A 144179-nucleotide genomic window follows, 5' to 3' on the forward strand; every position below is an offset into this window, starting at 1 on the left:
AGCTTCTCGGCCATATCACCAAAATCACTTGCTCACTTCTACCTCATCCCCCTTCTAATTATACTCGCACTTTCTGCATTAACTGTTCTGGCCCTATCCTTCTTCTAGTAGAGTTTGCTCTAAATTTATGCAAATAAAGGAAGTCACAGTTATCAAAACTGATAATAAATGCTCACTCCGTGAAGCCATACAGATGCATATATGTATACAAAAAATTCCAATGAAATGAAAAACTCAGTTTCATTTGCTGAAAAAACAAAGGAACTAACAAAACAAAAACCAAAACACCAACAAAATAACGCTGCTTCCCTACACATTGTGAATAAAAGTAAAAATAAAGTACACAAAAACCACCAAATCATTGAAAATGGCATAGCTATGTGCGAGAGTAATACTAATAGCAACAACAATAATGCAATCTCAGTCGATAACTTATCTCACTCACCTCATTTAATCCACCCAAACGACTTAATTTTTAATCCACCACACTCTTCCAACTCATCTTCTTTAACAACTCTAACTGATAATTCACCCAATTTAACGAACCCAGCTGATAACTCATCCACCTTAACTAACTCATTTAACTCAACTAACACACCACAACTCTCAGTAGAACAATTGATCTCCCACCTTCAATTCTTCCCACCAGATTACGTTCCACAGATCACTTGCATTAGCTTAACAGACACTCTAACAAATCAACCATGAAAATATTACAATGGAACATTAAAGGCCTTTTTAATAATTATATCGACTTAAACATATAATATTAATCAAAGAACACAACCCTGACATAATAGCTCTTCAAGAAATATACGTCCCTGCAAACCAGTCTTTATATTCGCCAAACAAATACTTAGGTTACTTCCATATACATACATACAAATAATATAATGTAAATCAGTTCAGAAGGCAATAACTCAGTGATGCAAATTTTGAAATGCTTGTTTTAAAAAAGCTAATAGCAAATAATAAGTATAAAGTACATGTTTCTAAAAAGGAACCTAGTCGCATTAGCTTAAATAATTCATTGAATCTAGTATTTTTTTTTTCTTGGCGATGAGGTTGGGTTAAAAATGCCTTCGATATAGGAACCGTTGTTACTACGGACGACCCATGTCCAGACAAAAACTGTGTGAGGTATTAGTTAACCTCACCGTGCTCTCTTTCTACCCACTTTTTTAAATCGAGTACTCGTCTCGCTGTCCATCTACCGTACTGCTCAGAGTTCCATCTTGTTTGCCAGAGTGTGGGCGGTCGAATTCTAATGTCGGAGAAGCTTGGTCCTAGAAATCCTGAAATTTTTGCATGCCATATCCGCCCAGTATGTTAACCTTACGCCTAATTGTACTTCTAGGTATTTGACCACTCTTTTTGTCGATAAATGGGCACCGAGTACTTCCATATCTACTTCCAATGGGATACGTCTGTTGGATTGCTCCAAAGGTAGATCTGTAAGTTCTAAAACCATGCTGCCTCTCAAACAGACCACCAATTAGTCTACTGCTTCGCTAAATCTACGCTTTTTCAAAAGTTTTTGAAAGAGTTTTCCTTCGATATCTAGCATACATATTGGTCTATAAGCGGACGCCAATGTTGGGTCTTCCTTTCCCTTACTAATTAGTACTAATTTTTGTTTTTTCCATATTTCTCCATATTGCTTCTTTTAGACAGGCGTTGTAGATGTTGAGGAGCAAAATGGGACGTTCGATTGCCAACACTCTCAGTATTTCCGGAACTATGCCATCAGGTACTGCCGCTTTATTACATTTCATTGCTTTTGCAGCATCTATTACTTCGTCTTCTGTGAATGGGCCAGAATAAGTTGCTGCATATTCGAGTTCTTCTCTCTCAACACAGAGTGTTGCTAAGAGTGTGTCGACAATTTTGTGGTATTGGGTAACCACCAGTAAATATTTTCAATAAAGAATAAAAACTACAAATCAAATTATATTTTTAGTATTTTTACTGAGATTTTTTTCTAGTAATAAGTAAAAAAATATTTTTACTGCAATTATTTTTTTAGTTTACTAGTAACGCAAATTAAATGTAAAATTTTAGTGGTTACTGCAATCTATGCCCACCAATATGCTCTAGCAAAAAGACTAAGCACTAGCCTATTACACACCTAGGTGCCTGTCAAAAAAATAGGAATACGAAGAGTGTTTTCACTTGTGTTTCTGTACAATGGTCGCATATGAGCATATGTATCGAGCGATTATGTAAACACACGCTCGCATGATTATGGTAGTGAAGTTGAAATAAAACTTTGGTATTTTCATATGAATAAAAAATCAGTTATATTAGCATAAATTCAACAAATATCTTTTTTTAATTCGTTTAAAAGCGCAGTGATAAAATTTTTTAGTTCTATCTAAAGCCAGATTGGTATTCATTAAGCAAAAAATAAATAATTTGACGGTGCATGATTTGCTCTAGATCATTAGATAGATGAGATAGAATTGCAATCAGCTTGAAGTCTCCATTGAGTTTTTAAAAATCCAAAATCTTAGCTCTTTTCTAGCTGGTAGGAGAAATATCCGTTCTAAGGATGGTATTCAAAGCAAATAGTAAAAGGTAGGATTTAGAAATTATATATAAATATATATCTATCCTAATATTACTAGCAAACCCGGCCCCCTTCGCTGGGCACACTAAAATATAATAGATATGGTTTAGAACGGAAAATATATGATTTTCATATTATTTATTTCTTTATTCTTTATTCAAGCGCTTTGGCATAAACAATATTTTTTGTTTTTCTATTTGTTTTTGAGTAAATATAAAATATAAATTGAAAAACAGGAAAAAAGAAGATTGTTTTTAAATTTCAAATCAACGCATATGAATAAACAATCGTCTTTTTTCCTGATCATCCATGAATTTTTCGTTTCAATTTATATGTTTTATTAAGCATTGGAGCTTTTTTAACCATTATCCATTTATATTTTTCAAAAAAAAAAAAACGAAAAAAATTTTTTTTTCCACGAACACATAGTTTTATTCGGATTTCACATTAAATTCTCAAATTTCGTAAGAAATTATTCACTGTTGCAAAATCCACTCCAAAAAAATTCACAAACAATTTTTACATGTTGCACTTACGCTTTTTCCTTATGGCATCCAAATCAGAAAGAAATATTGACACATTGTAACTCACACTGTCAATTTGACAGTTCAGTTCCGCCCCAAGCGTTAAAAAAGTAAGCGACATTATGGCTGGTTCAAAAGAACGCTGTACCCGTTGCCAGTGCTCCGAATTACAACCAAACTTTACGAAACGCATTTTCAATACTTACTTAACAATGTGTGTAAGTTTGGTTTAATTCGGTGCAAAGACACGGCGGGTCCACGTTTTGGCATATATTTCGAGACCCTAGTCATCAATAGGTATGAAAATTGCCCCGTATTAAAGCACTTATCAACAGCTTTCATTTGATATCCATATTGCACAAACACATTCTAGGGTCCACGTTTTGACCTATATCTCGAGACCCCAGTCACGGAGCGGCATGAAAAATACTCTGTACTAAAGCATTCACCAACAGCGTTCATTTGATATCCATATTGTACATACACATCCGAAGGTTACCCGGGTCCACGTTTTGACCTATATCTCGAGACCCTATCTACCAATAGGTATTCAAACTATACGGAAATCATCTTCAATACCTACTTAACAATGTGTGTAAGTTTGGTTTAATTCGGTTCAAAGACACGGCGGGTCCACGTTTTGGCATATATTTCGAGACCCTAGTCATCAATAGGTATGAAAATTACCCCGTATTAAAGCACTTATCAACAGCTTTCATTCGATATCCATATTGTACAAACACATTCTAGGGTCCACGTTTTGGTCTCTATCTCGAGACCCTAGTCACGGAGCGGATGGAAATACTCTGAACTAAAGCATTCACCAACAGCTTCCATTTGATACCCATATTGTACATACACATCCGAAGGTTACCCGGGTCCACGTTTTGACCTATATCTCGAGACCCTAGTCATCAATAGGTATTCAAACTATACGGAAATCATCTTCAATACCTCCTTAACAATGTGTGTAAGTTTGGTTTAATTCGGTGCAAAGACACGGCGGGTCCACGTTTTGGCATATATTTCCAGACCCTAGTCGTCAATAGGTATGAAAATTACCCCGTATTAAAGCACTTATCAACAACTTTCATTTGATACCCATATTGTACATACAAAACCAAAGGTTACCCGGGTCCACGTTTTGACCTATATCTCGAGACCCCAGTCACGGAGCGGCATGAAAAATACTCTGTACTAAAGCATTCACCAACAGCTTCCATTTGATACCCATATTGTACATACACATCCGAAGGTTACCCGGGTCCACGTTTTGACCTATATCTCGAGACCATATCTACCAATAGGTATTCAAACTATACGGAAATCACCTTCAATACCTACTTAACAATGTGTGTAAGTTTGGTTTAATTCGGTGCAAAGACACGGCGGGTCCACGTTTTGGCATATATTTCGAGACCCTAGTCATCAATAGGTATGCAAATTACCCCGTATTAAAGCACTTATCAACAGCTTTCATTTGATATCCATATTGTACAAACACATTCTAGGGTCCACGTTTTGGTCTCTATCTCGAGACCCTAGTCACGGAGCGGATGGAAATACTCTGAACTAAAGCATTCACCATCAGCTTCCATTTGATACCCATATTGTACATACACATCCGAAGGTTACCCGGGTCCACGTTTTGACCTGTATCTCGAGACCCTATATACCAATAGGTATCCAAACTATACAGAAACCATCTTCAATACCTCCTTAACAATGTGTGTAAGTTTGGTTTAATTCGGTGCAAAGACACGGCGGGTCCACGTTTTGGCATATATTTCGAGACCCTAGTCATCAATAGGTATGAAAATTACCCCGTATTAAAGCACTTATCAACAACTTTCATTTGATACCCATATTGTACATACACAACCAAAGGTTACCCGGGTCCACGTTTTGACCTATATCTCGTGACCCCAGTCACGGAGCGGCATGAAAAATACTCTGTACTAAAGCATTCACCAACAGCTTCAATTTGATACCCATATTGTAAATACACATCCGAAGGTTACCCGGGTCCACGTTTTGACCTATATCTCGAGCCCTATTTCCAAAATAAAATATAATCCATCTTACTCGTGGATGATGTAGCTTTCGAATGGTGAAAAAATTTTTAAAATCGGTCCAGTAGTTTTTGAGCCTATTCATTACAACCAAACAAACAAACAAACAAACAAACAAAGTTTTCCTCTTTATAATATTAGTATAGATGTATAAGCGGAGGTGCATGCGCACAAAGTATGCGAACGGTTAAGGTAAAGTAAAGTGATTAAGTATTGAAATTCAATAAGACAGCAAATTTTGTTGTCATTAAAAAAAGATGTTATATTCGGCACCGACTCAGAATTATTTTCACAATTCAACAAATAAATACATATGACTATTTTTAACACACTTTTATTAGGTCGGGTTGTATGTATGTATGTATGCATGTATGTATGTATGTATGTATGTAACGGAATCTTTGAGCTTAATTTTCACTGGCTTCTAAAAATCTGATCGACTTGAAATTTTGCACACCTATCAAGGACCGATGACAATGGAATAATTTGATAAAAGTTTTCCATTATCCTTATTAGGATCGCCAGGATTAATATTTTCTTTTTTTACCTGTGGGCAAAAAGTAAGGTGAATTTGGTTGTAAAATGAAAAATCTTTATTTATTCTTGTAAATCAATTTCATCCCCTTCAAAACAATCCCCTCTCAATGAAATACACTTATGCCAACAATTTTTCCAATCCCCGAAACATGCCAAATAGTCCATTTCCGGTATAGCCATCAGCACCTTCTTCGATTCAGCTTTTATCTCCTCAATCGACTCGAAGCGCGTTCCCCGGAGTGGTCTCTTGAGTTTTGGGAATAGCCAGAAGACACACGGAGCCAAATCAGGCGAATACGGTGGTTGCGGAACGATATGCGTGGAATTTTTGGCGAAATGGTCACGAAGAACGAGTGCAGTGTGAGACGGTGCATTATCATGATGCAAAAACCAAGAGTTGTTGGCCCATAATTCTGATCTTTTTAGATGAATTGCTTCACGTAAACGACGTATAACGCTCAAATAATATTCCTTATTAACAGTTTGGCCAGGTGGAAGGAATTCATAGTGCACCACAGCACGAAAATCGAAAAAAAACTGGCCAATGGAGTGGAGTAGCCGTTTCTCAGGCTCCCTCCACGAAATAAGTTCTTCATCCCGATTACATACTTCTTTATCACGGCCGATAACTGCATAGCTTTAGACTCACAGTCGATAAGAAAGGAATTAAATATAACACGAATATATCGAATCATTAATTCACTGACTGCAATGATAACAATAATTTTCATTCATAATAAAAAACAGTTTAAAAAAAAAAAACTAAAAAACACGCTTTTTTGCTAATCGAATAACTTTTTACTCTAATTTGAATTATTCTATTTGTATCTTAATTTTTGTTATAATTCTGTTCTGAGGTAGTTGACTATGACTGATCGTTTAAGTGCTATTACTTCGTTATAGGTCTCTTTGTCATTAAAATTTATTTTATACTTTTTAGTTCGATTGGCAATAAAAGCGTGTTTTTTAGTTTCTTTAAACTATTTTTTATTATGCTAATGTTTGGTGCGACTGCCTGCAGCATCTGGAATATTTTCCCATTCCTCTTTAATGCACCATATCAAGTTGATTTTACTTGTAGGACACTTTTTGCCACTTTCTATTTCAAATGATACCATAAATTCAATTTGATTGATATGTGGGCTTTGGGCAGGGTCTCTAGCACTTTTGAGCAACTATATAGTAGCTTGTATATGTAAGGCTTGTGCTTCGAATCATTATTTTGGATAATTTGAATAAGAATTTATTTGAATTTTCTATATCAGTGAGTCCAAACTTTGGCACACTTCATGTCAAATTGTTATTTAAAATATCTAAATAGGTAGATTTCTTCTGTCATGTTGTCTTCAATAATTTTAGTTTCACCAACACCTTAGCTATAAATACAATACCATACCATTACACTTAAAAATAAATAAAAAATTAATAATTAGCGCGTTGGGTGATTGGCCGAGCTCCTCCTCCTATTTTGTGGCGTGCGGCTTTTTGTTGTTCCACAAAATTGTAAGCCGACTCGAAACGGCAGATATATTTTTATGAGGAGCTTTTCATGGCAAAAATACATTCGGAGGTTTGCCACTGCCTGTCAAGGGACTACCACCATTAGAAAACACTTTTTCTATAATTTTGCTGATGCAGAGCATTGATAGTCATGGACCAATCCATTCGGCTACGACGGCCGCCATTATACTTAGCTTCCCAAATTTTGCAGTACGAGTAATGTTCTTGTTTTGTGGGGCTTTTAATGGTTGATTTACATTTATGGTAATTATAATAAACCAATTGTATAATATTTTCAATCGCACGATAACCCGGTATTATGGCAAAGACGTTTTCATTTGCGCTACCTGGCTTTTCAACTTTACGTGCAGCAGCAACCACAAATATACAAAAAACACATAGTTTACCGTTACATTTCTGGTGTTTGTGTATTTATTTTCCAGTTGTGAAAATTATTTTGAAACAACGCATAAGTCGAAATAGAATATAGAAGGTACCAGCAAAATATTCTGCCACAAAAAAGGTGTTCAAAGTGATATGCCGTAATCGATTCTACTATGAAATTAACGATGTTATACTAAATTAAGTTTTGAAAAGAATTATGAGACAAACTGTATGTTGCATATACGTATACACATTGGGTCCAAATTTGTTAAATTTCAATAATACATAAGACATACATATTTTTTTTTTTTTTTTTTTTTACGAGGAGGAAGCATCGAAAGCCTGTACCCCGTCAGTGTAGGACTTTAACCCAAACTAAACCTCCTACCGTCCATGTACCGATCCCCTCCCGGTACTACCGTTAAGTAAATCGTCGGGAAGGCGGTTGAACTCTAGGCTCTACGTCAGTTACACTTCACATGCAGTCCGTCAAAAGTTGCATGTACTTTAATCCTCCCCCAGTTTTGTTTGTTACCGAAGCAAACCACCCCAGTTGGGCCTGTCCACCCCCTCCCACCATACTTGTCACACGTCGACTTAAGATTTCGTTTCTTTGTCAAGTATCGTCTGTTTATCTGCCGCTGACCTCGGATATGTCTGCGAGCTTTAATGCATAAATTATTTGGCTAATTGCGGCCGAGATCTTATCCCACGCATACTTTGAAGACATCATGATGTCCACTATGTTTTCTGGTACTATCGGATCATCTGATAGTGAAGCTAAATCCTCTCTGATAGTCACAAATCGCGGGCATACAAAAAATACATGTCTTGCATCTTCCTCTTCATGGCATATTCGACATAAAGGCGAATCACGTATCCTAAGGCGATGTAGATACTTCTGGTAGCAACCATGGCCTGTCAAAAATTGCGTTAGCTGGAAATTAGGCTCACCATAGCTTCTATTTAGCCATTTTTCGATTTTTGGGATTAGTGTATAAGTCCACCTTCCCTTTGTCGCGTTTTCCCAACGCTCCTGCCATTTCAGCATGGATGTAGCCTTCTCTCTTTTTATGATCGCGGATATGTTACTGTGGTCCTGTTCTTTCTGCACGAACACTCTCGCTCTTTCTTCCGCCAATATATCTATCGGAATCATGCCTGCGATCACCATTGCCGCTTCGTCAGAGGTGGTTTTATATGCGTTTATCACCCTCAGTGCGCAAAGTCTGTACATGGCTTCGTACGGTCTTCTATATGCTTTTACCTTCATGGATTTTGCCCATACTGGTGCTGCATATAGCAGGGTGCATGCGATGACGCTAGATAATAGCCTGCGTTTGCTGCTTCTCGGCCCACCCACATTCGGGAGCATTCTAGAGAGCGCACTGAACATTCTTGATGCTTTGCGGGTTATATATTCCGCATGTGGGCCAAAACTGAGCCGGTCGTCAATTATAACACCCAGATATTTGAGCTGACGAGACGATTTAAATTTATGTGTGCCTATGCTGAAAGAGGCTATCTCTGGTTTCTTGCGGGTACTGATGAGGACCGCTTCCGTTTTCTCCGCTGCAATGGATAAACCTACGCTATCCAGCCAGTTTGTTACGGTAGCAATTGCAGTGTTTGCTTTGACTTCGATATCGCTCACCAGTTTAGCTACAATTACGAGAGCTATGTCATCCGCAAAGCCAACGATGTGTACATCTGTTGGAAATGGGAGTCGGAACACTTCATCATACATAATATTCCAAAGCGTGGGGCCTAGCACTGAGCCCTGTGGCACACCTGCTGTAATCTTATACTTTTTTATTCCACCTTCTGTGTCGTATTCTAAAACTCGATCGCTCAGATAGTTTCTGACAATATTATATATGTATGCCGGAACAGATAGCTTTTTAAGTGCCTTCAGAAGGTGCCCCCAGTCTGCTGAGTTGAAGGCGTTTTTCACATCTAAAGTCACTACTGCGCAGTATTGCTTATCACCGCCCCTCCATCGTTTGCCTGCGATCGCGTCTGTAGCAATCGTGACCACCTTTTGTATTGCCGCTGTAGTAGACCTTCGCTTTCGGAAACCATACATATGCACATACATATATGAACTTAACTGAGCCATATGAACTCTGAGGAGTCCATAAACAGCAAGCAAACAAATATCACGTTTACATATACAAGGTGGCGCAAAACTAATCATCCAATTTTGTTTTTAGATAACTTTGCTGAATAAAAAAAATCATTTTGAGTGATGAAAATATTTATTTAAACCTTTACGCGCTTCATTCGGTGTCTGTTTGTATACCAGTTCCAGTTCTTAGTTCACTTGCATATAAAAATTGGATGGGGATGGTGCTAATGTGGGTTTTTCATTTGGCGCGGGTCGATTTTGGCGCCCTGTGGCAGCCATTTTGTTTTGGTGACATCTGCCAAATCTTTTGTTTATTATTCAGTTGTTTATGCCAAATCATCATGGCAAGTTACACGATTGAACAGCACGTTCAAATGATAAAACTTTATTATCAAAATGAGTGTTCATTAACGCAAACGTTGCGCGCATTGCGCCCATTTTTCGGTAGACGTGGTGGCCCTTCCAATTTCTTATGGCCCATATTGAACCATATGGACCTAGACGACATGTGGTTCCAGCAGGACGGCGCTACGTGCCACACAGCAAACACCATTTTATTCCATTTCAACATCTACCCGCCCTTATTGAAAAACCCTTTATAATTCTTAGTTCCGGCAGCGGTTCGATGAAAATTACGGTATATGCCTGCAATGTGACTAATGCTCCTTTATCGGTACAAGAACAAGTCAAATATCTTGAAAACATTCGCTCCACGCAAAGTAACCCCCAGTTTCACTTCCAATTTCTAATGTCATTGAGTGCACTTATTTTACGAGTGTGTGAATGACGCTATTGCTTATGAATAAGTGTTAATAATAATTTCCATGTGTTTTATTGCTCGAATTGCTTTAACAATTAAATTTTTCTAATATTCATATACAAACAACTAATTTTTTAACAAATACTTAGAAATAAATGAATATAAGGGCACATTTAAAATGTTCCACCCGATTTCATTACATTTGAGAAATTTTACTACTGCACTGCAGTCTAACAATGGTGATTTCGTATTATTCCTGTATCATTTGATATTATTTAAGTTATACATAAATAAAACTAAAGGATTAAAATATGTTTACTATTGACTAGGTAAAGTTTGTTTCATTCATTATTTATTCTGGCTGACTTTCTATAAACTTGACAATATTTGAAATATTAAAACTCATTAATTCGCTCTCATCAACCATTTATGTTAAGCTTCTATGAATCTGCATAAATATTTAAGTAGAAGTAAGTACATACTTTTTAAATTTTAGTATTGCACACTGGTTGTTCTTATAACTAGTTTATCTATTTGTTTGGTGTTTTTCTTTTTGACATTAGTAGTTGAGCATGTACGGCAGTAACAATAATGAAGTATTCAGATTTGGTTCTTAAAAACTATGAGATTCTCAAAATAAAATATGTAGTAGACATTCAAGTTATTTCTGAACATGATTGGTTGCCAAACCTTTTCATCTTATAAGTTTTCTGGTGCAAAGAAAGAACTTTACTTAACCATGTAATAGCTCACTGACTTATTGAGCACATGGGGCTCTCAAGGACTCAAACGTTGCCGGAGCGTTCACCATCCAAAGAAGGCACACAGAACTCTTTCTTGTTTTGGTATTAGGTAGATGATTGTTGAAAATGTTGCAAATTTGTTGACAGTAAGAATGTAAGCCCATTGTAATGACGTTACAAAGAATGGCCGGAGCTGCACCAAATAGCGGCACATTAAGTAAATAAACTTTAAATAAAAAAAATACATAAACATTTTAAGAATACCATTAAATTTTAAAGTACTTGAACTAAACACTTTTTTATTGAAACTACCGTGTGTTATATCGGGTATTCTACAGCACATTCGTGTCAGATGTAGATGTATAGAAAAGTCAAGTCCATAATTGTGTTTGTTTTGAACCAAGGTTAAAGCCTGGTTATATTTTAAAAAAATGTTATCTAAGATAATTAAAGTTCAGTATTTTGGCAATTCTCATAATTCTCTCCGTTAAGTTTGTAACTATTTTGACGGGAGATTTATTACAATTAATAGATCTATTCTGCTAAAATTCGAGATTATTTTGAATGCGATTGCTTTGTTCTGCATCTTCATGATTGGCATGTATATACATATTTGCCTATGTATTATATTTTAATGAAAATTTGTTCATACTACAACAAAAACCAAACCAAGTTTTGTACAAAAGTTTTCAAAATTTCAACAAAACTTTGAGCTTTTAAACCAGTATTTTTAGCATTTTTAAAAAATGTCTGGTTACTTGAAACTAGCATTAAAATTCATTGGCTATAAGACTGCTTACCACAAAAAATTCTAAAAATTATAAAAATGCTTGTTAAAAAGCTACAAGTTTTGATATTAGGAATTAATAGTGGTGATTAGGACAAGTACAGGCAAATATACTCGTACAGACGTTGTGATTGTCTAGAAACGGTAAATTATGAAATTATATTAAATTGTGTTTGTATTTCTCTTCTCATGGATATTTGTACATGTTTCCTTTCGGTTGAAAAAATAAACTAAATATGTCTTATAAATTTAGATAAAATTGGCAAGAAGTAATAAATTCCTAATTGATATAATAATAAATATAGTACATTATTTCTCTTCTGTAGAAAATGCATCGATTATAATTGCAGACGCATTTTAATTAATAAAATCTCTTTTATATATAATATATAGTATAGCTCACACAGCTCTCTTTGAATTTTATATCTCCATACATGGATGCATAAAAATGGTTTACAGCAAAGTCTAACAACTGTTAGGCGATATAAAGCTCCATACAAGCGTTTGGCACCACACTGACATTGTTAACGGTTACTGCTGTGGCGGTCACATCGCGGCTGAAAGCAATTTTGTTTGCTGACTTAGAAGCGGGAGGTGTCACTGTAAGAGTAGGTGGTCGTTCATTTTGGGATGTATCAATAGTAAGCAAAGTAGTATTCGGTATGGATAAATCTGTCGATACTGCTGATAGAGGCCCTAATACGGCCGATCGAGTTGGAGGCATAGGTGGCGCAGAGGCCGGTGTAGTGGCCAAAGCCGGCTGTGGAGATACTGTCACCGATGGCGGAGAACTGTAGTGGTAGATATTGCTTGTTTGTTGTTGTGATATTGGAAGTGGTAACGGCAATTTATTATAGTAAGGTGACAAACCCCCAACAATTGTTCTACTTCCATTGCCGCCACCTACTCCGCCTGTAGCTCCAGTAGAAAGCGGAACGACTGGTGCTGGCAGAGCTGAAAATTGTTTTGCTGGTAAATAAGTACTTGGCGAAGGAATGGATACACTCGGAGGGTTAAGCGCTGTAGTTTGCACCGCTGGCAAAAAATCCAAAGAATACTGTAAGAAACAATATAGAGAAAATTTTGATATATCAGATGGATATGTATGTATTAATATGCACATGTGTGTACAAACCATGGCTTGATGTTGTGTAGCGGTAATGTTTCCAGCCAACTGCGTAGCCGAATGCGTCGGCGGCTGACCATAATATGCTGTTGGCGACACTGGAGGACTAGGATAAGACCAATATAGAAGAGGTGGTGGGAAAAACGCTGCTTGAGGAGCTGGGTGCTGGTGATGATGTGGAAGTGAGCTATGCGGATGATGTGGAGAACGGTGTGAATGAGCTGAAGCCAGTAAAGGTGCTGGTGCTCCGAAAGGCGACAAATTTCCATATGGACTGCCCAGTACTGGTGCCCCTAAACAGATAAGATCTTATATTTAAAATTAAAAATCCTTTTTAATTGTATAAATAAATAAATATTTCTTAACAAACTATTTAATTTACACCTAAAGAGCCCTAATCAGCTACTTGAAATAAATTTACATTTGTGTTTTTTATTATCAACCAATTTAAGAATTAGAAGTAAGAAAAGATTCAGAGATTGAGTATGAATTAGTTAAGAGTCGGAACTTTTTAGTTATTATTTATTTAGAGTATAGATTAAAAGTCAACTTATTTCTATTTGAAAGTTAATATTAGTTTTTGTTCAAAATAGTATTATAATATTTAAAACAAAGAAGTTAATAAAATGAGTCCGGAAGAAAAATATGCTTATCATGTATGTATATGAATCGAAAATGAAGTGCTGCTTTCCAAAAAGTAAAATTTATTCGAAAGAAAAATATTTCTGATGAATATTTGAACAGCGAAACGGGAAAAATAAGCTACAATAGATACAATTTTAATATCGCTGAGTTGGAATTATTTTCGCTCTGCCTAACTGAAATGATATCTAATTTATACAGGTTGGAATTGTATAAAAAAGTTTTTAACACACTTTATAAGGTAAAACTACTTTACCAAAAAAATTAGTCACATTTTAAATGATGATAACTAATACAAAAAATTATCCACTGATTTGTGCAGAACTTTGATAAATATTGGTATTAATTACTTCAAATCTTTCTATGGCTTAGCAACTAAACGGAACCAACTGTATACTTTATGTTTAATGTATATGAAAAGCTGGCATACTATTGTATTTTTACATTAACATTATGGAATAAATAAAAAAAATTGGGTTATTTGCATACTTGAGTATAATAAGAAGTACATTCAAAAAATTTAAGAAGAAAAAATAATATTTTTGATGAAAATAATATCTAAATGCAGAAGATTTAGGTTTTATAGTTTTTTAAAGTGAAATATAGAGTTGTTCAATAGGTGCGCTTCACCTTTTTTCCGATAGGGAGGGGGAACGACGCAATATTTTTTATTTTTCGCTTGTCATTTGTAAACTTCATTAGTATACATTTCATCATGGAACGCTGCACACTTGAGCAACGATTGCAAATCGTGCAAATTTTTTATGAAAATAATCGTTCTATTGCTGCTACTTTAAAAGCATTACGGCCATTTTACGGTCCATTTAACAAGCCGTCCCGTTTTGGGGTTATGTGAAGTCATTGGTCTACAGTAACAAGCCGACGACGATTTGTGAGCTCAGAGCCAATATTGATTGCGAAATTACTGGAATTTCGGCCGATTTATGCAAAAGAGTGGTCGAAAATTGGGTTCAACGATTGGACTTCGTAAAACGTGCACGCGGTGGTCATGCAAAAGAAATCGAATTTCATACTTAATAGTATATGTTCAAACTCGATAATAAAAAAAAAAATTAGTTAAAAAAGTCAAACCGTTTGTGTTTTATTCAAAAAAGTTCAAAAGTTGAAGCGCTCTTACTGAAAAACCCTATATATTCGGTTCATTTTAACATTTAATATTTTTTTTCTTGTTAAAAATTATTTTTTGACATTATTGTGTTTCATCCATACGTAGCATCGCTTTGATCGCTTTGCAAACTGAAGTAATATGCGAGTACGTATGCTAGCGTTGGCCGCTGTATATATGTATTTGAATATAACTCGAAAAGTCATGGCAATCCCACTTTCATGGATGTCTCAGCACAGACTAAGCCATTAATGACAAAAATGTGAAAACAATATGTGTGTTTTTCAAATATGAAAAAAGTAAAAAATGTGTATATATTTTATATATATATATATATTATAATATACATATTATATATTTTAAACAAACAAAAAAAATATATAACAAAATTTTCAAATGTCAAAAAGAAGATATTCCAATTTAAAAACTATACTCCAAATTTTTTCAGTTTACTCTTAATTATACTCAAGTTTGCAAATAAGATCAACAAATGAACCAATTTTCAGAGGAATGTTCGACAATTCCCAAAATTCTTAGATCACTTGACATGAAATCGCTCAATTGTGTATTAAGTATAGTAAAGTTCGAAAGAAGAGAAAGTGTGCTTTATTTTTTTTTTTTTTTGTTACCTTAAAAAGTAGTTTATTATTTATATTTATTATTTGGCGGCTTTTTAATTTTCGAATTTTAATTATCGATTTCATTTGCAATAGTAGTTTCATGCACATCTATATGGATATACCTAGGTGATATTCTTCAAGTATTTCAGATATTGTTCAAGTATTTCTATCGGATAAGTGAAGTTATCCTCTCTGATCGAATTTGAATTTTTAATCCAAAGCACTTTAGCTAAGTAAATATGTCGTATTGTAGGTTTGTATATTAAAAATAAGTTTTTTCCTTTAGTAATTTCGAGTTAATGTCTTCAGTTGAGATTGGTTAATTGTACTCCTACCACATGGTTAAACAATATAGTACATATATACATACATACTATGCATATACATAGTATAAAAAATGTAGGGAAGGGGATGTGGAGGGAGTAAATATGAGTGTATGCGTAAAAAATTGCAACTTAATTTACGAGTGATCCCATATACAAATATAAAGTAATGTACTTACAGCTCAGATGTGTTATATATAACATTACCGTTACATCACCGTTACATCACCATCAGCAAATTACACACACACAGAGAGAGACATACAAGATTTGTTTGTTTGATTTTTTCAAGTATTTTTTTTTTTTTTTTTTGTTTAGATGTAGGAAATATATGCACAAGGCGCGTTGTTTGCTGCAATAAAAAGCCAAACCCAGCTAAAATATGTAAATACGAGTAAAACTTCCATAACTGGTATTAGATTCAGTGTGTTGGACGTTACATTACACTGAGAGAAAAAGTTAAAGCATTTCTAAACTTAGCAACAACCCGTTATTTAATATAAGAAAAGAATTTTAGTAGAATCAAAAGTAAAATAAAAATATGTATGTGTAAGAAAACATTGAACTAAAAATTACCCAAAAATACATGATTATCGGTTTATAGGCCACGATCACTTTACGCATCGTTTCTTTTTTTCATGTATAATTTTTCATACTTCTCTTTGCTTCCCTTAAACGCTTACAAATAATTATTACGCAAAAATGTGATTTTTGGAATATGCAAATTTAGACAACAAAAATGTGCACTAAAGCCCAGAATTGAAAAAAACATCGCAATTCTATCAAGTATTTTTTATTAAATTGTTAAAAAAATAAGTAGATATATTTATATAAAAGTGAGGAAAGTAATATCAAAATTACGAATATTTAATATTTATTATTATGTAACTCTTCATAGCGATTCCACCAACAAAGCTTTTCATACAACTTTAGTAGTTGAATGGTATTTCTTTTCTGTCGCTAGCAACTTAGGTCTTGATTATATGTACGTATTTACCGAAGGCAGGAAATAACTTTGATCCTATTTTAACAGTTTTATTTGAATCTCATTTCGAGCTTTTGTTACTTGATTTGAGTTGTTGAACTGCAGTTTTGTAGGCAAATAGGGGCATAGTGATGAAACTCAATTTCACCATTAGAAATTATATAAAAATTGTAAATTTTAATCATTAAGTTAATCGAATAAAGACTTCAATGCGGTAAATGTAAACCGATAACGTTGCACCGATTAAAGGACAATTTTTTATGGTAAATACCAATGCATATGTAAGTAGGAATGCATATAGATATCTATGCCAACATGAGTAACTGAATATACAAGATAATCACCATACATTAAACCAAAACCCAATTTCCTAGCATTACTAGTTGACTGATACAAACTTAGGACACACATAAATATATATGTATATATAAATGTTGGTATATGTATATGTATGATAAATTAACAAGATTTTACCATTTAGTTATAATATAAGAAACTGGTGCAATTTTAGAGCTAAATATGCATGTATAGTATGTTGAAAGCATTTCCTTGCAGTATGAAATCTATGAATTACTTGTATATAAGAAGACTTAAGAAGCTACTTGGAAAACAACTATTTCACCTGGGAATGTCAGAAAGTAAGGACCATATCTAATAGCTGCTTGTTTTAGTCCTTGATTTCTGCCAGATATTACAAATATTTGAACAGGTACGCACATAAACAGTTGTGAGCCGCAAATCGGTTAAACGTCCATATAATTTCTATAGTTGAATAATTCAAAATAACTCTTATATTCATGCTCATAGCATGCAAACTAAATTAGTTAATATGCCACTTACATACAATTAAATACATACTATATATGTTGGTATTTGGTATTAATGCCCGTTTATAGAAAAACTAAACTAAATGCTACTAACAGAACTTTTGAGCAAGTATAATTTTTAAATATGAAAAACCATTCTCACAATACATTCAGCCAAGTTGAATAAGTTCTTACAAATGCACGTCGTTAGAGACACCGTTCAACACATGCATACTCCTACTCCTACATATGTATGTATGTGTAGATATATATATATATAATTGGCGCGTACACCCTTTTGGCCGAGCTCCTCCTCCTATTTGTGGCGTGCGTCTTGATTTCAAGCCGACTCCGAATGGCAGATATTTTTTTTTTATAAGGAGCTTTTTCATGGCAGAAATACACTCGAAGATTTCCCATTGCCTGCCGAGGGTCGACCGCTATTAGAAAAATGTTTTTCTTAATTTTGGTGTTTCACTGAGATTCGAACCAACGTTTTCTCTGTGAATTCCGAAGGGTAATCACGGAGCAACCCATTCGGCTACGGCGGCCGCCTTGTATGTGTAGATATGCATATCAGAAATATCAGAAAAGGGCTTCGCTAAAAATTATTTGATCACACTAGGAAGATCACAAGAGAAAGAATAGCCAAACGCAATGAAAACAATGAAACACAAGAAATTATATGCACACACACACTTTCTTGCCACGGCGAGATCTGCATAAAACCGCAAGAAAAATTCATTTGGAAACATTATATTAATTGGTGATTTTTTATTGTAAACTTCTATTTCTTTTAAATGAAATACGGATTTTCTATATATTTCACTAATATTACGTTAACATCATGGAGATGCGAACGCAAGAAACTTTAACACGTTTGGCCCTTCAATCAACTCGTTAAAACTCTATACAAGGTGACGATTTTGGAATTCTCTAACAAAACAAAATAAATTACGAAAATTACAAAATTATAGAAGCATAATTTTTTTATAATTTTTCTTCTGAGAAGTTGTAAAGGTATTAGATACTACCGTTAGAATAAAAATTGCACAAAATAAAAATTATTGTTAGAATAAGAAAAATTGCAGGAACTTTGAGTAATATTATGAACAAATTAGTGATGATAGAAGACATAAATCGATTTGCGACTAACACCAGTTACAGATATACGCTGATCAACCAATAATTTTCTATACTTGTGTACATTACGTTAACCTCACATCTGAGTAATTCAAGCAAACTTAACGCATAAGAAAAATGTTAAACAAAACATACGAATTATAAACTATAGATTATAGAGGTACAAAAATAATGCCAAAAATATTTAATTTTGTTAAAAAAAAATTAACGACAACAGACAAATGAAAGACCTTTAATTGGAAATTGCAAATACGTTTCAAATAGAGGTACAAAATATTAAGCTTTATCCTCAAGAGTATATACTTAGATTAAATAATATCGCTTCTTGGAGACGAACTGACTAAATATATGTAAGTACGTTAGCATGCACATTCATCGGGATACTCATATACGTACACATAAGTGCTTGAAGCTTGGTAATTTCTCAATGTACTGCTTTTCAGCTACTTTCTCTAAGAAGCGATAACTTTATTGCCATATAAAATTAGTAAAATGTATATGTGGAATCATAATTTGTTTTACTCTAGGTATTCTAGAAAATTACCTCTTTATAAGTTTATACTTAGCCGAAGTTGTTTGTTTTTTTTTTTTTTTTGTTTTGTGGTTAAAATTTATCAGAATGTAAAATTCTTAAAAGCTAGAAGCTGCTATTTCGTATTTTAATTATTCTGAATAATGCATTTATAAATAGTGTAAAAATATAAAAAGCCCAGTTTAATTGAGAATTATTTTGATAGCAAAACAGTTTGTGTTCAAGGCAAGTGGAAATCCAACACCTTGCAATATTCATTTACGAAGTGTTCACAACTTATTTGTCCTTTAACCACAAAAGACCGTCAAGGAATATAACAAACTTTTATAGAAATAAATTGCACAAAAATATATATGTATGTATTACATTATCAAGCGTATGTATTGTATATGAATAGGATGATTAAATAGGGCAATATATTAAACACTTTGTTAATGAATATTGCTAGCCTCTTTCAACTTTTCAAGTCGATTCGCCTTGTTTAAATTTTTAAATAGTTAGAATGATGAAAACAATTATTTGATAGGTATAGAGATGCCGAGAATTTAACTTGAACGTCACTCAATCCGTTATTGGTTTAATATACATATTATATATTGCTCAGAATAATCCTTACACATTGAGTGTAATTTGAATTCAAAATTCTCCAATTATCTACTATTTTCATAGAAATATTCAGTTTGAAATCATCATAATCGTGTAACACAATTGTAAGCTTAATTCTATGAACAAAAAGGTTCTTATTAAATAGATATCTATGAATTGAAGTGGGTCTGGGTAAGTATTTATAATCATATGTATGTAATCATATGGTATGTATAGAGTGTGGATATTTTTTAAGAATGTATACAAATAGTATGTGTTATATTGCAATCATACCATTTTATGGGGGTTTCTATATGCAACGCTATCGATACAAACATGTCACCCTCTACAGGAAAGCATAGCTTGAACTAAATTTGTTTAACGACTGAAGACAGTTGAAATTATGTAGCATATTATGGAAGGAGCAAGAACTGCCAATCAGCTTTAAGATTGGTATTTTTTGGAATAAAATATAAGTAATAAACAACTGGTGAGCACTTTGAAGACTAACTTTTATTCTCTTTTGTAACATTAAATTCCTGTTGCTTTTTTCCTAAAAAATACAATTAAACACCTGGATTATAGATCTGGTATACACCACCGGCAGTTGGGGGGCGTGTGAGGGCACGTTTTGCGGCAGTCGCGACATTGGTCTCGTGCTGAAAGGCGTTTTCATATGATCGTTTTATTGAATGGGATATAGTTGTGGCTGACGTCATTGCCGAGTTTGGTAAGACGCCAGAACCAGTGGCTGGTGTTGGTGCGCCACTCACACCTGCGGCGGTTGCAGCATATTGATAGCCCTGTGGGATATAACTCATTGGAAATGGTTGAAAAGGGAATGGGCGTGGCATAAGCACAAATTGAGGCTGATTGGCAGCTGGGCTTGCGGCTGCAACATTTGGTGTCGACACATTAGCTGTACCAGCAGCAGATGGATGTTGAAACAACAGCGGACTCATAAGATTTGCATACAATTGTTGCTGCTGTTGTTGCTCAGCAGCCACAGCTGCAGCCTGTTGACGTGCCAACAAATTTTGTTGCGCAATAAATTGTGCCTGTTGCTGAGCAATGAGTGCTGGATTTGTGGCCATAGTCATCTGCGGTGGTGGAAGGGAAAAATTGAATGGGTATGCAGTCATAGTTGGTGTTTGCGCGCTAACGCCAGTTGAAGCGTTCGTTGCCATTTGTAGAGTTGAAGTTTGTGGCGTTCCCAGACCACCAATGGCAACTGCATTTTGCGCGGCTGCAGCAGCAACAGCAGCAGCGGCAGCAGCCGCATTTGATTGCGCTGCTATGCTTTGATGCTGAGCAGAGTGCGATGGTGTGCCGACTGTGGCATTCATAAAAGGTGATAAACCACCTGCAGAAGCTGCTATAGCTGCCACTGATTGTGGATTTGTTGGAGATAGTGCAACATGTTGTTGCTGTGTTAACGCAGCAACTGCTGCCGCCATTGATGGTGATGATTGCAATGCATGCGCGTGCGCATGTTGTATGTGGGCACTATGACCCTGATTGTGACCGTGAGTGTGTGCGTGAGCATGAGTATGACCATGATTGTGGGCGTGAGCATGCGTATGGAAACTAATTGCTTGTGCGTTGGACGGCGACGATTGAGGTAACATACCCGGTGAGAGTAACGATGTCTGTTTAGCTGCAGCTGGATGATGGGAATGAGGTGTTGCGGCGATCGGCGACTGTAGGCCACCATTCAGGACCATATTCATGTCATCCCCGGAACACTGGAACACTTCGATGTATCGATACTTTTTACCAAACATCATAAACTGATTATGCTTGCGTGAAGCACACAGGCGAGCTGACTCCTCTGAGTCCATTTGAATGAAAGCCTCGCCACTCGGCTGGCCCTAAGGAGTAAAAAGTTTTAATATTTTATTGAATTCAATGTTTTCAGATAAGTAATAATAGTAAAATAATTGACATCAAAAATTACTTGAGCATTAATAACCATGTGGACACCCTGATATATAATATGTTTTGCAAAATCATCCAAGAAATGAAGAATATGCTCGACAAGTGCCTCGTACGGTAGACCACGCAATCGTATACAGTTCTTTGTGGTGCCTGAAGTTATCAAATGCTGAAAAAGATTCCAAAATGCCGCATTAATATAAATTGAAGTAACTACAGACACATTTCAAAAGTGAGTCTGACAAATGCAATGCCTTCGATAAATACCAAAAATGCTGTAATGAAATACCTGATAATATTAAGTACCGAAAAACATAAAGAAATAAATAACTACAAAAAAAATTTCTTCTTCATATACATTTTTCCAAGCTATATACATTTTTACCCTTCCTCGCTTACTTTTGTTCAGAAATATTATACATATATAAAGGGCGGCGCAAAATTAATCGGGTGGCGCAAAATTAACCATTCAACTTTTTACTAAAAAATAAAAAATTATTTTGAATAACGGAAATCTTTATTTTGACCCTTACGTGCTCCATTGCTTGTCTGTTTGTATGCTGCAGCTGTCTAGCTCACAAGTGTCAAATATGATTGCCGTAGGACGATATTTGCAAATATTATAAATCTTTCCATAATTGATTAATTTTGCGCCACCTGTTACATATGTACATATATTTCGTTTTTGTTAAATTGAAGTAATTGTTGTACATATTTTACCGTATAATAAATTAAGCTCACGACTTTTTTTGTACAAATCTGGCTCAAAGAGCCATAATAATTATAATATGTCATATTACAAAGTCATATATTAAGTAATATGTTAAACCGTCTAAAAAATCAATAAAATGTAAGAAAATCTGACACTGATAAGCGAAAGTCGGAACTGAAATTTAAGTCCATAAGTGGTACATGAAGGTATATTTTAAATTAGGGTGGGCCGATTTTCTCTGATATCGTTCCAGAGGATTCGGATTCTACATGAAATTATAAAATAAGGTCTTTAGAACATAGCTCTAAAGTCCCGCTAAATTTTAAAAATAATACCAAGTTAATATGAAAATTAATCTTAAGTCACACTGTCATACTACATTAAATGCCATATGCCAGTACAAGGTTTTTTGTTCTATATACAAAAACTAGAGCATGTATGTACTTTGTATGAAAGAAAATGGGTAATAGGTACTTCCACTACTAAAATTCATTTATGTGAAAAAGAAAGCCTATTACAATTCAATGGGCTATCAAATAGCACACCCAGTAAAATTCTAAAAATTCCTGTTAAAAAGTTCAAAGTTTTATGAAATTTGGAAAAAATTGTAAGAAAGTTGAGACTTTGTTTTGTAGTAGTATCAACTACATTTCCATAATAGTGGTGCGTTTATAAATTTGCAACGGGGTGTATATGAGAAGAAATCGTAGGGCCACAAATTAATAAGTGCAAGTTAGGCCAAATGCCCATAAGCAGACAAGTCATATCAAGGCGTCTTGTGGTTATGTAATGTCGTATCTACCTATAACGGTTCACATGGGCGTAAGATATACGCAACCGAAATTTCTACGGAAAACACTTGAAATTGAAGTACGGCGAATTATCATAAAAAATCTAAAAATACTCGTAAGTATTCAATTAGTAAACTTTCTTCAATTGTATTTTAAGTCCGATGTCGGAGGGACTTAGATTAGAGATTAGATGTACTTATAGGAAAATTCAAATTAGATCATATGTTTCTTCCTTCTCTAAAAGCGCTTTTTCATGGGATGAGGTAACGAACTATATTATTCAGATCTATCTATAATAATCTTATTTATTATGAGTATATTACCTGAGGCAAGAGCGATAATGGCATTGCCGGCAATTGGGCTATCAGAGGTGGCTGATGGCTAGCTTCATAGTTTCTTGGATCCATTGAACGATTTAGCACTTGTTGAACTTCTGCTGTTGTGGAACGGAATAATTCTATATAACGCTGACCAATTGATTCGCGATGTCGTGAAAGTGCTTTGGGTGCATCAGACTCGTTAGCAAATAACACGAAGGCGTCGCCAGTAGCGCGGCCATCTGGTTTTTTTACAAATAACACACCTTCAATGCCGTCAAGAACATTGCAGGGATCCTTACCCGTGGTAAAAAAGTCCAACTAGCAAAGAAAGTATTGTAAAACATAGTAAGTCTTAAAGTTAAGAACGAAACGTAACGTTTGCAATCAGTATGTATTTTATTGATAATAATTATATATTTATATTATATTTTATATATATTAAAATAACAGACGGCAACTTCGTAGACAAGTTGATTGGAGAGATATAGGCGCATGTATTTATTCATTTTAATCGGCAGATATAGGCGCATTCTTTGTTCGATGCTAATTTTTGTGTCCATACGGTAAACATACGGCACAGCACTCGCCGTAGCCAAACGCTGTGTGCGTAACTACCATTCGGTAATTACCGGGTTCAAAACCCATTGTTCGCCACCAAATACTAGAATAGCTTTATTCCAATAGAAGTGTTGGCAGAAAATATTGATATTGTAGCCAATTCAGATCAATTTTATATGACCCCGATTGTGGAAACTCCTGCGAAGGCGCACAGGTTTTTGCAAACGAATATACACAATTCACAGCGGTGAGTGCAGGTTTATTCTTGCAGAACAAAAATAAAAAGGTTTCAATTCAATTATATTAAAGACTTATTTTCAAAAGACTACAACATGACCGGTTATCGAACGCTGTTACTAATTAAATTTAAAAGAAATATTATCCCAACTTCTCTCATTTAAAGCCATGCACGATATTTCGTTTGAAATCATCTTCTAATGGATTAACATTTGATTACATCCAAACAAATTCCAAACCACACCGTCCAATCCATCACTATCTACAAAAATTCACTAATTTTCCCCCTGCTTTTCAGATATCGCCAAAACAAAGTTTTGGATTAAAGCCTTGAACGATCGAAACAAATGATACATCAAATTAAAGGTAATTGAACGTTTTATCTTTTCGTTTCATTTTTCCTTAAGGCCTTGCATAAAGGTAAAAAGCAACTGCTGTTTTGCAAAAATGTGGAAATTTCGATTATTATTGTACGAAATTATCAAGTTTTGTTTTACTTATTTTCTAAACTCACATATCTATATACATATAAAAATTTAAGGCATAAAAAAATCCTCAAAAAAATATAACAGTTATTGTCATGAGAATAAAAATATTAATCTTTACAAATGTTTAACACAGATTTGATTTTTATTACTTGTATATTATTAGTTTGGTTTCCTAGCAAATTAATAAGCAGTAAATTAATAATAAATTATAGGGCTCAACAACCCATTTAGCATGACAATTGGATGGTTTCATTCTTAGGAAAAAATTGTTAATCATTAAAGTCAAGACGAACCCAAGAAATTGGTTGAAAAATTTGACGCAAAGATTATTATTATCACTTTATAATTTTATAGTAATTTAACTCACTTTATTACTTTTTATTCCAAAATTGCCATAAATTAGGTTTACTGGGAATATTAATATAATATATTGTTTATGTGTATTGTACTCGTATTACATAGGATTAGTTTCAAATTTAGCTGACCTTTCATATTTAATAAATAGTTTACATTTTAATTTAATGCAGGTAGCTTTTGTTTCGCACAACACCGTTGGCACCATACAACTACATTTCTGAGTGGTTTAACTTGCAAAAAAAAATTTCACCAGGAGATTTCAGTGACTATCATCCTACCTATCATCTCTTTAATAACTCTTCAAAACTATGCAGTGCTTCAAAATTTAGTTAGCATAGTCTGCATTCGGGTTTCTTAATTTAATTTCGGTACAAAGGAGGGAAAGGCGTACATCTTTAAATTAGAAGTGCGCCTAATTCATGAAAAATGTGTTTACATTGAAATGTAGTTAACACATATTGATCAAGCTAGAGTAGTTTTTATTTCCTCTTACTATCCAGATACATAGAGTTTGTATAATATTATTGCATTTACTTAACCGGGGAACAGTTTATCACACTCCCAAAAAGTTTGTAAGCATTCCATTTTTAAGGATATTCTCGCTTTTTCACTGCGAGGAATCTCCAACTTTCCCCCACTAAGTCCACGGCGACCCTCTTTGCCAACTGGACAAAGGAGGTCAAGCTGTCCCTTAAGGTAAAAGTAGACGACACACCAATTCCGACGGTAAACAACCCCAAAATTTTTGGTGTAACCTTCGACAGTTTGCTCTCCTTCTCAGCGCACACAACCGCAATTGCCACTAAAGTCCAAAATCGCAACAAAGTCCTCAAATCCCTTGCCGGCAGCACTTGGAGCAAAAACAAGGAACTGTTGCTATCGACATTTAAGACAATTGGTCGGCCGGTTCTGAACTATGCTGCGCCTGTCTGGCCGCCTGGAACTAGTACCATGCAGTGATAAAGCTACAGACATGCCAAAATACTGTCATTCGGACAGCGACCAGTTGCCTCCTGAAGTCCCCTGTTCAACCACCTTCACAACGAGGCACAAGTTCCTGCTGGGATGTTACCGCAGATTTAACCCCTGCAGACACCTGCTTGAGCCTGAGCCGCCTCCCAGGCACGTCAGGAGACATCACTTAAATTACGCCGACGAAATCCAGGACAAAATTGACCGCAATCTACTGGACCTGACAGTGTTTAGACAGTCAATAAACGACACCGGGAGACCGTCACCACCTTCTTAAGCTCCCGTCCTGTGAATGCCGTAATCGGAGTCCAACCACCACCAATCGCAGATGAAGAGCTCCAGCTTCCTCGTGAGACACGTGCAACACTGGTACAATTACGTTCTAGATATTGTAGCAGGTTAAGCTCCTACTTATCCAGAATTGACCCCGACATACCAAACATAGTCCGGCACGTGGAGGCACCCCGCACGACACTAACACCTTTTAACTTGCCCCCTAAAACCGACTCATCTAACACCCCTCTCCATCTGGACCCAACCCGTCGAAACAGCATGTTTCCTGGGCCTACCTTTAGATGAGCTAGACGAAGACGACCGGTGATATGCCCTACACTGGCGGGGCTTCTATTACTGATAACAAACAAACAAACAATGGCGGCCACTGTGGCCGAATGGATTGGTGCGTGATTACCATTCGGAATTCAGAGAGAGAACGTCGGTTCGAGTCTCGGTGAAAGATCAAAATTAAGAAAAAGTTTTTTCTAATAGCGGTCGCCCCTCGGCAGGCAATGGCAAACCTCCGAGTGTATTTCTGCTATGAAAAAGCTCCTCATGTTCGGAGTCGGCTTGAAACTGTAGGTCCCTCCATTTGTGGAACAACATCAAGACGCACACCACAAATAGGAGAAGGAGCTCGGCCAAACCCCCAAAAAGGGTGTACGCGCCAAATATATATATATAAACAATAAGGATATCCTTAAATTCTTCTTAATTTAAATCAATGCAAGGTATGTATTTAAATCTATTATGAGCGGTAGGATCGGAAACAATTGTTTGCAAAATCCGAGAAGAGCCCTCAAATTGCGCCACACTTTGAGAGTGAATGGAAATCCCGAATGGCATTAAGAAAATTCTTATATTGATCCAAAACATAAACGCGAGAAAATTTATAAAGACGAAACTATTCTCTTTGCAAGTGACTTTACCAGAGTTCTAAAACGAGTACAACTCAAATGTTATAATATTTTTTTTATATAAACTTTTCGTTAGAAGTAACATTAGTTATTAGTAAATCGACCGAAAATTGACTCAATTAATCAATTTTACTAAATGTATTGTAAAACCAACTCCAATAAGAGTCTGAGAGATTTCACTTCATTATTTGTGTCGAACTTTTTTCTCTAATTCGAAATATGTGCTATTTCATTCACGATTTTGTTTTTTAATAAAAGCAATCAAAAAACTTTTGCGTTCTGCAACGTTCGTATGATTTAGCAGCACAGCAATACTTTTGTTTAGGAAACCCCGTGTAATTCCATTGCTGTAGTAGGCATCCCGCCTGAAAGTATACAAAATATTATATACTAACCAAAAAAACCTTCTGAGCTAAGCGGTTATAAACAAAGTCCATTGATCCTCGCTAAATTGTTGTTGCTTTTATATATTAGGTATATAATTTTTTCGGTTAGCGAGCTGCGGAATTCTTTAACGATCAGAGAATGGTGAATCCAAAGCGCCATATATTAATTAAATTCTTAAAATGCAATTTAGAAAACCCAATGCCCAAAAACAATACATTAGCACGTAATAGCAAAGTTGTTTTCTTCTTTTTTTTTAATTAATAACACTGGCTTAGACATATTCATTTGTTTTTTTATTAAAGAATCGATGCATCTAATTCTTATGTAAAATCAAATCTGATTCTTGGGGTAGTTTTTCGCTGTAAACTAGTGCATTAAGATTTGTATAACATTTTACTTCTCCCACTGTCAAAATGAAATTTTATGCCCAGTCCTGGGATTAGACAATAGAAGTGGGCGCATCAGGATATAAACTATTATAATATAATACTTACTTTCATGTATTACTTTATTTATTTGTTTGTTTGTACTTACAACTTGTTTGGCTGTACAATCATATGGTAGGCCTCGCATGCGTATTATGACCTGCGCGCCTTTAGAAAGGAAAGCCTGTGCTTCATTGGAGGCTCCGCCAGCAATGGCCAAGAAATCTTCGCCCGTAGCCCGGTAAACTTCAATGTATCGACTGCCAATGTGATGTTTGTGACGTTTTAATGCCATGTCGCGATGCTCTTGCGATACAAAACGAATAAGAGCTTCCCCGTTGCGTCGACCGAGAGGGGAAAGGCACAGAGCTACTCCACCCCTACAAACAAGAAATATTAAACTTTTAAATCCATACATACATAAATGCACTTATGAAAACTTAATTTGCATAAAGAAAATATAATATCAGATCTTCAAAGCCCTAGTAGATTAAAATAATAAATCTAAACTTTTTGACCCCTTATCAGTATACTCGTATACTGAGCCAAAGCGTGCTTAGGGCACATCTAACATGCACACAGGCGTGCACGTACATACTCGTATCTTTGTTTTTATATGCATACAGTGGTCACACAATTTATTCGTACACCCTGCGTAGTACTTAAAAAACTTTAGCTTTGCGCAAAATGTTTGCTGTGCCAATATATTTTTTTTTTTTGGGTCAATGTAAAAATGTTACATTCCATGCCGCAAACAAAACTCCCGTTATTTCAACTCACACTGAGGGGTTCCAAGGAAAGCAGGCAGACGTAGCAAAATGCTGCAAAATATTTATTCGTACACTTTCAGTTCATGATATTGTTGCTACAAAAGTAAGAGTAAAAATCGTTTGTGTTTTTACTAATATTGCTGAAAACGAAATAGTATGGGTTTTTTTTAGTTTTCCTCGCTAATTAAGTTTCAGTTGCGCATAATATCTCGATTGAAAGTGGCAAAATGGGACGAAGTGCGGATTTACCATTAAAAATGCATAAAATTGTTTATTACATTGTAAATGGAAAACAAGTCTCTGCGCGAAGTAAAAAAAATCGTATTATACCGTGCAAAGTGTTATTGCTAATTACGTTAATACTGGTAAATTGGAAGCTAATCACCCCCAAGCCGGAAGGCGAAAAATATTGACTTCACGTGCGGAACGCAACATAGTAGCATCAGTCGCGCAAAATCCCAAAATAACTACCACGATACTATGCCGAAATATTCTAGAGTCTTTGCATAAAAAATTAAGCCCATAAACAGTCCGTAATTTTCTGCAAAAAGCTGGTTATCATAGCAGAGTGGCACGCCACATAACAGAAGGAAGAGATTGGAGTTCGCCAAACGCTGTCTAAATGAGCCAGATTATTTTTGGGAAAACGTCATATTCAGTAATGAGTTGAAATTTAACGTTTACGCATCAGATGGGCCACCAAAAGTTTGGCGAAAAGAAAATACAGAACATAATGAAAAAAATCGTATTCCTATCGTTAAATATCGAGGAGGAAACGCAATGGTTTGGGGTTGCATAATTGCATCTGGAGTAGGAAAAATGGTTTTTACTGATGATAAAATGGACAAACATCTGTATTTAAACATTTTGAAGAATAATTTGCATGATAGTGTCGTTAAACCTGGACTGAATGCTGGAGGGTTCTTGTTCCAACAAGACAATGACCCAAAACACTCATCTTATCTCGTGTAAGAATGGCTTATTTACCACTGTAAGCAGCTTAAAACTCCACCTCAATCAACGGATCTGAGCCCCATTGAGCATGTCTAGGAGCTCTTAGAAATGAGAATCAGAAAGCACAAAATAACATCAAAAGCGTCATTAAAGACAGCTTTAAGTGTTGAGTGGGAGAAAATTGCAGCCAATGAAACCAAGGTATGTATTGGTAAAAACTATGTAACGACGTTTGGAAGCAGTTATTAAAGCTAAAGGCGGCCCATCAAAGTACTGAATATGGTACTCGTTTTTTTCATTATTTTTTTAATAAAATATTCCTTATAAAGCTATGTACGAATAATATTTTTGCATAAAATTGTGCCTTATTTCGTTATTGCCTTAAGTTCTCTAATTCCAGAAATTAAATTGAAAGTTTTTGTTCCTTAAATATTCAATAAATATGTTATTCCTTACGAATATATCAAAATGTTGTTCGTTTGTCTACATCGTAGTAAGTATCAGGTGTATCTGTTTATAACTGTGAGTGTACGAATAAATTGTGTGACCACTGTATGTAAGATGATGGTCGTGAGGCCGGGGTATGAATGATCTTGTTTATGGTTCTTGTTTCAATTTCTATTATAATCTATAACTCAAAGATCAACTGTTATACTACAATAGAATTACGTATATATACATAAGTACATACATATGCACATATACATGCAAATGTGATGATCAAGAGACAGAGGTGTCAAGTTTCGTATGATATTTTGAACTTTTTTATACCGATTACTAAATTGGCAAAACCTGCACAATATGGGTGAGTGTCCTCTTCACATTCCACATATCGCGCGTTCGTTGAAAAAATTTTCCACATATTCCAAGCATGAGGAAATAAAGGCTGGCAGTCATTTTTGCTTGGTTATTTAAAAAAGTATAACAATTCTCCATCGAACGAGCGAAATGCGCCTAAGCTCAAAACTATCATTATTTAAGCTGAGAAGAATGAACTAAAATGTTGTTATACTTACTTGGCAACGTTTAAACCACGAAAAAATTTGGCGATATCCTGATCGCTGCTTTGCCAAGGCAAGCCCCGAGCACGAACAATACAATTTCCGTCGATTTCGTCGTCAATTGAGCTACAAACAGAAAAACAATAGAAACGTAAAAACCAAATGCGTATTATTGCGATGAATAACCTAATATGCTAAAGTCGTGGCAACTGGTATGTCTGATGATAACTCCGAATGAGCGTGCGGGTGCAGCACTTAACAAACGAATGGAGTTAACATGTGCACTAGAAATATGCAGCCAACTCGCAAAAGAATCGAAAATACGCTCAAGAAAGCATATGGAATTTATGCTGATTTCAGCCAAATATTTTTGTGAAAGAAAGACAAAGCTTTGCAAATATACCCGCACATGCAACGCTCTACATTTGAGGATGTTCGATGTTGTTTGATACATAATGCTAACACCTTGGCTGTTCTCATCTGCCGTCAAAAATAATAAATATATCGAATCTTGATCAATTTTTTTTTGTATGTATTTGAGCAATTCATGCAAACGTGTTTTCTTTTTCATTTTTTTTTTTGTTGTTTCTTTTTGAAATCTGGTAATCTGATTTTATATTTCACTACTTATTTTTGTTTTCCATATATTTGCATTTTCTGCTGCGATCGATCAGTTCAACCGAAGAACTATGTACGTTACAAAGCGACAACATATGTATACATATATACATGGAATATGTACGTACGAGTATATGTAGCGATCTACAAAACGCACGGAGAGTTCACTGTATAAGACCTTCGAGTGTATCGGATCAGATTAGACAATGGGATCACTTTAAGTCGCCCGTCGAGCAACGCGTCTACCTTATCACGTCTGGATTAAAACTGCGACTACTTTTAAATTTTCGGACACTTCGATTTCTAGTTACACAGTATGAAGCTTGGAGAAATGTTTGAGCATTGAGAGAGAATTGAGTTGTTTACATACACAAAAGATTGAGTTGAGCACAATTTACTTTTTATATTTGATTTGTGCAACGGTTGCAAGAATTTAGCTGTATGTATTAATATTGGCATTGCAAACGCCCAGAAGTAAATATTTGATGCCAATAGTATTTTTATGAAAATAAAATTAGAGTTTGCTGACTTGAAAATGTCATTAGTATGAACTAAAAATGCAAAATGCCTTATTTCCTCAAACTCCATGAAACTTTTTAAACTAAGTCTACAATTTTTATCTACAACGTGATACTTTGATAATATTATATAATAATAATAATATGGCTGAATATAACTGCGGAGCCCAAGGTTTCATTTCAAAGGCTCATTCAAACAATAAAATGAACAAGAAATGGGAATAATTTGTTAAATTTAAATATTGAACGTAATTACTATTTATTGATTTCGGCAAATAAAATATAAAAATGTTCAAACAGCAAACAAAACAGCATATCATGTAACAAGTATTTGAAATTGATTTAAAAATAATGAATAAAGTGCAATAGGTCGCTGGTAAAAGGAAGCTGAATAAAAGAACATGAACATCTTCCAGTTTTTTTAAACAAAATTATTTTGAAAAAATACCAAAAATATTTACTAGTAAAACTAGATTTTTTAAGGTTAGGTTAGGTTGACCTGGCTGGCTGAAAGCCATCACATAAACCTATTCGTCCTTAGTGGTACCAGATGGACCTTGACCCTTACGTTTCCTTGTAGTAGTCTCCTTGTAATAAGCCTGCGTCTTTTATGAATCTAAGTAGTCTCTGAAGCTCTAACCCCGAGAGACATTCTAACCTCTCATATGATAGAGCTCCTAACCATTTCATTCGGGTTCTAGCTGATGCAGGGCAAGAACATAGAAGGCCTTCAAGAATTTCCCTCTCTTCTAGTTGATTGCAAAATCTGCAGCTATCGTTGTTTGCAATTGTGGCCTGTCTGTATACCTACGATAGCTCTGCATTACTTTCTAGACAGGGCTAGTACGATTCTGGCGTATTTATCTGGATTCTGTGTACACATGATTTTCGCGCTTTTAAAAGTGGCTAAATTATTTCACCTCCTGTCTATCCGTGTTTTAATGTTCGCCGCGAGGTCATTGTATACCATATTTAAATGTTTCAGTATGTCGTTTTCTTGTTCGAATTGTATGTAAACATGCCTTATGTTCGGGTACCCAATAGATGTGTAACTGTCTGTCTGCGACTAGTCTCTCTATGGCTTCCCTGGTCCAAAGAACGTTTTTAGATGAAATTGCATATGAGTTTATTGCCTTTATTGCCGCTTGACTGTCAATGTAAATATTTTTGTTGGAATTGCTCGATGTCGTTGCTGGTGCTATTTTTGCAGCCTTTCCTACCGCAACGACTTCTGCTCGAAAAATACTGCAATGGTCAGGGAGCTTAATTGGCCGCCTGTTGTCCAGCTCTGCGCAATAAACCCCTGCACCTACTCCGTCCATCATTTTCGAGCCGTCAGTAAATATATTAAGCATTTTGGGGCGGATTAGGCTTTTTAAAAGAAGCATACAAATAAAGTTTCCAGTATAGCAATATCACTCAAAACTAAATGAAACGGTGAAAAAAGTGGCATGGATAAGTGTACTGTTCAACAACAAAATAACTTAAAAAAAATATATAAAATTTTTAACCAAAAAATATGTGTTTTTTAACTAAAAGTACACAATATTAAAAAACCGTTAAGCCTTAATTGGTATGTTTTAAACTTATAAAAACCCCAGATCTTCAAGACTGTAAAACTAATCGAAAATTATTTTCGACAATAAATTAAAAACCGTAAATTATTAAAAAATTACAGGTAAGCTTTCAGTTGCATATTATATCTCACATAATTCGTAGCATTTGCGGAAGAAATAAAAGTATACAACGCGATAGTTTTATGGAATAACGTGGGTAGAAACTTAAATTGGTAAAGAAATAAGGAACTGTGAAAACACCAACCTAGTTTATCGCAACAGATGGTCACTTTTTCGGCAACATCCACCATAATCTAACTTAAGACACCACGAAGAATACTTCTTTGTGAAAATAAATTAAGCGATGTCTCTCCCATAATTCATTTTACAATACTTGTATATTATAATATATTAATACAATAAAATTGAATTAAATGAAATGAATAGTACACAGTGGGTTTTGAAGGAACAACTACCTTTTACTTTAATCAATGAATAAATACATACGTACCTAACTAAAAATTCCTCGCCAAAAAAAGTTACCTTAAAAGATTTCCACATAAAGTTTTCGGAAATATATAGAGATTTACGTGCGCTAGACTGAGATAAAAAAACCTCCAAAAGTGGAGTTTTTTTTTTTTTGACGATATCGATAACAGATTTCCCAATGGTTAGAGGGTCTCTTAATATTAATATTAAACTTTAAATATACCTATGTATGTACATACATATGTACTTCTGCTCAAATATGAACGAGACTTTATCAATAAAACGGTCCGCGGATGACATATGGCAAAAATAAATTTTTGTTGGATGGTAGGACTGTTATAAGCTTACATGGCAAATTTCAGCGTGATATGTCACATAGTTTGTTTTCTGTGCTACTGTAAACAAGTCAAGCTCGAGTGTGTTCTTCGAATTTAACGATGGAAATTCAAGTTGAACAAAGAATTTGTTTGAAATTTTGTTATTCCAACAAAATTTCGGCTTCAGACGCCTTAAAAATGTTGCAGACAACCTATGGGGACTCTGCTCTACCGCGTGCATGTGTTTTCCAGTGGTACAAATCGTTCAAAGAGGGCCGTACATCGGTTGAAAACTTGCCTCATGAACGTCGTCCAGCAACATCAGTAAACGACGAAAACATCGGAAACGTAAAGGAAATTATGCTTGAAAATCGCCGTGTGACCGAAAGAGAGATAGCTAGTGAGCTGAGCATATCAAATGGATCCGTTCATACTATTATTCATGATGTCTTGGGCATGAGACGAGTGTCCGCGCATCTTGTTCCAAAATTGTTGAATTTTCTTCAAAAAGAACAACGCAAAACTGTCGCTAAGGAAATGCTCGCCATGACTGATACGGACATCCGGCACATCATAACTGGTGAGGAGACTTGGGTTTATGAGTATGACGTCGAAACAGCCCAGCAGTCATCGGAATGGCGCTCCCCGGACGAGCCGAAACCCAAAAAACCACGCCAAAGTCGCTCAAAAATTAAGGTTATGCAGACTGTTTTTTTCGATTACGAAGGTGTGGTGCACTCGGAGTTCCTTCCGCAAGGCCGATCGGTTAACGCTGAATATGATTTAGACGTTTTAAAGCGTTTGCGCGAGAACATTCGTCTTAAAAGGAAGGAATTGTGGGACAATAAGTCATGGTTCTTGCATCACGATAATGCACCAGCTCACACATCACGTCTTGTTCGCGATTATTTGAACAAAAATAATGTTAATATCGTTCCGCAAGCACCGTATTCGCCTGATATGGCTCCATGTGACTTTTTACTGTTTCCCAAGCTCAAGTTGCCGCTCCGTGAAAAACATTTTGAGACAATTGAAGTCATAAAAGAGAATTCGAAGAAGGAACTGAAATCCATACCGGCCTTCCAGAATCGGCCTTCCAGAAATGCTATGATGATTGGAAAAAACGTTGGCATATGTGTATCGCCTCCAATGGTGATTTCTTTGAAGGGGATAAAATAAAAATTGAACTATAATTAACCGTTTGTGTTTTATTAAATCAGTCTCGTTCATATTTGAGCAGAAGGTATGTTGATATGTATGTGAAATTTAATATTTGCAAAGCTTCCAAATACAACAAATATGTACTTATATGCTTCAGAAAAGCATGAACGTAGATTTTAAATATTTCGTTAACACATTAACTTCAATTCAATTCATTTCTCTCTTATAAAATTTGTACCCCTAAACTAGCAGTCAGAAATTTCTTAATTTTTATTTAATAATTTTTCTAAATCGGCGCATATCTCCGCAGCACAAGTATTTTACGGTAGAGCCATATTTCAAGCCGGCAGTACTATTTTGCAAAAAAAAAATTACGAAACGAAAATGTTTAGTACTATGCTATATGAGGCAACCGATGCCCAAATTAAGTTGATGTTTTAGTATGCACATTTGTAAGTAGGTATGTAAACTTACCAAATTCCTGGTTCAAGAACCAGAGTAACAACTTCGTTTGTTGTAAAATTATGACCTGAAAAAGAAATTATTCCTTAAAACAGGCAGTATGGAATATAAAATTTTACGTACCGTTTTTGAGCAAAATTTGTATCACTGAGACCATATCGCGAGATTCTTTAATATAAAACTCCTGCTCTTCGCTACTGGAAATATTCAATTCTGTAAACCATTCGAATTAATATAAGTACTAGAATTTATTATAGACTATACTATTATACCAATAATAAACGCACAATACGTAAATAAGTTAGTGGTTTTCCAATAAGTGTGGGTTAATGTTTAAATATAATAAAACAACTTCGACAACAACCACTTCGCACAGTGTCACTGATTCAAGAGTTTCAATTTTCAAGGACTATGCTGAGTAGATTCGCTGTGGAATTTGAGCAATGATCTGCGATATCTTGACTTTGAGCGAACAAATTGTTCGACTTTAGAAAACTATACAAGAAACCTGTTGAGGACATTCTTGAGGTCTGCATGTTCAAAAATGCTTTCGATTTGCATACACTCACAGTTTTCGCACTGATCATAGCTTAGGGTAAAAATATAACTATTATACTTTAACTTTTATTGTGCTATAGTATATGAAATTTAGTATATGCATATACATAGTTATGTAGTAACTTTGCTTTGCTTTACACTAATGAATTGTTATATTGATAATACTCTTACTACATTATTTAAACGTCTTTTAGTTATTTTTTATGTAAACCAATTAGCTGTTAAATGGTTAATAAATAAAAAAGGCATTTGAAAATTAGCAGATTTTTAAAACTTTGTATTGATTTTCGATATCATATTCCTCACTGGGACCAAGTGTTGTCAAAGTCGACATAGTTTAATTTAAGCCAAGATGAGTTTATTATGATAGATCTTAGCGCTCTTTGTATGGCAATGATTGTCTTGACAATGCCGTATTCGAAGAAGTACGTGCGAATGCCTCCGCTGTTCCAAGAACTGCATCAAATTTATTGTGAATGCATTGGATCGTCCCATGTACCACAAGTTTGTTTGTTAATGTAGACATATAGTATGTACATCCAAAAATGTGCTTTGTTCTTTCACTGCACGCAACGCCGAAAACACGATGACACAGACAGCTTGTCAATGTCGGCCCATCCTTATTGGAAACCACTGTATATTTGTTTATGTAGCACTAACCTTTCATCATTTCGCCGATACTTTGTGGCGCTGGAACAGTCGGTAATTGGAGTATTTTCTTTATGTCTTTTACGGGGACCAGAGCGCGTGATAAATCGCCGGACTTGTATCTCAGGAATTCTTTGCGGAGATCACAGAAACGGTTATAGTACTGTGGAAGCCTGATGTCTTTGGCACATGCCTCTCGATGCAGGCATTGGCGCAACGGTAGCTGCCCATCGGTAATAATTTTGATGTTATCGACGTCATCGGCATTTAGTGTTAGAGAGCGTAAATATTCATCAAACTATTAAATAATAAGAGAGTATACTTGTATAAGATTTGTGAAACATAAAATGTTCGATTTACATATGTATATTTAGTATGTATGCATGTACATAATATATATAACTAAGCATGCCCATATCGGCCAACTAATTGCTTGTAATTCAAAATTAGCCCTACCATACAAGCACAAATCGACTACAGCAAGAAATGCAGACGTAGCTACGATTAGAAACAAATATTTAAATTTAATCTAATCTAAGAATTTGATAAGAACTCTCTATGTCAACATAAAAGATACAATATAAAATCTCACGTATTTATTTCAAGTTTGGTTATAATCTTATAAAAATTCAGTTCCCAATAAAAATCAATGTGAGGATAGGTTCGAACATGAGTCTTGGTATACAAATTACCATTATTTATGGCATTAACAATTTAATGAAATATCATATCCACTTCCTTTAAAATAAATATTTTACTTCATCATGAAGCCTAACTTTACGGTGATTATTTTTTAAATGCTCATTTCGATTTGTTCATTTCATTGCAGCTGAAGCTGCCTTGCTGAAGAAGCTGCAGCCAAACTTCAAATTGCAACAGATGCTAGTGAAGAAAAGAATGGGAGAAGACTTGGAGCATAAAATTGAACAATACAAAGTCAGTTCATGTAAACTTCACCAACAAAAAAGTGAATCAATGTCCAATAATACTGTTAGGTGCCGCAGAAGTCCACTCCCTTAGGATTCAAAGGCACGTAAATGAGGAAGCTAGCAAACTCCTCAACACCTCAGGCCTAACCCGACGACTCCATCGAATCAAAACATTTGATTTGGCATGATGGCTGTTAACTTAAGGAAGGGACTATGAAAATCTCTTCACAAAATTCTTTTATGTTACCAAAATTGTACTGTTCGTTGTTTATGTGAACTAGTTGAATTGTCAACAAACAGTTTAAAAAAAAACAAACATATTAAAAAAACACATTTCACATTTCATTATTGTCATAAGTCTTACTCCTTACTTCCGTTACAAATCGTATATTGCGTTACAAAAATCGACGCTCTGTGAAAAGTGTTCATGGTGCGCTCAGGCCAACTTAATATATAGATAACTTTTCAGCGACGAGTCCCATTTTTGGCTTAATGGCTATGTCAAAAGCTAAATTGCCGTATTTGGACTGAAGAGCAACCCGAAGCCATTCAAGAACAGCTATTACAACCATTGAAAACAACCGTTTGGGGCAACCTGCTGGAGGAATCATCGGTCCATATTCAAAGACGATGTAACAGTGATTGGCGAATGCTATCGCACCAAACGCGTTTTGGATGACGGAAAATGAAGCCCGTGATCTCCACAACATTTGGTTTCAATAAGACGATCTTACTTGCCATACAGCCCGTGAAACAAGGATTTACTTCGTCGTCGTTTCGGTGAGCAATTTATCTCTGATCTCGGACCAGTGGATTGGCCATCAAAATCGTGTGATATCTCACCTTTGGACTTTTATTTGTAGTGGTAATGAGGGTATGTAAAGTCTGAATGCTTTGTGGATAAACCAGCTCCGATTAAGCCATTGGAGGCCGTAGTGTTTACGAGTGGCCAAATTACGGCACAGTTGCAACCAAAATTTGAACAAGGATTATCTTTAAAAAAATAAATGTCTTGAATAGTTATACACAAAAATCATAAGATTGCCCAATCAATTCAAATTTTCGTTGTGTTATTTCAATTTAAAATCCGTTACCTCTAAATTGATCACCCTTTATGCGGCATGCATCAAAAATATCCCAAACACCTTTTGCCGTGATGCAGTTCTTAATGTGAATACATTAAGTTGCTGGCCCAATGCAGGCTGGATTTACTTACTCTTCTTGCTCTGCTTTCCTGTGAAAACTTTTATGGCCAAATGGGCGCTTCAAACGCTGTCATAACAATCAGATGATTCGTAAAGGAAACAGAGATGCTAGCCATATTCAATAATACATAATAAACTTTTGAATCATGATATTAAGTAGAAGCTGTGAAAATAAAGGGTTTTCCAATAAGAGGTGTTATTTTAATATTCAAAGAAAACTGCTATTTTTTAATATAAATGATCGGATGTTTATTTTATTATAAAGAGGAAGGTATGCCGTTAATAGTAGAAAACAACATGAGGCAAATGACCACCACGGCCACAAGACAATATCCTTTTCATGAAATTTTCCATAACTGAATTGCAAAGTGGCTGCCCTGTGTCCGCGATAGCCTTACGACTTCAATCTTTGAGGTCTTGAATCGACCCTGGGCTGTTAGCGTAGACCTTCTCTTTCACGTGGCCCTAAAGAAAAAGGTCACAAAGTGTTAAATCACAAGATCTCGGTGGCCAATTGTGATCACCTCTTCGAGAGATAACACGGTTCGGAAACTTTTCCCGTAAAATATCAATGGTTTCGTTGCTTGTGTGGCACGTAGTGCCGTCTTGTTGAAAATAAACGTTGTCCAGATCAATATCATCCAATTCCGGCCATATAAAATAGCGCAATCCTATTCAAAACAACACCTGCTATTGGAAAACCCTTTATATTGCGATTTTTTCTTTTAATAGTGAAAATGTACAAGATAAGACGCCAATCACGCCAACAACAAAAGTTTTGGGTGCGCGAGTTATATTTAGATCGTCAAATGGAAGACATGGCTGTTCAATTCCTAAAGTCAAGAGCGCTGCATATAGAACTTTGAACTATGTGAAACTGCAAGCCAGCCTGCATTGGGCCAGCACCTTTAGACTTAACGCTCAGCTTGTAGTTGCAAGAGCCTTCCTATCATATACAAAAAAAGGATATGAAAGTATCTATGCACAGTTGTAACCAACTGATCGCATTTTTTTAGTGGAATTATTTTAAACAAACAATAATAATTATTGAGATAAAATATTATCACTTTTATGTAACAATTTCAGTTTGTTTAATACAGTTCAAAAATATATCGAAATATATACATATATGTAGGGTGTTTCAAAAGAGATATGTCATCACTTTTGTAAGGCAAATTTGGAGAAGTTTTAATGCTTCAAATCAAAAAGGTTTCATTTCTGGACTTCACCTCACTATGTAGTGATGGAAATAAAATAAAGTACTTAACGCTCGGGTACTTAACGCTTTCGTACGACCGAAAATGGTTTAAAGTTTCGACCACTAAGTCAGAATTTTTATTAACTTGGAACAAAATTTACGAAAGGAAAGCTACTAAATCTACGATCAGAACAAAATATAAAATAATGGAAGGCGAGAAGCAGTAAACCGCTCTTATCATTTCGGTAAAACAACTAAGTAACTAACAACATCAGAAAACCTTAAAGCTCTATACGACTGCCCGTGAAAGCTAGCAGACAGGAAAACACCAGAGAGGTCACCAATAGGAAATCTAAGCGGAGTTTTGTTGACTGATCCAAAAGAGGTTTGAACAACAAATGGAAAGATGGTTTGAACAACAAATTTTGGAGCTTGTGGCAAAACTAAGTGAAGACGCACCTGAGGATACCGACGGATTAGTCGGAATAAGACGCATTAATAAAATCAGATGTAGGCAGCTAGATATTGGCGAAATAGTAGCAGCAACAAAATTTCTGAAAGCAAACAAAGGTCCAGGTATCGATGGTGTAGCGGCAGAAATGCTTAGAGCAGATGAGATTGCAAGTGCAAATCTTCTAACACTTCTTCTTTTAAGGGTATCTGGGAAAGATAAAAGGGCCAATCCGATTTGTTACAAGATTGGATCTTTATTGGCTGCGCTATGTCTATGTCGTTGTAAATCTCATTCGTCATCGCCGCCGATATTCGCCGTTGCCAACGTGCAAGGTCCATAAATCTCCCGCAGAATCTTTCTCTCAAACACTCCAAGCGATACCTCATCGGATGTTGCCATTGTCCACGCTTCTGAGAGATTCTTTGTTGGATTTTAAGGCTGACATTATTATCGGTATTAATGCTGGTTCTTAACTAACTGCTTGTCTGATGACAGGAGGTACTTCGTTTTGTCCTCGTTCACCACCAGACCCATTCGCTTTGCCTCTTTATCCAGTTTGAAGAAGGCAGAACTAACAGCGCGGTTATTAAGACCGATGATGTCAGTATCATCGACATACGCCAATAATTGTACGCTCTTATAAAAACTTGTGCTTGAGTGATTAAGTTCTGCGACTCGCACAATCTTTTCCAATATCAGGTTAAAGAAGTCACACGGCAGCGAGTCATCCTGCGATTCTCCTTTCATGGGTCTTTTCCAACACTTGAATGATGTTAAATGTCTGGTCGATGGTGGACTCTCCAGGTCTAAAAACACACTGATAAGGTCCAATCAGTTGGTTGATGGTCGGCTTCAACCTTTCACACAATACGCTCGCTAGAATCTTATTAACGATATTTAGAAGACTAGTCCCGTGATAACAGGCACAAATTGCAGAATCACCCTTCTTATAGATTAGGCAGAGGACACTTAAATTCCATTCGGCAGGCATGCTTTCGGGTAGCGGAACGACAATTCCGTCGTCAACTATTGGGGTATCGGGATATTCACATTCTCTCTGACATGCGCAGCTATCACTGTTTCACAAGATTGGGAAGTGTTCCCTCCATAATTTAAGTATGCTCTGGATGCCAGTCACCAGATCGCCTTTTGTTCTTACTGGAAAGCGCCCCGGTCCTAAATCCTTCTTAAAGCCGCCGAATTTTCTGGTAGAATTTGCGGACGTTGTTCCTCAAGCTCCTCGCACTCACATATTTCGGCCTCTCCTCTTTTCTTTTTTGTAATATGTCTCTCTTCCTTTTGTAGCTCTCGGTAGCGATCCCACATGGTATCGCGTTGCGTCCGATCGCAGCGTGGCTCTTTCTTTCTGTGACAGCATGACATTCCTCGTCGTACCAACTGTTTTTTCGGGCTCGGCGAAACCCAATTTCAAACAAATCAGTGGCGGTATGTAATGAGCGATTTGCCGGACTGTTGGCTAGTACAGGAGTGAGAGTCGAGTAGCGAATCTTGTGGCTGTCTGTTGTTATTACAGATTTTTGATGTCGGACATTCCTTTGCCTTGTAGTGAAACCCTCAAGATTGCAGACGCAGAGGACGACCCAAAGAACCCAGCCGCAGCCTTTGCGAGGAATTATCCAGCAAAAATCTCAACTGGACGCAAGCTAAACAAACAGCCAACAATGAAGAAAGTATAAATCATTGCGCGTTATAATCGGCACTTAAATGAGCATTAATTAAACAAAAAAAAACATATTTTTATCAAAACTTTAAATATTTCAATTTTAAACCTGGATTTATTTGGTTTACAAATAACGCAAAATATCTGCAGCTGCCGGGTGTATAAAAATATATATGAACATTGGGTAGTTCATATTTAAAACCCCTTTACAAGTAGGTACATAGTTTTCATAATTACTTTATTTACCTCGTCGATGGCTTCTTGAAGCGGTTTTCCCGTCGCCTGGGCTACGGCTATAGGTAATTCAATTGCTTCAAGAGTTGGTGTAGCAGTCGCAGTAGAAGATGCAGTAATGGATACTGCCGCCAAATTGGTGCCAGCCGTAGTTGATCCATTTGTGATCGCGGTACTATTGTTAGTAATTAGTAGAGTTGTGTTTGGGCTGTTGTAAACATTTTTCCCAATTGTGTTGGTATTACTAATGCTGGTATTGTTGTTAATTACATCGGCATGCTGTGAAGCAAGCGGAGGAGATGAAGCTCCCGCAACTAAAGATGCTTCCGACGAACCAGAAACAGTGCGATCCTTCGCAAAATTACCATCCGGTCGCACTAGCAGCTGCTTTGTTCCAATAATCTGGAATTAGATAATGATATTTATAATTGGGTATCAAATTTATTTTCGAAAATTGTTAAATACTCCATTACAAAATGCCAATTAATAATTTTTCCTGTTAACCTAATGATACAACAACATTCCTTTAAGGTATAGGTAAATCGGTTAGCTGGTTCATACATTATTTTCGTTATCGAGCCTTTTTATTTATAAATTTAATAAGTAGTTGTATTGGCAATAATGTGAAATTGTTTATTCTTTATTCGTTATTGCCCCCCATAGGGATTTCTATCATTCAAATATTTTAGTATATTGATAGTACATAATTAACTCACTTAATCTTCTTACAATATTCGCAATATTTTTCATGCCAATTTTTTCCTTAATGTTTTATAAATATTATATATATTGTATATATGTATATAGTTGGCGTACACCCTTTTTGGGTGTTTGGCCGAGCTCCTCATCCTATTTGTGGTGTGCGACTTGATGTTGCTCCACAAATGGAGGGACCTACAGTTTCTAGCCGACTCCGAACGGCGGATATTTTTTTTATGGGGAGCTTTTTCATGGCAGAAATACACTCGAAGGCTTGCCATTGACTGCCAATGGGCGACCACTATTAGAAAAGACTTCATTTCTTCATTTTGGTCCTTCACCGAGATTCGAACCTACATTCCTCTCTGAATTCCATTCGGCTACGGTGGTCGCCGTATTATATACAAGTTATTGTATAACGAACCTTAAAAATCCAAGCTGCTAAACTTTGTACGAAATCTAGTAAACTTTGATAGAAACGGATTTTTTTATTAGTGGTCGCAAGCATTGAGGAATCTCCGAAAGTTATTCTTCCATTCTGGCGACATAGAACTGTAGGTCCCTCGCATTGTATATTAGAAAGTCATCAAAACACACACTACAAATAGGAGGAGATGCTCGGTCAAACAACCAACAAAGAATGTAAGCGACAATCATACTTATAAATATTAATGTAATTGTGTATTCAAAAATTTCCTAAAGATTCTGATACCGAAATTTAAAATTTTGATGATAATTGTTTTGAAATTTGCTAAGAATTTTATATAAAGTTTGGAAGTCTGATTTATAAAATTTTTGTTACACAATGAAATATCTTCTTATATATAAAAATGAATGTTTGTCTGTAAGTTATCGATGGCCATAAGCAATAAGTGGCGTGGATCTCTTCTGGACGTCCGCAATAAGCATGGAGCCGATGTAGCAAGCGACCACCACCTTCTCACTGCGACAGTTAGACTCAGAGTGGTTGCGGCTGCAAAAAATTCTACCCAAAAGTCTCAAAAGAAGTTCGATGTGGAGAAATTAAAGAATCCAACCACACGCGCATGGTTCTCTCTGAGCAGACGACTGGCAGCAGATAAAACAAGTTTTTGTGACGTCAGCGGAAAATCACATCGGTCACAAGGTGAATAAACGAAAGTGCTGGATATCGGATCGAACATGGGACCTAATAAACGACCGCCGTAAGGTAAAAAATCAGCTAAACTGCGCGAAGACCAGACAATGCAAGGCAGCTCTCCAGCAACGGTACAGCGCCGTCGATAAACAGATAAAGAGAAGTGCAAGAGAGGATAAGAGGAAATACAGTAACCATTCAGCAGCTACGGCGCAGGCAGCCGCGGAAGCGCATCGCACCTGAGACCTATACCGCACGTTACGACAACTGACAAACACCGCTTTTAAAACCGCGAGCCGCTTAGCCAGTGCAGCCCTGTAGCTGCCAGCGCCACATAGTTCGGCGTGATATCTCCACCACATGCCCGGATGAGCCTGAGATAATAAGCGCGATCAAGACGCTAAAAAATAACAAAGCGCATGGGCCTGACAACATCAACCCGGAATTACTTAAAGCTGACCCCGAGTTGAGCGCTCGTATTCTTTTGCCCCTACTAAATAGCATTTGGAGCTCAGAAAAAATACCATCCGAGTTGAAAGAAGAAATCGTCACTCTTCTCCCGAAGAAAAGTTTGTGTTGATAGCCTATTTAAGTTAATTAGTTCTTATGTTTTTTTATTTTAAAATACAATGGGTACTTATAACTAATAAAACGTATGACTATAACATTGATATGGTGTCAGTCGGAATAACTTAAAATAGTTTTTCTTCATTTTTAATTCAAAGGATTCAGAAAAGTGCTTATGAAAATTCATTTAAAACCATTTGCCTATATTTGAGACAGCAGGATAAATATTTATACAAGGCTCTATAATCTATAACCAAAGCCATAAGATATTTATAATATTAGATACATCTAACGTTCGAAATGTTGAAAGAGTATCTAAAAACGAAGGTATGAGCGCAGGCAAGAATTCAGAAGTGAAATCATTAAGAGGCTCCATATTTAACATTAGCGAGATGTCTTTCTACTTTTTTACCCAATGCGCAGAAGCTTAATAAAAAACCGCAAGGCAAAGTACATATCGCACCCTAAATACAAAAGGGTCACAACTCAAAATTTTCCACACTCGAGCTTGACTTTTTTACAGTAGCACAGAAAACAAACTATGTGACATATCACGCTGAAATTTGCCATGTAAGCTTATAACAGTCCTACCAAAAAACAAAAAATTTATTTTTGCCATATGTCATCCGCGGACCGTTTTATTGATAACGTCTCGTTCATATTTGAGCAGAAGGAACATTTTGAGTTTTGACCCTTTTGTATTTACGGTGCGATATGTGCTCCGAGTGTATGTAGATATTGCGGCTGCAAATTTGTTTCGATGTGAATTATATAATTTGGAGTATTTGCGCCCCATAAAATATGATCGACCTTGAGCACGCATCATAAATATTTAGTTTATTTGAAATTCAGATTCGAGGATTATTAATATTGTATATTTAAGCCAAGTTGCATTGATAGCGGTTTTAGAATCAGCAAACTTCAGATTTAAATTGTGCGCATAACGAAGTTTTTGTGTAAGCAGCTATTTGATTTAGTTGCTTTTTTTCGTCATCGCCTGTAAGTATGCAGCAATTGCGCTTTATCATTCACCTGCTACATGTCCGCTCCTCTCAATGAAATGGAAAATTAAAAACTTACACTACAATACTACAAATTCAATTCAGTAAGTTCCGCCTCAAAAAGGGCGGGCTTCTTTCAAGGAGAACTCGAACCACAAGGCCCAACATGTTTGGATACCTTGTAGATAATACCTAAATATTTCTTTAATTTTGTTAGAACGAAGTTTTAAATTGAGCTGGAAAACATTTTATATCCGTACAGAACCAAAATTTATTTAATTTATTTTTCATTTATTTTAATTTTAATTTATGGTAATAGTATTCAAATTCAGTCAATAAAGATTCAGCGGCCCCTTCAGTAGAGCATGTCGTCCTGTACTCGATGCGGCAGCTGTTAAAGGTGACAAAAGGTTAGGAAGACTTGAAAAGTGAAGAAGGAGTTGTCTTCTCTTATACAAATTAATTGGCGATAATTAACACGAGGCAGAAACGGGCGCTTAGTTTAATGTCGACGATTGTTACATTCAATGTACAAATATACTTATACTTGTTTTTCGAATCCCTATTTTTACGCATATACACTGTGATTGTTCAAATACTAGAAACTTTCAGTAATAAAGCTTTTGAAAGGATTAATTGGACTATGCTGGTTTGCTCCTTTTTATGCGTTTTAAATCTTGAAAAGAGTTCATCAGGATGGATACTACAGAATCAACTTTTTTTAATTTTTAGGTTGACTTGTCGCCACGGACTATCGCAAAAAAACAAATGTTTCGGCTCTTTTTTTTATTTTGGAATATTTTTATCTTATCTTTATATATAAACAAAGGGGTTTTCAATAAGGGCGGGTAGATGTTGAAATGGAATAAAACATTTGAGCGGTGGCCTGCGTTATGTTCACCTTTAGAGCATCGGTCGATTGTGGTTTATTTGCATAGACCTGAGACTTCAAGAAACCCCACAGGAAAAAGTCTAGCGGGGTCAAATCGCATGACCTTGTTGGCCAATTCACATCACCCCTACGAGAGATAACCTTATCCTCAAATCCTTCATGCAGAATGTTAATCGTGGCGTTTGCTGTGTGGCACGTAGCGCCGTCCTGCTGGAACCACATGTCGTCTAGGTCCATCTGGTTCAATATGGGACATAAGAAATTGGTTATCATCGTTGTGTAGCGCTCGCTGTTGACGGTGACCGCCTCACCAACGTCGTTTTCAAAAAAGTACGGACCAATGACGCCGCCGGCCCAAAATCCACACCAAACGGTAACTTTTTGAGGATGCATTATCACCTGGTGAACCTCGTGTGGATTGGTGTCGTCCCATGTACGGCAATTTTGCTTGTTAACACAGCCATTCATCCGAAAATGCGCCTCGTCACTAAAGATGATTTTTCGCCCAAAACTGGGGTTCTCTTCCAAACGATTCGAAGCCCAGTCAGCGAACAAACGACGTTGTCTGTGGTCATCAACTTTGAGCTCCTGGGTCAGTTGGATCTTGTACGGGTGCAGGCCCAAGTTCTGACGCAAAATTCGCCAAGTTGAAGTCTGCGAAAGGCCAAGTTCTTGTGCACGGCGAGGAATAGACTACCTCGGGTTCTGCTGTACACTTTCACGGACCGCGGCAATGTTCTCGGCTGATCTTGCATTCCTTGAACGTACGGGTGTTGGCTGATTGTTTACTGACCCGGTCGTCTCAAATTTGGCCACCAAAAGTGGAAGAGTCGACTTTTAAAGGCCACGTCTACCGAAAAATGGACGCAATGCGCGCAACGTTTGCGTTAATGAACACTCATTTTGATAATAAAGTTTTATCATTTGAACGTGCTGTTCAATCGGGTAACTTGCCATGATGATGTGGCATAAACAACTGAATAATAAACAAAGATTTGACAGATGTCACCAAAACAAAATTGCTGCCACAGGGCGCCAAAATCGACGCGCGCCAATTGAAAACCCCTTTATTAGAAATTGGGTGCACTACATTTTAGAAAGTTCGAAATCACTCAACATATTTTGCGTTAGTGTGCGAGTGTTGCTGAGTGTAAGTCCATTTTTTATATGTATGTTTGTATGTTTTTGTTTAACTTAAAAACACTACTTCATGAAATAAACATATATTAGCTTTTGGACGTCATGTAAATTTCAGTCGTGCGTATGGAGCGTCGAAACAATTGAAGCCCCTTTATTTATACATTGTAATTTATTTTAATATGCGCATACCAAAGTATGTGCTGTACATGTGCATACATGCATATATTTATACCGTACACCCGACTGTGAATAAAACAGGAGCGTCCGCAAGACATCGATCTAATATTCTATTAGAAGAATCCCTTGATATGTCCATATTCCACAAATTTACATCAAGGAATAACAGTAAAAAAACATCGGAAACTCGTTTCAGTGATTAATATAAGAGAATTATGAAATCTTACTGTATTCAGACCTTAATTGAAGCAGAGAAATTTTAAATTGTGTTATTGACTTTGATGTTCACACACTTTCTATTAAGCACACTGAATTAACATTTACTGAATGGGTTGGTGCGAATCTCGGTGAAACACCAAAATTAAGAAAAACATTTTTCTAATAGCGGTCGCCCCTCGGCAGGTAATGACAAACCTCCGAGAGTATTTCTGCCATGAAAAAGCTCCTCATAAATATATCTGCCGTTCGGAGTCGGCTTGAAACTGTAGGTCCCTCCATTTGTGGAACAACATCAAGGCGGAGGAGGAGCTCGGCCAAACACCCTAAAAGGGAGTACCCGCCAATTATATATATACACTGAAGAGCAAAACTGTAACAAAATGTAATACTTTCTATTTCAACACATTTTTTTTTAGACATGTTTTAACAAATCAAATATTTTTTTTGCATAACTTTATTGGCATGTATGTACTCTCTCTCTCAAACCGGTTTGGTGTCAATGCAACAACAACAACACTAGTAGCAAGCAATAATGCAAATAAAGACAAATGTTACAGTTTTGCACTCAACCCATTTTTTATTTTTTACAATGAATAAAATAAATATTAATAAGATGTCCAATATCCTTTGGATTTTTTCAGCTCGTGGATACGATTGGGCATACTTCGTGTATACCTCAAGACAAAGTCAGTCGGAATAGCATCCCATACATCGCGTGTTCGCTCCCACAGCTCATTAACTCCACTGGGCGGACTTGAATATTCGGCAAGCTTCGATTTTACATGACTCCATAAATTTTCGATTGGGTTCATGTCCGGTGATTGTGGAGGCCACTTCAAGTTACGAAATTTTTGGCGTTGCATCCAATTTCGTACAACATGTGCGGTGTGCTTAGGGTCATTGTCTTGCTGAAAAATTACTTTTTCAGCAGCAAGACCCATACTTTCCACTACACCCGGCAGATTTTGTTGCAATATGGCCAGGTATTCCTCTTTCCGCATTATACCGTCTATTCGTACTAAAGGACCCACACCATTTTTGGAAATGCAGCCCCACACCATAATGGAGCCACCACCATGTTTTACTGTCTGCTTGATGTGATGTGGCTGGACTGCATTTGGGTCTTTAACCCAATACCAGGCCCGACCATCTGACTGAAATCGATTGATTTTGGTTTCATCAGACCAAATAACCTGCAATCGTTTTGAAATTTTATGAAAAAAGGTCTTTTATAATACATTTATAAAGACGTACCTGATCCCAATCTTCAACTGTCCAGCTTTGGTGAGCCGCAACAAAATCCCGCCTCAACCGCACATGTCTTTTTGTCAGCATTGGCTTGGTTTTCTTCTCCGCTGCCTTTAGCCCCAGTTTTGACAGGCTGCGCCTGGCTGTCCACTGACTGGCATCAATATCCAGCATCTTTAGTGCTTCTTTGGGAGTGACCGCCTTGCTGCTTGTTACCAAATTTGCCAGATGGCGGGCATCGCGGTCGCTTATCTTCCTTGGCCGGCCTCCTTTGTTACTGGGAACAGCGTCTGGTACATTTTTCCGCAGCCTTTGCACAGCCATGTGGCTCACTTCGAATTTTTTAGCTATTTTTCTTATAGACTCGCCCTTCTTCAGCAAATCAATTATTTGGCGTTGTACTTCCCGATTTAACATTTTGTCTTATTCACGGTCACGTTTATAATAATTAAAAATCCACCAAATATATAATTACGAGAAAAATAACGGAAAATTTGAAAATTAAGAGTGAGTGCAAAACTGTAACATTTGTCTTTATTTGCATTATTGCTTGCTACTAGTGTTGTTGTTGTTGCATTGACACCAAACCGGTTTGAGAGAGAGAGTACATACATGCCAATAAAGTTATGCAAAAAAAATATTTGATTTGTTAAAACATGTCTAAAAAAAATGTGTTGAAATAGAAAGTATTACATTTTGTTACAGTTTTGCTCTTCAGTGTATATATATAATAACTTTCAAAAAGCAGAACTATTATACGAGTTGGATCTGATTAAAATTAATTCGGACTTCTTGTCCTAATCTGCAAAACAGTAAGCGTTGGGTCGGAAAATAAAAATTTGAATCGGATTTGTCGGTTTTCGAGGTACTCGTATGGTATGTAATTTTCTGAACCATTTTCTTACTTCTTTTTCCACCAATTCACCCTCTTAGTATATTACAAACATAGTATATAAGGCGAGGGTGGTCATTAGGATGGTAACAGGCGCGATGCAAAAATGCTATATGAATAATAAAAGTAATAGCAGCCGCCTCTCTGCAGGTAATTAGAAATCTTCGAGTAGCCTTGTGCCATGCAAAATCATATAAATGTAGGTATTGATATATGAAAGCACACTTTTAGTTCGTTATAAGAAAAATTCATTCATTCAAGTAAACAAATTTGAATAAAGAAGTTTGGGAAACCTATTAATAGAAAATAATTACTATCAAAAAGTCTAAAAATATTACTAATGCCTCACTACTTTAGATTGTGGGGTGATAAAAAAATTCTTATGGTCCTTTACGTTTATTTGTATGTATGTACTTATATGTATGCGAAATCATTTTTAGGCGGTTTAATAAACGTTGGTGGCGTCTGTTGGTTTAATAAAAATTTAAAACTAGTTTATTTTTCTACAGTTTCGAGCTATTTGCTTTAACATTCCAGCAACAAAAATTTGCGATAATTGTGGATAATTAAAAGAGCACTGGACCTCAAGTCATAACTAATATATATATAATTAAGTGTCAATTATTAGCCATTTTCATGTCTATGCGAGAAAAGAAATAACAACATAAACTCGAAAAAAACATCAGAAATGCAACAAAAATATGCCATGTACGTAATTACTAATATCTACATACATAACCACATGTAGACACACATTTACGATTACGAGAATACAAGGATTGCCAATACTCCATTGCTGTAGTCAGTTTAATATAATAGCTTTGATAAATCGAAAACATTTTTTTTTCCTCGTATTAGAAACCATTTACTAAAGAGTATAGACCTATTCTCAAATGATATTTCTTAAAAAAATGTTGTAATTGAAGCATATTCGAAATTTTACGGGCGGAGAAATGCGCTTTTAAATAGACTTCAAAGACCGAAATGTTTCCATCTTGACCGGTTTATACCAAACCGAAGGACGTTTATAACTTTTGCAGAATATTTGGTCTTTTATTTTTTTGATTTTTAGCTTTTGCAATTAAAATATATTGTATGCTAATAGGTGCAGGCAGCCGTTGTCTTGCTACACAATTCCTTCCATGGAGATCACATTTTTTGAGCATCACCTTTTATCTCGCTTCACTATTGTCGAATATTTTAAGTATTTGAAATAAGTTGTATTATCGTGACGTTTCATTTGAGATCGGATTTCCCAAAAATGTTGATTAAATATTGTTAAGTATGATTAAGAAAAAAATAATTTCTGGTTTCGGTGCGAGCATAAGCCAGGGGAATGACTAACAAAGGATGGTGACCCATTGATCAAATTTCTGTTGATAGCGCTTTTCCGTAAAGGTAAATATAAAATATGTATGGAGTAGATGGATTACGGGTGGTCAACGTAAAGCCAGAGAAACATTTTGGTGAAGAATTCCTTAAGGTTGTAAAAGAGTGCGTTATGAATACAATACGTAGAAAAAAAAATTTCATAAACATTTGGAATGACACACTTTTTCTTATCACTTTCAAGTATAATAAATAAAATTTAATTTAAGATTTTTAAATAGAAGCAATAGTATTATTCTAAGTTTTAGTAATGAATTTAACACGTCGATTCTTGAAATTATTCCTGCAGTTTCGTGGCTCACTCGACCATCGGTCCAAATGGATTCGTGTATGGAAAATTCGTGTATTGGTTCGCACGCCATTTTTTCGTTGGCATCCGAATAAATGACTGCGGTAACGGATTTTATTAAACTATACTTTTTAATATATATGCAAATTATTGATCGATTGATTTTATATTTTTTTAGCTATTGAACTTTGCGACCCTAATTTCAGGAACTCATTTTTTACCTCTTTCTGTTATTTATCTTATCTTTTGTGTTATTAAATCATCTACGTATGTATTTTTGCTTTAATTGCTGCTTGGTAAACTTTGTAACCTTTTGCAGTCTTTCAGTTTGTGTTGTACCCATTAAGTGAAAATTACATGATACATATGAAAATACAATTATACTCGTACATATGTACATATATGCAGCGGTTGTAATAATCATTTAATAAATATTTGTTAATAATTTGTCTACATATATAAATTTTACTACCTTTTTATTGCGACTGTCATATCAGAATCTGGTAACTCCAACAAGAAGACAGAAGGAAATGCACTGGAGCATAGAGGGTACATATACATATATGTGTATATGTATGTATGGTACAGCTCAGACGGTTTTACATATTTGTTATATTAAGTAGATTACTTGTAAAGCTTCTTTGTAACTAAATTTTTTAAATTTGATATACTTGCCCGTTTTATTTAATAAAAAAATCCCCAAAAATTCCTCCATGAATGCCCATACCTGCATTTCTTCATGGATTGGCATCATTGGCAAAATAAAATAAGTACCGCAAATTGCAACAGTGTTCTCACGAGACTTAGAGCAACGAAAGTATAATCAGTTCAGATTCCAAGTAGTTTTTGGGAAGTGAATTTTCTAGCCGAGTTGTATTATCGAACGGCCCGGAAACTACGCCTTCCGGTATTTACATGTATGTTCTTTGCTGAGAGTTTTGTATCATATTATCTTTGGTAATTGCATAACTTCAGCGCAACGGAAATTAAAATGTAAAATGGAATAAGCACTTCCGCTTCTGCGATATTAACTTGAAGAGAAGTAACTTTAAACTTCGTACCAATTCGCACAATTTGGGTGAACTTAATCGGGACACCGGTTATCAAATTATTTTTATGAAGTACTAGCGGACCCGACAGACTTCGTTCTGTCAAATAGATTTTGAATGTGGCAGTTTATATCTCAACCTTAAGATGTTTCTGTTCAAGAGAATTAAAGAAAATGGTCAGCTCGGATAACCTAAGTATCTTCGCTTCCACGAACTTTGGCCATCCTTTTGGGACCCACTAAAAACCCCGACTGGGATGTTTGCCAGAGGGCTTCAAACTAAGAGTGGAAATTAAGGTTCAAACCTGATTGAAAAATAATCTAAAGGGATAGTGGGAACCTCAAGGTTACAAATATTTATAAAGTGGGTACTTCAATGACAAAACATAGAGATAATTAATTATTTATTTATTATTATTATTAGCATAGTGTTAATAACCGATATAATAAATAATAATGAAATAAAGCGTATATAAGCATTTTTCGCTTTATTGTAAATCAAGGGAATCATAATTATTAACAAAAATTTGTTTTATTTTTAATGTAGTGCTTTGTGCTATACAATGTTTTTTGTTGGTGAATATACAAACAAATCTGATGGTTTTCCAACACGGGTTTTCTAGATTAATTAATAATGTTTGTCTTTTGTTATTCTTAAAATATGTTTGGATTTGTTCATCCCTGCTTGATTATTCTTAGAATTTACTTATATATATATAATTGGCGCGTACACCCTTTTTGGGTGTTTGGCCGAGCTCCTCCTCCTATTTGTGGTGTGCGCGTAAAACAGACTATTTGTTGGATCTCTACTGTTTCTTCCTGATACTCTCAAAGGTACGACATCCGTTTAAAAGATGGTCAGCTTATGGGTTATTACCACAAACCGGCTTTGCTGATGGGCACCATCTATAAGGAGGTGTTGGTGTGTCAGATTGGTATGTCCTACTATGAGTCGGGCATACTGACTAGTTCAATATATAAGATTAAAAAAAAAAAAATAATTGGCGCGTACACTTCTGTTAGGTGTTTGGCCGAGCTCCTCCTCCTATTTGTGGTGTGCGTCTTGATGTTGTTCCACAAATGGAGGGACCTACAGTTTCAAGCCGACTCCGAACGGCAGATATTTTTATGAGGAGCTTTTTCATGGCAGAAATACACTCGGAGGTTTGCCATTGCCTGCCGAGGGGCGACCGCTATTAAAAAAATGTTTTTATTAATTTTGCTTTCACCGAGATTCGAACCAACGACCTCTCTGTGAATTCTGAATGGTAATCACGCACCAACCCATTCGGCTACGGCGGCCGCCAAGATAAAAAGATCCACCAAGATTAAGTATACAAATATGTTCAGAACACGAGCCGGATACGTGAAAATATAATAATAATAATATATTCTCACCCACCAGCAGAATTATCCTCAAATTCTGTTCATAGGTTTCGGAGATTAGCGTGTTCAACCAGATAACAGATAAAAGGACAAAAATTAAAAAAAACACATGCTTATAGTATGATCTATTACATCCCTGCAGTCTCCATAATTACGAAAAGTAGGTCTGACTGGATTGCTTGTGAAGGATACACATGCTAGCTGACGGTGCCTTTTGTATTTTCTTATGAATTTGCAATCGCTGAACTTGGAGATCAAGTTTACAATTTTTATTTTAGCATTACTTCATTTTTTACTTCATTTTAAGGAGGGTGTACGAAACCCAGCCAAAGGAAAACGAACTGTCACAGGAGTTGAAAGAAGTGGTTGAAAGAGCGAAAGGAATCATTCCAGACTTCAACCCCGATTTTAAACCAGCATAATCTGCTCCAAAACGACAACAGTCCTTGGAAAAAACTAAACCAAAAGCAAAAGGCACAAACCCATTGGCGTAACGCCCAGAAAATCATTTGCGGAGGTTGGAAAATACGACATTATTATAGGAGTTCTGGATGAAAACCATCCTGAAAGTATGATCCCCAAGGCCCAATGGAAATGGGTTGAGGCCGAACTAATGAAAGTCTCACTGAAGATTAAACTGAAAGGCACTGACTGATTTCAGGGTCTTCGGAGCTATGGTTGAGTTCATCAAAAACATGCTCATGAGCAGATTTCTGATCGCAACACTAGGGGCCTCAAAGATCAGAAAAAGAGTCTCCTCTGGGTGCTGGCAATAAACTTCTTGCTAAAGATTCTAGAGGAGAGAGGACAGCACGTCGTAGCATATGCGAACGATGTTGCAATGGTAGTAAGAGGGAAATTTCCCAATACACCTTGTGAAGTCATCCAAGATTTACCAAACATGGTTGAAAACTGGTCAAAGCAAATGGGTTCAGCGTCAACTCTAACAAAACTGAACTTATCTTGTTTACTAGGCAACACGGAATTCCAAATTTAACTCCTCCGACTCTAGGTGGAACGGCACTGTCATTCAGTGATGAGGCCCGCTACTTAGGTCTAATAATAGGCAAAAAACTAAGATGGAAGTCAAATGTCGAAGATAGAGTAAAAAGAGCAACAATAGCACTCTACTCTTGTAAACTGCTAATAGGACTAAGTTGGGGTCTTTCCCATCTATTGTATCTATATTGGCTTTACACAGAAATTGTAAGACCAATCCTAACATAGGGTATACTAGTAGGGTGGTCGTCTTTAGACAAGTTATATATTAAAAAAACCATGGTACATGTACAAAGAATGGCCAGTCTTTGCATCTGCGGGGCCCGTAGGACTAAACCCACAGAGGCACTAAATATTATGCTTAACCTATTACCAATAGAGCAATTCGGTAAGCAAACAGCTGCCAAGCCAGCTCTCAGATTAGGAGAAATCGGTCTACTAATAACGAACCAGAGAGGGCACTCTTCAATTTTAGAGAAATTCCCCTGCATTCCTGGTACAACGGATTTCTATAAGACCAAGGATATCAACTTAAATAAAGCCATCGTCACAGTATTTTCTTCCAAAGAGGAATGGGATAAGGGGTTGGGGGTAGATGTTTAAAAACTAGACAACAGAGTAGGTGAAGGGGTTTAATCTAAAGTTATTATATACGTTTCTGGGGCGTTCGAAGTTGAAATACGGCGTCTTTATTTGTATACCATATTTTGCTTGTCATATTAGTAGGCTTAGACGTATGCTGGACAGCTGTTGTGCCTTATACTTTGCAATCTTTAAATTTCACTGATCCAATTCCATCCTATAAAAGTCGGTGATTGCTCATAGATCTAAAATCACTAGATATTAGAAAGACTATTCTCTCCATTACTTTTCTTTTCGATTTAATAAATGGGCTTATTGGCTCCCCATTGCTACTCGAAAAAGTCAGTTTAAATATTCCCCAGCGAAGTTTACGGAATCACGATTGGGAGAATTTAATTCGCTTTCGAATCATACTGGCCTGGATTTTTCTTCCACAAAGAACCACTTCAAATTGGTACTAAATAAATTGTTGAACTAAATTCTTAGTATTATCTAATAATCCTCCTCTATAAATTATAAGAAATGTTGTCTTTTTCTTTCACTCATTGCAATTGAAATTAGTTATTATAAGTTTCATAGTCTGTAAGAAACACTGTATTTTTTAGACTATTAATTGAATTAATAAATATATAAACTCGAAGTTAGCCCATCATTTCACCTACCTGATCATTGCAGTGTATTTCAGGTGGAAGTCACTGCCATAAAAGAGGGACTTACGGTAATAAAAACGAGAGCATTATCCACAAATGAAGTCTTCATATACTCGGACATTCAAGCAACAATAAAAGCACTAGAATCCAAAACACTCTCGTCAAAAACAGTCATAGAATGTTTTAAACTTCTAAATGACGTATCTAAATACTACAAAGTACACCTTATTTGGGTGCCAGGCCACAGGAATATAGCAAGGAACTGCAAGGCAGGTGAACTTGCTCGAAGCGGTACAACGCTCGATCTCCAACTGGATTAGACGCTGATACCTATGCCTATGGCCACATTTAAATTACTTATAGATAAGGAGAAGTAGAGACAATTCAATGAGCCTCACCATCGATGAGAGAATTCTAGCAGCGAACAGATCGTATGCGTCGTTAACGAAACTCCTCAAATCAAAACTACTAAACAGACAATGCAAATTGACTCTGTATAAAACCATCATTAGACCAGTATTATGCTATGCAGCCGAATCGGGGACGCTAATTGAAACAGATAAAACAAAACTGCAATCCTTCGAACGAAAAGTACTCAAAACAATTTTCGGAGCAATCAAAGATCACGGCGAGTGACGGATAAGATGGAACGACGAGCTAGATCAACTGATAAAGGGCGAAAATGTTATACGTTTCATCAAAGCGCAGCGGTTAAGATGGCTAGGTCACATTACAAGAATGGACGGTATGAGGGCGCAGAAGAAAATCGTAGAAGTCAGAGCGTTCAACACTACATACAACATGCGAACTAAGCAGACAGACTTGGCCGAAATGGAACAGCGGTCGATCAAAAAGCTTGTTAAGAATTAGGGTATTAACTGGTCTTTGTTTAATAGGTATCCACGCTAGAAGGTTAGGACTCCCGTACTTCGATTTCTCTAGAAGCTGCCTTAATACAGAAAAAGAGGAAACAGTCAGACACCTTTTATGTGAGTGTGAAAGCTTAGCTATGAGGAGGCTGCGCACTCTTGATACAGCATTTTTAACTGATGTAGCGGGCATATATATATACATAATTAGCGCGTACACCCTTTTTGGGTGTTTGGCCGAGGTCCTCCTCGTATTTGTGGTGTGCGCCTTGATGTTGTTCCACAAATGGAGGGACCTACAGTTTCAAGCTGACTCCGAACGGCAGATATTTTTATGAGGAGCTTTTTCATGGCAGAAATAATATACATTCGGAGGTTTGCCATTGCCTGCCGAGGGGCGACCGCTATTAGAAAAATGTTTTTCTTAATTTTGATGTTTTCACCGAGATTCGAACCAACGTGCTCTCTGTGAATTCTGAATGGTAGTCGCGTACCAACCCATTCGGCTACGGCGGCCGCCATAGCGGACATAGCGCATCCAAAACTAACGAAGCTGTGCTCGTTTATTAAAGCTTCCGGATGGTTTGAAAAGGAACCCATAGGGTAAGGATAAGTTCCAGTGGTATCACAATCGAAAGGACAGCCACCCTACCTACCTAGAGGGAAGGTATGGTGATATTTTGTACATAGGTACATATGTACATACAATTTAAAGAATGAAACTCTGTTTTCTAATTTTCTATTCGAATACACATCAAAATATTTTTCAGCATACATCTCTAGTGTGGAATTGTTCTGAAACCTCTTAGGGATATAAACATTTCTCTTTTTAACAAAACAAATAACTTCAGTTATAATACTTCAAAGTTTTTTGTTGAAGCTGCAATTATGGAGCCATTACATTTGAAGGTTTCACTAAGGCAATATGATTTCAATGTGTACATAGGTATTACGTATGTTAGAGGTGTGTACATTGTATATTTGTACAAATGCATTGCATGCGTAAAATAGCTTTTTTATTATACCCTATGATCAGAAAGTAACCGGAATGTTTAATTTAAACGAACCGCGCACGTGGGAACCGATCCATATTGTTTTCCAATGCTGGTAGGACTGTAAGACACACATCTGACACTTTATAGCGCCATCGGATCGTTAGTGTCTGTCTGGCCGGCCGGAAATGTGGGCAAACAATTATTGGATTGTGCATGATGATAACGCGCCATCGCACCGAGCCTGGATTATTTGACCAAACAACAAGGAGCTGAAGGTAATACCTTCGTCGGCCTACCAGGGGTGCATGGAGGACTGAGTTAAACGTTGCCACATGTGTGTTGCTTCAGACAGGTCGTATTTTAAAGGAGATAAAATAAATTTGCCTGAAATTTAACTCTGTTCTGTTTTATTTAAACATTCCCGGTACTTTCAGAACATAGGGTAAATCGTTCGTTGCGCAAAACTGTGTGTTCATATGTGCATATGTATGTATAAAAATATATGTGTGTCCGGTCATGTTCACTTATACATATTTAAATTGCATTAACCTTTGTCTCTTTAACTCGAGGTGTTGAATATGTATGCATGAATATTAACATTTCCTTAGGGCACGTCGAATTCAAATTTTTTACACTAATATGAGAACAGAATGGTGTATTAGAAATAAAAACACTAGTTTGTGTAGACATTGGCAGGCAATGGCAAACAACCGATATTATATATTTCTGCCATGAAACACAGCCAGCAAAGGATGTGCACGCTAATTGTATGTACAGGTATGAGTATACTTATACATATGCATATATGTATATATGTATACATATTAGTTTATAATTTTAATTTGCAAGACTTAAATATTTTCGATATATATATGACATTAATTTTTTTAAAACATTATTCATTTAATCGAGAGCTACACTCATTATCAGTACAACTAAATCATAAAGCTTTTACTTCTCTTCTACTTCTCTTGAGGATTACAAGTATATTAAGTGAGTTATTGTGCTACGTCTCTTCGTTATTGATAATAATCAAATTAAAATGTTGGGTTAATGTTGCACAATGTCAACGAGGAGTCCTATTTCTATATTTAATGCTTCTATATTTAACACCCCGTGCTCAACAGCATGTCTGATGATTGGGTTGACACATAATCTTAGTCCAATTTTTATGAGGATTTCAAATCTGTAACTGAAATTTCAGTATCAGCTCTTGTTAAAAAATATGACACACAAAGTATTTTTATAAAAAAATACTAATATTTAAAGATAATCATATTTTATTTAGTTTTTAAGTTGAAAAAAACTTTTTTTTGTTAGATTGTTTTTTTGTTTTAAGCTGAAGGCAGGGAGCTGTTCTGAATGCTCAGCCAGCCAATTTGAACAAGCCAATCAAACTCATTCCATGAGTTTTTCTCGATCTTTGTAATAACGTCCGTAAACTTAGAGTCTTCCCGCTTTTATCTTTTCTGCACTTAGTTTTGAAAACTTTTTTGATAGAAAAAGCAAACAATTTCCGTTTTTGTTAAGACCTTCTACAAATTGCCCTAGTTTTATGTGTAATGGGGGTAAAATTATATTATTGATACTAGAAGTTGGTTTATCACGTTCTGTTGACCAGTTGACTAGTGCTTCCCGAGTAGGCCAATCTTTTTTAATCCAATGTTGTGTTTTAGCTCTACTGTCCCACAAGCAAAGAAAACAGAGAAACTTTGTGAAGAAAGTTTACCATTCATAAATCGACACATATGAGCCAGTTGTGCTCTACATATTTAATTTTATCTAAAAGCAGGACAACCGTTGTATATTCCTTTTTTTTTTTTTAGAAGAATGAGAGAACGCATTTTAGACTCCGTTTTGATGAATCTATGAATAAATACCACTCATTAGAAACGCAAGTTCCATTATTATTATTAATTATTAATTCCATTGTAGCCATTAAACCAGGTATACTTCACAAAATACAAAGTCATCTTCTTCAGCAAAATATTTCAGAAGATTTTGTTCTCTTGTGCGATAATAAGAAATTTTAAATTTCTTAGTAAGAAAGGCTTAGTCTAGAAGCGAAAAGTTCAGAAACAGACTTTGATAGACCTAGATCTCTGATAAGCTCGATTAAGTCATCTTGGTTGAATGGTCTTGGGTTTTCCATGTCACATTCAAAGTCACTATCCCTACAGTCAGTGTTCGCTTTCAAATGCATATGCTCTCCCTGTGATTGTGTGTTTTGTCTTTGTTTTTTGTTGTATTGAAAAAAATTTCTCCAAGCGATTTGTTCCTGGTCCATAGCACGTTCGTAGTCGTAGTGTTAACATGCGAAACAAAAAAGCGGATGAGGCGATTGCTCTTGCGGTTATTATCATGTGCTTTAAGAAACAACAAAGAAAAAACGGGTTTTGCATAATTCCCTTTTCATTTTCCATAATGATGGCTCATTTTTGAAACACTATAAATTCTTCGAAAAAAATGGTTTAAAACTTGTCATTTTTCTGCTTACTCTTGTCTCGACGATGGTCAAAAAATGGCGAAGTCCTCAAACGGCACCACAAACTAGCCACAAATCCCAGATAAATGAAAATTTACAATTACTTTGGATTTGTGCCCGCAATTCGCCATATGCAATGGATTTGCCTTATGGCCAGCTTAAGATATATTTATATATACCATTTGCTTCTTCTACTCGGCACTTGCTATAGCTAGGCGAAACGAAGACGCCTTATATGTCATCTTTGCTCGATAAGTGTGGCCACCTTGTTCAAAATTAAATTGTCTTTTCAAGCTTTCAGTTAGGCTATCTCCGGTTGAAGACAATATTAACAAGTCAATGAAAAAACGCCCCTTAACGATTTTTTTGTAAATTTCCTAGTAGCCTAACCCTTAAAGAGGTAAAAATAATCCTCTTCAATCATTTACAATCTACAAAATAATGTAAACGCCAGAACACCAAGTGGTTATATTTAATAAAAGTATTTAATGGAAATGAATATGAATATTGTTACAATGTATTTTAGTGAATTTAATTAAAATAAATATGAAGTGATGCGGTTCTTCTATATCTTCTGTATACGTGCGTACACTCTCGCGGTCTCTTTCACACTACTCTTTCTGTGTCGTTGACAGCTTGGCCTCTACTGACTCCTCGTCGTTCCAGGACAAGTCTCCTTCATCATCATGAATGTCTAATTCTGGACTATTAGCGCACCATGGTTTCAGATGATCGGCGGACAGCACATTGCAATAGCGGCGCTGAGTCACCATCGTGTCCGGTAAATCTTCCACGATATAGCAGTCGTAGTTTAATACCTTCGTCACCTGGTATGGACCCTTGTCCACAGGATCGAGATTGTGGGATTCACCCGTAGCTGTGGACACATTGTCAATCACCACTAAGTCGCCAACTCCGTACTTGTGCGGTTTCTGATGTCGTTTGGCGTATCTCTCTTTCCATTTATTACGTTCGATCATAATATTCGAAGCTGCTATATCGCGTTTCTCCTCCATGTCTGACACATGGACAACTTCATCGTCCATAGTTTGGATCATTCGGTTGTGACTAACATCCCTTGGATCGAAATAGATCACAAGTTCGTTTGGGGTATATTTCGTTACCTCATTCTTTTTCGAGTTTAGACTCCATTGGATTGCCATCAATGATTCATCCCATACCTTGTTATTTTCCACTGTACATCTTAGAGCGTTCAATAAAGTTTTATTCGCGCGCTCAGCCTGCCCATTGGATCTTGTAGTTCTTATAGCGTTTTTGGCATGCTGGATGCCCTTTTGGTTGAGAAATCTCTCGAACAGCTTTGACGTGAAGACTGTACCACGATCCGAGGTAACACGCAGTGGTTGTCCGAAAATAGCCATTACTTCCTCCATTGCTTTGATTACTGGCTCGCTCTTAGTATTTCTGACAGCTTTGAGCAGTACATATTTGCTGAATCCGCAAACAATAACCAACACGTAGACGTTTTCCGACTTACTCCTGGGAAATGGACCCACATGGTCGATGTGCAAACGTCTGAATGGGATCGGTAGTACGTCGGCAACATGAAGTTCCCTCCCCCTCTTACCTCACTTGGCCTTATTCAAACAACATTCTTCAAAAGCCGCAATAAAAGATTTTACGTATCATCGCATTCGTGGGAGCCATACATGTTTTCTAAGACGGTCTAATGTTTTTTCTAGTGCAAAATGCCCTGCATCGTCATGACTTGCTTTCACTACTCGCCATCGTACTGACTATGGGACAACGAGTTTGTGATGCTCCTCCACCTTTCGGAATAACCGTGAATATCGCATGGCATAATCCTCTTTCAGCTGCTCTAGCTCATCTTCGCTTGTCTCCTCTTCGCCTTTGATAATTGCGCTTATTCGTCGTAGTTTTTTATCTTGTAGTAGTATGGTGGATACCCAATCCTCCGGTCCCATAGTTTTACTGATGGATAATACCTTATCCGCGACGGTTGATGGACTTGACGGTCCTTCTACTGGCAATCTACTTAGCGTATCGACATGCTGCATTTTAGTACCTGGTCGATGCTTACAAGAGAAGTCGAACTCCTGCAGACGTAGCCACCACCTGGCTATTTGTGGCCTCAATGGTGTAACCTTTTTGGTCGTCACTACAGCATTACAATCAATCCGCAGCTCGAACGTTGTGCCGAGAAGATACACCCTGAATCTTTCCAACGATTCCACAATCGCGAGGAAGCAAATTTATGGCGTTATGGTTATGGCACTTCTACTTTGGGCTTTAAGTGGATGGTATGGTAGGTTGGCTAAGTTATGTAAAATTATGTCTAAGCCTAAGCCAACCGAACTCTTACTCGGCTCTCAGTTAATTTGACAAAATCAGCCACTGATCTGCCGTAAATGTAGAATTTTGTTCACAAATATTTAATTTTTTTACACAATCCTGACCTAAATTTTAATTTCGGTTTACAAAAGCTGATTATTTTGACACTCTCTCTTCGTTTTCTCGAACACCCCATCTACAATTCCGTCTCAGGTTAAGTTCACGTTTCCACTTTTATCTGTTGTTCTTATATTCGATCATTATTACCAGTTCGTAGTGTATAATTTGATTTTGTCTCTTCAAACAGCGAATAGTTTTATGAAAGTATTTTTCATAAACGGATTCAGATGTTTGCCATTGACTGACACTGGTTGACATTTTTAAACAAAATTTTGACGTTTAGTGCCTGTACTGCTGAATTGTCACTCACTAACACTTGTGCGGCTACTTCATTATTGCAAAAAAATCATATATAAATAAGTCTAATGAATACCCATGTATTTTTCAAGTGTATAATGCACGCGGTAAGAACAAATACACGTGTATATATATGTATGTTTGTAGTGTATTTGCGCCGCACGCCACAGGTAATGCTCTTGCATACATATGCATGTTTAAGTGTATACACACACATTCATGAAATGTGTATGTATTTTTATATACATATACACACGCCTATACACGACACGATATATCTACATATGTAAGTACATACATATGTAGATATTTACCACTGGATGCATTTGTATAATATTTACACTCATTATTTATTTATAGATATAAATACATAGGTATATACAAATATTTAATTGAGCAAATACACATGCATATGAAAATCTTAAGGCATACGTAAGTCAGCTTTAATTGAAATATAAATATTATAAAGAGACACTTAAAATAATAAATACAGTACCCTTTCGTTTAAGAGAACTCATTGCGCCAAATACTGCTCACGTAAATAAAGTTTTCATGTACAGGTGTATAAGGTATTTACATTCACAACCTCATACATAATATATATTATATTATGGGATACTGAAGAAAAAGTCGAAGAAAAATTTTATTACAAATGAAATTACATGGAATCAAATCAGTAATTTTGTAGTCTCAATTTAAGAAAATAACAAAGTTTAAAATTGAAAACTGAAAATTGAAGCAATTCGGTTTATTTTTTATGTGGGAGACATACTTGAATATGTGTGTATGCACCTATATTTGACGGAAGTTTTCTAAATTTCTGCTTAATATTGGCCTTAGCCGGTGGAAACTGAGCAGAAAGATCGCTTAAAATTGAAATTTTGTTTTCACCGAAGTCTGGTTAGCTAACTTCGGATTAGTTTGATCATTGTGAATATTTTAGAGAATAAAGAAGAAAAATTAAAATAATTTAATAATAATAAAAGATATGTATAAACAAGAATCAAATTTATAATTTTTTGCACTCAACGGGCGACACTCCAGTGTTAAGGAACCTAAGAGGCGAAAAGGCATTTTGGCAACTTGAAAAAACGAAGGCAAACTAAATTCCAAACTTTATTAGAAGTTAACTAACAAATGTTCGCTAAAGAGACATGGGGAAAATTCCCCTTATGAATTTACACTCTTTTGAAAATCCCAATATGAAGAATGGATAATTTGTTTTTTTCTCTTCTTTTGATAATTAAGGATAACTTGATAATTGATAGTTCAGGATAACAAATAATACGAACAAGAAAAACAGGAAATCTTAATGGGAATATCCCCAATACATGGAAATGTGATTTGGTATAACGACAAGCAATTGGAGCAGTATTAATAAATAATAAAAATAATTTCAGGTTGAAATCCAACGAAGGGATACCTTACCAATAAGCGCTGCTTTGAATGAGTGTGTAAGAACTCCCGTGGGTCGGTTCTACGTTAGCGGAACGACCCGGATTTAATTCCGGCCATGGACTGTCACTCCAGCAGCGTTTCCCAAACATGTATGTGGAATGTTTATGCTACTACAACAGCAACTTGTACAACAACTGAGTCATATATCGGCGAACAAGAACCCCAATTTAAAAATCTCCCATACTCTACATATGTTACGGATGATGATGTGATGTGGCATTAACTGTAATAATAATGCACTTAAGGACTTAAGTCTCATGTAAGTATTTTTATCTTTAAAACCTAACCTGTTTTCTGTCTACATTTCTATTCTACCAAAATGTGAGTCCTCATTTTTTATTGTTACAAAGTGTCTTTCTTTACGTCTCCCCCTAATGGATGTGTGGTTGCTAACTAGAAGATGATTGACCCAAAAGAGTCGGGGTCGTGACCTACCAAATTTATATAAAAAAGAATTGCTTCTAATCAGCCAAAGCCATCCCAACTAGCGTGTACTTCTGCGCAAGGTATCAATCGTATGTTTGTGGTGGTTTGTAACCGTAATGGCATATCTATTGGTTTTTTGACTCGATCAAACAGAAAAAAATCGCAGGGAGCCATATCAGGAGAATTCGATGGCTGTTGGATGGTATTCATTTTGTTCTTGATCAAAAATTCACGGATAATGAAGGTACTGCGCGACGGTGTATCATGGTGCAAAATCCATGGAGTGATTTTCCCAATTTTTTTTTCTTTTTTGGTGAATTTTTATTAACTGTCGGACCTTTTGGCGCAAATTCGTGGTGCACAATATCGTTGTAATCCATAAAAACCGTGGGCGCTTTCTTTTTTGACTGAAATCGATGTGGTTTTCTTGGTCTTCATTCATTCGGAGCTCTTCACTAACTCGCCTAATGTCTACTTATAGATTAGTTGTACCCATTAATCAACGCCTCGACTCCATTAGTGATGCGTTTCATATATCTTAGGTCGGATTCAGGCTTAGATATTATGTCTTTGGCGATATCAGCACCGTCTCTTTTTTGCATGCAATCCAGAGCCTTAGAAACCAACTTTGCACCAACATAGCGCAAGCCTAAATCAACAACTACAATGTTCTGAACGGATCCACAAGCAATGTTCAAGTATTCCCTCTCTGATGGCGTAACTTTTACAAACGTCAAGCAATGGCATCCTAGCAAAAAAACAGAACACAAATAGTTGACTTAAAGCGTCACCTGGGGGTTGTTCCGGAAACTTTTTGATCAAAGTAGTATGGTATACTCAAAAGGAAAAACTTTGAATTTTTATCATAGTTGAGTTGTCCTTTTTTATGAATTCTGTGTACGAGTATATGCAAAATGATTGAAAAGAGTTCCAAATCCCTTCATTGAAGAACTTATAAAATTATATAATATATTAAAATTAATGGTACGATCGAAATCTTAGTAACCATAATTTTAAAAGCTTATGCATGTATTTATGTACATACTTATGATATTTATGTATGTCTAATGATACACCGAAAAATTACTTTCTTCCTCATCGTTATCGTTTCATGGGGATATGTAAAATTTTAGACAAAGCTGGCATAATGGCAAAATCGTATACCACCAATTTTAATGAGTTTTGTGGAAATATTCAGCGATTCTAGACAAACAAAAAAAATACAAATATGCAAATTTCTTTGGTGAATTACATATCTGAACCAATAGAAGACATCACAAGTAGAGATAGTTTAAATACAACATTGAAGTAGCTGCAGGAGTGACGTGACCCCAGTGTCGCCTTTATCGTGAATATTTTTTTTTGGCGTGGAATAGTTTAAACATTTATACATGCATACATACATGTAGTTGATATTACACACTGATGTGTAAAAAAACTTTAATAAACAGTTTGGACTTAATTTCTCAGTAGAAAGTCGCTTTAATTAAGATTCATGAATATTGCGAGCGAAGATTTCGCTTTGAAGGCAGAATGGTGAAAAAGCTAGGAAGGAAAGCCAACATGCGAAGTTAGAAGTCATGTGTATCATCTTAATATTTTTATCAATACAAGTAAACTTTAGATTTTATTGTTATACGAAGCACAATATATGAGATAGTCATGAAACAAAATGTGCAGAATTACAATACAAAAAAATTTGTGAACAAACTTGACACACAATCTGCCCCAATTTTTGTATGTGCTACCAATAACTTTTCTTTGTGATCGTAAAGTATTTCAACTTTTATTTAAAATCTCCAAGAAAAAAATTAATATATTTTTGCGTTTTTATTTCGTTATTATTTTTGTTAAATCCATCCAACCGCCAATTGGAGAGGGCTAGAAGTGATTCACCCACGAAGAAATTAACTTAACAACATTCTCAGTTTCAAGAACTATATAGTACATAGGGGTACGGTTCATAATTTATTCAAGACATACTGAGCTGAGTCTGAGCATGCGTGGAGGATAATGATATTGAGCTTTTCATTATGAAGAATGGTAGAATACAATATTACAAAGAAAGTGGCTAAATCTGGAGAATAATTTTGCTGCGATAAGCTATGAGAGAGAGCTGCTTGCAACGTGTCAAAGCAGGGGACTTTTGTAAATAAATATGAAAAGTTGGGTTAGGTTGATGTAAACATGGAAGAGAACAGAAAAGAAAATAAATAGAAAGCACTGATTCGAAAACAGCAAAATGCAAAACAAAAAATTTTGGCAAAAACCCAGCCGGTTAGTAAGCAGAAGCTAAACTTTTACAAAAATGGGAAGGAGCATAACAATATTCGTAAAAATGTATTTCTTTAAATCTTACAATGGGACTATGGGAAAGTAATTATATGGAAAATATTTTTGAAAATATTGTAGGTAATTCTAAAATTAAGAAGTCGTTTGCTGAATCTCCAAGATGCTACTCGATAGAAAATAATACAAGGCATCCCACTAGTATGGCCATTTTTGGGCGTAGGGGAAATAGTATAGATGTATGTACTGCTGCGGCCGCCGTAGCCGAATGGGTTGGTGCGTGACTACCATTCGGAATTCACAGAGAAAACGTAGGTTCGAATCTTGGTGAAACACCTAAATTAAGAAAAACATTTTTCTAATAGCGGTCACCCCACGGCAGACAATGGCAAACCTCCGAGTGTATTTCTGCCATGAAAAAGCTCCTCATAAAAATATCTGCCGTTTGGAGTCCGCTTGAAACTGTAGGTCCCTCCATTTGTGGAACAACATCAAGACGCACACCATGATGGAACTATGATGGTTTCAAGCCGACTCCGAACGGCAGATATTTTTTATAAGGAGCCTTTTCATGCCAGAAATACAGTCGGAGGTTTGCCATTGCCTGCCGAGGGCTATTAGAAAAATTCTAATTCTATTAGCGGGGGACCTACGTTCTCTCCGAATTCCAAATGGTAGTCACGTACCAACTAATTCGGCTACGGTGGTCACCGCCCTGCATTAGGGTATATATATGTACGGACATTTCATAAATAAAATAGGGACATTTCCTGGTATGTTCTAATTTTTCTAAACCAAAATTCTATTCTAGAAGATAATACTCCTATACTTGAAATTGCTGATTATATCAACCCTACAGCTAATATTGCAATTTCATTTTATTATAGGGGGCTTATTAATGCGGTGAACGCTGTGAATGCGGTAAGAAGAACTCCGAAGATTAATAGCTGTGCTCCAATGATCGGGCTCCGGATAAAAGTTTTTCTCGCAAATGCAACAACAAAGATATGATAGAAACCCATTCTGTTCGCTTTGTTTTTCGTCATTACTTTGGCAGCACAGTCTTTTGAAACCGGCAGGACTGACGAGTGAATGTAACATATTTATAGCCATGAAGTTATATGAAGTAAATTACAAAAGCTTTTATTTATTTATTAAAAACAATGAACCGAAAATTCTTCCCGATAATTAGAATAATTATTGGGAAACTGAGCTAGATATCCCAAGCAAACACCCTAAATCATAATGTTCTTCGCAAAACGTTTTAAAAATTGCACCTGTTGTTTGCCAATTTCTAATGCACAAGTTGATGAACAGTGGTTTTGCTCACAATTTATCACCAATGATTTCATTTTGACTCACTGAAGTTTATTATGTGCATTAGACAGTAAAAAAAATAAAAACCGAGAAAAATTTTCTAAGAACACTAAAAGATTTAAAAATCTAGAAAGAAACCAACTTAAGTATCTCCATACTAGACCTATAACTATAACTATAATTTGATCTTATTTGTAGGCATACACCCATAGTAGGCATTTTATTTTATATATATATGTATGTAGATATGAATATAAGTTTGCGGGCTTTTACCCAAAAATCTAGCCTTCTGACCCACAGACATTATTTCAGATATAAAAGAAAATTTGAACACCCTCGTTCAAATTAAATGCATATAGGTCAATTTACCTTTCCACTTTTAGCCTCCAAGATAACATATACCAGCAATATTATTTCCTTTTCATCCGCTCCCAGCCCCGCACCATTTTGTCCACAAGTTGCAATATATAGTGATACCAAATTTTCTGGAACCTGCATCATTGGTCTTTGTACACCTTGTAATGGCCTTTTGGCTTTTTATCGGGCTAATATATAAGGTCACAGAAAGTATTTTCCTTCGATGTCCTTTTGCATTTGTAGCTTTGAGTATTTCTTTATAGTTGGAATGATTACCAATCTGCGCTTATTCCTTAATTTAACAAATTTTATGCATAGACACAAGTGTGCTTGAATATATCTAAAATTTTGTATATCTTCGCCCATATGTCATCTATACGTCTCTGTGTACATTCGCTATTACTTGCTACCGTTGTGTCCTTTCATGACCCACTCCGGTCCCAATTTTTCGCTGCAAAAAATCAGAAGTATTCATATTAAATTGATTGCTGAATATAAAATTATGAGCTGTAAAAATTCATTTTGACAGTTTCGAAAAACACAGCTAAAAAAGATAAATTGATAAAAAAATAACACGTATCTGTTTTTACGTCTTCATGTTACCAATTAATGGACTTGCATTTTATGCCGGTACGCTTTATAAGCTGCCACAACAACAGCAATTTTATACTGTTTTCAAAGAAGTATTTTCATGGCAGAAATAACCTCAGAGGTTTGATACTGACTACTAAAGGAGCTTTTTAGGCCCATAGTAAGTTTCTTAACCAGGACCAATCGAAAGATCATACGTAAGCGCTACTAATTATAGGTGTTACGACCACAAAAGACTCAAAAATTAAATAATAGCCATGTTTTTTGTTACGTACATACCTATGTACCCGCGCTTACAGCCAAACAACGCCCATCCACAATTGTCCACAATCCGATGTTGTTTTGAAGCAGTTCATCAAGCCCTGCCATTACGGTGTAGTTATACGCTCAAGAGACATTCTGTTTCGACGGGTTGGGTACACAGGGAGAGGGGTATCAGGTGAGTGGCTTGGGACAATTATGGATAGATAAGTATTTGACGTAGTATAATATCCTAAACGTAATGGTGCCAAGATAACGCAGGTCTTGCGAGGCAGCTCAAGCTCTTCATCTGTGATAGGTCCATATACTGTCTATATATTCTCTGGTCTTATCGATATTTTCGATTCCTCGACGTTTTTCCGACATCATCATAAGTAATGGATCTTGTTTACAAAGGTTTACAAATACATAGTTAATTACTTTTTTACCCAAGAACTACATCATACAACTCCTATGTAAAATCAGCCACTGAGGCTGAAAACTTTTGTGCTTTATTTCTGTACGGAACAGAAAAATTTCTAATATCTAGAGAATCTGTTTGTTATGAAAATAACTATTACTATTGTTCCGCGGGAGAGCATAAAAAATAGTGATCGTCTAAAAATATTTTATCAGCTTGTTATCAGATGTGCTTCAGCAAGCTTTCTGTGTATATTCGTGTGTACACATAGGTGTATATTCCTATAAGAATCAATATTATTTTCATATATTATACATACATACAATTATGAGAGCATAATTAAGACATTTTATCTTCTTACAATATTCACGCTATTATTTACGCTATATTTGTTTCGTTGGTTTTTTATAAAACATAGTTTATTGTATAAACAAACGCAATTTTTGAGCAACTTCAAACTTACACGCTATCATACTAAAAACTGATAAATTAGTCAGGAGAGAGGCGGCCTCCCTACTTATTGATCCAAAGCCATTTTGTGACATAGGGCAGGGTAACTTCTATCTTCGGGAAGTCGAAGAAATACAAAGAAGATCATACTGGGACAATCTACAGGGCTTATTGCAATCAAAATAAATGATAGGTAGCTTTAACCTAAACCGATTTAAAGATTGTATGAAATTGGAGAGGAACAATTCTAGAATCATCGCATGAATTCTAACAGGACATAGCAGATTGAATAATCATTTTACTAACCTCGGGATATACTCCAATGGAACTTGCAGATTATGTAAGAGTAAGATGATATTACCAATCATGTGCTGGCATCGCGGGGCGAACACCTGGGTAAACATACTTTGCCAGAGGAATGAGTAAAACTCAATAAAATAGGACAAATGCCAAACATTATTGAGGAAGTTGGGCTCAGAGAAGTACTCAGAATCCATGAAGGAGCACAATAGATATTTCAAGCCGAGATTTTGAAAATGTTAAAGCTGAGATATGTTGAAAGGTGATTATTTTTTCATTGCTTCTTATACAAAGACGAAAATGATTTCTATATCCCTTTGCTCCTAGCAACGAAGGGAACATGACATTTATGCATTATGGGACCACAAGGAGAAAATCATCTTCAGTGTATGGCTCACTTCTGGTTAGTAAACAAACTTCTTCTTCTTAATTGGCGCGATAACCGCTTATGCGATTTTGGTCGAGTTTAACAAAGCGCGCCAGTCGTTTCTTTCTCATGCTAACCGGCCCCAGTTGGATACACCAAGTGAAGCCAAGGCCTTCTTTATTCGCTGCGCTATGTCTATGTCGTACTTAATCTCAAACAGCTCATCGTTCCATCGACTGCGATATTCACCGTTACCAACGTGCAAAGGTCCAAATATCTTCCCCAGAATCTTTCTCTCAAACTCTTCAACCGTCGCTTCATCGGATGTTATCATCGTCCACGCTTCTGCGCCATACGTTAAAACGGGCATGATGAGAGCCTTGTAGAGTGTTAGTTTTGTTCGCCGAGAGAGGACTTTACTGCTCAGTTGCCCGTCGAGGCGGGCGCGCAAATGAACGAGATGTAAAAAAACGGGCTTTGTTGATACGGATTATTGGGAGACGCTCGTCCACCGAAGTGCACGACAGTACTTGGCGATGAAGTCTCTCTCTCACAACAAATCCGACACCGAATTTGCGCTCCTTTAAATGGCAGCTGTAGTAAACGGCGCAAGGTCTTATGTTTTTCTTGCCTTGCCCCGTCCATCGCATTTCTTGAATGGCAGTGATGTCAGCCTTTACTTTCCCATATATAATGAGGACATCAACCAGCCGGGCAGAGGCACCTTCCCCATTGTATCTCTTATTTCGTTTGCAGGGATCGTCGTCAGTACATATGAAAGCATTTTTTATTTAATTTTAAAGCTCAAGCTCTCCTAATGAAAATCCATATATATTCAATAGAAATCTAAATATAATTGCAGAGTTCTTTGCTCGAGATTTCTCCATTCTTCATATTCAAAGGGCAAAACTGTTTGGTAGTTCTGAATATCGATAAAACATTGTGCATACTACTTGTACACAGTTTTACTCGCAGCGGATTCTATTCAGGATCGCATGGGGTATTTTTTATTACCAACTTTTTACATTGAAGCTTCCCGGTACCGCTTTTCGATTTGATTTTTCTGCTTTCAGCTATTTAGATTATTGAAACCGTTACCGTTTCTTTTTTTTTTTAAAGGGTTTCCGCTCCAACTCTCTTTATGTGTATTTTTACTAACACATGGCAAAACACATACGCATAACTTTATACCTGTATATATAAGAGCTTAAAAACTTAAAACCTAGTTAACTGGCGTACAGCTTAGTAAAGCCGGTCATTTCTCGGTCTCGGACATACAATGTTCAAAGGTCAGAAAGTGTATGGGTTAATCGAGTGAATTCACCAATGCCGACTAATGTCGCAATTTAATTCATGAGTATTGGTGTGTGAGTGCATGTACATGTATGCATACATACATATGTATTGTAAGCGAACTCATTTCAATATGACATATACATATGCTTATGCGCATGTGTATGCCAACATGTTTTTGTATAAATTTATACCACGGACACAATAATTAAAAAATTTAATAAAAATATATACTCGTCCATACATGCATACATATACCAAAGGCGTCACATCGTAAGATACCAACTAATGTTGGACGTTTATATTCCATTCCATTTGCAAGCAGTTACATACATACTTACATACATATCTGTTATAGAATTGCATTCGGACGTACACGTGCAAATGCCTATAAACTCACTTTTTTTGTAAATATGTATATATAATATATTTTGCTGTATTCGAGAATATCATCCGCTTCATATTGCCGGTAATGATTATAAGCCTAATATTTTTTATAATTAATCACGAATTTTCCAATACGACAAACAAATTAAGATCATAGGAAAATTATTAAAACAACAAAGTTGTGCAGACGCTCTTTTATCGGAATGTATAAAATATTAAGGTATAATAAAATTTCAGATATTTTAGTTCTAAAAACGTAGCAAAACGCATCCTGCTCAGAGTAAACTGGTAAATGAGGTCGTCGTAGGTGACAGTCACGCTTGTGCATTTTAGCCATGAAAAACTACTTTTTCCGCAGTTTTTGTTCTATCGATTCAATAAGAGCTACTGAGATTGAAAGCATCGTTAGCTTTGATTATCTCTTTATGCCTGTCAGGGATATCTGATCGCAAGGCTTATTCAATTTCTATTCGTGGGTTCGGTGATATTTGTAACTCGTTGAAGGACAAGTTAACTTCACTTCCCACTGTAGTCACGAGTACTAAGATATTTGAATCTGAGTCCAGAGCATAAGCAGTCTGGTACGTTTCCCAATTTAACAGTTAAGCTGTAGTTTTCATTACCAAACAAGTTTAGGGCTTTATAAAGGGTTTTTCAATTGGCGCGGGTCGATTTTGGCGCCCTGTGGCAGCCATTTTGTTTTGGTGACATCTGTCCTTTCAATCAATCAATCTTTTGTTTATTATTCAGTTGTTTGTGCCAAATCATAATGGCAAGTTACACGATTGAACAGCACGTTCAAATGATAAAACTTTATCACTATAAATGAGTGTTCATTAACGCGAACGTTGCGCGCATTGCTCCCATTTTTCGGTAGACGTGGTGGCCCTTCCAATTTCTTATGGCCCATAATGAACCATATGGACCTAGACGACATGTGGTCCCAGCTGGACGGCGCTACGTGCCACACAGCAAACGCCATTTTATTCCATTTCAACATCTACCCGCCCTTATTGAAAACCCCTTACATGTCCAGCATATGCAGGCACTCCGCACGGCACTAACCACTTTTTAACATGCCCCATCAAACCTACTCATCTAATACCCCTCTCCCAGCAAGTTTCCTGGGCCTACCGTTAGATGAGCTAGACGAAGACGACCGGTGAATTACATTGCACTGACGAGGCCTACTATTTATGCTACAACAACAACTACTTTTCATCAAACTTCGCTCGACAAACAAGATTCAAAATACAAGCATTGGTAAAAAATTACCCTCTAAGAATATAAAATATATTAGTACCAGAAAAATATGCTAATTATGCAGTTTCCTTCATGTTTTTACACCAACGGTAATACGAAATACAGCAAGGAAGCATTCAACCTGTAGTAGTAGTTCATTATTTTAAAACACTGTATATAGCATCATCAGATTCGTTTATTCGCATTTCATTTTTAAACATTTACGGGACCCCAATACATAACACTTGCCAGCGTATGATATCAAAGAAACTCCCCTATTGGTTGAGGAATCTTCGAAATATAGAAGTTTAAAAGCAAGGGTGGAATGGCTAACTGTATCGAAAGCTTTGGGTAGGTCCAGCGGAACTAGATCTATTCTCTCGCAGGGGCGTGTTTATGGCGTTAAGTGTTGTGAACTTTCCGGAAGCCATGTTGATATGCACATGTGGTCAAATGTTTCGTGAAGACCACGAATAAAACAGTTTGAAGAGCCTTCACTACCGGAATGGCTCCCCTTGGTTGGTGAGGTTCAGTAGTGGGAGCACTCTTCCTGTTGCCCACTTTTCAGTGATAATAAGAGATGCCATGGACAGAGTGCAGAATCTAGTGATGTAAACTACTCCCGTTGGATCCATATTTTTCAACAGCATAAATATTCCCTATACATGTTTTGGGAGTGCTCCTGAAGTGCGTGTCTTGGCCGCGTATAGTGCCGGGTAACTTAGAACCGTCTGTTTATACCGACCGAACTAATGGATTTGAAAGTGAAACCGTCTGGTAATACGGATCTATCAACCCAACGATGGTATCTAAATTGTCGGCTAAAAGTGCTCGCACATCGCTTCAGGTCTGACAAAACACTGTCACCATTATTATATATATTATTATGAAATTTCTTTGAAGTATTAATATATGCCTAGCAAAGGTATTTATTGTTTCTTCATCAAAGTTGCTTATACTATTTATTTATTTATTTGGAGATTAGTAGCGTCCCATAGTCGCACAAATCTATGTAGATACTTATCCATTGTACCTCGTTAAAGTGCCTCCTCCTTACCAAGCAAATCGCAAAATTTCTGGATTGAGCTCCTTGAGTTCTGCACCCAAAAAATACGCCTGCCAAAGTGCATGTACTTTATCCGACCGAAGGCTTGCCATGTGCATATGTAATGGAAGAAGTTTCGTCATCTTCTAGACAAATTTCACATTAATCTCAGCATCTTATCCTAAATCTGTTGAGGCCAACAATAGTCTGCAAATCACGTGAGAAGGATATTTTAGACTACCAGCTTGTGCGTTGCTGCACTGGTTATTAGCTGGTCTTATAGCAGGTTGCGGAGTAATGAATGTCTTAACCAAACTAGCTCTAGCAAGTGTCTGGTGCACCGGCAGTGCTTTGTTTGCCCTGGTACGCACATAAGTCTAACTCGCTCAGTCTGTATATGGCTTAGCGCGCAAGTTTATCAATATAACCGAGTAAACCCATTTTACTTATTCGTAGCAGCTTCGCAGTAGATACAGATTTGACGGAAAAGTTTGCCTTCAAAGGAAATGAGAGCTGAACATGTTTCGTTTCTGAACAAAATTCCAGCTATAGACCAAACATCAGAGTGTCGTTCTATCCGGTGAGGGCTAACGCGCATGTAGGGTATTAACATCTTCCCCCCAACGTTTGCTGTGTTATTATATTTCACACTTAATAATAATAGGTTTAAAAGGCTGATCCTAGCATGATCACTTAAATTTTTGTATAAACATAAAAATGTATTTCAAGGAGTATTGCGCAATTTTCATAAAAGGTTGTATAGTATTGTTTATGTAAATTGTGAAGGGATTAAATTGTTAGTGCAAGATTTATTTTTGTATTATTCTAAGTTTCACTTTTGAGAAGAATGCACAAACACTTTTTGAATAAAGTACAGTAATATAACTGTAATGTTATTAATTATTTTATTTTATAAAATGGGTACACATATATGACAGAGCTTTCTAAACAGATCCTTCTTTATAATGATTTAGCCATATTTAATTCTATCTATTAAACAATTCAAAACATACATGCATTACGTAAGCTACTAAAACCCATTATTTCTACATGGATAACATATTTTATATATAAATGAATACTGTTAAATTTATCGTGTTTTATATGTATGCATGCATATACATACATATACTTGTATAGATTTAGCACACGTATATATGGTATTAAAAAGTTTTGTTTTTATTAAAAGTGTGTGCTCCTAAAGATACGTAAATACAAGTCCATGAGCTTGTAAAAAATCAGAGCGACACAATAAAAAGGCGGTAACAGCGTAAAGTGGTAGCAAACGGAAGGGAAAGTGAAAAATGTTGTAGTTGTGATTTTATTGCATAAAGAAGATCTTACATGCACTATTATTCCGGAAATTTCCGCTGAAGCATCAAAGGTTACGCGTATGTAAGCATGTTTTTAAGTGAAGTACAAAAACAATGCTCCTAACAGAATGTAGAAAATCAGAAAAGTTAGTTATTTAAAATGTATAATAAGTTCTAGTTGCCAGTTAGTCGGTTTTAAAACATATTCGCAAACATACTTATATGTGCATATGAACATATCCCAAATTTTATATAATATATGATATCTAACAAAGGCTAGATGTTTATCCGAACTTCGCATCCAATTTGTGCCACATGCCTTTATGCTGTTCCACAAATGGGGGTACTCATATTATTTTGTCGAGCCGAGAGAATTAATTAAGAGAAACTTGTCCCGTCATTTGGTGCTTCATGTCTATAGAGGATTCCTAGCCTTTAACCTAATCTTGATAGTCAGGAAAAAATCCATTGCAGAAACTATGCCATTGTTGTTAAAGTTAACTTCGATGCAGGTTGTAGCACTTGAAGACATGGTACCGGAACATTCTCACAACCACGAATTCCACTCTAAATATGTGTATAAAAATCACTCATTACACAAGAACAAATTTAAGCACTGTATCTGATTACCCTTCGAAATAATTTTATCAAACAATCGAAGACATAAAACCTCCTTATGTCAAAAGGGAAGAACCCTGGTCGCAGGAACCAATTGTGGGTGAATAGAACTGGTCCACTTCATCGGCACCATTCTGGATTCTCCCGAAGTAATGCAGAGAGAGAGAGAGAGTTTCCCAAGAAGAGGAGAAAGGATTGTTTTAGTAGACACACCACTCAACGCAATAGACGATGGTCGCTGTAACGCGAACGCGTTTTGAATCCTACCTCACCCGCCTAAAAAAATAATAGATAGAGGTGCGTTGATTGGCAAAAACACCTCTACTGAACCCTCCCCGAGGGTGCCGCTTGGTAATAGGTACCACAGTTCTCATTCTGTACGCAGACGACAGGTAGTCAAGATAAGACTTCACGGGCAAGTGTTTGTTACTCCTCAATAGTACATCATAGTACATAAAGGGCTGGATCAAGGTGTCAACCCACCTGTGCCGAGGATCAGCCTGGCTGGGAGCCTTTTTCAAAATAGCCCATTCGTAACGTGAGTTTACGGATAAATGGCACCCTCCGTAATAACTAGACTTGCCTGTGTAGTTCGGAGCTCTTCTCCGATACCCGTGGGTCCACACATGAACAAAAGAAAAACAAAAAGAAACAAATAAACCAGAAGGGACAACAATATCGGAAAAACGAGCAGTGTTCAAAACGAGCTCTCAATCTGCCGCCACGAAGACAAAAGTCAAATTTTGTTAGAGTGGAACGGCGACAAGCGCTGGCACTGGGACTGAGGCTAAGCCTAGCTCCAGTACATTGGCGCCTCCTGTGACAGCCGGAACCAATCCAATTTGTCGACAAGTTAGGGGAAGATACTGCCATAGGAAGCACCGAGGCCAGTTCTCTCGCCGGAAAATGGCCGACAGCAAATCACGGATCCAACCAAAGCAGGGTACTCGAAAAGGCATAATGCTGTCGAGATATTTAAAAGGCTGCACGAAGCGCTACCAACAGCGGAGGAGCTGACAAAGGTAGTGGAGGAGTCGATAGAGTGGGCGAAGAAGGTACTACCTAACTTCACTCTCGAAAGGCCATCTACATCGTCAACATCCACCAAAAGGCAAAGTTCAACTGAATAGGTCAAACCGTCAGCGAAAAGACCAAAGAATCGAGGTATAGCGCCTGACAAAATGTTTGCGGAAGTGCGCGCAATCGCATCATCATCGGAATTCTGGATGAGGGTGATTCCGAAGGAATAATTTCCGGGATCCAATGGAAATGGGTGCAGGCCGCTCATCAATAATACCATTTGCCACTTTATAGAAGAACGCCAGATTAGTTATGCGACGGCGAGCCCGCAGACTTTTGATGTTGTACCGAATGTAGCTGAAACGGTTGATGATGAATGCCGGAAGGCTAAGATCTTGCAGAGCTTACGCTGCACTCTTTCAATTCTAGTAATGCCTGCTTCAGTGTATGGAGACCAGATTATGGATCCGTACTCCAGTATTGGAAGAACTAGAGTTTTGAAAAGACAAATCAGGGAGTAGGGGTTCTTGAAGTCCTTACTATTCCTAGTATCTAAATCTAAATCCGAGTATCTTAAAAGCTCTCTGAGTTATTCCGTCTATGTGTTTGTGGAAAGTTAGTTTGGTGTCAATCGTGATTTTATCACCATTGAGTGTGAATACTGCAGGTAAGAGAGTTCGCGATCTCGAAAAGGGCATCAAAGCACACTTTTTAAAGTTGAGATCCATTTTGTTCCTTGTGCACCAGTCAGAGAGATTATCGACGTCCTGTTGTAGTAGATGACTATCCAGCACACTAGTGATTGATCGATAAACTTTAAGATCGTCCGCAAAGAGTAGGTATTCCGAGTTGAAGTCGTTGCCAATATCATTCACGAATATGCTGAAAAGAATCGGACCGAGGTGAGAACCTTGCGGAACACCAGAGTTAGCCGCATATTCATTGGATAGGTGGCCATCCACTTTGACCTGCAGGTGTCTACCAGCTAGATATGACCTAAGCCAGTCTAATGCTTTGTCGCAGACGCCATATTTCCTGAGCTTGCATAGCATGTCATGGTCAACTCGATCGAACGCTTCACTGAAGTCAGTATAGATGCTATGGACAGAGGTGTTGGTATTCAGAGAGTTCAGTAGATACATACTTGGTGTAGGCAAAAAGGTTAGTTGACGTTGAACGGCTACCAATAAAACCATGCTGTCTTGTGGTGATGATTGGACCAAAAGCAGCAGAGAGTTGTGGTAAGATCAGCTTTTCAAAAAGTTTAGCCAAGGCCGACTGAATGCAGATTGGCCGATAATTCGTGACTGTATTCTTTGGACCTTCTTTATGAATGAGGCTGACGTACGAGAGTTTCCAGTCTGTAGGAAAAACACCACACTGCAGAGACGATTGGAAAATATGTGTCAGCGGCTCACAGAGCCCATTGGCGCAGTTCTTAAGAAAGGCATTCGGTAGGCCATCAGGTCCCGCACCTTTACTAGGATCTAAGGAGTTCAGTTGCTTAAAGTCATTTAAGTTTACCGATTACGTGTAAGGGTGTGAGTGTGCCAGATTTACGCTATCGTCAGACACCGGTGCATATATGCTTTTAAAGAACTGTGCAAATAAGTTATTGATCTCCACGCCACTTGATGCTGATTGATTATCCCAGACCATGGATGCTGGAATGTTATATTACTTATCCTTGATATAATTCCAGAAGGCTTTGATGTCACCTTTCAGTGACCCTTCTACCTTATCAACATATACATTATAACACTTGTTGCAGAGATTTTTGCACTCTTGTCTCAGGTTACTGAAGAGTGTGTAGTTTCGCCTGGTTTTCTGTTTTTATACTCTGTGTGCGCTGCTTTTTTCAGGATGATTTTCTCAGTCAATTCCCTAGAAAACCAAGGTGGAAATCTACTGGGTTAGCTGAAGTAAACCGGCACGAATTGGGTAACACCTTCCTGAATAATGTTGTACAGATATATCGAGTGCACGCTCCAGAAGAGGTAACTTATTCTAAAGCACTTAAATTCAGGAACCATAAGAAAACAAACTGTCTAGGGTTTACTCAGGAAGTAGCAAGGCGTTTGCCCGTGGATTCCCCTTTCAACAGTACTAACATAGAGATATTAGATAACATGGTCAATAGACTCACTACTTGCTGGAACCAAGCTTTGCACAAGGCTTGTCAGCAGCCAAGCTTAGAGGGAAAAGTAAGCCACCCTGGTGGTCACACGACTTGAAAAAGTGACAAAAGAATTGTAGGAAGCAATTCAACAGAGCCAAATCTTCCCGAAACGAAAGCGAACGAGACTTTTACTATATATAAGAAAAGTGGAAAGGTTTTCATGGAGAACTTTTTGTGGGAAGATCGAGACTATGGTAGAGGCATCCGTAGGAAAAATCCTAACAAAGTCCGCTCAACCCATGGGGTTCCAGAAGCCAGACTCCAGTTGGACAGAGTCCAGCGATTAATCATTCGATTAATTTTTTACTTCCCAGGTAATCTAAAGGAAGCTATAACCACCAGTAGTCCAACTTCAGGTGAGCTGTACAAAACGTCCAACCATATAAAACACCGGGACCATGTGGGATTATCCCTGCGCAACCGCAACAGGCAATGTGCTATGAAATGGCTGAGAACTATATTTAGAGCTACATTACAAATAAATTACGACCCCCAAGATGAAGAGAAATCAAGGCCGTATTTATACCAAATGCCGGAAGGAGGTTAATGAGGTTAGAGCGATTAATATACACAACATGCATACTCTAAGGGTTAATCCACAGAAACAGCACTAAATTCAGTAGTTACAGAGATAAAAAATAAAGAGTATTCTCTGGTAGCTTTCTTAGATATTGAGGGCGCTTTCAACAACATCTTACGGGGGCCATAACAAGCGCGATGATTGATTTGGGTGTCGCCGAGGGACTTGTGAAATTTATAGAACAGTTGCTATAAGGCAGGTCTTTGGGTAAATCCCAACAAAACAGAATTAATCATGTTCACCAGAAAACACAGGATACCTGTTCGAAAACCCCCCACCCTAGGTGGAATCACACTGTCAGTAGGGGAAGCTACCTAAGACTAGTATAAGATAGGAAGCTTTCGTGGAAACAAACGCTAAGTGATAGAGTAAAGAAATCAGCCATAGCACTCTATACATGCAACAGAATTGGGGCTTAACCCCAAAAATAGTACACTGGCTATAAACAGCAGTGGTAAGACCAATCGTGACATACGGTGTCTTAGTTTGGTGGTCATCACTTGAGAAAAAAACTATGGTAAAACATTTAGAAAGTATTCAAAGGGGAAGGGGGATAGTCTCTGCATAAGCGGAGCACTAAAGGCTACGCCCACGGCAGCGATGAATGGCATGCTGCATTTGTTAACGATTGAGGCCTACAGCAAACAACTGGCGTCGAAATCGGCACTTCGGTTAAGAAAATCTTCTTCCTAGCCACTAACAGGAAGGGTAACGCAAGTAAACTAGACGAATACCCCTTCTTACATTAAACGACAGATTTTTGTAACTCAGTAGAGCTGCACATAAATACATCCTTTACCACGACTTTCCCAATGAGAGAAGATTGGGACAATGGGGCAATGGACAATAGATGCGGAATCAGTATCTATACTGATGGTTCCAAACTCAATGAACAAGTAGGCGCAGGCCTTCACTCTGAGGAAATGAATGTCAACATTTCCTTCCGGATACCGGATCACTGTAGCGTATTTCAAGCTGAAATTCTGAATATCAGGGAAAGCCTATTGGTCTTTCAGAAAAGTGTTCTCACCACAAGAGAAATAAGTATATATTCAGATAGCCAATCGCCCCTAAAATCTTTGCAATCACCTAATATTATCTCGAAAACAGTAAAAGAATGTATCGACATTTTGACAGAACTATCACAGTATTTTACAATAAACCTTCTCTGGAATCCGGGTCACAGCGACATAGAATGCAACTGCAAAGCAGATAAATAGCGAGATTGGGTACCACATAACCAATCCAACCAGATAAAGCGAACATACCCATGCCTCTAGCAAATTGTAAGCTGCTAATAGACAAGCACACGATCAAAGCTGCCAACTTGCTGTGGACTCAGTCCCTGGCCTGGGGAACAAGTAGGATGACGTGGCCAGAATAGAACATGGGCCGCACACACCGACTATTGAAACTGGACAGGAAGGACATGAGAAATCTTCTTGGGGTTCTAACAGGGCACTGTCTTATAGGCAGGCATGCCAACAGACTGGGGGCACCCTATAACGACTATTGCAGAAGCTGAAATGACATTTAAGAAGAAGAGACTATAGAACACTTTCTATGCGGGCGCAGGGCTCTGGGTAGAAGAAGGTTCAATATTCTAGGTAAAAGTTCATTGAATGACTTGGCAGAAATAGCCAATATAAAAATTTTAAACCACAGGTTGGTTCATTTAGGACAATGTAGAGCGAGAAGAGGGGCAGCCTTGGTGATACACACATTGGGCCTACAGCAGGCCTAGGTGTGTCAAATGGCAACCACTATACCTACCTACCTAGGGGTATGTGTTTAGCAGTTTTGTTCTTGGACCAATAAATTCTGATCTTCCATAGAAAAATTATCTTGTGATACGGCTACATGTATGAATAGTTACCAGTTTAAATTTTAGTGTCTTACGTATTTACAAAGTGCTGAGTCGAAACAAATCGTTTAGTCAAAGGCCCATAATGTTCACGTAAGGTATGCGTGTCGCTCAATCATCTGTATCCGATGTCCACTTTCTGATCACGCAACTCCGAGAAAACATTATAGAACTTGAATGATTGTAACTTATTTTCAAATAGCAGTAACTTAAATGTAATATGCCTTTACATATGCATACATATGTAGCGGGTGATTTTTTAGCTATTATCTTTTTAAACAGTTGGTTTAAACAGCTGACGCACGTTTCGTGTTTTGTTTCACTGTCAAACATCTTCAGTTTGGTCTATAATTTAACCATGAATCGTCTTACAAACGAACAACGCTTGCAAATCAATGAATTTTATTATAAAAATGCGTGTTCTGTTAAGAAAGTTTATCGCGCTCTTCTTCCATTTTATGGACAGTTCAATCGACCCACTGAAGCGGCTATTCGAGCTATTGTGACTAAATTTAAAACCAAATTTACATTATTTGACATCAAACCACCAACACGCTTATGTAGAGTGCGAACTGAAGAAAATATCGCAGCTGTATCGGCCAGTGTTAATGATGACCATCAGTTATCGATTCATCCCCGTTTGCAGCAGTTGGGCCTCTGTTACTCAACAACGTGGAAAATTTTGCGAAAGGATTTAGGTGTGAAGTCTTTCAAAATACAGCTGATGCAAGAATTGAAGCTGAACGATCTACCGCAACGCAGAATTTATTTTTATTTATTTATAATTTAATATTTATTCATTTTTAGAGAAGCACGCGTGACGAGTTATTTTACTTACTTATGCCCGTCAAAAACCCGTCAATCAAAATACCGATGATTGCAGGTTCTTATTCATTTTAAAATGCATTCATTGGTTTCTACATACCTATTTTGGATACATTTAAATATTTCAGAAAATATTTAAGTGGGAGCGAAAAACGAAAGAGAAAGAAGGAAACTGAAGAAAAAAATAAAAAGTTACCTAAAATTAGTCAGTACTTGAAAAATGATGACTTAAATTTTAAAAAATCGATTGAGCAGTGCTCCAGAAGTGAAGAATCGGAGCTTACTAAAAGTACACCAGTGTTATCAGATGCAGCACCCAACATCAGTGTATATCCAGATCCAGAACAACCACAACAAGGTACCGGCAAAAATCAAAGTGAATTATATTCTACCATGAAAAATATTGTATCTTCGCCATATGTTACTGATGAGGGTAATTTTAAAGAGGTAACTAATCAAGTGAAAAGGTTCGTGATTGAAAACGGACATTGCAAACCTAATGGCCCCTTCTTAAAAGATAGTAACAATAGATCTTTTATAGAAAAACATTACTGTATTGTTTCCAAGTCTGGCGTCAAGCTTGAACGTACATGGCTTTCCTATTATTTAATACTTCAGAGGGCGTATTGTGAACCGTGTTGGTTATTCGCAAAACGGGCATCTAAGAATAACAAAATGTTTGGATTGAGGGCTATGACGACTGAAAACATATTGTAGATGGCATACAAAGGCACGTGACATCAAAAACTCATCTGGATTCCTGTCTTACGTATCAACAGTGGCGACTACATGGAACACTCGATGAAGACCAAGAGTCTATGATCAAAAAAGAAAAATCCTTTTGGCGACAAGTACTTCCTAGGCTCCTTGGTGCTACTCTGACACTGTCAATATGTAATTTAGCCTTTCGTGGCCACAGAGAAAACGCAGATAGCAGTGATCCAAGCTTCAAAGGAAACTTTTTGAGTATTGTTGAGTTATTAGGAAAATACGGTCCGATTTTGCAAGAGTTGTTAAATAAAACAAAGGGCCAAATAAAATACTTAAGTCCGAAAATACAAAATGAGCTAATTTCTGTCCTGGTTTTAAAAGTATAAATGAAATAAATGAAGCACCAATCTACTCTATCATATTCGATACAACGCAAGGTATTTCAGAATTTGATCAAATGTGTGAACTTTACCGTTATTTTAAGATCGAGAAAGATTGTAATGGAATCCCTAAGGCACTTGTCATGAAAGAAACATTTTTGGGATTTCTTGAAGTTAAGGATCAAACTGCTTTAGCAATGTCCAAGCAAATTATTAAATCCATAAATGACAAAAACATTCCTCTAAATAAGTGCCGAGGACAAGGATATGATGGTACTAACACAATGAAAGAGACTTATGGTGGAGTTCAAAAGCTCATAAAAGATGAGCCAAATGCCGTAAATGTTCACTGTGCTGCTCTTAATTTAAATCTAGTACTCAATGAAGCTGTTTCACTCAAAAATAAGATCGAAAACTACAATTTTGTTATGTTACTGGATTTCCATTGTAAGATCCTACTTACTATCGATGCAGCCTCTAAAGCACTTCAGTGTAAAGCCATCGATCTTTCAAATGCCGTAAAACGTTTGAAAATCTGACTAGAAGTACTGGAAAGGTATTGACATGAATTTGAAAATTTGAAGATGGAAGCAAATAGTGTAGCTGAAAAATGGTACATCACCCCTGAATTTTCTAATACTCGTCCGAGGAAGGTAAAACGCCATTTTGACGAGCTCTGCGAAGATGACCGCCTCCAAGATCCGGAAAGTTTGTTTAGAGTGAATATATTTTATCGAGTATTGGACATCATTATACATAAACCAACTGAAATCGCGTTTCATTCCAATGATTGAAATTGTTTCAAATTTCAATGTTTTACAAATGTCCTGATCTATTAAAAAATTCTCTAGAATTTGTTGAGATTTATAAAAAAGACATATCGGAATAATTTGACAGAGAAATTCTAAGTTTTCGATCCACCTTCAGAGACGAAGTAGAAAAATTGTCATGTATTAGAGACCTTGCTGATTTATTAATAATAAAAAATTATTTTATGTCTTGCAGCTTTACTAAAGTATGCATTGCATAAATGTTATTTCTCACAATTCCTGTGACTACAGCTAGTGCTAAACGATCATTTTCAAAACTAAAATTGATAAAGACTTATTTAAGAAACTCTATGAGACAAGACAGGTTATGTAACTTGGCTATTCTGTTTATTGAAAATTCTATGGCCCGATTTCTAAGTTTCTATGATGCTATAGGTAGACACTTTTGCGGAACAGAAATCTCGAAAAAAAGATTTTTCTTAATAAATAACTTATGGAAATTAAATTGTAGTTTTGTTTATTAAAATCACCTGTTGAAATAAAATCTGTTTCTTTTAATCAAACTGAGTACAACGTGACGATTTTTATTGATAGGGTCCCATCATAAGAATTTGCCACGGGCCCCAGATATTGTAGCTACGCCACTGCCAGATGTACAATAATACACGATAGAACAACGCGTTAAAATTTTGAAATTTATTATGAAAATGTTCCATCTGTAAGAACAACTTATCGCAAAATTCGTGGTTTAGAGTAGAGAATTCAAAGGTTGTTGAAGAAATTTCAGGGAACTGGTTCTGTCAAGAATGGAAAAGGTCTGGTGGCCAAAAGCCTAGACCTTCTGTAAGGAATATGGTGTTGCTGCTGCTGCTGAAGAACCTCACTCACACTCATAATCGATTGTTTGGACATTTAAATTATGTAATTTTTCACATATAATTATTAAGAGCGGTATTTTGAATGAAAGTAGTGAAACCTGAAAGCATCTAAGTTTGTACATGTTTTATTGTAAAACAACATAAAGACGCGCCTTTTGAAATACCCTTTATGTAGGTACATATGTATATATTAGTAATAAGTAAATTATCGGAAATTAAGGTAAAACTATTAAGTAGTCTGAAGGGAGCGAATATTTTATAAACATTTTAATTCAAAAAGTTTGTTCTATCGGTGTACCGATCACAAGCATGAGCGAATCAACTGTAAAATTTGTATTTATACGATATAGTCATCCAATTTCCTTTTTAATTTTAATCTACAAAAAACACTTTTCAACTTGTTAGCATTTTTGCCGGGCTCTTTGAATTTCCAATAAGAATTTTACAGAAGTATGACCGTCGTTCAAAAAAACAACAGAAAAAGTAATAAAAAGACACCATTTCACTAACAGTGAAGCTCAAGAAAGCGCTCACTTGCAGAAAGATATGCAGATATGTGTATATACATATGTATGTACATATGTATGTATATATGTATATATATATGTATTTATACAAAGGTTTTTGTATACTTATAACTAAAAGTTAATATTGGAAAGCTACTGCCATCGAATAGATTGACAGAAGCGAAAAGGCCAATACGTATCTATTAATTATTTTTGCATTCCTTCTTGGCGAGATCCCCTTTTCTTTTCCATTCTTTCGTTAAATTTTAGTCTTGTTTTTTAGTTTTTTACCTCTTCTATTGTCTTTGCAGGTTGTACAGCTACCAATTTTCGTCTTCCTCTATCTCTGCTATTGGTGTTGCGGTTGCGACTACCTGTTACACCGTTGCATTCGTGAGCATTCACTGAGCTTTATGTACTGCTGTTTTTTAATAACTTTAAAACATACTATATATAATATTATTTGCTTCCAACTTTTATGTTCGAATTGACAGTAATTAAAACTTTAATCCAATTTTCATTTAACCTGTTTTCACGTTTTTTCCTCCGCTATCTCGCCATGAGTTTCACAAATTGTTTTATGCGATCAACCAGAAAAGACTAAAGTCATGCATACAATCAATTGTACGTACGCATGTAGATACATACGTAGATATATGTATACGTTGATAGCTTTCTTTTGATAAAACTCACTTTTTTATTTCAAAAATTATCAAAATATATCACACCGACATGCAGTCAAATCAAATTTTAGCGATGTAAGCCATACGCAAATAAGAATTCCACTTTATTGACAAACTTAAGAGTTAGTATATGTACATATTACAGGTATGTATGTCGATGTCTACATGGAGCGTAGTACATACAATACGCAGTAGTAACATTTACCACAACTTCGAAAGCGCTCAAACCCAAAGTGTTGGCAATAAATAAAGACTGCACCGTTTAAAACTTTCGACAGTTACCGGTGCGCTCGCGCTCATCTCTCGATGGAATGACAGCAACTGACTGGCGCTGGTGGTGATCGTTGTTATAGGTATCAGCCTTTGACCAAAATACTTGTGAACATATCCGAGAAAACACTAACAAGTGGACCCACAAACCTATCTTACAATACGCAAACACACAAAATTGAGAGTCACCAGACTTTTCATGCACATACAAACACATTTATATTAAGTAAATATGTATGTGAGCATTTAGGTACATACATATATGTATGTATATGTCCCTCTATGTATGGATATATATGAACGTATGTGTAAAAATAATACAAGTATTTATGAAAAAGTAGAAAATGCTTGATACCAAAATATTTAATAAGCCAAGTAGTACCTGGGTGAGTATGTATGTATGTACATCCCGCTTAATGATTATTTCATGTTTTTTAATTTGCGATATTCGCAAGCATTTAGAGAGCGTGGAGCTGTACTCAAAATCACCTCTTTCGTTTATCACTTAGATGTATATTCACCTCGCAATTATTTGCCATTCGATAATCAACTCGTTTCTGGCCTCTCCATTCATGTCATTCAGGTGTAGTGCATACTATGTGTACAGGGTGGTCCCAGTAAGGCTGTTGTTTGTTACAAAGAAAATACATTCCCATTACTTATGAAATGCAATTTCATTTATGTGGGTGCCCTTCAAGTGCAGAACTTCACGAATGCCCCGGTTTATATACACATTAAAGAATATTTTGTTAAAACTTAAAGCGATCCATTACGTTCCACGGAGGTAGGACCCTGGCTGGCAATTAACATTTAAAAAATATGTCTATATTCGGATCACCCTGTGTGTGTATTTACATATACATGCATATGTAAATATATAGGCATATATTTGGACTTGAAAGCCTTGCTGTTAAAGCCAGCTTAGTTGAGAGCAAATACCACGAGCGTCGCTCTTACATGGGTATCCAACTACTAAAATAGGTTCCACAATATATTTTTAATTCGGTTTGCGGTAAATTTTCCAAATCATTTACTCACGAATCAGCACATTCATACTATAATATATTATATTTACCTGTGGGCATATTTTAGCATATGTATACGTATATATATCTACACATACACTTAGCTGTACGAGAAAATCAATAAGTATATCTATGTGTATATTATATGTATGCATTTTAATACATTTATTATTACAGTTGTCATTAATGGTGATATTACTGGCAGCACACCTGAGCAACCACCATTACCTACCAAACTCGATCACTCGCTTGCTCTCTGGTGCTCAACTCTCTCTTTTACCAACGAAGGAACGTAGGATTGAGTACATTCGACTGCGAAAGTGTTTTAAGATTCCACACGCACATTTGATGCCGCTCAGCTCGAAGTGGCTACCTTATTATTATTCGCTTTTTATTTTATTTTACGCACAAGGCATCAACAGGTATTTCTTTTTGGTTAGTTTCGTTTATGTATTTACAAAATGTCTTCAATTCTTTCAACTCATGGCTCAAAGAATGAATTTAAGACATAAACAAATTGTTTTGTTAATTCCTTAAATAAATTTTGGCCATGGATGACCTATGATTACGAGCCAATGGGTTAATGAAACCGCAGAAGCCGGTAGAAGGCAGGTTGTATTATTATGCATTCATTATTATTCATATGCATTGTGCTCTATACATAACATTAGGATGGCCTTCTCTTCTAGTGGATTTCTTTTCATAAAAATTGGAGTTAATAGGAGTGTATTGTTTTTATAGAAATCCAGTAAGTAATACATAAATGTATAAGAGAGATGCAAATTAATTGGCGACATAAATCATTTATCGCAAATCAAATGTGAGGACTTAAAGCCCATTAACTGAATAATGTGGTGTTTCATATCCGGGCAAGGGTTTTTTATCTACTATTTAAATATGTAAGCTGTTCTAAGGGTCAATCATTACAAAAATAATCTATGGTTGTATGTTTGACTTACATAAGATAAAAAATTAAATTAAATTATTAAGATCAAATAAACGTTTACTTAGAGAAATTCATGAAGGCATTCCTCTTTTAAAAATTAAAAAGTAAACGATACTTCATAGACTCTACTTATATATATTTCCTCAGACTTGATTTATTCATTGAGACTGGCATATGTATGTGAATAACAGATTTGTATACAATTTGAATCTTTCTTTTGTTTTCTAAATAAAAACTTTAATGTTGAAATTTTTGGTATGTGCATTAACATATAAAAGTACATATAAACTAATATCATTCAGATTTTAACTAAAAAATGTACAAAATATATTCAAATAAATGATTATACGCCACATACGGTTTAGTATTTTTTTTTTTTTTTTTTGATATTAAATAATCAATTTTAACTATCAATAAAAACGAGCCCTAAAAATTTCGCTTCTATATAATTTTTAACCAAGTACTTACATCTATTCTTAATATGCATAAATTTAATTTAAAAATATTTTCTCTTTCCTCTGTTATTTCATGCACTTATTTTTATGTAAATAGTACGTAGTTAGTTCACATGTGATAAATTAAAATATGGGACCATAAAAATGATGTCCCATCCTAATGCATATGTGTATGTATGAACGCACAAACACAAATGTATTAGAGTCCGATTTGAAGTAAAAAAGATTGGATGTATTTGCATTATTCAGCGCTGGACGTGAATTAGCCTTTTTCATTTCATCTATTAGATATAATTTTTTTCTGTTTTTAAGTTGCTTACAAAACTGGAAAATTGTATTTAAATTTTGAAGCAAAAAAATATGCTCAAATGGTTCAATTACTTTTTTACACTTGCAGTAATAGTCCATCCAGTCACTGTATATACACACACCATTTATGCTCCGTTCATATGTTAAAATAATTATATTGGCACCAGGTTTGGTTTCGCATACTAAGTCTCCGATATCTTAGGTTTATAGAATTTCTTAAAGTGCATGTAAAAGTTTTTGGTAATGAATAGAGGCACAATTAAATGGGATAAGCCTGTAGCACCACCTCTCTCTCTCACTCTCTCTCTCTCTCTCAACGTTATTTCACTGAAAACATTTGCGTCTCTAAAACTATATGGCTCAATTTCAATTTTGCACTCTTTAAACTCTGTCGTGGTCATAGACACACAACTACCCACCTATTTACCTACCAGTTTTTTTTTTTTTTTGTAATAACAACGATTAACTTTTTGCCAGATAACTTCTTATTGCACTTTAGATGATCTTTATAACCATTTGACGTATATTTAATTGGTAGCGAGTTTACTCAGATCTGAACTGAATAGCATAGGAAATATCTTTTAACACATATTGATAAAAAAAAAACAGTTAACGATTTTTTTATTTTATAACTTTCGTTTAAATGTTTCAAAGAGCCTTTTTAAGATTTAGCAACATATTTAAAGCGCAACGAACATGGCTCCACTGGCGTTTTAACCAGCAACAACCGTCATGGGCATACTCGCTCAGCGATTGTATCGTAAGCTAAATTCTTCCAAACGCATACATCAACAGGTTTTTACACATACTTCAAATATTGTACACATTTGACTTCATCACGTCGGGCTCACTGCGTTTACCTTTTGAAATACCAATAAAAGGCGATGCTAATGAGAGCCGGAAAATGTTGTGCATATATGTATTTGTGTGGTGATCTTGTATTTGTGTGCTTGAGTGTGGTAATCTTAACAACCAGTTTGGAGAGGTGTACAAAACGGACACCGATTAAATGAGGTGAATTTAAAAAGATATAGCGTTGATATAATATTATATGTAATATTTGATAATCAGAAAAATCAGGAACTTTTAATCAGATTTTTAAAAGTTAAGTTATCTAACATATTCGAAATAATCTTAAATGCATATTAATGTTAATAGAAATTTCAAATTAAATTTGCCCTTTCATATGCCCTTTACTGTAATTTCCTATAACTATTTTATCAAAAGGGTTATCGAAACATCTCAAATCTATTAACACAAATTATCAAATCAAATTAATTCGAACAAAGTCACTCCAAACAATTAGTTGCAATAACGTGGTAACAAGTACTAAACTAGAACTAGGTTTACATCGGTAGGGAAGCAAATTTATCGGAATATTTTATTTTATTTTATCGCAGAAATACCAATCAAAAATCTTATTTGGGTATAGTTATCAATTAGTTACAGTTTATCAATCTTTTCAGTTTAAAATACATCTTTCAAGCTTTAAACAGATGTACTAGGCTGTTCAATAAGTTTTGCGGTTCGATAGGAGAGGGCGTTGCTACAAGCCTAAATTTTTGTTATGTTGGTACACTCTTCATATGAACGCATGTGAAGTTTCATTTCAATCTGCCAATTCATTCTTTGTTTACAAGCCATTTAGTGTCGACGTGTCTCACCATTTTCTACAATGGAAAAAATCAAGTATCATGCGGTGATTGAATTTTTCTTTTTGGAAAAAATAAAAGCAACAATACCAGGAATCGTAGCAAAAATGTAGGATATCATGCTGCAAAAATCGTCCACTGACTGAAAGAGATTTCGTAGAAGCACTAGGCATCTCTTTGGGCAGGGTAAGCAATATTTTGCCTGAATTTTAAGATTTCAGAAAGCTGTAGGCACATTGGGTGCCGCATTCGGTAAAATCTAATGAAATCACACTCGAATGCGACTTTTTCATCAACATTTAGACCATTTTCGAAAGGATCCTAAATCAAAACAAGAGGCTAAACAATGGTGTGCACCGGGTTTTTCGATTTCGAAACGAGTTCGTCACCAAAAATTGGCCACGAAGGTGGTGGGAATGCGAAAGGAAATTTGTTTGAGGATTACTTGGTAAAGCAATAAATTCTGAATATTAGTATAATCTTTTATGCCATCTGAAGGAAAAAAATCGTGAAAAAATAATAAATTGGCAAGAGAAAAAATCCTTTTTATCAGGACAATGGACGGTGTCACAAAAGCATTTTGACAATAGCTAAAATTGCTGTTGGAGCATCCACCGTATTCACCAGATTTGGCCCTTAGCGACTTCCATCTGTTTTCAGACCTAAAAACATTCATGCGTGGAAAGAGTTTTTCACCAAATGATGGGGTCATAACAGTAGTGAAACCATACTTTGCAGCTCTTCCAGATTCTCACTTCAGGGATGGAATTCATAAATTGGAGTCTCGTTGGAACAAGCAATACCTCAGGGAGACTATGCGGAATATTAAAGTGTATTTCAAAACATGAAATTGTGATTTTCTTATCGAACAGCAAATACCAAAATTTGCTAAAATTATAATTTTACACTACGCGGCTATTTTTTCATCAATTTTAGAACATAAGCGAAAGTATTAAGAAATGATGAACACGTTGTTAAACAACACTAAAAAACGTGATTACATTCACCAGGGATTTTCAAGGAAACTTATTTTAATTTATTAACGTAAAATTTGTATACCTATACATTTTACATATTGTAACTTTGGAAATTATTGGATACGGGAATAAGTTTCCGCCCTCGTAAAAGAGGTGTTGCTGTTTTTATGTTCCCTCTAGTAATATACTGGTGATTTGAAGGTGTACATATACATACATATAATTTGTGAGGCCTCGATCGCAGTAGTTGACATTTCATAACCACAACCATAAAGATCCTTTTTTATCTGACATCAAAAATGTCTACGTTCGTCCCAAAATACAGCATTTGCGGGAGCTCATGCTTCGTTATTACCTTCTAAGGAAAAGAGCAGCTGAAACGTGTCGTATAATGATCATTAATTACGGTAATCACACAAAGTGACGATTTCGATGTGGGTGATAAAGATCGCGAAGGGGCACCGAAAAAATTCGAAGATACTCAACTACAACAATTATTGGATGAAAACGTATGACATGTATAGAGAGTTGGATGTTGACAGATCAACCGATAAACGTTTGCACGCAATGATCCAGAAAGCAGGTAACTGGATGCCACATCTATTGAAAGATAAGGATAGCGAGAGACATTCGGTGACGTGAGATGATTCTTGAACGGCAGGAAAAAAAAAGGTTTTCTGCATCGCATCGTCAATGGAACTATTATGATAACCCTAAGCGTCGGAAAAGTTGGAGCCTGCCAGGTGAACCAGGTCCATCGACAGCGAAAACAAAATGTGCATGATTCAAAGGTATATTGTGCATCTGGTGGGATCAGAAGGGTGTCATCTATTATGAGTTCACATAATACATATCGTGTGTTACTTAATTGTTTAATTAATTCGTAACTTTGGCTAAGGAAAGACGAAAACTTATTCCCATACACAATACTTTGATATTTTTAAGTAAAAACTTGTTTAGGTGCATTTGAAAATTTTGCAAGGGGTAAATTTTCATTTTATTAACAGAGAATGTAACAGTAACAGTAGCTGGAACAGTAGTTTCTCTGCTCGGGGAAATGAGCGAAGAGCCGCGGTCACAGTAAATGGCGAGCGTTACCGTGACATGCTCAACGAGTTTTTGTTTCCAAAAATTGAAGAGGATGACATGGACGACATTTGGTTTCAACAGGACGGTGCAACTTGTCACACTGTCAAAGTTACACTCGAACTTTTGGCTACCGTTTTTGAAAACCGAATAATCAGCCGAAATTCCGATATCAATTGGCCGCCTCGGAGCAGTGATTTAAGCCCGTTGGACTATTTTTTGTGGGAAGCCGTTAAGGACAAATGCTATGCGAGCCATCCAGGGACGATTGATGCTTTAAAACACGAAATCGAAGTTGGCATTCATGAAATTGGAGCCCAAACAATCGAAAATGTGCTTCAAAATTGGGTTGATCGATCGTAGTCGTGGCAGTCATTTGAACGATATTATTTTTCATTCATAACTGACAATGTTCAATCTTCAAAATAAAATAAAAAGTTTGAAAAAATATTGATTAGTTTTTTTTTATAGCCGATTCAAAAAGCAAATTTTACACGGCCCACCCTATAGTTTGTCTGGCAATGTGCAGATAAGATGAAACAACCGTGATTAGCAGAGTTAGTAGCTACAATCATCTCGTCAAGATGTGTAATTTATCGCACGGTGTCTAATGTAAGACGTTTTTTTTATCTGCAATTTTGACACTTCTTTCCTGTTTCCTCTTCCCATTCGTTGGTTTACGTCGTTGAGGTACGCTACGTTCTCTTCTAAAATTCTTGGACCTACACCTGAAAGTCGAGCAGCTCCGTATGCCTGTATGGAGCGTGGATCACTCGACTAATCGCTTTATAGACAAATATTTAAAACGAACACACAAGGCTAAATGAATTTCGATCATATTGAAAATTTTGGTAGCTAATCGTACAGTGGCAAAATTAAAGTACATACATCATTTAACCGCTGAGCGTATGAGCTCGGGGAGGGTACCGTGTTAGTTTCGTTATTCGTGCAATTATTTGTTACAATGTCGCAGTGAGCGGGTGAACAACGTGCGTTCGCAGTCGAAGCATATTTCAAGGCCAATACTTGTTGGTCGCAGATTTTATTTACGTTACAATAATCGACGTTTACGTCATGCTCCAAGTGAACATTTGGTTCGTTCATGGGTTCGAAGGTTGCGGACAAGAAGTTCTTTGGTAAACAGCCCACGGGGGTCCCAGCCAGACTGCGAAAACAAATGAAAATATAGACCTTGCCACTACCAGTTTTCAAGATAATCCTTGTGTGTCCGTGCGCAAGGGAGCGGCTGCCCTAGGTGTTCCAAAAACTATTGTGCATGAAATATTGAGGAAGGATGTTAGGCTTCAACCCTTTAAAATTGAAATGATGCAAGCGTAAAATATAGCCTATGAAACAATCCCCATGGCCATCTCAGCACTAAAAGCAATAACGTTCTCCAACGAGTGCTGCGGAGTACGAAGGCCTAGTTCCAAGTGTGTATCCGACGTAACGGTAAAATTTAGAGGAAATAATTTTCAGAAAATAAAATCCGGAATTTTTTTCTTTGTAACATTTAGTAAAATAAATTTTAATCATTATTCAATAAGTTAATTGTTTTCAGTCGGTTTTTCAGAACTAATGAACCTGTAGTGAATAGTTTAAACGGAGTAGAAGCCTACAAAATCGGGTGTTTAAACTAAGTTTAACTAGAAAGCATAGTAAAACCTCTTCTTATTCTTGATTGGCGCGATAACCCCTTACGCAATTTTGGCCACGTTTGACAAAGCGCGCCAATAGTTTATTTCTCGTGCTCGTGCATTTTTCTATCGCCTGCGTTACTTGCCGTTCTTCTTCTTCTTAATTGGCGCTATAACCGCTTACGCGATTTTGGCCGAGTTTAACAAAGCGCGCCAGTCGTTTCTTTCTCGTGCTAACCGGCGCCAGTTGGACACACCAAGTGAAGCCAAGTCCTTCTCCACCTGATCTTTCCAACGCAGAGGAGGCCGCCCTCTTCCTCTGCTACCACCAGCTGGTACCGCATCGAATACTTTCAAAGCCGGAGCGTTTGTATCCATTCGGACGACATGACCCAGCCAACGTAGCCGCTGGATCTTTATTCGCTGCGCTATGTCTATGTCGTCGTAAAGCTCATACAGCTCATCGTTCCATCGTCTGCGATATTCGCTGTTGCCAACGTGCAAAGGTCCAAAAATCTTACGCAGAATCTTTCTCTCGAACACTCCAAGCGTCGCTTCATCGGATGTTGTCATCGTCCAAGCTTCTGCGCCATACGTTAGGACGGGCATGATGAGAGTCTTGTAGAGTGTTAGTTTTGTTCGTCGAGAGAGGACTTTACTACTCAATTGCCTACTTAGTCCAAAGTAGCACTTGTTGGCAAGAGAGATTCTACGTTGGATTTCAAGGCTGACATTGTTATCGGTGTTAATGCTGGTTCCTAAATAGACGAAGTCTTTTACAACCTCAAAATTATAACTGTCAACAGTGACGTGGGTGCCGATACGCGAGTGCGCCGACTGTTTGTTTGAAGACAGGAGGTACTTCGTTTTGTCCTCGTTCACCACCAGACCCATTCGCTTTGCCTCTTTATCCAGTTTGGAGAAGGCAGAACTAACAGCGCGGTTGTTAAGGCCGATGATGTCAATATCATCGGCATACGCCAGCAATTGTACGCTCTTATAAAAAATTGTGCCTGAGCGATTAAGTTCTGCGGCTCGCACGATGCTCTCCAACATCAGGTTAAAGAAGTCACACGACAGGGAGTCACCCTGTCTGAAACCTCGTTTGGTATCAAACGGCTCGGAGAGGTCCTTTCCAATTCTGACGGCGCTGTTGGTGTTGAGCAACGTCATCTTACATAGCCGTATTAGTTTTGCGGGGATACCAAATTCAGACATCGCGGCATACAGATAACTCCTTTCCGTACTGTCGAATGCAGCTTTGAAGTCGACGAAAAGATGGTGTGTGTCGATTCTCCTTTCATGGGTCTTTTCCAAGATTTGGCGTATTGAGAATATTTGGTCGATGGTAGACTTTCCAGGTCTGAAGCCACACTGATAAGGTCCAATCAGTTGGTTGACGGTGGGCTTCAGCCTTTCACACAATACGCTCGCTAGAACCTTATAGGCGATATTTAGAAGACTAATCCCGCGGTAATTGGCACAAATTGCAGGATCGCCCTTCTTATGGATTGGGCAGAGCACACTTAAATTCCAATCGGCAGGCATGCTTTCATCCGACCATATTTTGCATAGGAGCTGATGCATGCACCTTACCAGCTCCTCGCCGCCATGTTTGAATAGCTCAGCCGGCAGTCCGTCGGCGCCCGCGGCTTTGTTGTTCTTTAGCCGCGTTATCGCTATTCTCACCTCGTCATATCGGGTAGCGGAACGACAATTCCGTCGTCAACGATTGGGGTATCGGGATCTTCACTTTCTCGGTGACATGCGCAGCTGTCACTGTTTAATAGGTTCGAGAAGTGTTCCCTCCATAATTTAAGATTGCTCTGTACGTCGGTCACCAGTTCGCCGTCTTTGTTCTTACAGGAAAACGCCCCGGTCTTAAAACCTTCTGTAAGCCGCCGAACTTTCTGGTAGAATTTTCGGGCGTTGTTCCTGTTGGCCAGCATCTCAAGCTCTTCGCACTCACGTATTTCGGCCTCTCGTTTCTTCTGTCGGATAATACGTCTCTCTTCCTTTTTCAGCTCTCTGTAGCGATCCCACATGGCTCGCGTTGCGCCCGATCGCAGCGTAGCTCTATAGGCGGCATCCTTTCTTTCTGCGGCAGCATGACATTCCTCGTCGTACCAATTGTTTTTTCGGGCTCGCCGGAATCCGATTTCTTCTTCGGCGGCGGTACGTAGAGAACGAGAAATGTTGCTCCATTGTTCGTGGATGCCGGTTTGTTGGGCAGTACTCTCTGAGAGCAGGAGTGAGAGTTGAGTGGCGAATCTTCTGGCTGTCTGTTGTGATTGCAGCTTTTCGAGGTCGAACATTCTTTGCGTAGGTAGATGCACGTTTTTTGCTGCACAGAGGCGCGTGCGCAGTTTGGCTGCAACAAGGTAGTGATCCGAGTCAATGTTGGGTCCTCGGATCGTACGTACATCTAATACACTAGAAGCGTGTCTTCCATCTATCACAACATGATCGATCTGGTTTCGCGTTTTTCGATCAGGGGACAGCCAGGTAGCTTGGTGTATCTTTTTATGCTGGAATCTGGTGCTGCAGACTACCATGTTTCGGGCCCCGGCGAAGTCGATCAGCCTCTGTCCGTTACCGGATGTTTCTTTGTGTAGGCTGAATTTTCCGACTGTGGGACCAAAAATTCCCTCCTTGCCCACCCTGGCGTTGAAGTCGCCAAGCACGATTTTTATGTCGTGGCGGGGGCAGCGCTCATAGGAACGTTCCAGGCGCTCATAGAAAGAATCTTTGGTCGCATCGTCCTTCTCTTCCGTCGGGGCGTGGGCGCAAATTAGCGATATGTTAAAAAAACGGGCTTTGATGCGGATTGTTGCGAGACGCTCGTCCACCGGAGTGAACGACAGTACTTGGCGACGAAGTCTCTCTCCCACAACAAATCCGACACCGAATTTGCGCTCTTTTACATGGCAGCTGTAGTAGACGTCGCAAGGTCCTATGGTTTTCTTTCCTTGCCCCGTCCATCGCATCTCTTGGATGGCAGTGATGTCAGCCTTTACTCTCACGAGGACATCAACCAGCCGGGCAGAGGCACCCTCCCCATTAAGGGACCGGACATTCCAGGTGCATGCCCTCAAATCATAGTCCTTAGTTCGTTTGCAGGGGTCGTCATCAGTATAGGGAGGTCTCATCCGAGGCTTTTTTAAAGTTTTCATTGGGGGCGATTTTTAAGTGGCGGGTCCCAAACCCAACGCACAACCAGCTATCCTGGAATGTTTCGCCTTCTCACTTTAGCTCATTCCCGAACGGGTGTTCGGAAGCTACCCAGAGGATACGTGGGCTAATCCCGGCCGTTGTGAGCTGCTTGAACCATATGTAGAAGAATCGTCCTGGCCACTCCCAAGTGAATGGCGATCAGTAACTTTCCCCACTTGCGTGGACTTCTACACATGGAACCATCCTCCACCTTACTTGCCGTTGCCAACGTCCAAATGTCTAAAAATCTTCCGCAGAATTTTTCTTTCAAACCCTCCAAGGGGCGCTTCAACGGATGTTGGTATCGGCCCAGCTTCTGCGCCATACTTTCGGACAGGCAGGACGTGAGCCTTATATATAGTATTAGTTTTGTTTCTGGGGAGGACTTTACCACTCATCAAAGTAGCACTGGTTGGCAAGAGAGATTCTTCGTTGGATTTCAAGGTTGACATTGTTATCGGTATTAATGCTGGTTCCTAGATAAACGAAGTATCTTAAAACCTCGAAATCATAACTTGTCCTCGTTTACCACAAAACCTATTCGCTTTGCTTCTTTATCCAGTTTGGAAAAGGCTGAACTAACGGCACGGTTGTTAAGACCGATGAGGTCAATATCAGCCGTATTAGTTTTGCGGGATACCAAATTCAGACATCGCGACATATAAGCAACTCCTTTTCGTGCTATAGAATGATGTTTTAAAATCGACAAAAAGATGGGAATTTTCCCTGACTTGGCGTATCGTGAATACTTGGTAAATTGTAGATTTTGCAGGTCTAAAGCCACACTGATAAGCTTTAATCAGTTTGTTGATGGTGGGCTTCAACCACTCGCTAGAACCTTATAGGCGATATTTAGAATACTAATACCGCGATAATTTGCACAGATCGTCGAATTACCCTTCGTGGATTGGGCAGAGCACAATTAGGTTCTAATCGGCAGGAATACTTTCATCCTACCATATTTTACATAGATGCTAATGCATGCACCTTACCAGTTCCTGACCGCCATGTTTGAATAGTTCAGTTGGCAGTCCGTCGGTATTAACGCTATTCTCACCTCGCCAGGCTGAATTTTCCGATTGCGGGTCCAAAAACTAAACTAAACTGAGACTAGTACTGAAAAATTAGCTCTCAGAATAGTGTCTGACCAACAGCTGGTTTTAATGCGTATCTTTCAAATGATACTTATATTTATATATTTTTATTTATTTCCTAATTTATTGCATTTTTAAACTTAAAATCACTTGTTATAGGAGCTGAAGAAAGTTTGAAGCAAATATGATCTAAACATTCTTATAAACCTTAATTCAATAATAGTACGACGCCAGGTATAAAATTATGGGTTTCTTTAATGTATACGAGCCGAAATAATCAGCATCAAAAATGTATATGTATATTAGGGCGGGTCGATTTAAAAATCGCTCATTACTCTGTGAAAATCGTATTCTAGGGATCAAAATAAGAAACTTTCCCGAAGGAACCATACCTCTAAAACGAATTCTGATGTCCCCCAGTTTGGGTCGAACGAAAAATCCCACTTTGACCCATTTAGAGTGCTTCAATCGAGTACAAATGTATGACCGACCCCCACTAACTTTGGACGGCCGATCCACCCATGCCCTGGAACTCCCCTGGGGATTCCCCATACAATCATTTCAAAATATCACCATTTTTGGCATTTACATGAGAAAATAAACTAAAAAGTTCGACCCAAATTGGGGGACATCAGAATTCTGTTTAGAGGTATGGTTCGTCCGGCAAAGTTTCTTATTTTGATCCCTAGAATATGATTTTCACAGAGCAATAGGCGATTTTTTTACCTCCCCACAAATCGACCCGGCCTAATGTATATATTAAAAACCCTTAATGAAGGAGCTGCTTCTAGCGAAGATGTGGAAAATATTATGTCTATAATGAATATATTTATCTTTATCCTTTTTGGGTTCCTAGGGATTCTTCTAATTGTTGGTGAGCCCCAATGTCAAATCTTTATCCAATGACCAGACATTGACTGTTCATAGCATACTATCCAAGCTTTCACTAGCTCCCTGCTCCAAAACTTCCTAGGGTTATATTACGGACCTGTTGTTGTTCTAACAGGATAATCTTCCCCCATACACATACGGGGAGTGCTGCTGACGTCATAGTCCTTGGCCGGATATGAATTCGCGTCGTTTAGTTTACGTAGAACCGACTGTCATAGGAACAATATAAAGGACCTCTTCTCGACGCTGGTTACAAATGTTGGTGTATAACCCACATTGAACATTTCTTATTTATTACAAAATATATGTACATTCCAGAAGGTACTCACCGCGCTTGTTGGTATTCGTGCTTCCTCATGCCTGACTAGTATTAATGTCGGCGTCCTCTTCTCGCAGTATCCTACCAGGTTGCTGACTAAATCAGGTAGTGCCTGAGTTCCATCCGCTGGTAAATACCCTGATGCCACCACAACGTTTCGTTGGCATTCTTGGAAGCTAATCGGTACTTCAACGGCTTCCAGTCATCGGTGAATAGTTAGCACTTAAACGATTGGTATTACCGGGCCAACGTTTTTTTTTTTTGCTTAAATTATATTGACAACACCATTGTTCAAACTAGTCTTTCCTTTTAAATCATCGGTTATACCAAATTTTCATTATTATCAAACCAAATATCGCATTTTTGAATTTTCATAAAAAATAAGCGATTAATCGCTTTGCAAAACCAACCATTTTTTTCACTAAAATGGTAGGTCTACCAAGTTTCGAATAGAATTCTCAATTTTTGCTCTAGCTATCTATTGCTTAAAAGGCAAATATTGCGTTATATAAGAGATATGTGTATAAAATATGTCCATCAATTCCTTAAGGCTAAGAATATAAATATTATTTTTAGTGCGAATATTTTAATTGAAATATCTGTAGTTTTTGGAATGCATCCCAAATTTTTAAATAAGAAAAAAAGCTGCTGATATTGATAGATTTGAATAAAAACGATATAATGCATATTATTTGGTGGAAAGATAAATCCCCAAACAAAGAATAATTCTACATTTATTAATATATATTTTGATATATGAAAACTTTATTTCAAAAGAATATGTGTGAAACTTTCGCAAATTTATAATATATAGAGATTGCATCCATTTAAGGAATTAATTAATGTACAAAAATTTATGTTTACAATAGCAATCGCAACACAAAATTAATACTCCTAGTTTGTGCAGAAGTCTTAAATGATAAATTGTGGCATTAGGAATTCCACTAATACCGCTCAGACTTGCTAATGGATACATTTACAATAAAATATGCAGGCATGGCTTTAAAACCTTGAATTTCAGTAAAATTAGTTTACAATATTATTTCATTCTTGAAATTTCTATTTAACTCCTTGTGCGGTAAGACGATGCTGTTCAATAAAATCTTTTCAGAGGGCACTTTCACAAAACAGCCTGTAAGTAAATAGTGAAATAATTGTATATAGTATGAAATATGTAAGTCTAGATAAAAGGTATGACAAACAATTGTATTGCTCACGTAATATTTATGTTTGACTATTTGAAAAATTATTTTGCGTCTAATTAATCAAACTAGTATCGCTCGGGGTCGAATATAGGACTTACATAAGTATACCATTGGCGCTTACACCCTGGGTGTCTGGCCGAGCTCCTGCTCTCATTTGTGGCGCACGTCTTTAAGTTCTTCCACAAATGGAGTGACCTGGAGTTTTAAACGGCGGATATTTTATTAGGAGCTTTTTCATGGCAAAAATGCAATCGGAGGTTTGCCATAGCCGCTATTAGAAATGACTTTTTCTATTAATTTTGATCGCTAGTAGCGATCTATAAAAATTGTTTTAAGATTTTGATATTTCAATTGATTCATCTGTTTTGTACACAGGAGATTAAAGTTTGTATGCGAGGTGCTACGGCCCCTTTTTGAATACCTAATGCTTTGCACCATTTGGTCTATATGTCAGATGCCACGCACCCTACATATTGGGGTGCATGTTTCATGCAATGGAAAATTAAATCGATGGACGGTACACTCAAAAAAGAAGTTTAAATATTTTCGTGTGTCGTATTTATATAACATAATGATGAGGACTACGGCTTTGGAAAAAATTCTAATAGTGTGGCAATAAAACCCAGCAATTTTATGTCGACCCATCTCCAATTCGTGATAGATGTATTAAAAATAAATAAATAAATAATTGGCGGGTGCACTTCTGTTAGGTGTTTGGCCGAGCTCCTCCTCCTATTTGTGGTGTGCGACTTGATGTTGTTCCACAAATGGAGGGACCTACAGTTTCAAGCCGACTCCGAACGGCAGATATTTTTATGAGGAGCTTTTTCATGGCAGAGATACACTCGGAGGTTTGCCATTGCCTGCCGAGGGGCGACCGCTATTAGAAAAATGTTTTTATTAATTTTGCTTTCACCGAGATTCGAACCAACGATCTCTCTGTGAATTCCGAATGGTAATCACGCACCAACCCATTCGGCTACGGCGGCCGCGATGTATTAGGGGCCTTAAAATTCTAAGCTGTTTTCAACAGTGTCCACGGTTGGGACCGTGTAATATACGCCAAATCTAGTGCTTGCCGAGAACTTCACTATTAGAAAAAACTATAATAGCTCCACTGATTTTGAAGAAATCTGCTCCAATGGGAGATAAAGGAAACGTTGATGATGATGAATTAATAGTAGACGTTCTAAAAATGTATTTCTGTGGTTTTTGAAACAGTGCTAATTCAGTTCGTATTTCAAATAACTAATATGTACTTTTCCTATATGTACTGCTATAATTACATTTTTGTAGACCCACAACATTTTTTGAATAAGCTTATTCTTTAGCTTTATAAAAATTTACTCGTGGTTCTTTGCTTCATTCAAAGTGTCCTAATAACTACAAATTTACTCTTACCCAATATAGTTATAGAAGGATTAAGTTTCCCCTCCTTGTTGAAAAGCGGTGGATTTTCCATTTTCGCAAATGGCTTATTTGGATCAGGATCAGACGGGGTACCCTCTACTCGTGACCACAATCCGATTGTGGACCCTCTACCCACTGTAGAGAATAAATAATAAATTATATCATTACTAATGATTCCAGAAAAACTTTCTACATACCAATTGAGTGCAACACTAAGGTATGATCTTTTATAGTGGCATTTTCAAGTATTATTGACTCTCGAATACGAACGCCTGGTCCGATTGTTACACCTGGCCCGATGGATACATTTGGCCCCAGCTAAATCAATTAAAATTATTGTATATTACTATGCTTGCACTATTAAGCACATAAACTCACTGATGCACTATAGTGGACTGTAGCACTTGGATGTATATAAACATCCGGATAAATGGTACAAATTAGATTTGAATCGTGTTCATTGTGTTTCACTCCAGAGTTGGCTAGCCTCTCCGGGTGTGTATTCTTGTAAAGCTCTAGAAAACAAAATTCGTAAAGTTTTAAATTGAGAAGGAAAAAATTATATAATACCTAAATAGTGTCGATTGGCATAAATAGCTGAACCAGCCGTTTTCAATTGTGACCACCAATTAGGCACTGGCATGGCATAGAGTTTATTCGTACCAGCAAGTGGCGTCAAAACCTCTTGTTCCCATTGTATATGTCCTTGATCTTTACCGTTACCTCCGCCATTACTCAGACTAGGGCATGAGTATTCTTGGGCTTTCGAATAAAACACATCGGCTAAATGGGCAAATATATCCAAGGAACACACGTAGACACCACAATTAATAAATGTAGACACGTATGAACTAGGCTTTTCTACATAATGCGATACGACACCGCTATTACGATCAAATACCAAACATCCATAATGCAGTGATTGCTGTCGCGTCGCCTCTGTGCTCATAATTGTCACTAAAGCCGTATCGACTCGCTGCCTATGAAATGCATATAAATCTTGTAGAGGAAAATCAGCGCACACATCACCATTTAAAAAAAAAAATGCACGAGGATTTCCTGACCGTATTTGATCGCGAAAGTGGTACAAGCCGCCTGCAGTGCCTAGTGAAGTGAACTCTTGTAAATATCTGTAAAAGAACAAAAGCACAGAAATAAATAATTCATTACGCTTTTTTTTAATTACTACCTAATATTGATGTTGTAAAGGCTTTGCATATCACTGACAAAGTTCTCCATTTGAAGTTGAGGATAATATCCAATAATTAGGATTTCTTTCAGCTCCGGCAAACGCAAACATGCCTCTATATGATGCTGAATAATAGGTCGTCCGGCTACGGGAAATAAAGGCTTCGGGGTATCCAAAGAAAGTGGACGAAACCGAGTTCCTAGTAAAATTAAATTGATTGCATTACTATATTCAAATGTAGGTGATTCTGCAGATTAGCCACTTCTGCTAAAATCGACCTCTCGGAGTGCATTTTTTTTGCTACTTGAATATTAACTTTGGGACTGAAACACATCGTTTTAGCAAAAAATTACACTCCGAAAGGTAAATTTTAGCAGAAGGTGGCTAAACTGCAGAATCACCCAAATTTATAATAAAGAATTTACGTACCTTTTTGAGGTCCTCCCACAAGGATAACAGCTTTCAGCATAGCAAAAATTTTACGTCGTGAATACTATTTACATTACCGGTCCCTCTTTGGAGAAATACTTCTTATCAGTTGGAAAACCTACGTGTAATTTTTCATCAAGACGAATTTATGAATTCGCTTTGATTTTAGGCCAGCGCTCGAGCACAAGGCGAATTGAATGCGTAAGGTGGCGCCATTAAACAAAAAACAGTGAATTTCTTTCTCGCGATTTTGATATGTCTGACGTCAGCTCCCTTCGCAATACAAAACAAATGAACAAAAAAACAAAAGTAGTAGAAATTGCATGTTTGTGAAAATTTAGTGAATGGATTGGTATATTGCGATTTGTGAGATTAAAACTAAATGAACTATTGCAAACGAAGTTCCGCGAGTTAAATTGTTGAAGCACATATGAATATGAAGCCTCCAAACGCAGTTTTTGCTTTTTATAAATAAATGTATATAAGGTACACAACGCATCAGTGGCGCCAGCAAGGGGCAGCGGGCAATCGCGATAATAGCGCAGAAACACCAAATTTAGCGAAGTAGTCAACCTTCTGCCAGAAAAAATTGACACACAGGTGGCGCTCCAAGCAGTAAGGAGGAGCTATTCCTAGGCAATGACAGCTGGGCATTCCCACTACTTAGGACTGATATCGGCAGGCTTATCACCTACCCTGTTAAAAATCAATTAGATAAACGAAACCAACGCAAAACAAGTCTTGTCGAGGCCCTATGCTCCCGAGACGAGTGAACAAGGAAAAAATATATACTTAGGTAATTTTGATTTAAGTAATATAACTTGATCTTACCATAGTAAAAGCTTGTTACCAATTATTATCAAACCGGATGTCGCTATTTTAGTTATAAGTACTATACTTTCCCAAAGTCTAGTGCAATGCACCTCTATTTTAAACAACAACGATAAAGTTTAAGACCTTGTGTTTGCTTTCAACGACTGGAAAATTATTTGCGCGGAGTGTGTCACTTCAATTTCAAAGAATTCTTTGCACCACAAAGCTTTAGTCATTAATTTAAATTTTTTTTAAATTTTTATACTCAAGCAGCTGTTCATGTGGCGGAACACAATTATTTAAAGACTGATTAAAAGGGCATTAAGAGTTTCTTTGATGAAACCGATTGGAGCATTTTGGATTCACCAAGTAATCTTGTTTTTTCCTATGAGATTTTATGTCGAAAACTTTCAAATGCTGTTTAAAAATGTGTGCCTTTAAAGAAATCAGTAGCCAAAAATAAACCACCATACTTTAATCGTAGGTTAGTGGATTTAAAAAACAAAAAATAGCAAAGCTTTCAAAAAGTTTAAGCTCAGTAATTCACGACTATGCACAATCAAAAGCTTCTCCTTTACAAACTGCCTTCAGCATAGGAGATGGGTTGGGGCAGTTTTCTGTGACGCCTTTGGAATAAGTCCTTCAACTCATAGCTTCCGGGGATTACGATTGAATCCGAAGAAGTGTGTCTTGTATAAAACAGAATACACGTATCTTGGACATAAGGTGACAACCGAAGGCATCGGGACGGACGAGGAGAGAATGAAAGCAGTAAAAGATTGGCCACGATCAAGAAATGTGCACGAAGTACGAAGTTTCCTAGGATTGTGCATGTATTACCGTCGTTTTGTTCCAGGATTGCAAATGTTACCCGAAGTTTCCACAATTTCACTAAGAAGAATTGCGAGTTTTCGTGGCATAAGCAACAGGAGAAAGCGTTTCAGCAGCTGAAAGAGTTTCTTTGTTTTGCGCCTGTGTCAGAATATCCGGCCGCAGGACAAAAGTTCGTTTTGGATACAGACGCTAGCGCATACGAAATAGGTGGAGTACTGTCACAGACCATCAATGGGCAAGAAAAAGTGATCGCATACTATAGCAGAGTCCCGGAAACCCGAAGTTGAACTGCTACGTGACCAGACGAGAACGGTTAGCAGCTTGGGTTGGGGGCGTGAAATATTTCCACAAATACTTATACGGTGAACGATTCTAGTTAAGATGGTTACCTGAGATGGTTACTCCAGTTTAAGCAACCGGAAACACAAATTGCGCGGTGGATCAAAAGCCTGCAAAATTACGACTTCGAGATCGAGCATCTAAAAGGGGACCAACACGGAAATGCTAATGAACTATATCGGCGACCTTGTGAATAGAGTGTAAGCATTGTTCGAAAGTGGAGAGATCTGAAAAGATAGTTGATATCAGACTAATGCAGTTGCAACCCGACGATGAGTACGAACCAAGTGCAATAAGAAGAAGTCAGTTGAGCTAACCTGGGTAAAATCATGGAAGCAAAAAACGCTGGAGAGAGACCATCTCAAAATGAAATGGTTTAAGAAAGTCCTGCAGCTAAGGTGTGTTGGGTGCAGTGGAATAGTTTTAAAATAATTGATGGAGTTCTGCATCGTGTATGGAAAACCGAAGATGGAAATCAATCACGTCGCAATGGTTTGAAATGTATTATGGGGACTCCGCTCCATCAGAAACAATAATAAAACGATGGTTTGCTGACTTCCAACGTGATGATTTTATACTTTTTTGCAACCTCAGTAAACGTCGTTTACGGATTTCCTCCAACTGTTTATTATTAGCAGACAATTGCGCAATTAAATTAGCTATTCCTTCTCCTTGTATTTTCTTCATATCGTTAAAAATAATTAAACAAACCAAAAACACCGAAATATTCCACCAAAATAATTTCTATGAAGAAAAACCTTTCACAAGAGTATTGACAGCTGATTGTCAATTTTGCAGCTAATCTGTGATATGTGAACGGGTAGATAAATTTTGTGGATTTATTGGTAATTAATGCTAATGTAAATAAAGAACGTGTTGGCTTTATATTGCATGAATATTTGACTATAAGAAAGCTTTGTTTCTACTCACTGTTTTGTTTCATCAAGACAACGCATCGTTTCGCAAGTCAATCAAAACAATGGCAAAACTACATGAATTGAACTTCAAATTACTCCGATATCCACCGTATTCGTCAGATTTGGTTCCCAGCGTATACTGGCTCTTCACGGACCTAAAGAAATACTTGTCGGTAAGAAATTTCACGCGAATGAAGAGGCTGTCGCAGAAACTGAGGCCCCTTTTGAGGCAAAAGATAAATCGTTCTACAAAAGTTTTATTGAAATGTTAGAGCGGCGCCGGCATGATTGCATTGTTCTTGAAGGAAATTACGCTGATGAATAAAGCTAATTTTGAACAAAAAAAAAGAAAAAAAAAAAAAGAAAAAAAAAAAAAAAAAAAAAAAGTGTTTTCTTTCATAGGCCCGGAACTTTTCAGCCCATGCCAAAGCAAAGAACAGAATATTTATATGCACACATATTTACATAAGCCAATACCTAGTATTTTTTTTCTTATGTACATATTGCAAAATGTATTCAGTATGGTTGAATTTGCCATTGTTCTCATAAGGAGCAACTGGAATGTTTTTATGTACACAACATACTCGTACATTAAAAGTAGAAGCCGAAAGGAAAATAAGAGGCTTTGTGAAAATTCTAGAAACCAACTTTAATTAAAACTTTTATTTTAAAACAAATAAATAGAAATATGTAAATCACGACACTTTTCCATTTATATAAAAACGAACTGTTTTAGTCAGTTATTTTTGCCGCCCTGCTTCTAGGGTCTATCAGCTGCTCAGCAGCCCAGAGATTGCCAGTGACGCGAAGTACTCAAACGAGCTCCTGGGCGTGTTCTCAGATAAAAAAGAGAGTGTTTCGCATCTTGTCATCTATATCTATGACAAGTGGCAATCGATGTACTATCCTAATTTTGTGTTTCACCTTGGCGACTGGCCTAAACTGGTAATCTATCAACCTTGAGTATGCGCGCCTACATCCCAAACTAATTAATTACTTTCTCAATTAAAAAATCTGTAGTGTGCGGTGGCTGTAATGCTGATTTTTTTACAGAACCGTGTCAACAAATTAATCTATTCGCGATAAAGCTTCCATTTTACACTCATGTAAATAGAAAATAATTTAAGAAAATTTAAAGATTTTTCCTAATATAAAATAACATGAGAAAGCAATGTGACATAAGTTTTATGAAATGTACTTTTCTGTACTACATATAATCGATTAACAAATACTCCTTTCACATATAAATTTTATGCTCGTCCTAATTGCACCATTACGGCATGTGTTGAACATACCCATCATTTGTAGATTGGCAACTACTGTCAGCAGCTGCTGTCATGTAAGTTTAAGCTTAATGCATACAATTTTTAGGGCCGATGCTGTAAGAAAGGCAAAAAAAAACAAAAGGTTCATTTGAACGAAGCGAAATCGATATAGTTTGAAAAACCTATCAATCGCCAACGAGAGGTTCTAAAAGAGTTGATGAACCATCTTTGTGAGTACCTGGTAACCTAGCCAAAATCAAGTGCAATATATCAGCTGTCTGCACATCTTATACATGTTCATATTACATATTTAACCACAGGGGATGAGTGCAGAGTTGACTACTCCCGAGATGATGGTGTGCCAAACCTTGCGCGCGGCCACAGATCCAAATCATGAGGTTGTTCTTAAAGCCGAGGCACAACTGGCAGAGTGGGAAATACAGCCTGGATTTTTCCCCACTCTAGCTCGCTTCTCTACTATGAATGCTGGCAATGAAGTCGGGCAACAATCTATGCAGATAGATTTAAATGTTCGCTGGATGGCTGCTGTGTATTTAAAGAATGGCGTGAATAAGTATTGGAGACGTAATGTGCGACATGAATTGCCCAGCGAAGAGAAACAGCAAATTCGCGAAATTTTATTGAAAAATTTTAGTGCAGAGCCAGTGCCGCAAGTTGCACTACAGATAGCCGTGCTTATGGCGCGAATAGCGCGTATTGATTGCCCTCGTGACTGGCCAGAGTTGATACCTCAGTTGATTAAACAGTTACAAATATGTGCACAGACTGATGGTGATGCCAGTGAACAACAACGGGTGCTGCTTGTTCTGCATCATGTAGTAAAGGCGCTGGCGTCACGACGCATGATGGCGGAAAAGCGGGTTTTTGAAGAGCTTGCCGGAAATTTATTCGTATATATGAAAGATTTATGGGACGCTTTCACAACTCTATTTTTTCATCAACTCAAGTCGGCATATGTGAATGTGATATCAACATTAGAACGTGCCCTACTTTCTATGCGCATTTTACGTAAATTAACGGTGTACGGATTTCCAAAGCCTTTTAAAGTGGAATGTTGTATGCACTTCCTGGAACTATTATTTGCACGTCTTAAACAGTGTTTAGAATGCCGTTATGAATTGCAGCATCTTGGAGCTGAAGAACAACTAATAACACTTGTGGAGAAGTTCATATTAAAGCAGATGAAAACATTAACTGAGTTTCAAGATATGCACTCCAGTTCTTTTGCACGTTTTGTACCCGTTGCTCTAGAATTTAGCTTTGAACATGTCTTCCACGAGCGTGCTCGACTTATATTTACTGAAAACGTAATAAATTTCGGCCACTTTGCTATACATTGCATTAATCTTATGAAAGGCATAATGATGTGTAGTGCTTACTCAAATTCGGCAAATACCGGCGAACAAATTTCAGCAGAATCTGATACAGCCCCACATATAGCACTATCAGATTTTTTCACTAACGAGCGACTTTGTTATATCTGTGACAAAATAATAACACATTATTTCCTGTTGACGCAAATCGAGCTTGATCAGTGGATGGAAGATCCCGAAGGCTTCGCTCAAGATGATGGTGGTGAAAGCTGGAAGTATGCCCTTCGGCCTTGTATTGAATCGTTCTTCCTTACGTGCTTCAGCCAGTACCAGACAAATATGACAGCTGAAGTAGTAAAATATATCCGAAAAGCACAGCAAATCGAACTGTCGCCCACATCCGATCTGAAGGACATACTTTTAAAAGACGCCATATATAATGCTGCAGGATTGGCTTCATTTCATTTTTTTAATGACATTGATTTTGATTCTTGGTTTAGCAATCAACTTTTGTCAGAGCTTCGAATCGAAAGTGATAACTTTCGTATCCTTCGGCGCCGTATTATTTGGTTAGTAGCTGAGTGGGCGGCAGTTAAATTTTCTCGAAGCTTACGTCCTCTGGCTTATGAAGCGTGTTTACATTTACTTCGATCTACTGAGGATATGTCTATACGACTAGCAGCTTCTCGCACTTTATCCACGTTGATTGGAGACTTCGAGTTTGCCCCAGAGCCTTTTCTACCATATTTGGAACCAGCATTTAATGCATTATTTGTGCTTTTAGGCGAGGCAAGGGAATGTGACACGAAAATGAATGTCTTGACAATAATGTCGTGTCTTGTGGAAAAAATGAGCGATAACATTGAACCACAAGCAGACAATCTGATATCGTATTTGCCCCTTCTATGGAAAGAAAGTGAAGACTATAACATGCTACGATGTGCTATTATTTGTACATTGCAGCAATTAGCAAAAGCGTTACGTGACATCCCCGAGTCAATGAAACCATTCCTGCACAACGTCATACAGCTCAGCACTGACCTTCAGGTAAAAAAACTTTATATTTATATAGAAAAAAATACCTACATATGTACATATCTTTAAGGCGCTCTCGAAAATCCATTATGCGTACACCGCGGGGAAAGCAAACCTTAATTTTCTTCATTGTATTTCACAAATACCACTCACAGTATCTTCCATCCTTAAATAAAAGAAAAGCCAGATTCCATTTCCTTCCACTTACATTTTAGTAACTTCCCAAAGGGATGCAAAATCATTTATTATTAAAGATTTGAACCGTTTATTAAGTAATACCTATATCACATTACCTCGATTGTCTTGTGACGACTTCAACATATTAAATCTTACCACAGGGAAGTAAAAATTATTGGCAAAATTGTATTAGTATACTATAATTTCTTGTTGTTGTTGTTGTTGTTGTTGTTGTTGTTGTTGTTGTTATAGCAGCATAAACATTCCCCATACTTACATACAGGAAATGCTGCTGGAGTGGGTGTCCTTGGCCGGATATAAATCCAGGTCGTTTCGGTAACGTAGAACCGACTGCTGTGGGAACTATAATTTCTCGTTCATTACGTATTCCTAGTCCAAATTTATCTGCCATATTTTTCGGTCCTTAGCATTCAAATCTCCCATTTTAAGTTAATCTCAAGGCTCTATGTTATTTTTTATATTGGTTTTAAGTCAGAGTAAACGATAATTAAGACGACAGGTTCAATATCTCTCAATAACAAAACGACTCGTGAGCTAACACAAATACTCCTTAAAATTATTTACACTAGTTGGTTTTAGTTCCCACTTCATATTGGATGGTAATGGGTTTGTAGATCCATAGGATTTCTCAAGTGGTTCGCCGATTAGCTTCTATTACCAAAACTTTTTATTATGCTTAGCCTGAGTCTTCTATAAGAGTTTACGATCTATTTAGGATAACTCATAAATATACGACTCCTAGTGCGCTAGGACTGCAGTTTGTGGGATCTAGATCACATAGTGGAATAATGTAAATTTAATTTCATTGAGTAGGTAAAGTAGTTATGTAGCAAGTAGGTTTTAGTACAAAAAATTTCCAACGTTCTGCATTCACTTACATTTTTGGCCTTATAAAACCTTACATAGAAATCATACTCAACAATCAACTTTAAGTTCGTTATTGACTAAATTTTCAAAATAATTTGCTTCTTATAGGAACCTTCACATATTTACCTCATCGAGGAAGGTCTGGCGCTATGGGTTGCAGTTGTAGAAAATTCAACCGTCATGTCACCGCAGCTATTAGCATTATGCAAGAACCTTTTGCCAATTATAGAAATGTCCTCAGAGAATCTGCGAATAGTTCTGATCCTTATACAAGCATATATCCTTTTAGACGCACACACTTTTCTTGATAACTATGGCATGGAATTTGTCCAGTTCTGTACACGCATGTTCGATGATTTGCGGCCAGAAGGTATAGCTTTGATGCTCAAGGTGTTCGAAACTTGTTTGAAATCTGATGCGACCTACGGATTGGATTTAGTACGACCTGCCTTGCCTTACATTTTCAAACAAGTGTATCTGGACAAAGAATTTCCTATGCTAATGTCGATGTATTTGATGATGGTTGCACGAGTACTACTTATTAGCCAATCTATATTTACTGCAGTGCTGCAGGAATTACAAATGCCTAACGCATTGGAGACTATACTGGACGTATGGATTCGTAAAATGCCATTAGTGACAGAAGTTGAAAAACGGAAGCTTTTTGCACTTGCATTTGCATCGATATTCACCAATGATCCCATTTTAGTAGAACGTTTTCCAGGAATTATGCAAAATATTGGAGATACCCTTATGGATGTAATGAGGGAAGAAGACGATGAATTGGATACTACAGATAACGTCGAAAGTACTGCAAATATGCCGCCCCGTCCAGCTGGGGAGAAACCAATGAAATTCTGCGACTCGTTGGTTTTTCTCGATGAACATGATTTGGATACAAGCAGTTACTGCATAATGGACGATTTTGACTATAAGACTTACCATTACGACCGCTGTAGACAACTGTCTCTTAAAGATCCAGTGCATAAGATTGTGCTTACTGAGTATTTGGAATGGCAACTAAATTCATTACGAACACAAATGGGAGAAGACGCGTATCAACAGTTGATGCAGTCCGTTTATCCGGGAGTATTAGAGAAGATCGGAAAGTTTGTCAAACTAAATTTAAATTTTCAACCCAACTGAGAAACATTGATAATTATGAATTTCATGCAATGATACCTACATGAACAGCCTTTAACCCAAAGCGTAAGAAGCGAGTCACTAATTTTCTACTTCAATTATAAAAAGCGGCGGTAGAAACTATTCCTGTATCTACTGCTCCATATATAATAAATTTACTGAAACTACTCTTTTGTTATTTTTACAATACAGTATCTTTAAAGAGTCCAAATACACTTAGTAAACAGAAACAAAAATGCGATATAATTTAAATTTATTTTTTTGTTTAACGAAGCAAGAAATGAAAAAAAAATTACAAAAAAATACAGAACTATAATATAGCTCTTATCATTTAATCGCTTATGAGTAAATGTCAAAATGAAATACCAAACATTTTAAAAGAATGTCTTTACTTGCAAAGGATGTAAATAATAGTTTTTGTTCTGTACGTGTGTATGTAAATACATATATACCTATTTAAAAATATATGCGTTGCTGTAATAGCATAAATATTTGGGAATGCGACCGCCGTAGCCGAATGGGTTGGTGCGTGACTACCATTCGGAATTTAGAGAGAACGTAGGTTCAAATCTCGATAAAACACCAAAATGAAGAAAACGTTTTTCTATTTTCTGTAACTTTTTTCAATGGCAAACCTCCGAGTGTATTTCTGCCATGAGAAAGCTCCTCATAAAAATATCTGCCGTTTGGTGTCGGCTTGAAACTGTAGGTCCCTCCATAACATCAAGACAGGAGGAGGCGCTCGTTCAAACAACCAAAAAGGGTGCACGCGCCAATTTATATGTACAGGGTGGCTGATGAATTTTGCTACATTAAGAAACTCAAATAACTTTTTTTTTAGTGTATGGAATTCATTTATTTTTGTTTTTCAAGTTGAAGGTCATTAAATTTTATTAAATGTAGCTTAACTAGTTTTAAAAATAATTGAATTTAAATGCCCCCCATGCTCGTTGACACAAGTGCGGCATCTTAGTAAAAAGTTGTTCATTGCTGCTTTGAGAGTTGCGACAGGAATAGCCGCAATTGTTGCCCGAATGGATTGTTTTAGTTCATCCAAATTTGTTGGCTTTGTTTTATAAACTTCTTGTTTACATAAACCCCACAAGAAAAAGTCAGGTGCAGTAAGGTCAGGCGACCTGGGGCGCCAACGAAATTCGGAGTTTCTTGAAATCAGTTTATTGGGAAATTTTCGTCGCAACTCTGTCATAACAGTCTGGGCGACGTTGCCCCATCTTGTTGAAACCACACAGAGTTGAAAGGAATTCTCTTTCGGCGTAGTTCTGGATAGAAAAATTCTTTCAGCATTTTCAAATAACGGTATCCAGTAACCGTAACGGTGTGACCATTTTCTTCAAAAAAATAAGGCCCGACAATACAGCGTGAAGAAACCGCACACCACACTGTCACGCGAAGAGGATGCAATTCCGTCTCGTGGAGTATCTGTGGGTTAGAAGTACTCCATATTCGACAATTTTGTTTGTTCACATTGCCGTTTAATGGGCCTCATCAGACATGAAAAGGCAGTTTAACATGTTTTGGTCTTCTTCCACCATTTGCAGGATCTTCTGGCAAAATTCCAAGCGAATCGGCAAGTCTGCTGCATTCAGTTTGTTAACCATTTGAATTTTGTAGGGAAATAAGTCTAAATCTTTGTGCATTATTGTTTGCAAAGACTGTCGGCTGACACCAAGTTGAGCAGATAAGCTTCTTGTTGAAACCCTTGGATTGCTTTGTATAGCTGCAGCTACAGCAGCGATCGTTTCCTCCGTCCGAACTGGTGGGTTTCGATGATAAGGCCTTCTTGCGACTGTTCCTTGCTCAGCAAAATTATTCACCAGTCTCATTATGGTCCATCTGCTCGGGGGATCGCCGCCAAACATCCGCCTGTACTCTCTCTGTACCAAAACTACGGACTCCAGTGCGTGATAGCGGCGGACTATCCAAATTCTTGTTTGCGTGTCCCAGTTATCCATTTTAATAAATTTTAAAGATCAATCTGCAAATTAAAACAAAAATGGAACAGATAACTTAAAAAGAAAAAAAGTTATTCAATTTTTTTTGGTAGCGGCTTTCATCAGCCACCCTGTATATACCATATATACTTATATACCTATATTTGGGAATGCTGCTGGAGTTACAGTCCTTGGTCGCACATAAATCTGGGTCGTTGAGGTAATGTGGAACCGGCGGTCTTAGAAATGAAAAATATATATGTACATATATACATACTCTTAAGTGATGTCATCAACACACGCTTAGGCACATACATACATATGTTTGTATGTATATATACCATGTATGCCATTGTTTAGCGCAGACCTTCATAAAAATGCTTGATTTTATAGAAGAAACAAAAGCATTCGTTATGGTAGGAAGTTTCCATTTTTCATGCCATCCGATTTTTTTGTAGAGATGCTTTTGAGCATAGACTTTAAAATCCCAAATCGTTAAGACACTTTTTTATTTTTATTTCTTTATTTTTTAAAAGCTTAAATAACAATAGAATTGTTAAATAAACAGAAAGACAACGCAGCGCTAGCAACTGAGCCTTTCTGCTGAGGCACCTTTTTATTTAGGTATGTAGTATAAGTAAATATGTGTGCTAATGCTATAGAGCTACCCTGAAATCAAGCATTTGGCTCATAGTTAACAGTCACCATGGTAACGGGTTGTTTGTTGATTTGTTTACTATTAAGGATTTTGGGTTGTTTAGGAAAGGCTAATGTGACTGAATGAAAATAATTCATTTTAGAACGAAATTTTTCGTCAAGATGGCGTCGGCAGAAAGTGGGAAAAAACATGTAATCATCACAGACCTAGATCTGTCTGATTGTCAGCAACAAATGCAGTCAAAACATCCGCAGGATTTGAATTGTAAACCTTACAAAAAACGACATACAGAGAAACAACTTCACACCATTTCGGGCAATTTTAACCGTCGTTCCCGGTCGGCAGAACATCGCTCGGACGGACATAATACCAATATTAAACAAAATAACCGTGCTAATACTTATTTCAACGAATTGGTAACTCCTTTTTTTTAATATATTTGCTTAAAAATTGTGAAAACATGTTTGGCTTTATTTTCTGCCTAGCTTCAATCAAAAGAAAAACAACTGGAAACAATACTGCAACGTCTAGCCACCTTGCATAAATTCAATGAACAGTTCGACGTACAAAACAAAGAGCTTCGCTCGCATATACATACCCTAGAAGAGCGCATAGATATACTTCAAGATGAAGTTGCGAATTGTGGTCGTTGTCAAGAGCTGATTCAACAACTCACCAACTGCTCAAATGAAAAGCAGGCATTTGCTTCGGATGTAGACATGATGCAGACTCTCGTTTATCGCCTTAATGTACAAATTGAAAGTTATCAGGATCGTTTGCGTTTATCTAAGGATGCTAATGCAAAAAACATAACAAGTGATACAGGTGCGGGTGATATGCCTACGCAGACAACTTCCCTTTCAACCTGGGAGGAGGGTGCGTTACGTACGCACACACTTTCGCCATTGCTACAGTCATATGACGAAATGATTCGTGATAAAGAACAGTTAATACAACAATATGGACAGGAATTTGAACACTTCACTGGCGAACTAAAACGCGTTCTAGAAGAAAACAATCGCTTGTTGCAACAAAATGAAAGCCAACGTCGAGAGGTAGGTTCTTGGCGTGAAGAACGTACCCGAATGCAAGCGCAAGTCGATGTTTGCCGTGCGAAAGTCGATGCACAAACAAAAAAATCTGACTTAGCCAAAGAAAAACTAGTGGAAGTGATGCATTGCTATGAACAAAAAATGCAGTCCCTTGTTCTTGACATGGAACATTTACAATCGGCATATACGCGCTGCAAGAATGAACTGGCTTCATTGAAAAGTATCGCACAACAGCCACCTGACAGCATGGCGCACGCTTTGCAAGAATGTAAAACCCTTTTAGAACAGTTGAAAGAGCAGCACAGTAGCGAAAAGCAAACACTGGAAAGCACTATAGAAGAGTTTCGGATGCGCCATGTGGAAGATAATAACAAACTTGCTGAATTGAAAATGGAAAGTAAAGCGTTAGAGAAGGAACTGGAACTACAGCGCCATACAGCAGAAGAGCTCCAACTTCGCACTGCGCATTTCCAGCGAACAGCGGAAAAAATAAAGCGCTCACGGGACCGGTTAAAAGCTCGACTTCGAATTGCCCTGCAATGGGCACAAAAAATGGAAGAAGGGCAAGAAAATATACAAAGCACTTGGGACGCTCTAAAACGTCTTGAGACCATCGTGAAGCATAAGGAGTCACAAGTGCGGGGACTACATGCTCGCCACTTACAGGAAATCGATAAAATGCAGAAGAAACTATTTCAGAAAGAGGAGACCATAAGGAATATTCTCAAAGGGAAACTTGCTATCGGCGAACAAGTGCAATAGGAAAAGTCAACCAATTTCATTTTCTACTCAAAGTCGACAACAAATTCAAACGTGTACAACAAAACAAGTCTTCGAAAATTTACTGATTGTTAAATACAACATTTGAAAGCTGTTGTCTGTATGTATATACAGCGTTGGTCAAAATAATAGTGGCCGTTTTTTAATATTAGAGGATGAGCAACACTGCCAAAAAAAAACCAACAAACAATATTTCGCCACTTCACCTTCACAATGTTATAATAAAATTGAAGGGGTTGCAAAACTACATCCCCGATTTTTTTTTAATTCTTACTAAAATTTGAAATTTTGATGAAAATTTTCTGAATTTCTGATAATTTTCTACAAGATTTGAAACTTTGAGTTGTATAGTTTCTTGGTAGTAGGAACTAAAGGGTTTTCCAATAACATGTGTTATTTTGAATAGGCCGCTATTTCGGTAGATGCGTTTTTTGAAGCTGTAATTTTTTGATATTTGACAAGTAGAAACTACGCCATTAATAAAAATAGAAAGATACACGCTTAAACAACGCATTGAAATGATTAAAATTCACTATAAAAATGGTGAAAATTTGGCAGAGACGGTTCGTAAAACTCGAACATGTTTGGGTCATCGTGAAGCACCTTGTCGGACCGCAATACAGAAATTGGTGAAAAAGTTCGAGCTATTGGGACAAGTTAGTGATGTGAAGAATAAAACCCGTGCACGTCGCTCAAGAACAGCCGAAAATATTGATGCTGTAGCCGAAAGTGTTGAAGAAAACCCAGGTTTGTCCATTCCTCGACATTCTTTGGAATTAGGCATTCCACAAACGTCATTACACCGCACTTTGAATAAAGATTTGGGTATTAAGGCTTATAAAGTCCAGTTAACACAAGAGCTCAAGCCGGCCGATCATCAAAAACGTCGTGTCTTTGCTGATTGGGTCGTTAAAATGCATGAAAATAACCCGGAATTCCATCGACAAATCATCTTGAGTGATGAGGCGTATTTCCACCTCGGCGGCTTCGTCAACAAGCAAAATTTTCGGATCTAGGGCTCAGAAAATCCAAGAGTTATTGTCGAAAAGCCTCTCTATCCTCAACGTGTGACTGTTTGGTGCGGTTTATAGACCGGCGGAGTCATTGGATTTTACAATACTTTTTCGAAAATTAAGCTGGAGCAACAGTTACGGTAAATGGATTGCGCTATCGAGAGATGATTAACGATTTTTTATGGCCGGAATTGGATGGTATTGATCTGGACAACGTTTCTTTTCAATAAGACGGCGCTACGTGCCACATAAGCAACGAAACCATTGATCTTTTACGGGAATAACACCATTTATTGGAAAACTCTTTATATTAAAAAAAAAACAAATATTATTTGGACTGCCACTGTAAACACTGCTTTCTTCACAGCGAAACATAGCATAAATACACATAATATGTACAATGCTCCAAAGTGCACATTTCATAGGTTAATAAGCATGTTACTGTTAAACAGACAAAACTTCGAAGAAATTTAAATATACTTATTGATTAGTGTATGGTTTCAATTAAGTTTACATATACATTTTTTCTATTAAAACATACGATGATTTCCACAGCCATATCTGGGTTTTGATCTGAATAGCGTTTAAAAACAAAAATAGTAGCTGTTGGTCGAATAGTGTCAAACAATAATAGATTCTTCCAACTTCGACGACCAGACTTAGAGTATATGTTTTATGCATTTTATGTATTTCTGCTCGAGCGACATTCGTGGACAAATATAACGGTCATTTCGGTACGGAAGTTAGAGTCGTGTGTAAATAGCAACAAGAAAGTCACCCACAACATCAATAACTCCAGCTCAATTGCTGCTGCACACAAAAATGCTAGACCAACGGGAAAGCTTAGCAGAAGGAATAACTGGAAGCAACGTGGAGTTTGGTTATCAAAGCCAACGATATAATAATAAAAAAGAGGTTGTCTGCAAAGTCGGTTTACTGACGATAGTTTAACGTGATAACGTCATAAGAAAATACTGATTGAATGGTTGCATTTTTCAAAAGAAAATTTTAATTTTATTTGTTTGATACATATTTTGTATGGATATAGAGAATGAGTTAACATTAACATAACATATACTTTAACATAACATAACATAACATAACATAACATAACACAACACAACACAACACAACATAACATAACATAACATAACATAACATAACATAACATAACATAACATAACATAACATAACATAACATAACATAACATAACATAACATAACATAACATAACATAACATAACATAACATAACATAACATAACATAACATAACATAACATAACATAACATAACATAACATAACATAACATAACATAGCATAACATAACATAACATAACATAACATAACATAACATAACATAACATAACATAACATAACATAACATAACATAACATAACATAACATAACATAACATAACATAACATAACATAACGTAACATAACATAACATAACATAACATAACATAACATAACATAATAACATAACATAACATAACATAACATAACATAACATAACATAACATAACATAACATAACATAACAGACCATAACATAACATAACATAACATAACATAACATAACATAACATAACATAACATAACATAACATAACATAACATAACATAACATAACATAACAAAACATAACATAACATAACATAACATAACATAACATAACATAACATAACATAACATAACATAACATAACATAACATAACATAACATAACATAACATAACATAACATAACATAACATTAACAATGTGCGTAAGTTTGGTTTAATTCGGTGCAAAGACACGGCGGGTCCACGTTTTGGCATATATTTCCAGACCCTAGTCATCAATAGGTATGAAAATTACCCCGTATTAAAGCACTTATCAACAGCTTTCATTTGATATCCATATTGTACATACACAACCAAAGGTTACCCGGGTCCACGTTTTGTTCTATATCTCGAGACCCCAGTCACGGAGCGGCATGAAAAATACTCTGTACTAAAGCATTCACCAACAGCTTCAATTTGATATCCATATTGTTCAAACACATTCTAGGGTCCACGTTTTGGTGTCTATCTCGAGACCCTAGTCACGGAGCGGCATGAAAAATACTCTGGACTAAAGTATTCACCAACAGCTTCCATTTGATACCCATATTGTACATACACATCCGAAGGTTACCCGGGTCCACGTTTTGACCTATATCTCGAGCCCTATTTCCAAAATAAAATATAATCCATGTTACTCGTGGATGATGTAGCTTTCGAATGGTGAAAGAATTTTTAAAATCGGTCCAGTAGTTTTGAGCCTATTCATTACAAACAAACAAAGTTTTCCTCTTTATAATATTAGTATAGACAACATATCTTATAAGGTATATGGTAAATATTAAAATACATTTTTTCCTTCATATATAATAAAAAAATTAATAATTATAACATTAAAACAACAGGTATTATTAACAAACTTGGTTTTATTTTAAATTCTTCAAATAAATCAAATTAATAATAATCAATAAGAAGGCATATGCAAATACAAATACGTGAATTTATATATGTACATATGCGCATATACATACATATATACGCTCACTTAAGTAGGAGAGAGCAAGATGTCGAACGTTGCCGTTCGTTTGCTTTGTTTGCTTTGTCGTTCGTTCCGCGCTTTCGCTTGCAGTTCATTCAAGGTAACGGCAATGAGCAAGGTAACTACATATGAGCAAGGTAACACTAAAGAGCAAGGTAACACTAATGAGCAAGGTAACGACACATTTTTTCGTGCGTGCAGCCTGTTAAATTGAATTATAAGACGTTATCACGTCAAAAGAGGTTGTCTGTAAAGTCGGTTTACTGACGATAGTTTAACGTGACAACGTCATAAGAAAATATTGATGGAATGGTTGCAATTTTCAAAACAAAATTTTAATTTTATTTGTTTGATAATAAAAATAAATATTTTGTATGGATATAGAGGAGGAGGTAAATGGAATTGCAATGGAATAGGTCAAGTTACATTTACACAAACGTGAAAAATGACGAAACATTTATCAAATTAATGAAAGATATGTTCAATTTCGATTGTGCATCAGACGTTAATAAGTCAACAACACTAAGAGGCATCATCATCGATTTGACTTTCTCAAGACACATTACACTTGAAACACTCCCTTTCATTTCCTATTTTTCCTATCATCGTTTATTCTCAACAGAGAATTGGTTCATTACCATGCACACAGCAAGAAGGCATATGCAAATACAAGTATGTGAATTTATACAGAAATGCGCATATACATACATATATAATATATGCTCACTCAAGTAGGACAGAACCAGATGTCGAACGTTGCCGAACGCGGGGCCGATTGTGCTCTTTGTCGTTCGTTCCGCGCTCTCGCTTGCAGCTCAAGCACATTAGCTTACATTTGCTTGCGTACGGAATAGATTCGTATATTTGATATGTCCATATGACTTGTATGCATCTTTACATATAGATTTGTTCTTTTTGAAAATTGCGCGAAATTGTGTATGTATATGCATGTTTATATACATATATTAGTATACAACATATCTTATAAGGTATATGGTAAATATTAAAATACATTTTTTCCTTCATATATAATAAAAAAATTAATAATAATAACATTAAAACAACAGGTATTATTAACAAACTTGGTTTTATTTTAAATTCTTCAAGTAAATCAAATTAATAATAATCAATAAGAAGGCATACGCAAATACAAATACGTGAATTTATATATGTACATATGCGCATATACATACATATATACGCTCACTTAAGTAGGAGAGAGCAAGATGTCGAACGTTGCCGTTCGTTTGCTTTGTTTGCTTTGTCGTTCGTTCCGCGCTTTCGCTTGCAGTTCATTCAAGGTAACGGCAAATGAGCAAGGTAACGACGGCTAAATCGAATTATAAGACGTTATCACGTCAAAAGTGCTCGTAAGCAAATCACAAAACATCGAGAAATTTAGGAAAAGATTGATCGCTCCTATGCGTGTTAAATAAAGGTGAGTCGGTTCACCATAAACAGTGAAAACGAGTTTTTATTTTAGACAAATGGATGTTATTCCTTTCCGGTCAATATAATCATAATTTTTTTTACTCAGTGGGTCTATTCTTATATGGGTTTCATGAAAAATTATTATTATTCAATTACACTCGTACAACAAATCAAGCACAATATTATAGCTGCTGAAGTTGTTATGCTAGAAAATATCGTTAGTTGCATTAATATTTGGATGTGTACCTAAGTATTTTTGAGCAAATGACAGCCTTAAATTTAATTATAAGAAAATTAGAGGCGCACTGGCACTACATATATCTACTATTCTACTAAAGCCAACGCGTAAAATCTTGCAACGGCGAAAATTTCTGTAAGGAACTTCTTGACCGGATAGTCAATTTTGCCATTAATGATATCAAAGATAAATGATACTGCCTGAAATGTACCTCTGTCACTTAATGGAAAGAGACTAATCAAACGGCAGCGGGATTCGTATGATGGTTTCGGGTCTGAGAAATTGAGTGAATGTAGTGTGAAACGCACAAAAATTTGTTGAACCCTCTCCAATTGATTTATATGGGCTGCATGATAAGGTCTCCAAATAAAAGCAGCATAATCTAATTTGGACCGAACAAGCGCAAAATCTTAAGAGTACGAGTATATGGGTCAGTGAAGTGGGATGAGTGAGGTCTAACAAAAGCGAACATAGCAAGTGAATTGGAAACGGTATAATTTAGTTGCGTGATAAAATTAAGCTTTGTATCAAAGAAAACCCCAAAATCTTTTATCAAATTGGTCGAAGCAAGATATTTATAATTGATATGATACGAGTAAAAGGTATTAAGGGAGATTTGAAGCTTAGAAAATGTGATTTTATGACATTTTACAATAGTAAGAAATAGACGATTCATAAGGCAACTCGGACTGTAGGACGGCTGAATCTCTAGAATTTCTTATTTCAGCATACACATACACACATACAAAGAAGAAAATTAGCGAAGGAAAAACACGAACAAATATCATTAATAAACACAACAAATAACAAAGGTCCTAAAATATTACCCCGAGGTACACCAGAGGTGGCGATGTACTGTTTCGACGTTTCCACGGTAGTCGGTTCTACGTTACCGAAACGACCCGGATTTATTTCCGGTCAAGGACTGTCACTCCAGCAGTATTCCCCGTATGTAAGTATGGGGAATGTTTATGCTGCTACAACAACAACAACATGTACTGTTTTGAAGAAACTCCATCAATAACTACAGTACTGCATCTCTTTATTAAATAGGACCGAATCCAATCAAGGAAAGTTGAAAGAAAAGCGAGACAAGCCAATTTAGGTACTAAAATCGTATGGAGGTCTTATCAAAGGCTTTAGAGAAATTCATATATCGCGTCAGTTTGGAAACCATTCTGGAAGCCTGCGTGGCAATCTTCAGAAAAAACGGATAAGTTAGATAACGTAGGTCTTGCAACTACCAAACCATGCTGTCTAGGACAAAATTAGACATTTAACGCTAACGACATATAACTTGTCTTTGACAACACATTCTACAAGTTTAGATAGAGCAGATAATTTGGAAATTGGTCTGTAATTCGAAATATATTTTTATTACCGCTTTTGAAAATAGGAGTGACCGAAGTCAGCTTCCAATTATCGATAAATATTCCTTCAGCCAAGGATTTGTTAAAATTTAGTTTAAAAGTTGCACCAAAGAGCGACAATTTTTAAACAAAGTTATAGAAAGCCTGTCTGCATCCGAATGAGAAGAGTTTTTAATCTTTAACAATCCCTCACTGACATCAGCATCTGATAGAACAAGTGAACTGAAGTCAAATGAAGAAGACAATTTCCCGAAGAAATTATTGCGAATGGCTGCCAAATGCGAATGGCGGCAAATAAATTCGCTGCGTCACTGACAGAGCAGACAGTTACGCCCCTATAAAAAACAGTATTAGGAATAGAAGAGGCCTTTTTAATCGATTTAATATATCGCCAAAAATTCTTCGGATTAATATTAAGCTCAAATTTGTGAATGTATTCTTAATACAAAGACTTATTTAAAGTACGAAACTTATTCCTGTGGAAGATAAAGAAATCGTAAAAGCGGGATTCGGTAGTTAACTTGAACTTCTTAAAAAACTTATCTCTCAAATTTTTATGATGTTTAACCCGGCTTTGGTAACCTACGTCTGAGAGGCGTACGCTTTTTGAATTTTTTGCTCTCTCTCTCGCGAGTATTTTCGCAGCGCATTGTTATTTTCGTTTCGCTCAGTCGACTACAGCAGCATAGATGACTACAGCAGATTGCCGGTGGTGGTTGTTTTTTCGTGGTAAGTTTGTTTCCCTTTGAGCTTTGGCTATTACATGCGTCTCAAAGACGTATGGTTAGCTTTTGTGAAACTTTAACACTTCATGAAAATGAATTTGTTTTGATATTGTTTTAGCTTCTTTTTTGTTAAAAGAAGAACAATGGTCCGAAATGAACGTTTAGATGATACAAGGTTTATCGGAAGATTCAGATTCATCGGATAATAATAGTGAAACTGAAAATATAGTGTTTGAGGATGATGTTCATAGCGATATAGAAGATGGGGATATCGATATCCAACAACCTGATATAAACACAGCTTTATTTGAGAATCAACCGTCAGCATCTACTAATTGTATCTTCATTTATACTTACGTTCTCTAAGCCTACTATTAGAAGCAAAAGTAATTACTGCTGTGCTATAATATATGTTCAATGCCATTCCATATTTAGGCAAATCAACTGCTAAAACCGATGGTGTCCCTTTGGCGGAATATTATGTCAAAGAATTAAACAGAAAAGAAAAACATGGTACTTCTCGCAATATTACTTGTGACAATTGGTTTACGTCAGTTGCATTGGCAAAGAGCTTACTAAATAACTGTACAAATTGACTCTTGTGGGGACTATAAGGACAAACAAACGTGAAATTCCGGAAATAATGAAAAATTCACGTTCGCGAGAGACTGGAACTATTTAGCATGTTTTGTTATGATGGACCCTTGACGCTCTCGTTATATAATATAAACCAAAGCCGTCTAAAATGGTGTGCATGCTCTCATCCTGTAATGAAAAAGGAACAATCAATGAAAGTAGTGGAAAGCCAGACATGATTTTATATCGTAACCAAACAAAAGGAGGAGTCGACCCTGACCCTGACACCTGACCCCAGCCTCACACTAGCATGGCTTCCGAAGAGTGTATAGCACCACGATGGCACTCACCGTCATTAACACCCAGGTAAACCGGGACCTCAACCAAAACCGCCCCTGCGAGAGGATTGTCCTAGTAGCGTTGGATCTAAAAAAGGCTTTCGACACAGTCGGCCACGCCACGCTACTAGATGACATTTTACAGTCGACACTCCCGCCAGGGCTGATGAGGTGGACCGCGAACTGCCTGAGTGGTCGTCATTTGTCGGTGATATTTCGAGACCAAACATCTAAACAGAGGAAAATAAAGCAAGGCGTACCGCAGGATGGTGTTCTTTCACCCTCGGGTACTTTTTCCCCCGGGCCCGGAGTTTTCAGAGGGGCCCGGACTCGAGGGTAATTCCAAGAAATTTCCTGCTTGAAAAAATATAGTAAATAATACTTCTACCAGAGTTCCGTCACATACTTTTTTTGGTGTCACCATATCGAATGTTATGATCACGATTACGAAGAATAAATATAATATGGTGATACAAAAGTGTATATTATTGATTATTATATCATAATTAATTCTATCAAAAATTTTATCAATAAGTTTTTCAATGTTTAAATGTTATATCACTATAACATAATACGCATTTTGATAAATAAAAATAATTTGAAGGGGCCCGCATCTCAAGTTTCCCCTGGGGCCCGAATACTCTCTCCACGGCCCTGCGTAAGACTGTTGACATTTGACGGCGTTAGATATACGTTATTATCTAAATATAACCATTTAAGATTGCTTAAATTAAAATTCCCTAAGACACATAATTGGTTATTCCCAATAACATCCTGAAGGGCTAACACATTGTTAACATGCGACTTATACAAGCACTCATTATTTAAGGGTAGAATATAAGAAACACAAATATGTAGGTATAAAGAGAACTAAGCGAACCACGTATTTGTACGCATAGCTGGTCTATAATAATATCAGTCTCTTGCAACTGAATAAGCGATGACTGACGAGTAATAATAGACTATAATAGTATCAGTCTCCTCCAATTGTATGAGTGATGCGTGACGATCACAGCGAACTGCAATCATAACTCCGCCCTCTCTGCTACGTCCAGTTTTAATACCACCTCTGTCTTTACGGAAAATAACACTGACCGACGTATCGTAGTCCCTTATCGCAGTCCCTGGAGAACACAAAATTGAGCAAAACTCAACCCGTAGTATAGTATAGTTGTATGTATCTACACAATGTTGCCATTTATATTTTTGCATACACACTTTTTCACACATCCTCGTTATCAGTTAGAATTTTTCATTGTTTAATAGACCAAAGCCAAAACAAACAGATACAAACAGTTCAATTATCTATCTATAATTAACATTATTCAACATTGTTTTTAAGTTATTTTAACAAACATTAAAATTTTTCTAAGTTCATTTTGTAATTGATTTCGAAATGTACTGTTTAGCAACACAGTGTGGTGAAAGAGCAATCAGCTGAAATGGTCCTACGGAATTTTCCAAAATCCTACGATAGAATCTACGATACTACGATACGGAAGGGAAGTAATTTTTCATTTACATCGGGCTCTCATTAGTTTCATGGAAACAGCTGACAGGGGAGAGCAGTGAGCGAAGATTCCAACACTTTGTCATTCTGTTGCCCATTGTTTAGCTTTTGTGTAACGAGCGGAACAAATGGCATTTCGTCTATATGGAGAGGTTTAAACGGTCAGCTATATCTCTCTAAGAGCATCCTGCGTGGCCAACAAAGCAGAAAAATATCATTAAGTTTATCTTTTCGGATACCCTTTTATCATCCCTGAGATTGCAGTAAGAATCTGAATTGAAAATTTTGACATTTGGAGATTTTTTGAAACTTGAAAGTGGTTACGAAATTCGTTTTCAGCTTGACTATATCGTCCCCTTAGTATTAAAATAGCCTATAAATTTTTTGATGTTTTGAGAAAATGAATTTCAAACTTTTTGTCGAAAGTAGCTCTGACTCAAATCTCGTTATGTCTGTAAATATTTATTATTTTTTGACTGACGTTTTGACCCACTTTGTGGAACTTGAATTTGACAAAATTTTGACCACATATAAAATCGACGATGGAGAATCCAAAAATTCAAAAAAAAAAATAATAGCCTATGAGCACATAGGCTATTGTTATACTAAGGGGACGATATAATAAGGTACGCAGTTACTTTCGCCAAATAGCACAATCATATCCAAATAAATAACATCAACCAACCAACAGAGCAATAAGAAGAGATAATATAGTTTGGATGTTGGGTTTCATATCTATTTAGGCGAAATTTCGCTTTCTTTAAGTAATGCTTCCGTGGAAATTTTTTATGTAAAATATTTTGATATACATAGCATGTAGGTAGAATAATTTTGTAGAAACATGATACATAATTTTTTTAATTTTGTAAATTTCTCTATTGTACATAGATTACAGTCAACATTTAACAGTCATAAAGCATCAACATTTTATTACATTTATACTACTCAACTAATTTAACACATAAAATTCTTAACCTGATTATTTAAATACGCATGTATAATTATTTAGAGTTATATTATAGTATATGTATGCATATATATTGTATATGTATGTAAGTCTTTACTAAATATAGATATATAATTTTGTTATAATTGGAAGATAGTCTTAAACACTTTTTGGCTTAATGCTATAGCTCCGAGAGAACTTCTCGTTCTCTCGTGAAATAACATGTTAAGTAATCTTACAAAATATAAACAAATAGCACCTTAATTGATACATATGTAACAACAGCTTTTGGTTAAAGATTTTGGTACTTGGATGCACCTCAAAATAATAACCTAAGCAAGCAGACCACTTAAGGACATAAAATGTATATTCTTCAACATTTAACTAACTTTTGAGTTGTAGGATCCCTTAGTAAAAAGATGAACAGAGAATTAAGGAGCCTGAGTTGCAATCTGCAGGTAATAGGTTGCAATACTAAGTATGTACAAAGTAGTAAGGATCTTCATTTATTTGGGAACCAGCATTAGCACTGAAAATAACGTCAGCCTTAAAATTGAGTAGTAAAGTCCTCCCCCATCGAACAAAAACCGCACTTTATAAATCGTATCATCCTGACAATCTCAGTGTATGGTACGGAATCTTGAACAATGACAACATCCAATGAGCCGGACCTTGAAGTGCTCGAGAGAAAGTTTCTACGAAGGTTTTTTGGACTACGCTGACGAATATCGCAGACAATGGAACAAAAAGCAGTATGAGCTTTACAGTGGCATCGACAATGTGCAGCGAATAAAGATCCTGCGTCACCGCGTCCTACCAAAACATACTAACTCTCCTACATTGAAAGTATTTGATGCAGCACCTACTGTTGGTAGCAGAGAAAGATGAAGGCCTCCTTTCAAGTGAAAGATAGAGAAGAGTGTGTATTTGTGACACTTTGATTAATAGTAGGCTTGAACTGTACATGGAACCGCTCTTTTCTTTTTATATCTTAGTGTTGATGCTATTTGTACATTGGGATCCTTCTGATCTGAACGCAAAGTTCGTCTACCATGGGTCTAACTTCCGTTTTATTGGTTGTCAAGTTGTTAATGAAAAATGTGAGTTAAGAAAGGTTGGTTTGGCTGCTAATTCAAGTACTTTAGTAGCAATGCGGATATCGAGCTCTGTCTGGCAGATCTTTGCAACCTAGACGTGTTTTATCTCTAGTTTCAAGTTTAAATATCTCTAGCAGAGATCCGTAATTTTGATCACACTTTTCTAAGCTTCGAAGTCAAAAAATTTCAATAATTGGTTACTAACTGAAGCCAAGTATTCGCTCAAAAAGGATCTTTAAGTAGTAGTAGTTATGGATGTTTATTCGTAGATAACTCTCTCAGTGAATATATTTTTTTGTAGTCTTTTTTGAAAACTTTTGGTTCTTTAAATCCAGTAGTAGAGCTCAAAACCCTGTTCACAGTCTAAAACTAATTATGTGGCTTGAAGATGGAATGCACTGCTATGTTGAAAGACAAATTTGGTTTTTTTTTTCAATTCTAATTAGTATGCTTGCCTCATAAAAATATGTTTGTACTAATGGGCTTCGTATAGAACGATGATTGAATTTTATCTTGTACGGTCCCTGCAGGGAAAACCTAAATTGGTATGTAAATAGTTCACACACTGGTACTTAATAGAAGAAATTACACTAGTTCGGCATTGACTAGAATTAAATCGGTAGTAAAATGATCAATTTGTCTGTAGATTAGTTAATTTTTTTATATAAGAGAAATGAAGACTCGTCTATAGACGCTCCAATGCATCGCGATAATTACATAGAGAATATTGTACGACAGGATTGAACTCTACAAAACACTTAATTATTTACTGTGATGGTGTGTATTATTTTCGATGACAAATAAAAACAAAGAGTGTCAATATTTCTGCAATAAGAAGCCTGTTTCAGCAAACATTTTGAAAACGTGTTTAGCACCGATGAAATAGTGGAATACAACAAGACTAGACCCACGGAAAAAAGAGCCCAGAAAATAAAAATTTCTATGCGGGTTTTTGGGGCAATAAATTTTTACATAATAAGTAAATACCTATTTTATTAAGTGGAATTTCTTTCTGTTTCTAAAAGATAATGAACCAGAAATGCAATTACGAAAAGCATTTCAATTTAAGAAAAAAATTTGAACATATTTTATTCATGCTCCTAAATTTTATTTCCGTACGACTCTTATTAAAAATTTGTTTTATTTTTTTAGGATATCCTTACAGTATAAGTTTGAACCAATTTTTTAATGCCCAATCTATTACTGTACCTGAAAGAAGTTTCATTTAATTTTAAGAAAAAACAAATTCTCCGTACACTTTTAATGTGAAATAGAATATTTTAAAACGTAGAAATGGAATGGATATTTAAAAACATATTGGACTGTACTTTATTTTTTGGTATTATGAAGTGATATTTGCTGAGGCCGGACAATTGACATTTCGTAGGACATCGCTGTGTTAAAAATACCACTTGCCAACAGCGGAAAAAATAGAACACGCACTGCTTGAACTGAAAAGTGAACTGGTAGAATTATATTATATATAGTTCACAACTAGTATTTTCCCTTGCAGGGAGTAAATGCATGCATGTACAGGCTTGGTACAGACATTCTCATATTACGCACTTTGGTAGACTTCAGTCAATAGACTTCAGTCTATCATGCATTTGCAATTTTTACATGATTTATATTTTTATATTATACAAAAACTTACTTATCACATTAAGCCTTAGTTTAGAATTTCAAGCTAACAACTAACGGATATACTCGAATCAACATAAAGCAAAGAATGATGCCGAGTGTTTTTGTGACAATAAGGGTAAATGTCCGGAGGTATGAATGAAAGAGTGAAACTGCATTAGTTCACGGCACGAATAAAAATATTTGGTTTCGGCTTCCTTTCTGACGTTTACAGTGCATTTCCGTCAATAGAAAGCTTCGCATAAAAATAAAATATGTAATATTGTAGTATAGGGGCTTCTAACTATTTATAGAAAAATATCAAAACGCTATCCCCAAATTATATTGTGGAGTAGCTCGATGTATATACATACATACATATGATTTAAGGTAAATAAGCGGCCCTCATCCTTATTATACATTATGGGGGATGTAGGGGGAAAAACGAAAAAAAGCTATTATCTATTAGACGCAGCAAAGCCATTTATGAAAGAAATGAAAAGTTATTTTACAAAATATTAAACCGTATTTTGAGCTACAAGTATTATTTTTGAGGTCAAACTTCGAAAAGCATTTTAATTTTTTGAGTGATATTTACCTCCTTGACACCCTTAAATTAAATTAATTAAGACTATATTCAAAAAATATGCATAAAATACCTAACCTATTATAGTAAATTATATGGCGGCCGCCGTAGCCGAATGGGTTGGTGCGCGACTACCATTCGGAATTCACAGAGAGAACGTCGGTTCGAGTCTCGGTGAAACACCAAAATTAAGAAAAACATTTTTCTAATAGCGGTCGCCCCTCGGCAGGCAATGGCAAACCTCCGAGTGTATTTCTGCCATGAAAAAGCTCCTCACAAAAATATCTGCCGTTCGGAGTCGGCTTAAAACTGTAGGTCCCTCTGTTTGTGGAACAACATCAAGGCGCACACCACAAATAGGAGGAGGAGCTCGGCCAAACACCCAAAAAGGGGGTACGCACCAATTATATTCTATATTATAGTAAATTACTTTTAATTCTGTTTTTAACGAGCTATAAATCAAATCCACTGTGTTATAATGCACAATAAATTAAAAATGTTGGAAAGAGAATTGAAAATAGTTTATTCACTAGGTAACAAAATAGCAATGAAAGCGCCTTTCCAAATTAAAAAATGTTCCACAAATTTAAAACTGTTCTTATGTTTTTTTTTCTTGTTCCGCAATTCTTTAAAGTATTAAATACTAACAACATCTTAATTTGAATGACATACAAGGAAACAATAAATTCAAAGTTAAGTATATCCTTCAACCTATTTATAAAATAAGTAAAACTTGCGAATTTCATGAAAGAAAATTCGAGTATGTATGGAAATGTCTTCTATAAAGCAACAAAGTTCATGCTAAATTAAAAAATTAAATTGTGGGCTGATCACCAAAATCGTATCGTAAATTAGCCTATACCTATATTGTCAACGGCAAGACTATTAAAAGTAGATAAGTGAAATATCAGGTTCCGAAAAGCAGCCAGTACTTTTTTAACATATACTATATGTACTTCCCCACGATTTTATTGATCTAGTTAAACTTAAATAAGAGTCGAATTAAAAAAAAAAATTACTCAACCTCTATTCTCCTATGGTATAATCCACTCTTGATTTGCTATCGTTTTGTGTTCCGGAGCTTTTACTGGCATTGCCAACACTATGTGGTGTAAAAATCAATGCGACCATTAGTGCCCAACAGAAACTAGCTTGAAGTTTTTACAAAATAGTTCCAGATTAAGGCAGCGGTTACATAATGGCGTAACAAAACATAAAACTTCAAACTTCAGATAGAAATATCTATGTATATATCTTAATATCTTAAATCTTATGAATATATGTTACTATTATACATTTTTTTATATATATCAATGTATGATAATTGTTTTTTAATTGGTTGATTCTCTTTAATGTAGATAATTGTTCATTTTTGCAGAATAATAAAATAACAATCTGATACAAGTTTAAAAGCGTATTTGGTTACCTTTAAATACACTTTAGAGCTCACAATAATAGGTACATATGTACTACAAATAGTAAATCATTGGTATACTAAGTATTACATTGAATAGTTTTCACAGACGTGCATATGTATTTACATATGTATGTGTATACGATTATGGATATAAAATGTGTACTAAAATTTATTTAGATTTTGTTAAGCAATATGCTCTCATGTGTACCAATTTATTGCTCATATTTATTTTGACTGGTAAAAGCAGTATCACAACTGTCTGAACATGTGTGTGTATGTACATACATTGTCGTTAAGAGTTACAATAGTTGTAGGTAGAATGTTGATATAGTATGTGTATATGAAAGCTGCTATTAAACATATACAATTGTATATATATAATTTTTAAACAATTCGTAGATCTCATTTTCGTTTCATCGCATTCGTTATACAGTATTTAGATAGTAATGTTAAAATTTCAATTTAGAATCGAAAACACAGGTAAGATATTTGCATTACAGTTCAACACTTAGCTGAAACTTATATTTAGCCTAGTTTTTCAAAATCTATTACACATACTACAGACATATCAATACAATATAAAACTTTTATATATTTTCTTAAAATACTCACACAATGATGAATTCAAAAAGGCTTTTCATACTGTGTGCTTTGCTTATTCTGAAAACATTTTGAATACTTGACTGCTTGCAGCATATCCTTATAGGACATGTAAATTCTCACAGCTTTTCGATTTGGAAATATCACTGAGACATATTTTTTGTAATATTTCCTTAGCCAAATGCAGCGATATGTGTGTACGGGAATTTTTCAGCTTCGATGAGGTAGCTTTCTTCTCGCGTGTTTCCTTTAAACGCATCTGTAATACATATAATATGAGTCCATAAAAAATCGGATTCACCCAATTCATCGATATAGAATTACTCTAGCCAAGAAATTTTTTTAAATTATGCCTATATGATATATTACTTTTAAAGCATGAGTTTAACATTATAAGTATGCATCAACATTTTAATTTAAGATGTTTGTTTCCGTAAACATTAAGTTAAGACTAAATAACATTATTCAATCAAGTCAATCAATCAATATTTCCACAAAATTAAAAAGATGTCTGTGCTCGCTTGCGCACCAGTGCCAATGAGCTTCATCAATTTGAACACGAAGTAGATTTTGAGTAAATGTTACTTGAAATACATATGCACTGCAGTGAAACTATCATAGATAAGGGAAGGTAAGATCATGAAAAATAATGAAAGTTTTTAAGTTTTGCAATGGCAAACCTGGGAGTGTATCTCTGCCGTAGAAAGCTCCCTCCATTTGGGGAAAACCATTAAAACGCATACCACAAACTACAGGAAGAGCTCGGCCAAACACCCAACAAAGGGTATAAGCGCCAATTATTCGTAAGTATATACATATATAATGGTATAAAAAGTTTTCTTGACACATGACTCTAGTAGTCATTAAAACAGGAAATAAACCCCAAAACTTATTTTTCTTACCCCTAAACTTATTTCGATTTTTTTTATTAAATTAAATCATTACAGAATTAATATACATAGGTATAACAGCGGCCGCCGTAGCGGAATGGGTTGGTGCGTGACTACCATTAGGAATTCAGAAAGGAACGTAGGTTCGAATCTCGGTGAAACACCAAAATTAAGAAAAAGTTTTTTCTAATAGCGGTCGCCCCTCGGCAGGCATTTGTGGAACAACATCAAGACGGTCACCATAAATAGGAGGAGGAGTTCGGCCAAACACCCCCAAAGGGTGTACCCGCCAATTATATATATATATATATATAACAGCGTACGATAAAAGTTATCCAGGAAAAAATTGACATGCACGTGAAACTAAATTAGTTTACCATATGTATATAGTAACGTTACATACTCAATTTTTCATTTTGTCATAATTTTTTCCTGATTTCTCCAAAATACGCCAGATTTTTCTTCTTTATGCTACCCGACAGCAATTAGAAGAACGAACCGAAGTCAAACCCCTCTCCACTTGGTCTCTGCTTCTCCTCTGTTCCCACCTGCTGATAAAACTTCGGCTTTCATATACAGATACCATAAATATAAAGACAGTTTGATTTTCATATTAATGCAGTTTACAATTAAGTATAAATGGCATAACATGGTAACACAACAACAAAATGCTCATTTGTGCTATCATAATATACTATTCAATGATGATGGTATTTTGGAAAATGGAATGAGTCGCTTCCCTAGACAAATTTTGTATACGTGGATGAAGCAGTATTTCGCGGAGTTCTGCATGTTGTCGGGCTTGTTACAGATAAGTTTAGAACTCTCGTGATTTATCGAAATAATCTTAAATAGACTTTCGCAATAGTCTGTAAAATTCAAGCCTCACCTAAGATTATTGCTAATAATTTGTTATGTGCGTCTTGATGTTGTTCCACAAATGAAGTGACCTATAGTTTTTAACTGACTTTCAATAGTAAATATTTTTAATGAGGGGCATTTTCATGGCAGAAATATAATCGGAGGTTTGCCATTGCCGAGGGGTGACCGCTATTAGAAACCACTTTTTCTATTATTTGGTGTTTTATGCACGGAGATTCGAACCTGTGTACCTCCCAGTGGTAGTCACGCACCAACTCATTCGACTATGGCGGCCGCCGAACTTAAATCGTCACAGCAATTACAGCGAAGACCTTATGGCGTGCTCTAACATCTTACAGAACAAAACTTTTCTCATAAAACGCAAACATTATCAGCCCTTCTAGCGTGACCACGCACGGCAGACTAGTAGTAAAGGTATTAGTATTCTCTCTAAAAATTGTCGACTGCAACATTCCTGATCAATCGATTTTGCTTCGTTGCTTTATTGGGATCACTTCAATATTATATAATTCTATACGTAAATCTTTTGCCATATAAAAACATTGAACCTTAAAATTTATTTACATAATTCTTATTTAGTTTAATACTCACTTGTTTTAATATTCCTACCAACAATTCATCAACATTGTGTTGGATGCCACTGGAGGTTTCTATAAATTTAGCGTCATGCGCAGCAGCCAATGCTTTGCCCTCTGTTAATTTAAGTGATGAATAAATTAACACTCACTTATATTCTCACCATAATAATAGGAGTATACATACATTCAGGTAAAATATTTATTTGCATAAATTTATTTAATGCAAAATCGTATCTACATTGGATAAGTCATAAGCTAGCTTTGTTATTTTTTCAAGGTCGTTTATGGAATGCCCTAAATGCGAGTGGAAAAATCAGAGGGGACAGTTTATGCGGTGTATACATTTTTGGGATAATAATTTAAGGACGACTACTGATCTTAAATGTCACTGATAAGGTTCGGGTATAGGTAAGTGGATTGAGAAATTCACTCCTGCCCACTAGAGAGCCCGACTAGGAAGTTTTCTGGGGATTGTAGCCTACAAATAAAGGTATTCGTTTCGATCTTCGTAGAATTTTGACTTTTGACTTATCCAATTCGCATGATTTCTGATATTGATTACATTTTCTCATTTGATCTATTATATTGTGATAAATCATGAATATCTTCGAAAAAGAAGAAAATACCAGTTGCCACATCTAGAAATTCCGATATTTGCTAAACACATTTATAAAAGCAGAGGTGCATGCGCACAAAGTATTCAGTCTTAAGTTGACGTGTAAACGCACAAAGTGATATAAAGTGATTAAGTATTGAAATTCAATAAAGCTTGCAAGTTGTCTTGCCATTAGTTTGTGACTTTTAGTTCACAATCCAGTGATCGATTCAGAGGAATTATAGAGAGACGTTCTATTTGGAGAAAAACGTAACTATATGCAGAAGAAAACAATGTAATGTATAGTTGTAGTGAAAGAAATATTGGACGCGATATGAAGAGAGTAATCGTAATGTTAATATATAGAGAATCATACGTTTTTTTGCTAAGAATATGTGAATCTAATGCATTATACCTTGTGATGCTATCACCCGTGCACGGGCCAGATCTGCTTTGTTCCCCACGAGAATAACGGCTTTATCTTTGATGTAGTTCTCTTGCCACAAGTACTTTATAATTTCTTCTGCAACACGGAACGATGATTTTTCGACTACGGAGAAGACTACAACACAACCGTGTGGCTCGTATGTTGATAAAGAGTTTTCCACCTATTTTTGAATAATATTTTTATTTGTTTATAAGAATAATAATAAATATAAAAGAGCAGTGTTAATAACTTAAATTTGGTACTGTCATCGTAAAACTTGACTTGGTAATAATACTCGGAATGTTTGTGATAGATTGATATTTATAGTATGTCGTTCACAGGCACTTGAAACATTAGTCTTGAACATTTCCGTGCGATGTTTTTCAATACGTAATTTTCCACTATCTACAGCGATTATTTGCCAAAAATATATCAGACATTTTTTTTCAGGTTAAGTTGTTGCAAAGTAATGAATATCTAAGCCCCGCAGTTATACCAGGGCTGCCGGTATTGTAATAATGATATCGCGAAAATCGCGAAATAATAAAAATCGGAAAATTGACATCCCTTATCAAGCGCGATCGTATTTAACTGAATACGGGATTCATTTCGTAAAGGTCACACAAAATCGTTTCTTATGAATTGATATTACAAAATGATTATGCGACACATCGTGTGATCGAGGTATGTCTGGAAAATAATTTCTTTCGTATGCATTCAGTATTACAAAAGCAGCTAGGCGTCAAAAATATATGTTCGCCTTGAATACCGCTTAAAAGACTCAGTCACGTTCCATCAAAAGGCGTCTACAAGATCAAGGTATACCACTATTTATTACCAAAAGAGATCTGAAAAATAAGCGAAACCAATATATGTACATTCTTTTACAACGGCTCAAAGAAGTGCATTTTTGGGAATTCAAAACATCGAATTGATACATTATGCGCTATTTGGTACCTAATTATTTGTTCTAATTCTTGCGTGGTCAATATTTTTAGTTGTCTGACGAAGCGCCCAAATGACCCCAATATTTTTAAATAACAATAAAACCATTCATTCATCAAATCTAAATAGGTAGCATCCTTAGTAATTACATTTCAATTGTCAACCGCTAACCCAAATTAAGTTTTTTTAATTGTGACTAAGAATAAATGGAACTGGCGAAGTGTTTTGATCTCAAGCCAAACCAAAGAGCTTCATAAAAAGAAATATTTTCGGGAGTTTAACAACATATAAGTATATATATTCTGTCAAAAAAGTACCGGGAATTGTTCAATAACACGCAAAATAATTGTTTAATCATCAAAATTTATGGTGTCACCCTCAAAATAGGCTTCATTCGAAGCAATACACATGTGCCAACGATTAGTCCAGTCATCAAAGCACCTTTTAAAAGCGTTTGAAGAGATATTCTTCAGCTCCTTCAGCGAATTCTCCTTAATGGCCTCTGTCGACTCAAAGCGGCGTCCGTGGAGTGGCAATTTAAGTTTTGGGAAAAGGAAAAAGTCACAGGGGGACTTAGCCCCCTGAATACGGTCGTTGTTCGATGATATTTGTCGCGTTTTTGGGCAAAAATATTGTTGTTCACAATATGAGCTTTGTGAGATGGTGCGTTATCATGGGGCAAGATCTATGAGTTTTCTTTTTCCTCAAATTGGGCCGTTTCCTATGCACATTCTTTCTCAAACGTCACATAACTTCCAAATAATATTCTTTATTTACCCTAGAACCATTTGGAACGAATTCCGAGTGCAAACACCATGATAATCAAAGAAAATGAGTAGCATGACTTTCACTTTTGACCGACTTTGACGTGGTTTTTTGGGTTTCGGCTCATATGGATAGCGCCATTCAGCCGTCTGTTGGCTGGTTTGCATGTCAAACTCATATACTCACGTCTCATCCCCTGTTATGATTCGCTGCATAAATGTTGGGTCCGAATTCTCTTGCCCCAGGAAATCTTCTGTTACCTTCTTCCGATGAATTTTTTGAAAGAAATTCAATTATCTTGGAATGAGTCGAGCAGCCACGCGTCTCATACTCACTTGATGGTGCAAAATGTTGCGAATCGATTCGTGAGACATGCTAAGATCATGAGCTATCTCTCTTAACCTTAAATGATGGACGTTTTCATCCGGTTGGGACAAATCTTCGACGACTTCTCGGCCCTCTGCAAAAGTCTTATACCACTCGTTGACCCGTGTTTTGGATAAATCACACTTATTATAGGCTTTCTGCAAAATTTTCAACGATTTGGCACACGAAATCCCGTTCAAAACACACAATTTAAGACAAATTCTTTTTTCGATATTTTTATCCATAGTGAAAATCGCAGAGGACACCTGCGGTTAACTGATATAATTAAATCCCAAAAAAAGCTAATTGACAGATCACGCTCAAACTCTGCGACACTATAGATGACATTCCAGCAAAAAAAATTTTGACATATGTGTAACGCGCACTTTTTAAATGAACAATTCCCGATATTTTTTTGACAGAATGTATTCTACATGTTCATGTGCATTTTTGACTACGTTTGTGAAAGAAAGTTAAAACGATAAGTATAAACATAAGTGTAAAGGAGATTTTAGAATTATACCTAAAATATTTTATAGTAGTTCCCTCAAATATCTAGAAGATTGGTAAGTGTACTACATAAAAACGTTGTAGAAATTTACACAATGTCGTTAAAATTATATGATCAATTATTAATTATCTATATTTTACTTACACTCATTTCCACGCTTGGATGATCAATGAAAACCAATTCAGATTCTTCGTTATCCAACAATACGCTCACGGTCTTTTCACCGAACTCGTCATCTACAACTCAAATAGAAACAGTTTACTAAAAACACCGGAGTTTATATGCATATAAAAATGTTTAAAAATATATGCATACTACTTTTTGGAGGGTATTTAATATGTGTACGTATATATGTAAAAGAGAACTAATAAGGTGTGATGGATTTAAAGCACTAATCAAATTTGTTATTCTGACAGTGCCTAAGATATGGTGTCTCTAAATCTTACACTCAGTGAGGCTTAGGCTTCGTGTCACATTACATTTCAAGTACGAAATAAAGCATGAAAAACAAAACATTTTCCATTTACCCCTTCGTCGGTACATTAGGAGTTAAAATCAATTAGGAATTCCTCCAATGTAAATTTAAAGTATAATATTTGCTGTTTAAAATTAGTCAGCGCTCTTTGTTTTTGGAAAAGGTTTTAAATTCAACTGCATCAAGCGCTAAATTGCGTATACGCAGTGTAGAACCAATAAGCCGGACAGACAGGAAGAACGAAGAACCCGATAATTTTGGAAATGACTTATTTTGCGTAGAAAATATTATTCTCCAATTTGTGATAATAATGTTACGAAACTTTTCGGAAATGACACTCTTTTTATTTGAACAAAATTTAATATATGTAGTATTATTTATAATTTTATATTTCTCACAACCAATTAATATGTTTCACTTCTATACCAAGCGAGGTAAAATAATACCTAACATATTATATATATATGGACTAGAATTGAATAAGTATAAAGAATTGGATAAGTGCACTTTAATCCACCGTGATCCTTTCTACAACTTATAGAAATTTTTCATAATTGGCCATTAATGCATTCACATATATAAGCAAAAAAATTTTTCGAAGGTATACAGGGACTTAATACCTCACAAAGCCTATTAAGGGCAGATTGACAAAATTTTAAAATTATTAGGTGTGCAATTAATTTCCCGCTGTTTGTCAATAGATGCCGCCAGCAGTGTGTGCTAGTCGAGTCTAACATAACCGAAACTAAACGTCATAAACCAAACATAGACATATGGTAAACAAACTGCTTCGACACATTAGTGATTTTGTTTTGGTATCATATACATTTGGTTTTGTGAAAATGTGTGATTTTGTGCCGAATAATCGTCATTTGCGGGAAGTGTTGATTTTCCTCTTTGATTCGAAAAAAAACGACAGCTGAAGCGCATCGAGAGCTACAAAAAGTTTATGAAGATGCCGCTTTAAGTGAAAAAACGTGGACTGGTTCCGTCGCTTCAAAGGCCAAAAACATTCGAAGACGCTGAATTGTAGGCATTGCTCAATGAGGATCCGTGTCAAACTGGGGTTTGCTGCCAACGCGTTGTGTGTTTAAGCCAAGCAACATCCAAAATACTTGTCAAAACCCACACAAATGTTATAACCCAAACCCATTTCAAGCCATCTTGCGCAGGGTGTTTGTGTTGAGTTTGCATGCATTTTAACATTGAATGGTGACAATAGTGTTTATTTACGTTATTTTTATCTTTCCTTATTGAATTCTTATCAAAAATGGGCAACACTTGCCGGCGTCCAAAAATTTAGATATACTTATACATACATGCACAAGGATGAACCATAAGGTATTACAGTTTAAACTATTCCCACCAAACACGTGGTGGAAGCAGTTGTCAATGCTCTCAAACCCAAAATCGGCGAAATCGCGGTTGGACTTTGGTGAAAACGTATCATAACCGAGATTTTATTGTGAATTCGTTTCTCTGAACACCCAAGTTCATTCG

General features: G+C 36.4%; 6 protein-coding genes across 11 annotated transcripts in view; 2 read left to right on the forward strand and 4 right to left on the reverse strand.

The window, feature by feature from the left end:
• Window positions 1-10517: 10517 nt before the first annotated feature.
• On the reverse strand, window positions 10518-16151 carry LOC128868533 (mucin-7-like). Its single transcript, XM_054110726.1, has 3 exons — window positions 16021-16151; window positions 13140-13423; window positions 10518-13061 (listed from the first exon to the last, which is right to left on the reverse strand). Exons 1-3 carry the CDS (start codon window positions 16043-16045, stop codon window positions 12480-12482), a joined length of 891 nt encoding a protein of 296 aa, XP_053966701.1. The 5' UTR covers window positions 16046-16151; the 3' UTR covers window positions 10518-12479.
• A 547-nt stretch (window positions 16152-16698) lies between these two features.
• On the reverse strand, window positions 16699-92606 carry LOC128868532 (RNA-binding protein fusilli-like). 4 transcript variants are annotated; one of them, XM_054110725.1, is made up of 11 exons: window positions 92341-92606; window positions 70254-70692; window positions 43033-43422; window positions 37332-37617; window positions 36237-36326; window positions 36126-36180; window positions 31008-31118; window positions 28377-28647; window positions 23654-23968; window positions 21850-21996; window positions 16699-21763 (listed from the first exon to the last, which is right to left on the reverse strand). In XM_054110725.1, exons 2-11 carry the CDS (start codon window positions 70383-70385, stop codon window positions 20459-20461), a joined length of 3102 nt encoding a protein of 1033 aa, XP_053966700.1. In that variant the 5' UTR covers window positions 70386-70692; window positions 92341-92606; the 3' UTR covers window positions 16699-20458. The 4 variants fall into 4 exon arrangements, with proteins under 4 accessions (XP_053966700.1, XP_053966699.1, XP_053966698.1 ...); XM_054110724.1 differs by lacking the exon at window positions 92341-92606 and adding an exon at window positions 89110-89270; XM_054110723.1 differs by lacking the exon at window positions 92341-92606 and adding an exon at window positions 88915-89270.
• A 10915-nt stretch (window positions 92607-103521) lies between these two features.
• LOC128867685 (mannose-1-phosphate guanyltransferase alpha-A) lies at window positions 103522-107156 on the reverse strand. The gene is made up of 7 exons (XM_054109126.1): window positions 107012-107156; window positions 106583-106781; window positions 105964-106523; window positions 105772-105908; window positions 105591-105711; window positions 105385-105528; window positions 103522-103910 (listed from the first exon to the last, which is right to left on the reverse strand). The coding sequence occupies exons 1-7, from the start codon at window positions 107049-107051 to the stop codon at window positions 103810-103812; spliced, it is 1302 nt and encodes a 433-aa protein (XP_053965101.1). The 5' UTR covers window positions 107052-107156; the 3' UTR covers window positions 103522-103809.
• A 4077-nt stretch (window positions 107157-111233) lies between these two features.
• Window positions 111234-115932, forward strand: LOC128866578 (importin-11). 2 transcript variants are annotated; one of them, XM_054107416.1, is made up of 3 exons: window positions 111234-111409; window positions 111500-113560; window positions 114722-115932. In XM_054107416.1, the coding sequence occupies exons 2-3, from the start codon at window positions 111503-111505 to the stop codon at window positions 115757-115759; spliced, it is 3096 nt and encodes a 1031-aa protein (XP_053963391.1). In that variant the 5' UTR covers window positions 111234-111409; window positions 111500-111502; the 3' UTR covers window positions 115760-115932. The 2 variants fall into 2 exon arrangements, with proteins under 2 accessions (XP_053963391.1, XP_053963392.1); XM_054107417.1 differs by having other exon boundaries at window positions 111234-113560.
• A 2507-nt stretch (window positions 115933-118439) lies between these two features.
• LOC128866725 (protein Cep89 homolog) lies at window positions 118440-120464 on the forward strand. Its single transcript, XM_054107670.1, has 2 exons — window positions 118440-118782; window positions 118852-120464. The coding sequence occupies exons 1-2, from the start codon at window positions 118489-118491 to the stop codon at window positions 120178-120180; spliced, it is 1623 nt and encodes a 540-aa protein (XP_053963645.1). The 5' UTR covers window positions 118440-118488; the 3' UTR covers window positions 120181-120464.
• A 14486-nt stretch (window positions 120465-134950) lies between these two features.
• LOC128868099 (uncharacterized) overlaps window positions 134951-144179 on the reverse strand; it is a 13287-nt gene continuing 4058 nt past the window's right edge. The window contains exons 7-10 of one of the 2 annotated variants that reach the window (XM_054109836.1): window positions 142349-142446; window positions 139606-139798; window positions 138609-138709; window positions 134951-136504 (exon numbers count right to left, since the gene is read on the reverse strand). In XM_054109836.1, the coding sequence (XP_053965811.1) occupies window positions 136346-136504; window positions 138609-138709; window positions 139606-139798; window positions 142349-142446 (551 nt within the window). In that variant the 3' untranslated portion in view covers window positions 134951-136345. The remainder of the gene's footprint in view (window positions 136505-138608; window positions 138710-139605; window positions 139799-142348; window positions 142447-144179) is intronic. The other variant, XM_054109837.1, reaches the window with a different exon arrangement.

This window comes from Anastrepha ludens, chromosome 6 (assembly GCF_028408465.1).
Source record: "Anastrepha ludens isolate Willacy chromosome 6, idAnaLude1.1, whole genome shotgun sequence".
NCBI lineage: Eukaryota > Metazoa > Arthropoda > Insecta > Diptera > Tephritidae > Anastrepha > Anastrepha ludens.

Coding starts and splice junctions, on each gene's coding strand:
- LOC128866578 (XM_054107417.1), top strand. CDS start 111,503: ATGAGTGCAGAGTTGACTACTCCCGAGATGATGGTGTGCCAAACCTTG. Junction 113,561..114,721: donor AGCTCAGCACTGACCTTCAG/GTAAAAAAACTT, acceptor TGCTTCTTATAG/GAACCTTCACATATTTACCT.
- LOC128867685 (XM_054109126.1), bottom strand. CDS start 107,051: ATGCTGAAAGCTGTTATCCTTGTGGGAGGACCTCAAAAAG. Junction 105,909..105,963: donor TGCCAATCGACACTATTTAG/GTATTATATAAT, acceptor TTTGTTTTCTAG/AGCTTTACAAGAATACACAC. Junction 105,712..105,771: donor CAGTCCACTATAGTGCATCA/GTGAGTTTATGT, acceptor TAATTGATTTAG/CTGGGGCCAAATGTATCCAT.
- LOC128866725 (XM_054107670.1), top strand. CDS start 118,489: ATGAAAATAATTCATTTTAGAACGAAATTTTTCGTCAAGATGGCGTCG. Junction 118,783..118,851: donor ATACTTATTTCAACGAATTG/GTAACTCCTTTT, acceptor TTTTCTGCCTAG/CTTCAATCAAAAGAAAAACA.
- LOC128868532 (XM_054110725.1), bottom strand. CDS start 70,385: ATGATGCAGGTTCCAGAAAATTTGGTATCACTATATATTGCAACTTGT. Junction 43,423..70,253: donor TGGAGGCTAAAAGTGGAAAG/GTAAATTGACCT, acceptor ATCTAATTCCAG/ATTATTGGAACAAAGCAGCT. Junction 28,648..31,007: donor CGTGGTTTAAACGTTGCCAA/GTAAGTATAACA, acceptor TCTTGTTTGTAG/GGGTGGAGTAGCTCTGTGCC.
- LOC128868533 (XM_054110726.1), bottom strand. CDS start 16,045: ATGTTATATATAACACATCTGAGCT. Junction 13,424..16,020: donor ATATATAACACATCTGAGCT/GTAAGTACATTA, acceptor TTATCTGTTTAG/GGGCACCAGTACTGGGCAGT. Junction 13,062..13,139: donor CTACACAACATCAAGCCATG/GTTTGTACACAC, acceptor TGTTTCTTACAG/TATTCTTTGGATTTTTTGCC.